Source organism: Urtica dioica, chromosome 3 (assembly GCF_054948205.1).
Source record: "Urtica dioica subsp. dioica isolate 48M chromosome 3, U.dioica_male_clone48M_v1_H2, whole genome shotgun sequence".
Taxonomy (NCBI): Eukaryota; Viridiplantae; Streptophyta; class Magnoliopsida; order Rosales; family Urticaceae; genus Urtica; species Urtica dioica.
This window is the reverse complement of record NC_142758.1, coordinates 32,186,856-32,311,121: the sequence shown is the minus strand read 5'-3', so window position 1 is coordinate 32,311,121 and position 124,266 is coordinate 32,186,856. Positions and strand designations below refer to the sequence as shown.

Here is a 124,266-nt window from a genome sequence, read left to right as displayed (position 1 = left end):
CCTATATAAACCCCCTCTCACTGAGGGGGAAGCGATCCCTTCATCTCCTATCGATACGCTCGATTTCTCACTGCTTCTCTTGATGCCATTTTTGGCCTGAAGCATTCTCTCTAGTCTCTCTCGTTCTCAGAGGTTCCAAAGCACTCACAGGAACTTCCCGGACGTCGCTCCCTCTAACCGAACGCCCCCCGGTGCTCAAGCACGCCCCTAGGGTTCTCGACTAGAGTCCCCCTCCGCGTCTAACACGCTAGACGCACACGCGATCTCCGAGGTTCTAAGACACCGCCGAGGACTCCTTGTGCCCCGTCTCCTTCGTCAAGTACGCTTCTCCACCAAGGTTCTATGCCTCATACTGCGCTACACACGCCTGAACTACGTTCTGACCTGATCCCACGCACGGGTACGTAGGCAGCCGACACCCAAGGCATGGTCACTCATCCTCCTCACCCCTTACCTCTTCCGAGAGGCGGGCTGATCGGAGAAAGCCTAGCTCGAGACTTTCGATAGCAGGGACAACCGCATCATAGAGTTAGAGGAGAGTATCCGCCGACTAAAGGCGAGGAACGCAAGGTACCACAGCCGACTGGCTGCGAAGCAACCTGTGCGTGACACGGTAATCCCCAACGGGGATCCTGAGAACCTCAACGAGGAAAGCCGCGACCGCGATCCTGATTACGAGGGTACTGGTGAGTCGGAGGATATTGAGACTTCTCTCACGAAGGACGGGGAACTCCCCGCCGTGTTTGAAGTCGGTCCATCGAATCCCTTACCCCGGACAGGCGACGCGCCGGCAGCTTCTCAAGAGGAGAATTCCCGACGTTCAGCCCTCGACCGACTAGGTCCAAGGGAGAATGTTGCGGAAAGTCAGGGCACGCGGAGAGCGCGCCGTCGCAGACGAAGCCTGCGCCTCCGTACGACCAGCCCTGACCTTAGGGACCGCCTCACTGCTCAACGCATTGGGCGTGGCAATGATTTGAGAGAGCGGCTAAGCTCTAGGCCCAACATCCCGCTGGCAGCCCCAACTAACGGGAACCGCTGCGCAGGTCAAGGGTCTAACGAGAGGCTACAGGTGACTCTTCCCGAACAAGGGGTTACTCCAACGACCGGTCTCGATGTGGTCACTATGATCCACAACCTTCGAAATGAGGTACGAGATCTCCGAGAATACGGAATAGGTGGAAGCACCTATGGGGTCGTTGAGGAGAATTCCTCGCCTTTCACGGCTCAGATATTGGCTGAGGTTTGTACGGGGAATTTCAAACTCCCGAACCTCACTCCCTATGATGGGAAAGCAGATCCTGCTTACCACATCCGGCACTATGAAACCTGGATGACGATGCAGGGTGTTTCTCCTGGCGCCATGTGCCAAGCTTTTAGTTTGACCCTCGCCGGACCCGGTTTTGAGTGGTTCAAGAACTTAAGGCCAGGAAGCATCCACTCGTTCAAAGACCTGAAGGACGTGTTCCTAGCACGGTTCGCTACGTCTATGGTCCAGAAGAAGACCAAGATGTACATGTGGTCAATCAGGCAAGAGAGTGGCGAGTCTCTTAGACGATATCTCGCCCGATTCACTGAAGAGTCGAACAAGGTTGACCGCTTTGACGACGGTGACGCAATTGCCGCTATCATAGAAGGCTTGCGCACAAGTGACTTCCTCAAGTCAGTCGTCGGCCGTGTCCCTTCTACCATGGCCGAGTTAATGACTCGAGCTAAGACCTTCATGGGAGTCGAAGATTATCTCGACGGCCGCAAGAGCACTAATCAAAGCTCTCGTCGTCGAGAAGAACCTAGCCACGAGCAAAACGAACCTCGTAAAAGACGAAACAAGGGAAATCAGGTTTCTAACGACCAACCCCCTGTACCTCAGAAGCCGCGACTCGCGGAAAAATTCAAAGGGTACTCGTCGTTCACGCCGCTGAACACGGCGCCATAACGAATCCTGGCTCTGGCACGTGACAAGTTCACGCCCCCGGCTCCAATGAAAAAGGATCCTGTAACTCGCGATCGATCCAGATATTGTGAGTTCCATCGGGAATACGGTCATTTGACCTCGGAATGCTACAATCTTAAAAGACAAAGCGAGGCTTTGATCCAACGGGGTGAGCTGAAAGAGTTCGTGTTACGCATGATTAGCGCTGCGGGCCCCACCACGAACAGACAACAGTCTGGTCAGGGAGGAGGAACAGCCGCTGCTGCCGACCGAACCACGGCTGCTGCCAACGCCAACCCACAACTCCACGTGGTAACCACCATATTGGGAGGTCCACAAGATGGAGATTCAGCCCGACAACGGAAGAAATTCCTTAAGGCCGTGGCTCAGGAAGGCGCTGCCATGCACTTCAACTTTACATACGAAGAACCTTCGTCCGTGCCCCACGAGACGATGTATTTCACCAATGAGGAGGCCAAGTGGGTTGTGCATCCACACAATGACGCAATTGTGCTCAAAGCCCAGGTGGCCAATAACTTGGTGAAAAGGGTTCTCATCGACAACGGCAGCGCTGCCGACATAATTTTCAAGTCCACCCTAGAGCGCATGAAGCTCGGGGGGCTACGCCCGACTCCGACCCAAACGCCTTTGTTTGGGTTCACGGGAGAAAAGGTTATGACCGAGGGCATCATCGACCTGCCGGTCACCTTTGGGACCCCTGGAGGAATTGAGGCCGTTCACATGGTTCCATTCCTAGTGGTCGATCAGGAGTCGCCCTATAACTTAATCATCGGGCGACCCACGTTGAACCGGCTAAGGGCAATAACTTCCACGTACCACCTACTGGTGAAATTCCCCACCGAGGAAGGAATTTGCATTATGGCCGGAGACCAATCCCAAGCCAGAATATGCTACGTGCAATGAGTTGATGGTAAATCCGCGGGAAAAATGGTCAACACTATCTTCCAACTGGAAGACGATTACCCATGCGACCCAAGGGACGCAAGGAAGTTCGAAGAACTTGACCCCCGGGATGAAGTCGAAAGACTTAAGGTGGAAACCTCTGACGATCTTGTGCCAATCGTCCTGGATGAATCTAAGCCTGATCAGGTTGTAAGGGTCGGCACCCGGCTTCCACTCGCCATCAAAACTCAGCTTACTGCCTTCCTCTGGGAATTCAAGGATGTTTTTGCATGGACTCATGCGGACATGCCTGGAATCGATCCCGAAGTAATAGTGCACCGATTGAACGACGACCCAAAGGTCGCTGAGAAGGTGCAGGCTAGACGAACGTTCAACCCAGAACAATACCTGGCCATAAATGAAGAGGTCGAGAAACTCATCACCGCAAACTTCATCCGAGAGGCTAAGTACCCCAAGTGGGTCGCCAACGTGGTAATGGTGAAAAAGCCTAATGGGAAGTGGCGAATTTGTATAGACTACAAAGACCTTAACAAAGCCTGCCCTAAGGACTGCTTTCCACTCCCGCGTATCGAACAACTGGTGGACGCCACGGCCGGCCATGAACTTCTAAGCTTCATGGACGCCTATTCGGGCTACAACCAAATTCGAATGCACGAGCCTGATCAAATTAAGACGACCTTTGTCACCGATCGAGGTCTCTATTGTTACAAGGTCATGCCTTTCGGCCTTAAGAACGCGGGAGCAACGTACCAGCGCTTGGTAAATCGGATCTTCGCCGATCAAATCGGCAAGACGATGTAAGTGTACGTGGACGACATGCTCGTTAAAAGCCTGCTGGCAACCAATCACGTACACGACCTGAGGGAGATGTTCACAATCCTCCGCCAATATAAAATGAAACTCAATCCCAACAAATGCGTGTTCGGGGTTGAATCCGGGAAATTCCTCGGATATATCGTCAGCCGACGAGGGATAGAAGCGAATCCCGAAAAAATCAAGGCACTCCTTGAAATGAAGTCTCCAAGACGAGTCAAAGAGGTACAAAGCCTGACCGGTCGGGTCGCCGCTCTGACACGCTTCGTGTCTAAGGCCACCGACAAGTGTCAACCGTTCTTCAAAGCTCTAAAGAAGGCGGACGACTTTGAGTGGACGGACGAATGCGAAGATGCCTTCCAGGAAATGAAGGCTTACTTTGGGTCCCCACCATTCCTCTCTAAACCAAGAGAAGGCGAGGTGCTATACGTATATCTCGCCGTCTCTGAAAGAGCTGTAAGTGTTGTTCTTGTCCGCGAAGAAGACAAGGTCCAATGGCCGGTCTACTACGTGAGCAAAGCCTTACTCGACGCGGAAACGCGCTACACCGAGATAGAGAAACTTTCGCTGGCTCTCGTAACGGCAGCTAAGAAGCTACGGCCGTACTTCCAAGCTCACCCAATCGTGGTGTGAACCGAGCATCCGATCGGTAAGGCTCTTCAAAAGGGAACATCGACTCGCATGGCGATCTGGTCCCAAGAATTGAGCGAGTACGGGATTGAGTTCCACCCAAGAACGGCTATAAAGGGGCAGGCCTTAGCCGACTTCGTGGCAGAATTCTCCTACACTCCCGATATGGGAAGAGCGGAAACTGACCTAAACGATGATGCGTTAACTCGGAAAAGGAAGGTAGACCCGACGGGTCCCATCTGGGAGTTATATGTAGACGGGGCATCTAATGCTCGGGGGGCTGGCGCCGGGATAGTCTTGATTAACCCCGATGGTGAAAGGCTGTGATACGCCCTCCACTATGGCTTCCAAGCCTCCAACAATGAGGCCGAATACGAGGCGCTCATCGTAGGGATAGAGCTAGCTCAGAAGCTCGGCTCCCGTAACCTGCGAATACACTGCGACTCGCAGTTGATCGTGAACCAAGTAAAAGGAGATTACACCGCCAAGGAACCCAATATGGCTACGTACCTGGCTAAGACAAACTCCAAACTCGATGCCCTCTCTTGGTTCGAGATTCACCAAATCCCGAGAGAACATAATTCAGAGGCTGACGCACTTGCTCGCCTCAGATCCGGCATCGATGAAGACGGGTTGGGCACCGTACCTATTGAATTTCTCCCGCGGCCATCCGTCTCCCGAGACGAAGTCGGGACCATAGAGGCGGCATCTCAGCCCACTTGGATGGACTCAATTGTCGAGTTTCTGCGAAGAGGGGAACTCCCCGAAGACCGCAAAGAAGCCGATAAGCTGAGGGCCTTAGCATCCAAATACACCCTCCGAGAGGGCGTACTCTATAAGCGCGGTTACTCAACATCGCTGCTCCGATGCCTCGATAGCGTTGAGTCGACCAAGGTCCTCCGCGAAATTCATGAGGGCATCTGTGGGAACCACGCCGCTGGAACTTCCCTCGCGCTCAAAGCGCTTAAGCAAGGCTATGTCTGGCCTACCATGAAGCGAGATGCTTGCGAATGGGCAAGGCGTTGCGACAAATGCCAGCGCTTCACGGAAATTCCGCGACAGCCTCCAACCCCATTAAGCAGCATTGTTGTCCTACGTCCCTTTGCTAAATGGGGCGTGGACATCATTGGCAAGCTCAATAGAGCGCCGAGGCAATACGAGTATGCCATTATCGCCATTGACTACTTCACTAAGTGGGTAGAGGCCGAGCCGCTTGCCAAATAACTGAAGCGAACACGACAAACTTCATCTGGAAAAGTATCATATGCAGGCACGGTATCCCCGCCTCAATCGTGACCGACAATGGCGCCCAATTCGACAACGCGCGAGTAAGAGATATCTGCGATCAGCTAAAGATCAGCAAGACCTTCTCCTCGCCGCGTCAGGTCGAGGCGGTCAACAAGACTATCAAGAGCAATCTCAAAAAGAAGCTCGAAGACAGAAAGGGCGTCTGGGCCGAGGAGTTGCCCTTCGTCCTATGGGCTTACACGACGACCGCGCGAAACGCCACCGGCGAAACGCCATTTTCCCTTGCAAATTGGGTCGAGGCCGTGGTTCCGATCGAAATCGAGATACCCACGTTCCGAGTCGATACATTCGACGAAGCAAACAACGACGAGGCCATGCGCCTGGAGTTGGATTTGATCGACGAAAAGAGATCAGAAGCATTCAAACGCCTCGCCGCACAGAAACACAAGATCGAAAGATACTACAACTCCAAGATCAAAAGGCGAACCTTTGCCGTTGGAAGCCTTGTACTCAGACGGGTTTTCCAGAATACGGAAGTTCAAGGCGCCGGTGTCCTAGGCCCGAGCTGGGAAGGCCCCTATAGAGTCCGCAAAGTCATTCACGACGGGACCTACTACATCGAGCACACGGATGGAACTCCAATTCGCCACCCGTGGAATGCGGAACATTTGAGGCAGTACTGCCAGTAGCTAGCATTTCCCACGTTTTTATCGCTTTATTTCCTATTTTCAATAAGGCCTACGAGCCAATGTTTTAGGATTTTAAATTTCTCGCAAATTTTTCGCAAAAATAATAAAACTTTAGTCTTCCGTTTCAAATTTAGTTTTGTGCAAGTTTTCCGGTTATCAAAAATTAAACTTATAACTCTAAAACTTGGGGGGGCTAGCAATGGTAAGGAAACCCTCAAAAGAACACGCTCCACCAAAAAATTCGTAAGACGCCTACATGGCGCAACATAAGACGCCTACGTGGCGCACGTAAGACGCCTACATGGCGCAACCTAAGACCCCTACATGGCGCACGTAAGACGCCTACATGGCGCAACCTAAGACGCCTACATGGCGCACGTAAGACGCCTACATGGCGCAACCTAAGACGCCTACATGGCGCACGTAAGATGCCTACATAGCGCGACCTAAGACGCCTACGTGGCGCAACCTAAGACGCCTACATGGCGCACGTAAGATGCCTACATGGCGCAACCTAAGACGCCTACATGGCGCACGTAAGACGCCTACATGGCGCAACCTAAGACGCCTACGTGGCGCAACCTAAGACGCCTACGTGGCGCAACCTAAGACGCCTACATGGCGCACGTAAGACGCCTACATGGCGCAACCTAAGACGCCTAGATGGCGCACGTAAGATGCCTACATGGCGCAACCTAAGACGCCTACATGGCGCACGTAAGACGCCTACATGGCGCAACCTAAGACGCCTACATGGCGCACGTAAGACGCCTACATGGCGCGACCTAAGACGCCTACACGACGCACTTAAGATGCCTACATGGCGCGACCTAAGACGCCTACATGGCGCAACCTAAGACCCCTACATGGCGCACGTAAGATGCCTACATGGCGCAACCTAAGACGCCTACATGGCGCACGTAAGACGCCTACATGGCGCAACCTAAGACGCCTACATGGCGCACGTAAGATGCCTACATAGCGCGACCTAAGACGCCTACGTGGCGCAACCTAAGACGCCTACATGGCGCACGTAAGATGCCTACATGGCGCAACCTAAGACGCCTACATGGCGCACGTAAGACGCCTACATGGCGCAACCTAAGACGCCTACATGGCGCAACCTAAGACGCCTACATGGCGCAACCTAAGACGCCTACATCGCGCACGTAAGACGCCTACATGGCGCAACCTAAGACGCCTACGTGGCGCAACCTAAGACGCCTACATGGCGCACGTAAGACGCCTACATGGCGCAACCTAAGACGCCTAGATGGCGCACGTAAGATGCCTACATGGCGCAACCTAAGACGCCTACATGGCGCACGTAAGACGCCTACATGGCGCAACCTAAGACGCCTACATGGCGCACGTAAGACGCCTACATGGCGCGACCTAAGACGCCTACATGGTGCACCTAAGACGCCTACATGGCGCACCTAAGACACCTACATGGCGCACCTAAGACGCCTACATGGCGCAACCTAATACGCCTACATGGCGCACGTAAGACGCCTACATGGCGCGACCTAAGACGCCTACATGGTGCACGTAAGACGCCTACATGGCGCAACCTAAGACGCCTACATGGCGTAACCTAAGACGCCTACATGGCGCACGTAAGACGCCTACATGGCGCGACCTAAGACGCCTACATGGCGCGACCTAAGACGCCTACACGGCGCACTTAAGACGCCTACATGGCGTGACCTAAGACGCCTACATGGCGCACCTAAGACGCCTACATGGCGCACCTAAGACGCCTACGTGGCCCACTTAAGATGCCTACATGGCGCACCTAAGACGCCTACATGGCGCAACCAGGACGCCTACCTGGCGCGACCTGAGACATCTACGTGGCACAATCCGGCACACGTAAGACGCCTACGTAGCATGGCTGACTCGCAGTTGAAAAAACTTACAGAACGCAAACCATCCAAGTGACTGGCGCGTCTGAAAAAGTATCCTGCTGAGGAAAGAGAATTGGCAATACCATTGACACAAACACTTGCCTATCTAAACACGCCATAAAAAGTAAATGTGCGAAAACGTTCATAAAAATAAATAATGTCTCACGAAAGAAAAGGGCAACTGCCCCGAAATCCTAGAAAGCATGCGCTAAAACAAGTGCGCTGAATGGAAAAACCTAAAGGAAAGCGTGCGCTAAACACTTGCGCGAGAAAGATAATAAAAAAAATGTCACTCGGCGGGATCGTCGCCTACGGGATCGGCCCCGTCGAGTGGTGGGAACAACGAGTCGAAGAAGTGGAAGGTGACCCCCCGAGAAACATTCTCGGTAGCTGTGGCGTCCCGACACTCCACCGCCGCCGCGTGTCTTGCCTCCTCGACTCCGACATCGAAGCCGTCTTGAAGGTCGGACGCGAGCTGTTCCGCCGCAGCTTTCTCCACGGTGACCCGAGCCACCTCCTCCGCCAAGGAATCGCGCTCGCGCTCCGCTCGAACGCGGGCGGCTTCGCTCGATGAGAGTTGGCCCTGAAGGATACCTACTTCCTCTGTGCGCAACTCTAGCTGGCGTCGAAGGTCCCGCGCCTAGCTCCGGAAGACCTCCGTCGATCGAGTCGCCACCTCGAGAGCTTGACGTTCCGTCGTTAGCTCCTCAGCCATCTTCGCCACCGCCGCCTGAGCACGGTCGCATTTGCCGCGGGTAACACCCAGTTCCACGCGAGCTTCTTGAAGCTGCTCGCGGTGACTCGTAAACTCTGCCTTTGAGTGAGAACCTCGCTCGGCGTGGGCCAGCTGAGACTTCGCTTGAGCAAGCTCCTCCTGGGCACGGCTCATCCGCCTGATGAGGTCGTGAAGGATCTTCTCGCCCCGGGTTGCTCGAGCAAGTACCTGAGAAGGCAAAGAGATAATTCAGCAAAAGATAGGTTCCTAACAAACAAAGCAAGAGAAACTTACTCTCTGTGCATCAGAAACGCCGTGACGGAAGAACTCCACGTCGCTGCTGGCCACGACGCTCTTCCAAATCTTCATCGAGGATTGAGCGAGACCCAGGGAACATTCCCCTCTAACCTCCGCGGCCTCCACGTCGACCACCGAGTTCACGCGCTTCGAGTCGGAAGACGTGTCTGGTAGAGCCAAGGAGGAGGGTCGCTTCAAAGAAACGCGAGGACCGCTCTCCGTCCGATGATCGGTATCAGGTTTCTCCCGACCGTTCCGCGCGGCAATCCGAGAACGGACCGCCGCCAACGACTTCGGGTCCCGGGAAGCCTTCGCCAAGCGCGCCCGAGCCCTCGCCTTTGCCGAAGAGACTACAAAAGCGACAAAGTCAAAACCCTAAACTAAGAACAAAAGCAAAAAGTGTGACACGTCGACATACCTTGAAGACCGCCGCTCGAGAGAGATGATGCGACACTGGGAGCACTCTCGGTCCGCTGACTGTCGCCACGGCTAGGTGGAAACGGCGGGAACCACCCAGTGGAAGCCATCAGCTCAGGGGAACAAAATCGTTCGACGGCCTTCCGAGCCTCCGACATTCCCCGGATCTCCTTCACGAAGTCGAGATCATCGGCCCCGCGTTAGCAGAAAACTCGGTCAAGGGACCGAACCGGAGTGGCGCGTTGCCAAAAGCCTCCGCCGAGACCCACACCCATGGTCGTCGGTTATACTTCTCTGAGTCCATGATCAGCTTGGTGTTCCGGCGATCGTGGGCCATGAAGAAACTGGGTTGCCCGGGCGCAGAGAAGACCGCGATGAGATTACGAAAGTCACTCACGGTCATCACCTGCTCTGTCTGGCAATGCCACTCCATGTGACACATCGCCACGATACGGTAGAACGTCGGGCTCATCTGACATGCATGCACCCCCAGACGGGCAAGGAGCTGCTGAACGATGGGTTGAAACGGCAACCGCAGCCCGCAGTTGAGACTCGCAACTAAAACTACGGCAAACCCACGGCGAGGGCGGAAAGGACGGTCGCCCCGTAAGGGATGGAGAAGCGTTACGGACAATGGAATGGCGAATGCCTCCCTGAGACCAATGAATGTTCAGTAGGTGAGCGAGGTCGAAGCATCGACCCCCGAACAATCGAAGTCCTCGGGAGCAGCAAAGCCCTCCTCGGGATACCACTCCGTCCTAGCAAGCGACCTCACCGATACTATTGCCTCTGCGTCAGGGGTCTCAGGCTGAGAACCCACTGGATCCACGGAAGGGCCCCCGCCCTCCGGCACGGCCGCGGCAGCCGCCGATGGCGCCTCGGGACACTCCGATGCAAGGCCTTCGGCCCTCGGACATGTCTCCGAATCACCTCCGGGATCTTCAGACTCGGGACCAAAATCATCCACGCAGTCAATCTCGTCGAGGACCGACTCTAGCAATGTCTCCCGGCGTGCCGCAAGAATCCAAGCCGACTTTGGCACGTCAGGGCAGGCCTTGTCACGAGCCCCCTCGCCAACCAAGTTGATCACGAGGCGAGGAGCGAGATCCCCGGACGCGGGATGATCGACCCCCTCGCCTGCTCCGCGCCCAGGTTGCGCGCACTCTTCTTGAGGCTGAGCAACAGGCACGGTCACGCCCAGCTCGCCTTCCTCGAGCCACTGCTCTACGCCGCTTAGATTCTCTTCCACGTGCAGAGGAACTTCCCCTAATCCCGCGAAGAGATCATCCTCTACATGTTCAGAACCCTGAAACAAGAGAGAGAAATCAATCTCGGGACTCTCAGTTGAGAAAAGGGAAGGGACACCCATAATGTAAGCGTAAAAAAGAAACAAGCGTAGAGAAAGAGAGGAAAAATAAAGTGGAGGAATAGGAGAGAGGGGGGGTCTATTTATAGACTCATGGGGGGTAGAAGTTGAAATCCTACTCCCACAAGGAGAAAAACGGAGGAAAACCTCCAAAAAAGTCGAATTCCCCCGCGGGAAACGAACCAGCCCCACGCACGGGTCGCGCCGCTCAGACCGCGCGCCGCGCCATCCATGGGGTGCGCCACGCGGCTGAGCCAAAAAAAAAAGGAAAGGAAAGGAAAATTTTCCTTGGGTGACGGGATTTAGAAGGTATTTTCCTCAAACACCCAACGGGAAAGACAAAAAGTTCACCGCCGGGAACAACCCGAGCGACGAACTTGGGGGGCTAATATTGTCGATCGTTTTCGAAAAACCCGAGACGCCGAGAAGGCACGCCGCTCAAAGGGTCGATGGTCAGGCCAGAGGTCCTGAAGAGTGGCAAGCCTTTCAAGCCATCGCCCAAACTCTTGACTCCTTGAGTCAAGCCTAGCCCCTCGAGTCGAGATTTGAATCGGCTCCTCGAGTCGAGCCTCGCTCCTCGAGTTGAGCCTTGAGTCAGTCTCCTCGAGTCGAGCCTCGAGTCGGTCTCCTCGAATCGAGCCTCGAGTCGGTCTCCTCGAGTCGAGCTTCGCATCTAGAGTCGAGCCTCGACTGGAGTTCTGTTGTCAATGGTGCCCACAAGAAGAGTTGTAGTGTGTATTTATGTACATATGATGTCATATAGTCTTACGAAGACTCTTGCTTGTAAATGCTTATTTATTAATATAAGTTGAAACGTTCATTCAATCTTCCTTGTCTGAAGCTTTATGATAAAACATTAGTCTTTACTCCATAAACAAACCTAACAACTTACGAAGAGACAAATATAGATTTGCATGAACAAACTCTTCGTAGTTTGCTTAAAACGATATATTCGCAATCTAAGGGTCAAGGGACTATTGACCTCAGTACGATTGTTAGAAGAATCTATGATGTCTGGTTATGAGGCATTGAGAGTTTGAGACTCTATAGTTCTTCTAGGTATCTTCCGAATGTACTGAATTGACCAGTGCACTTCTAGAGACAAGATAAGAACAAACCATTTAACCTCTTATGTCTCGAAGTCACTACGTATGAATTGTATCGTGCTTACCTTAATCCTGAAATGAGACATGTCATTTCACACCTTAGTATTCTCATTTGAGAAAGTCAGAGTTCGGACTCACTATGTGATTCCGAACAAGGCCTATTGGTGAAGTACTAAGTTGTGAGAATGTCATGAGTAACTTTGTGAAGTTCTCATAGATATGGAATTCATGTACAAGATTGCTGAAATGCAATGTATATCACCTCATGCTTTGTTCTTGGGAGTGTGAATAAATGAACTGGCCAGTGTCCAAATTGAGTCTTGACTCTTTTGGATGAAACAATGTGACTTGTTAGCTCCTCATCAACAAAGGTATCGCTTCTTAGCTTACCGCACCTGGCACACCTCAACAAAATGGAGTGTCAGAGAGAAGGAACCGAACTCTTATGGAGATGGTTAGATCAATGATGAGTTACTCATCACTCCCTCTTTCCTTTTGGGGATATGCCCTCGAAACAGCCGCTTACATTCTGAACCAAGTTCCGTCTAAAACGGTTCCTGGTACTCCTTATGAAATATGGACTGGCCGTAAAGTAAGTTTGGGCCACATCCGAATTTGGGGTTGCCCTGCACATGTGCTAAGGCTAGCAAATTGGCTAGTAGGTCAGAATTGTGTTTGTTTGTGGGATATCCAAAGGAAACCAAGGGTTTCATCTTCTATAGTCCCGAGGACGATAAGACTTTCGTTAGCACGAATGCTCGTTTCCTCGAGGAGGACTTTATGAAGGATGCAAAACCAAGAAGCAAAATTGTGCTTGAAGAAAAGTTGGGTGAGGAAGCTTCTACCTCATCTGTAAGAACTGTTCTTACCCCAACTGAAACACAACCTAACTCATCAGAATCTCGTCAAGTAGTACTTCGACGTAGTGGGAGGGCTACTCAAAAGCCTGACAGGTACATGTCTTATGGAGACTCTCTCGTAGCCGTCTCTGACATGGATGATCCTGTTTCCTATAGCCAAGCGATGGCTTGTTCTGAATCAAACCTTTGGCTTGACGCCATGAAAGTTGAAATGCACTCGATGTATGTCAACAAAGTCTGGAAACTTGTAGACCTTCCTGAAGGGATTAAACCCGTAGGGTGTTAGTGGATATACAAGAAGAAAAGGGGTCTTGATGGGAACGTCGAGACGTTCAAAGCACGACTTGTGGCGAAGGGTTATACCCAACAAGAAGGGATTGACTATGAAGAAACCTTCTCGCCAGTCGCGATGCTTAAATCCATCCGCATACTCCTATCCATAGCCGCAGCTCTCGACTATGAGATCTGGCAAATGGATGTCAAGACAGCCTTCCTGAATGGAAATCTTGACGAGCGCATTTACATGGCTCAGCCAGACGGTTTCGTGGAAGAAGGTCAAGAGACCAAGGTTTGTGAGTTACTTAAGTCCATTTATGGACTAAAGCAAGCATCTAGGTCATGGAATATTAGATTCTATGAAACTGTGAAAAGCTTCGGCTTTGAACAGTCAATAGATGAGCCTTGTGTTTACAAGTTAATACACGAAGGCAAAGTTGTGTTTCTGGTGCTATATGTCGATGATATACTACTCATTGGTAATGACGTGGGTAAGTTATCTAAGTTTAAGGTCTGGCTGGCAAAGCAATTCGATATGAAGGATCTAGGAGAAGCTGCGTACATTCTGGGAATCCAAATCTTTTGAGATAGGAAAAACCGGACCCTGTCGCTCTCTCAAGCATCTTATATTGATAAGGTGATGGATCGCTTCTCGATGCAAGACTCCAAGAAGGGTCAAACGCCCTTTAGGCATGGAGTTTCACTCTCTAAGGACCAGTCTCCCAAGACTACACAAGAGATTGAAGACATGAGGAAAATTCCTTACGCCTCTGCCGTAGGAAGCCTCATGTATGCTATGCTTTGCACTAGACCTGACATCTGTTTCGCCGTTGGCGTAGTTAGCCGTTTCCAATCCAACCCTGGACCCGAGCACTGGATTGATGTTAAGCATGTTCTTAAGTATCTTCGAAGAACTAGGAACTTGATGCTTACATACTCGAGTACTGACCTGACTATGACGGGATATACCGACTCCGATTTTCAAGCGGATAAGGATTCCAGGAAATCCACTTCGGGATCTGTGTTCATCCTTAATGGTTGAGCTGTTGTGTGGAGGAGTATTAAGCAATCTTGCATTGCTGACTCCACAATGGAAGCAGAATATGTAGCTGCTTGTGAAGCATCCAAAGAGGCCGTATGGCTTAGAAAATTCCTTACGTATTTGGAAATTGTTCCAAACGTCGACGAGCCCATGACCCTTTATTGTGATAATAGTGGGGCTGTCGCTAACTCAAAGGAACATCGAAGCCATAAGCGCTCTAAACATATTGAGAGGAAATACCATTTGATTCGAGAGATCGCGCAACGCAGAGACGTGGAGGTGAAGTAGATCTCTGGCAGATCCATTCACCAAGGCCCTAGCGAACAAGGTCTTCGACAAAAATCGAGATGGATTAGGCATGAACTACTACACACATCTTCTTTGAGTCAAGTGGGAGTTTGTTGTCAATGGTGCCCACAAGAAGAGTTGTAGTGTGTATTTATGTACATATGATGTCATATAGTCTTACAAAGACTCTTGCTTGTAACTGCTTATTTATTAATAAAAGTTGAAACGTTCATTCAATCTTCCTTGTCTGAAGCTTTATGATAAAACATTAGTCTTTACTCCATAAACAAACCTAACAACTTACGAAGAGACAAATGTAGATTTGCATGAACAAACTCTTCGTAGTTTGCTTAAAACGATATATTCGCAATCTAAGGGTCAAGGGACTATTGACCTCAGTACGATTGTTAGAAGAATCTATGATGTCTGGTTATGAGGCATTGAGAGTTGGAGACTCTATAGTTCTTCTAGGTATCTTCCGAAGGTACTGAATTGACCAGTGCACTTCTAGAGACAAGATAAGAACAAACCATTTAACCTCTTATGTCTCGAAGTCACTACGTATGAATTGTATCGTGCTTACCTTAATCCTGAAATGAGACATGTCATTTCACACCTTAGTATTCTCATTTGAGAAAGTCAGAGTTCGGACTCACTATGTGATTCCGAACAAGGCCTATTGGTGAAGTACTAAGTTGTGAGAATGTCATGAGTAACTTTGGGAAGTTCTCATAGATATGGAATTCATGTACAAGATTGCTGAAATGCAATGTATATCACCTCATGCTTTGTTCCTGGGAGTGTGAATAAATGAACTGGCCAGTGTCCAAATTGAGTCTTGACTCTTTTGGATGAAACAATGTGACTTGTTAGCTCCTCATCAATACATTGTTTCTAACTATTCACAAGCGACAAAGGAGTTGAGAAAATAACAGCTAGAAGGGTAAAATGGTAATTTTGTAAATCCCAACTAGCTGATGATATTCATGAAGGGTAAACATGATAATATTTTGTGGATCCACTCATTACAATTAGGTTGAATTCTTGAGTAGAAAATAAATTCATTTGAACCGAGAGATTTTCAGTGTCAACTCTTTAGTGGAGTCATTTGACATTAAGCTAAACTTGGAAAAGGTTTGTGAACTTTTGAGTCCAAGTATTTTAGCTCAAGCTTTGTTCAGTTGGATCCGTGAGGTCACTGTCACGAATCGCATCGATTAGGAATGGTTAAACTGGAAGCTAAGACAAAACAAAAACGAAAATTGTCAAAAGGGTATTTTTGTCTTTTGAGACACATTGTCATATGATGACAAATGAAGTTAAAACCTCACGGCCAAGTTAAAGAATTTGGGCCTTGAAGATTAATTTCATTTCATGGAATTTTATGTGAAAATTCTTAATGGGCTTTTCTTATTTTGTCATGAACAAATAAAGAAACATCTAGAAGCATGTTCTAGACTCAAAATTTCGTGCATACCACAGAGAGAAAGAGGAAATTATTTTGTGCATTGATGTATGAAGATACTTGCCAAAAGAAAAAGAGGAAACAAATTTCCTCCATGAGGAAAGGGAATTTCGGCCACCAAGCAAGAGAGAACAAAAGAGGAAACAAATCCAAGCCTTCTAGAAGGTATCTTGGCCGTGTGACTCTAAGGGAAAAAGGGAAATAATTTGCTCATGAATATGTGATATTCTATAGAAGAGGAAACTACCTTATTGAAGGTAATCCCTCACCTATAAATAAAGGCATCATTCTCATTGTTTATTCATTTCACATAAGTTAGAGATTGAGAGCCTCTCTCTCTAGAACTTGTGGTTGCCGCCCCTTCCTCTCTCTCTCTAGTTTATTTTCGATTTTTGTTTTGGCACCTAGGTCCTCATTTGACCTAGTGTTTAGCTCTGCAACTTCAAGACTCGTTCTTAAGTCGTAGTGTTTAAAAGTTCCCACTCACTAATTCCTTTATTTCGAGTGATTTAGTGATAGAAACTTTCGTGGTTGCTCGAGGTGCCGAGGAAAGAAAGAGAGACGTGCTGCGAGGGAGACGAGCGTTGCAAACTTTCCAAAAGCTTCTCAAAGTTCAAGCTTCAAGAAAGGTTAGTAAACTTCTACGCTCATATTAGTTTTTATTTACATGTGCTTGCTCTTTGTCTAGGTTAGTAAAAACTGTTTTACTTGAAAAAGAAAATTTTTAAAATTCCGCCGCTTAACGAAGCGTTAAACTTTTTCTTAAACCCTAGATCAATTCCAAAAAATGGTATCAGAGCTATGGTCAAAGATTAGCATGTACATGTATTTAAAAATATGAGCTTGAAAATCGTTTTCGAAAGTTTACTAATTTTGTGACAAGTTAGAATTGTTATCTTAGATTTTTTTTTAATTTATTGCTCTTGCCTTTAAATTAAAAATCATGTTGATTTTCTATGAGTTTGGGATGTTATTAAAACACATTAGAATCAGTTCTAAAAGTTTTTAATTTTTTATATTGAAAAACGTGTTTTAAAGTTTTGAGAAATTTCGAGTAAATTTTTGTGACTAGTTATATTGTCTTGCTAGTTTCTTTTATTTACTTGAATCGTTTTATGCCTGTTGTTATTTCTTTTATACCATGTTATTACCTTGCTAATAAAACACAAAATAAAAGCTTTAACAACATCCTAAAACGTTCCGTTACACTCGATTCTTTTTCGCACCTAAAAAGGACCAAGCTTTAATTATTTCTTTTTCTTCGAGCTGGAGTAAAACCCGCAGTAAAAGTGGCATAACTCTCTGCTTAGAAATCGAAATTTAATGATTCTTGAATCAAATTAAATCTCTGTCTGTCCTCTGTCCAATTCCACCGGTTTCAGGTCAAAAGGACATCGGAGCCGCCAGTTATGGCGATTTTACTCCGAGGTGCGCGGCTGTTCCGAAACTCCAGTTTTTTAGAATTCCGGATTTTCAGCCCCACTACCATGAGTTATAGAACTCTAATGAGAAAAATTTCTTGAGAAAAAATGTTTTTCATAAGATTATAAACATGATGTGTAAGATTAAAATGTTTTGATTTTTGAAAGTTTAATTGAAATTGAATTTTTACAAAACTAGTTTGAATTTTGAAAAACCGTTTTCGCTATCAAACTTGAAAAATATTTTGTCATCCAAATCAAACAAATTTTCAAAACTATATCTATATCACATATGTTCAAAATCTATATGCTCTTAAAAATTTGAGTGGGAGGTCTCCTTGTAGACAAGCCGAAAAATAAAAAGATGTGTAATCTCAAACTTTCAAGTGTTCGAGTGAGTTGAAGTTCACACTTCCCTCATGCACTTTCCCGAAATAGAAAATAGGAAAAGATCGAGTATGTACCTTGTGCCTTTATGCACTAACACTGCTCTGAACATGATGATCTAGGATTCACTTCTAGTTGTCCGCTCTATCGCTCTATAACTAGGAAAACCGTTTCCGAACTTATAAGAGTAGATGAACCAACTCCAAAAACTAAGTGGGAGGGTTATACTTGTTGTTTGTAACCCACGATCCCCAACACTAATGAAATGTGCAATTGTCGCTAGACTAAGAGTCACCCTCGTGGCCCTCTCTTAAATGGGAGTACTCAAGGGCGCTTTGCACTGATCATTGCTCAATGAGCTAAATCCGAAAGTGAGACAATGAGACAAGACCTCCCCTCGGCGGATTGTTTTTCAAAGTCAATCTTTTGGACTAAGTCGTTGGTTACACACTTAGACTCAATCCCTAGTAATCCTCCCTCGAGGCCCTGCGAAAGGATGTGAGTGATCAAACCAATTTAAAAGGTGGCTGGTCAAAAATGGTGTATTGACATCTTGGCTAAGCATTAATGATGTGTCATTTACTTATAAATGGAGATTTTTTGCGGCCTTCCCTCGAAGGAGTAAATTATCGTTTAGTTTATAACACCTTTGGATTTTATCAAATATTTAAAAACTTAAATCCTAAACCAAAGACTAATCATAAACTTGTTTCAACTTATATAGGCAATATGTCTCTCAACCTTCTCTCGTTCATCCTTTCCTCGAACAAACTCGAAAACAAAAACTGCGTAGATTCGAAACATAACCTCGACATAATCCTTACCAAGCACAAATGGGTACTCACCACCCCGTGTCCTCCTCTGACGAATGATGATTCAACTCAAGAGGACAATGACGCCTTAGCGGCCTGGCTTCGATCCGATGAGATTATGAGGTGCTATATCTTAGCATCTATGAACAATATGCTGAAAAAGCAACGTCATGACATTGAGACTGCCGCCCACATGCTCTATAATCTCCTTGAGATGTTTGGAGGGCAAAGGCGTCAGGCAAGGCAACAAGCAGTCCGACAGTTTATGAACTGTCATATGAAGGCTAGGACTCCTGTTGGAGACTTTATGATACTGATCATTAGTTTTCTGAATAGAATGGAAATCCTAGGATCTGAGATTGATGGGAAGAATGTCATAGATATGATCTTAGAAACCCTCCCTGCATCTCTTGATACCTCCAAAATGAACTACTTCATTAACAAGCTAGAGTACACTGTTACCAAGCTTATGGAGGAACTTCACACTGCTGTAGGTCTCACTAAGAGAAAGATGAATCAAGGAGAGGCACATGCTACTGAGCAAAAAGCCTCCGCCTCTGGAACTGTGAAGAGACCTCACAAGGCCGATAAAAGGAACTGTCCTGCCTATCTCAAAGCAAAGGAACATAGTATTGTACTAGTTACCGAAGCATGCTTAGTAGCTGATAATGTATCAACATGGATTCTTGACTCCGCTGCTACTAACCATATTTGTTGTTCCTTGAATGGTTTCAAGAAAACCAAAAGCTTAGAAGAAGGCGAGTTCTGTTTCAAATGGGGTGATGGGAGCCTGGTGTCTGCGAAGGCTGTGGGATCCGTGACGCTGTCTTTTGAAGACCGCACTTTAAACTTGAATAATGTTTATTTTGTTCCTATCTTTGGGAAGAACTTAATATCTGTTGCTCGTCTTCTCGAGCAAGATTATTGTTTAAAGTTCATTAAGAATGGAATTCGTATTTCGTTTCCTGATAATTCTTTTGTCACTGATGCATGTATGAAGAATGCTCTTTTCTACATCTATCCCACTCAACCTTCTCTTTTAGACACCGAAATAGATAATGATCTAATTAGGGAGCCAAAGAGGATCAAACTTTCCGAATCCTCCGATCTAACAAAATCAACATACCTATGGCACTTAAGACTTGGTCATATCAGTCTAGATAGGATTAAGAGACTTGTGAGGGACGGTCCACTCCAAGCCCCTGCAATAGGTTCACTACCTACTTGTGAATCCTGCATAGAAGGAAAAATGACTAAGCGACCTTTCTCCGATAAGGGTCGAAGAGCCACTGAGTTGCTGGAACTAATACATTCTGATGTATGTGGTCCGCTTAGCCAACAGGCACGTGGAGGATACGAATACTTCGTTACCTTCACCGATGATTACTCACGATATGGTTTTGTCTATTTGCTCAAACACAAATCCGAGACCTTTAACGTATTTAAGGTCTTTAGGGCTTTAGTGGAAAAGCAAACTGGCAAAGTGATCAAAACCCTTCGATCTGATCGAGGTGGTGAGTATATGTCTAGAGAGTTCGATGACTTTCTTAAAGAAGAAGGTATCGCTTCTTAGCTTACCGCACCTGGCACACCTCAACAAAATGGAGTGTCAGAGAGAAGGAACCGAACTCTTATGGAGATGGTTAGATCAATGATGAGTTACTCATCACTCCCTCTTTCCTTTTGGGGATATGCCCTCGAAACAGCCGCTTACATTCTGAACCAAGTTCCGTCTAAAACGGTTCCTGGTACTCCTTATGAAATATGGACTGGCCGTAAAGTAAGTTTGGGCCACATCCGAATTTGGGGTTGCCCTGCACATGTGCTAAGGCTAGCAAATTGGCTAGTAGGTCAGAATTGTGTTTGTTTGTGGGATATCCAAAGGAAACCAAGGGTTTCATCTTCTATAGTCCCGAGGACGATAAGACTTTCGTTAGCACGAATGCTCGTTTCCTCGAGGAGGACTTTATGAAGGATGCAAAACCAAGAAGCAAAATTGTGCTTGAAGAAAAGTTGGGTGAGGAAGCTTCTACCTCATCTGTAAGAACTGTTCTTACCCCAACTGAAACACAACCTAACTCATCAGAATCTCGTCAAGTAGTACTTCGACGTAGTGGGAGGGCTACTCAAAAGCCTGACAGGTACATGTCTTATGGAGACTCTCTCGTAGCCGTCTCTGACATGGATGATCCTGTTTCCTATAGCCAAGCGATGGCTTGTTCTGAATCAAACCTTTGGCTTGCCGCCATGAAAGTTGAAATGCACTCGATGTATGTCAACAAAGTCTGGAAACTTGTAGACCTTCCTGAAGGGATTAAACCCGTAGGGTGTTAGTGGATATACAAGAAGAATAGGGGTCTTGATGGGAACGTCGAGACGTTCAAAGCACGACTTGTGGCGAAGGGTTATACCCAACAAGAAGGGATTGACTATGAAGAAACCTTCTCGCCAGTCGCGATGCTTAAATCCATCCGCATACTCCTATCCATAGCCGCAGCTCTCGACTATGAGATCTGGCAAATGGATGTCAAGACAGCCTTCCTGAATGGAAATCTTGACGAGCGCATTTACATGGCTCAGCCAGACGGTTTCGTGGAAGAAGGTCAAGAGACCAAGGTTTGTGAGTTACTTAAGTCCATTTATGGACTAAAGCAAGCATCTAGGTCATGGAATATTAGATTCTATGAAACTGTGAAAAGCTTCGGCTTTGAACAGTCAATAGATGAGCCTTGTGTTTACAAGTTAATACACGAAGGCAAAGTTGTGTTTCTGGTGCTATATGTCGATGATATACTACTCATTGGTAATGACGTGGGTAAGTTATCTAAGTTTAAGGTCTGGCTGGCAAAGCAATTCGATATGAAGGATCTAGGAGAAGCTGCGTACATTCTGGGAATCCAAATCTTTTGAGATAGGAAAAACCGGACCCTGTCGCTCTCTCAAGCATCTTATATTGATAAGGTGATGGATCGCTTCTCGATGCAAGACTCCAAGAAGGGTCAAACGCCCTTTAGGCATGGAGTTTCACTCTCTAAGGACCAGTCTCCCAAGACTACACAAGAGATTGAAGACATGAGGAAAATTCCTTACGCCTCTGCCGTAGGAAGCCTCATGTATGCTATGCTTTGCACTAGACCTGACATCTGTTTCGCCGTTGGCGTAGTTAGCCGTTTCCAATCCAACCCTGGACCCGAGCACTGGATTGATGTTAAGCATGTTCTTAAGTATCTTCGAAGAACTAGGAACTTGATGCTTACATACTCGAGTACTGACCTGACTATGACGGGATATACCGACTCCGATTTTCAAGTGGATAAGGATTCCAGGAAATCCACTTCGGGATCTGTGTTCATCCTTAATGGTTGAGCTGTTGTGTGGAGGAGTATTAAGCAATCTTGCATTGCTGACTCCACAATGGAAGCAGAATATGTAGCTGCTTGTGAAGCATCCAAAGAGGCCGTATGGCTTAGAAAATTCCTTACGTATTTGAAAATTGTTCCAAACGTCGACGAGCCCATGACCCTTTATTGTGATAATAGTGGGGCTGTCGCTAACTCAAAGGAACATCGAAGCCATAAGCGCTCTAAACATATTGAGAGGAAATACCATTTGATTCGAGAGATCGCGCAACGCAGAGACGTGGAGGTGAAGTAGATCTCTGGCAGATCCATTCACCAAGGCCCTAGCGAACAAGGTCTTCGACAAAAATCGAGAGGGATTAGGCATGAACTACTACACACATCTTCTTTGAGTCAAGTGGGAGTTTGTTGTCAATGGTGCCCACAAGAAGAGTTGTAGTGTGTATTTATGTACATATGATGTCATATAGTCTTACAAAGACTCTTGCTTGTAACTGCTTATTTATTAATAAAAGTTGAAACGTTCATTCAATCTTCCTTGTCTGAAGCTTTATGATAAAACATTAGTCTTTACTCCATAAACAAACCTAACAACTTACGAAGAGACAAATGTAGATTTGCATGAACAAACTCTTCGTAGTTTGCTTAAAACGATATATTCGCAATCTAAGGGTCAAGGGACTATTGACCTCAGTACGATTGTTAGAAGAATCTATGATGTCTGGTTATGAGGCATTGAGAGTTGGAGACTCTATAGTTCTTCTAGGTATCTTCCGAAGGTACTGAATTGACCAGTGCACTTCTAGAGACAAGATAAGAACAAACCATTTAACCTCTTATGTCTCGAAGTCACTACGTATGAATTGTATCGTGCTTACCTTAATCTTGAAATGAGACATGTCATTTCACACCTTAGTATTCTCATTTGAGAAAGTCAGAGTTCGGACTCACTATGTGATTCCGAACAAGGCCTATTGGTGAAGTACTAAGTTGTGAGAATGTCATGAGTAACTTTGTGAAGTTCTCATAGATATGGAATTCATGTACAAGATTGCTGAAATGCAATGTATATCACCTCATGCTTTGTTCCTGGGAGTGTGAATAAATGAACTGGCCAGTGTCCAAATTGAGTCTTGACTCTTTTGGATGAAACAATGTGACTTGTTAGCTCCTCATCAATACATTGTTTCTAACTATTCACAAGCGACAAAGGAGTTGAGGAAATAACAGCTAGAAGGGTAAAATGGTAATTTTGTAAATCCCAACTAGCTGATGATATTCATGAAGGGTAAACATGATAATATTTTGTGGATCCACTCATTACAATTAGGTTGAATTCTTGAGTAGAAAATAAATTCATTTGAACCGAGAGATTTTCAGTGTCAACTCTTTAGTGGAGTCATTTGACATTAAGCTAAACTTGGAAAAGGTTTGTGAACTTTTGAGTCCAAGTATTTTAGCTCAAGCTTTGTTCAGTTGGATCCATGAGGTCACTGTCACGAATCGCATCGATTAGGAATGGTTAAACTGGAAGCTAAGACAAAACAAAAACGAAAATTGTCAAAAGGGTATTTTTGTCTTTTGAGACACATTGTCATATGATGACAAATGAAGTTAAAACCTCACGGCCAAGTTAAAGAATTTGGGCCTTGAAGATTAATTTCATTTCATGGAATTTTATGTGAAAATTCTTAATGGGCTTTTCTTATTTTGTCATGAACAAATAAAGAAACATCTAGAAGCATGTTCTAGACTCAAACTTCGTGCATACCACAGAGAGAAAGAGGAAATTATTTTGTGCATTGATGTATGAAGATACTTGCCAAAAGAAAAAGAGGAAACAAATTTCCTCCATGAGGAAAGGGAATTTCGGCCACCAAGCAAGAGAGAACAAAAGAGGAAACAAATCCAAGCCTTCTAGAAGGTATCTTGGCCGTGTGACTCTAAGGGAAAAAGGGAAATAATTTGCTCATGAATATGTGATATTCTATAGAAGAGGAAACTACCTTATTGAAGGTAATCCCTCACCTATAAATAAAGGCATCATTCTCATTGTTTATTCATTTCACATAAGTTAGAGATTGAGAGCCTCTCTCTCTAGAACTTGTGGTTGCCGCCCCTTCCTCTCTCTCTCTAGTTTATTTTCGATTTTTGTTTTGGCACCTAGGTCCTCATTTGACCTAGTGTTTAGCTCTGCAACTTCAAGACTCGTTCTTAAGTCGTAGTGTTTAAAAGTTCCCACTCACTAATTCCTTTATTTCGAGTGATTTAGTGATAGAAACTTTCGTGGTTGCTCGAGGTGCCGAGGAAAGAAAGAGAGACGTGCTGCGAGGGAGACGAGCGTTGCAAACTTTCCAAAAGCTTCTCAAAGTTCAAGCTTCAAGAAAGGTTAGTAAACTTCTACGCTCATATTAGTTTTTATTTACATGTGCTTGCTCTTTGTCTAGGTTAGTAAAAACTGTTTTACTTGAAAAAGAAAATTTTTAAAATTCCGCCGCTTAACGAAGCGTTAAACTTTTTCTTAAACCCTAGATCAATTCCAAAAAATGGTATCAGAGCTATGGTCAAAGATTAGCATGTACATGTATTTAAAAATATGAGCTTGAAAATCGTTTTCGAAAGTTTACTAATTTTGTGACAAGTTAGAATTGTTATCTTAGATTTTTTTTTAATTTATTGCTCTTGCCTTTAAATTAAAAATCATGTTGATTTTCTATGAGTTTGGGATGTTATTAAAACACATTAGAATCAGTTCTAAAAGTTTTTAATTTTTTATATTGAAAAACGTGTTTTAAAGTTTTGAGAAATTTCGAGTAAATTTTTGTGACTAGTTATATTGTCTTGCTAGTTTCTTTTATTTACTTGAATCGTTTTATGCCTGTTGTTATTTCTTTTATACCATGTTATTACCTTGCTAATAAAACACAAAATAAAAGCTTTAACAACATCCTAAAACGTTCCGTTACACTCGATTCTTTTTCGCACCTAAAAAGGACCAAGCTTTAATTATTTCTTTTTCTTCGAGCTGGAGTAAAACCCGCAGTAAAAGTGGCATAACTCTCTGCTTAGAAATCGAAATTTAATGATTCTTGAATCAAATTAAATCTCTGTCTGTCCTCTGTCCAATTCCACCGGTTTCAGGTCAAAAGGACATCGGAGCCGCCAGTTATGGCGATTTTACTCCGAGGTGCGCGGCTGTTCCGAAACTCCAGTTTTTTAGAATTCCGGATTTTCAGCCCCACTACCATGAGTTATAGAACTCTAATGAGAAAAATTTCTTGAGAAAAAATGTTTTTCATAAGATTATAAACATGATGTGTAAGATTAAAATGTTTTGATTTTTGAAAGTTTAATTGAAATTGAATTTTTACAAAACTAGTTTGAATTTTGAAAAACCGTTTTCGCTATCAAACTTGAAAAATATTTTGTCATCCAAATCAAACAAATTTTCAAAACTATATCTATATCACATATGTTCAAAATCTATATGCTCTTAAAAATTTGAGTGGGAGGTCTCCTTGTAGACAAGCCGAAAAATAAAAAGATGTGTAATCTCAAACTTTCAAGTGTTCGAGTGAGTTGAAGTTCACACTTCCCTCATGCACTTTCCCGAAATAGAAAATAGGAAAAGATCGAGTATGTACCTTGTGCCTTTATGCACTAACACTGCTCTGAACATGATGATCTAGGATTCACTTCTAGTTGTCCGCTCTATCGCTCTATAACTAGGAAAACCGTTTCCGAACTTATAAGAGTAGATGAACCAACTCCAAAAACTAAGTGGGAGGGTTATACTTGTTGTTTGTAACCCACGATCCCCAACACTAATGAAATGTGCAATTGTCGCTAGACTAAGAGTCACCCTCGTGGCCCTCTCTTAAATGGGAGTACTCAAGGGCGCTTTGCACTGATCATTGCTCAATGAGCTAAATCCGAAAGTGAGACAATGAGACAAGACCTCCCCTCGGCGGATTGTTTTTCAAAGTCAATCTTTTGGACTAAGTCGTTGGTTACACACTTAGACTCAATCCCTAGTAATCCTCCCTCGAGGCCCTGCGAAAGGATGTGAGTGATCAAACCAATTTAAAAGGTGGCTGGTCAAAAATGGTGTATTGACATCTTGGCTAAGCATTAATGATGTGTCATTTACTTATAAATGGAGATTTTTTGCGGCCTTCCCTCGAAGGAGTAAATTATCGTTTAGTTTATAACACCTTTGGATTTTATCAAATATTTAAAAACTTAAATCATAAACCAAAGACTAATCATAAACTTGTTTCAACTTATATAGGCAATATGTCTCTCAACCTTCTCTCGTTCATCCTTTCCTCGAACAAACTCGAAAACAAAAACTGCGTAGATTCGAAACATAACCTCGACATAATCCTTACCAAGCACAAATGGGTACTCACCACCCCGTGTCCTCCTCTGACGAATGATGATTCAACTCAAGAGGACAATGACGCCTTAGCGGCCTGGCTTCGATCCGATGAGATTATGAGGTGCTATATCTTAGCATCTATGAACAATATGCTGAAAAAGCAACGTCATGACATTGAGACTGCCGCCCACATGCTCTATAATCTCCTTGAGATGTTTGGAGGGCAAAGGCGTCAGGCAAGGCAACAAGCAGTCCGACAGTTTATGAACTGTCATATGAAGGCTAGGACTCCTGTTGGAGACTTTATGATACTGATCATTAGTTTTCTGAATAGAATGGAAATCCTAGGATCTGAGATTGATGGGAAGAATGTCATAGATATGATCTTAGAAACCCTCCCCGCATCTCTTGATACCTCCAAAATGAACTACTTCATTAACAAGCTAGAGTACACTGTTACCAAGCTTATGGAGGAACTTCACACTGCTGTAGGTCTCACTAAGAGAAAGATGAATCAAGGAGAGGCACATGCTACTGAGCAAAAAGCCTCCGCCTCTGGAACTGTGAAGAGACCTCACAAGGCCGATAAAAGGAACTGTCCTGCCTATCTCAAAGCAAAGGAACATAGTATTGTACTAGTTACCGAAGCATGCTTAGTAGCTGATAATGTATCAACATGGATTCTTGACTCCGCTGCTACTAACCATATTTGTTGTTCCTTGAATGGTTTCAAGAAAACCAAAAGCTTAGAAGAAGGCGAGTTCTGTTTCAAATGGGGTGATGGGAGCCTGGTGTCTGCGAAGGCTGTGGGATCCGTGACGCTGTCTTTTGAAGACCGCACTTTAAACTTGAATAATGTTTATTTTGTTCCTATCTTTGGGAAGAACTTAATATCTGTTGCTCGTCTTCTCGAGCAAGATTATTGTTTAAAGTTCATTAAGAATGGTATTCGTATTTCGTTTCCTGATAATTCTTTTGTCACTGATGCATGTATGAAGAATGCTCTTTTCTACATCTATCCCACTCAACCTTCTCTTTTAGACACCGAAATAGATAATGATCTAATTAGGGAGCCAAAGAGGATCAAACTTTCCGAATCCTCCGATCTAACAAAATCAACATACCTATGGCACTTAAGACTTGGTCATATCAGTCTAGATAGGATTAAGAGACTTGTGGGGGACGGTCCACTCCAAGCCCCTGCAATAGGTTCACTACCTACTTGTGAATCCTGCATAGAAGGAAAAATGACTAAGCGACCTTTCTCCGATAAGGGTCGAAGAGCCACTGAGTTGCTGGAACTAATACATTCTGATGTATGTGGTCCGCTTAGCCAACAGGCACGTGGAGGATACGAATACTTCGTTACCTTCACCGATGATTACTCACGATATGGTTTTGTCTATTTGCTCAAACACAAATCCGAGACCTTTAACGTATTTAAGGTCTTTAGGGCTTTAGTGGAAAAGCAAACTGGCAAAGTGATCAAAACCCTTCGATCTGATCGAGGTGGTGAGTATATGTCTAGAGAGTTCGATGACTTTCTTAAAGAAGAAGGTATCGCTTCTTAGCTTACCGCACCTGGCACACCTCAACAAAATGGAGTGTCAGAGAGAAGGAACCGAACTCTTATGGAGATGGTTAGATCAATGATGAGTTACTCATCACTCCCTCTTTCCTTTTGGGGATATGCCCTCGAAACAGCCGCTTACATTCTGAACCAAGTTCCGTCTAAAACGGTTCCTGGTACTCCTTATGAAATATGGACTGGCCGTAAAGTAAGTTTGGGCCACATCCGAATTTGGGGTTGCCCTGCACATGTGCTAAGGCTAGCAAATTGGCTAGTAGGTCAGAATTGTGTTTGTTTGTGGGATATCCAAAGGAAACCAAGGGTTTCATCTTCTATAGTCCCGAGGACGATAAGACTTTCGTTAGCACGAATGCTCGTTTCCTCGAGGAGGACTTTATGAAGGATGCAAAACCAAGAAGCAAAATTGTGCTTGAAGAAAAGTTGGGTGAGGAAGCTTCTACCTCATCTGTAAGAACTGTTCTTACCCCAACTGAAACACAACCTAACTCATCAGAATCTCGTCAAGTAGTACTTCGACGTAGTGGGAGGGCTACTCAAAAGCCTGACAGGTACATGTCTTATGGAGACTCTCTCGTAGCCGTCTCTGACATGGATGATCCTGTTTCCTATAGCCAAGCGATGGCTTGTTCTGAATCAAACCTTTGGCTTGACGCCATGAAAGTTGAAATGCACTCGATGTATGTCAACAAAGTCTGGAAACTTGTAGACCTTCCTGAAGGGATTAAACCCGTAGGGTGTTAGTGGATATACAAGAAGAATAGGGGTCTTGATGGGAACGTCGAGACGTTCAAAGCACGACTTGTGGCGAAGGGTTATACCCAACAAGAAGGGATTGACTATGAAGAAACCTTCTCGCCAGTCGCGATGCTTAAATCCATCCGCATACTCCTATCCATAGCCGCAGCTCTCGACTATGAGATCTGGCAAATGGATGTCAAGACAGCCTTCCTGAATGGAAATCTTGACGAGCGCATTTACATGGCTCAGCCAGACGGTTTCGTGGAAGAAGGTCAAGAGACCAAGGTTTGTGAGTTACTTAAGTCCATTTATGGACTAAAGCAAGCATCTAGGTCATGGAATATTAGATTCTATGAAACTGTGAAAAGCTTCGGCTTTGAACAGTCAATAGATGAGCCTTGTGTTTACAAGTTAATACACGAAGGCAAAGTTGTGTTTCTGGTGCTATATGTCGATGATATACTACTCATTGGTAATGACGTGGGTAAGTTATCTAAGTTTAAGGTCTGGCTGGCAAAGCAATTCGATATGAAGGATCTAGGAGAAGCTGCGTACATTCTGGGAATCCAAATCTTTTGAGATAGGAAAAACCGGACCCTGTCGCTCTCTCAAGCATCTTATATTGATAAGGTGATGGATCGCTTCTCGATGCAAGACTCCAAGAAGGGTCAAACGCCCTTTAGGCATGGAGTTTCACTCTCTAAGGACCAGTCTCCCAAGACTACACAAGAGATTGAAGACATGAGGAAAATTCCTTACGCCTCTGCCGTAGGAAGCCTCATGTATGCTATGCTTTGCACTAGACCTGACATCTGTTTCGCCGTTGGCGTAGTTAGCCGTTTCCAATCCAACCCTGGACCCGAGCACTGGATTGATGTTAAGCATGTTCTTAAGTATCTTCGAAGAACTAGGAACTTGATGCTTACATACTCAGGTACTGACCTGACTATGACGGGATATACCGACTCCGATTTTCAAGCGGATAAGGATTCCAGGAAATCCACTTCGGGATCTGTGTTCATCCTTAATGGTTGAGCTGTTGTGTGGAGGAGTATTAAGCAATCTTGCATTGCTGACTCCACAATGGAAGCAGAATATGTAGCTGCTTGTGAAGCATCCAAAGAGGCCGTATGGCTTAGAAAATTCCTTACGTATTTGGAAATTGTTCCAAACGTCTACGAGCCCATGACCCTTTATTGTGATAATAGTGGGGCTGTCGCTAACTCAAAGGAACATCGAAGCCATAAGCGCTCTAAACATATTGAGAGGAAATACCATTTGATTCGAGAGATCGCGCAACGCAGAGACGTGGAGGTGAAGTAGATCTCTGGCAGATCCATTCACCAAGGCCCTAGCGAACAAGGTCTTCGACAAAAATCGAGATGGATTAGGCATGAACTACTACACACATCTTCTTTGAGTCAAGTGGGAGTTTGTTGTCAATGGTGCCCACAAGAAGAGTTGTAGTGTGTATTTATGTACATATGATGTCATATAGTCTTACAAAGACTCTTGCTTGTAACTGCTTATTTATTAATAAAAGTTGAAACGTTCATTCAATCTTCCTTGTCTGAAGCTTTATGATAAAACATTAGTCTTTACTCCATAAACAAACCTAACAACTTACGAAGAGACAAATGTAGATTTGCATGAACAAACTCTTCGTAGTTTGCTTAAAACGATATATTCGCAATCTAAGGGTCAAGGGACTATTGACCTCAGTACGATTGTTAGACGAATCTATGATGTCTGGTTATGAGGCATTGAGAGTTGGAGACTCTATAGTTCTTCTAGGTATCTTCCGAAGGTACTGAATTGACCAGTGCACTTCTAGAGACAAGATAAGAACAAACCATTTAACCTCTTATGTCTCGAAGTCACTACGTATGAATTGTATCGTGCTTACCTTAATCCTGAAATGAGACATGTCATTTCACACCTTAGTATTCTCATTTGAGAAAGTCAGAGTTCGGACTCACTATGTGATTCCGAACAAGTCTTATTGGTGAAGTACTAAGTTGTGAGAATGTCATGAGTAACTTTGTGAAGTTCTCATAGATATGGAATTCATGTACAAGATTGCTGAAATGCAATGTATATCACCTCATGCTTTGTTCCTGGGAGTGTGAATAAATGAACTGGCCAGTGTCCAAATTGAGTCTTGACTCTTTTGGATGAAACAATGTGACTTGTTAGCTCCTCGTCAATACATTGTTTCTAACTATTCACAAGCGACAAAGGAGTTGAGGAAATAACAGCTAGAAGGGTAAAATGGTAATTTTGTAAATCCCAACTAGCTGATGATATTCATGAAGGGTAAACATGATAATATTTTGTGGATCCACTCATTACAATTAGGTTGAATTCTTGAGTAGAAAATAAATTCATTTGAACCGAGAGATTTTCAGTGTCAACTCTTTAGTGGAGTCATTTGACATTAAGCTAAACTTGGAAAAGGTTTGTGAACTTTTGAGTCCAAGTATTTTAGCTCAAGCTTTGTTCAGTTGGATCCATGAGGTCACTGTCACGAATCGCATCGATTAGGAATGGTTAAACTGGAAGCTAAGTCAAAACAAAAACGAAAATTGTCAAAAGGGTATTTTTGTCTTTTGAGACATAGCATGAAATGAATGTCAATAAATTTTTTGACATCGTCATATGATGACAAATGAAGTTAAAACCTCACGGCCAAGTTAAAGAATTTGGGCCTTGAAGATTAATTTCATTTCATGGAATTTTATGTGAAAATTCTTAATGGGCTTTTCTTATTTTGTCATGAACAAATAAAGAAACATCTAGAAGCATGTTCTAGACTCAAAATTTCGTGCATACCATAGAGAGAAAGAGGAAATTATTTTGTGCATTGATGTATGAAGATACTTGCCAAAAGAAAAAGAGGAAACAAATTTCCTCCATGAGGAAAGGGAATTTCGGCCACCAAGCAAGAGAGAACAAAAGAGGAAACAAATCCAAGCCTTCTAGAAGGTATCTTGGCCGTGTGACTCTAAGGGAAAAAGGGAAATAATTTGCTCATGAATATGTGATATTCTATAGAAGAGGAAACTACCTTATTGAAGGTAATCCCTCACCTATAAATAAAGGCATCATTCTCATTATTTATTCATTCCACATAAGTTAGAGATTGAGAGCCTCTCTCTCTAGAACTTGTGGTTGCCGCCCCTTCCTCTCTCTCTCTAGTTTATTTTCGATTTTTGTTTTGGCACCTAGGTCCTCATTTGACCTAGTGTTTAGCTCTGCGACTTCAAGACTCGTTCTTAAGTCGTAGTGTTTAAAAGTGCCCACTCACTAATTCCTTTATTTCGAGTGATTTAGTGATAGAAACTTTCGTGGTTGCTCGAGGTGCCGAGGAAAGAAAGAGAGACGTGCTGCGAGGGAGACGAGCGTTGCAAACTTTCCAAAAGCTTCTCAAAGTTCAAGCTTCAAGAAAGGTTAGTAAACTTCTACGCTCATATTAGTTTTTATTTACATGTGCTTGCTCTTTGTCTAGGTTAGTAAAAACTGTTTTACTTGAAAAAGAAAATTTTTAAAATTCCGCCGCTTAACGAAGCGTTAAACTTTTTCTTAAACCCTAGATCAATTCCAACAAGTTCTACCCGTCAAATAACTACATTCATGTCACAAACCCAAAATGCAAAGCCCACAATAGCTTAACGGGCCCGGAAGGACGACGGTCGCGAAAAACCCACGAAGGCGTTGCCCAGCGCGCGCCGCGCCCGGGCAAGGTCGCGCCGCGTGCACAGCGGCGCTGACCGCGCGCCGCGCACCGCGGGTCGCGCGCCACGCGTTGTGCGCTGCATCCCCTTTGTGCGCTTCCCCTTGGAAAGGTGTGCGTTCCTAGTCCCACATGGACGCCAAAGGACCCCCTTAGGGTCCCCAAACACCTATATAAACCCCCTCTCGCTAAGGGGGAAGCGATCCCTTCATCTCCTATCGATACACTCGATTTCTCACTGCTTCTCTTGATGCCATTTTTGGCCTGAAGCATTCTCTCTAGTCTCTCTCGTTCTCAGAGGTTCCGAAGCACTCACGGGAACTTCCCGGACGTCGCTCCCTCTGACCGAACACCCCCCGGTGCTCAAGCACGCCCCTAGGGTTCTCGACTAGAGTCCCCCTCCGCGTCTAACACGCTAGACGCACACGCGATCTCCGAGGTTCTAAGACGCCGCCGAGGACTCCTCGTGCCCCGTCTCCTTCGTCGAGTACGCTTCTCCACCAAAGTTCTACGCCTCATACTGTGCTACACACGCCTGAACTACGTTCTGACCTGATCCCACGCACGGGTACGTAGGCAGCCGACACCCAAGGCACGGTCACTCATCCTCCTCACCCCTTACCTCTTCCGAGAGGCGGGCTGATCGGAGAAAGACTAGCTCGAGACTTTCGAGTTCACAATCTTGGCCCGGGTGCGATCACTTTGGTCCGGCCTTGGATCGAACTGCCCGAGGTTTTCAATAGTTGTTCATTTTCGTGCGATAATAATTTTCTCTAACGCGAATCCCTAGGAGTGAGAACACCTCGTAGACGCACTGGCCACTTTAGCGTCCACTTCGGATCCATACCTTAAAAGGATCATACTAGTTGAAACAATCAAACAACCTTCCATAGCCATCACTGTTACCGCAGTCATAACTATAGAAGTGGGGATTGGAGAGATGAAATCATACATTACATCACGACTGGTACGGTCCCGTCCGACAAGATGGAGAAACGCAAACTCATATTGAGAAGTGCAAGATTCTGCATGATAAACGGAAACCTATTCAAAAGAAGCTTTGCAGGACCATACCTTAAGTGCATTGGAACGATGAGTCAAAACGAATCCTTGAAGACGTACACGAGGGAGAATGCGGAAGTCACGTAGGGGGAAGAGCGATCGCCATCAAAATAAAGAGGCAAGGCTACTTTTGGCCGACCATTTTGGCAGATTGCGAGGCACATTCGCACCGCTGCGACCAATGCCAACGCTAAACACCTAACATAAAAATACTCGCAGAAGAGTTGTCCTCCATCTCGGCTCCATACCCATTCTTGAAATGGTCTATGGACATCGTGGGACCAATGTCGGCCGCCTCTGGTAGACTAAGATTTTCATTAATCTTAACAGATTATTTTTTGAAATGGGTCGAAGCAGGCGCCTTCGTCTTGATCAAAGACGTCGATGTCGAGGCATTCATCTGGAAAAATATTATCTGTCGGCACGGGATTCCCCACGAAATCGTGGCGGACAATGGGTCACAATTTATATCCAAAAATTCAGAACATTTTGCTACAATAATAGCGTGGAACTGAGGATGTCAACACCACGATACCCTCAGGGAAACGAACATGCAGAGGCAGCAAATAAGATCATCGTAAACTCCATCAAAAAGAGGCTCATGGCTAAAAAAAGGACGATGGGCAGAAGAGCTACCAGGTGTGCTCTGGGCCTACCGAACTAGCCTGCGAAGGCCGACAGGGAAACTCAGTTCTCCTTAGTACATGGAGTCGAATCAGTCATCCCAGTCGAACACCAAGTGCAGACTCTAAGGACGATGCACGCACACGAGGATGAGTCAAAAAATGATCAATTGCTATGCGATGCCTTTGATTTTATAGACGAAAACCGGGAGTCGGCCTTGATACGGCTATCCCACTATAAACAGTCTATTGCTAGATTCTATAATAAGGGCGTAAGCTTTAGAAAATTCAAAGTAGGAGACTTAGTCCTCCGAAAAATATTTCAAAACACTGCCGAGAATAATGCCGAGAAACTAGGCGCAAATTGGGAAGGCCCTTACAGAGTCACCAAGATCGCACATCCCGGTGTCTATGAACTTGAAACACTCAACAGAATCCCGGTTTTAAGGTCATGGAACGTCTCAAACCTTAAAAAGTACTACTGCTAAAACCAGTAAGAATCGAACTACGTCCGACTTGATCCCTACATAAGGGTATGTAGGCGGCTTTTCTTTGCAAAGGCACAGTCCCACCTTAATAAAAATACTCAAACCTCTCATTTCGAGAACCTACAAAAAATATGATAATAGGGCTCCGGAGCCCACACTTCGTCCGAGAGGTCTAGACCTCGAATTAGGAATATGGTGCGAACACCTCACGACCGAGGCGAGATCCGAAATCTCACTTCGTCATCTCACGTAACATCTGAATTAGAGGTCGCACCTCGACAAGGTCGACCTCACCAGAGAAAAATAAAGTGAAACTTTTTAGATCTCGACAATCTAAAAGACTTAACAACATCTGGGTAAAATTCATTTGATTACTTCAGCCTAAGGGAAACATTTTAGATATTTGACGATCTAAATGACTTAGCAAATATAATAGACATATGTCCACGTGACTTCGGCCTAAGGGAAAAATTTTAGATATTTCGATGATCTAAAAGACTTAGCGAATTTGAAACATTCATTATATGACTCCGGCCTAAAATCTTAAGGGAAACGTTTTGGATCTCAGCGATCTAAAAGACTTTTACATATTTTAGAAAACCCGAATTGATTAAGACTTTGAATAAGTAAAATTTGATGGACACCCTCAGAACATAAGGGCGACCTGAATGACTTAGACAAAATAAACAAACATTCATGCATTCATAACAGAATTTGGCGAGCTAAAAGACTTGGCAAAATTTGAGAAATGAAACTGCATAAAATAATAATAATAACCCAAATAAAATAGGGGTACCGAAGCCCCTTATAATTGTCTCAAAAGAAATAAAAATTTCGCCCAAAACAAATGGGCCATAAAAAATGAAATGAAATGATGTCTTCGAAACAAAAAAAGAGATGGGCTTAGACTTGGGGCTCGACCTCGGCGTCTGTCCGCTTAGGAATAGGAATAAACACCTCTGCATTCTCATTCTCCTCAGGGATCGAGTGCAGGACCTCATCCGTTTGATCGAGCATGGAGCCATGCTCATCAATGACGGTGGTCTCGACTTCGGATTCGGAGGCATCAACGGGAGATCGGCCCGAGTAAGGAGTGAATGGGACGTCCTTGACCTTGGGAATGGCGATGGCCACGTAATCGGCCTCGTACTGGGCTATGTCGTCCTCGGTATCCTTCATTTCGCCCGCCCAGTCAGAGATCTCGCCCTTCAAGGCCTCCGAGATCAGTTCCTTGTTTCCCCGACATTGCTAAAGCTTTTTCAAGACAAGGATGGCCTCGTCCTTTTTTTCCTTTTGAGAATGTGCTCTCGGTCCACGTACACTGCCCAATCTCGGTCCACCTTCGCCGTCCTCTTCGTTCGAGCGAGCTCCTTGAGAGCGTTCTTCAGCTCTTTGTCCCAATCCGCCAGGTCGAGAGTTAACTTTTCCTTATCTCTCCTTAGCCCGTCCGCATAAGCGCCCCACTTCTGGATCTTGGCCTTCTTGTCGTCGAGATCCACAGACAGGCAATGGGCCTTGGCGAAGATCTCGTCTCCCCTCTGCTTCACCTTTTCCAGCAAGGCGTCCTTGGCCAGGAGATCGTCCTGAAGGGTGGCGATCTTCTCGTTCATCCCCTGGAGCTCGGTTTGAAGAGACTATGTCCCCTTCTGAACCTCGGCCAGCTTCTCCTGCTCAGCCTTAGCATCATGGAGGCACAGTGAAAAACGCCTCGGTTCAGTTGGGTCGACAACTGAAAAAAAAACAAAATTCTCGTTAGCTCGACATCAATAAATTCCCTAAAATTTTTACAACTACAATAGGTCGACTATAAAATAAATATACAGATAACGCTTACCCCAATGATGGCCGAAGCCATCATTCGGTACCAGTCCGATTCGGCGAGCTCGGGTACCTTCGGGAGCACCATGTCAGACCAGGAGAGCTGACGCAGAAACCCCGCCGATGAGTAGATGTCGTCGCACAACATATGATCTTGTGCATAATGGAAGTTGACAACATGCTTCTTCTTACGAGAAGAAGTCGGGGCAGCTTCAGCTCGGCCGCTACTACTCCATTTCAACTAGGCCCTGCTGCCCTCGGCAATAGCCTTGCCTTTGTCGGCCCGGGACACTGCGGCCGTGGGGGCTTCAGTAGTAGGCTCCTCCTTGTCCCCCTGTGAAGGTCTGGGACTTGGTCCTTCTTCTTCTTCTTCTTCTTCCTCTTTTCCCCTTCCTCGGGGACTCCGCCCTCAGCGATTTGTTTCACCGGCGTCTTTCTTTTCTTTGGTGCCACCACGAGCTCGGCACCCTCTAGGGCACGACCTTCCTCGACCTCGGGGACTTTGGCTTCCCGGATGTCCATCTGAGTAACCTCGGCCGTTTCGGGTACCTCGTCAAAAAGCACCGGGACGTCCGGGATCTCAGATGTCAATCGGACCCTGGTCACTTCAACTTCGGGGTCAGTGGCGGGCATCGGCAGGGTCTCGGGGTCGAAGTCGAGGCAACGCCCCCTTTTTGTTTTTTCTTGCCTCACGAGCACTGACTGGGGTATTCATGTTGTCCCATACGTCTAAAAAAAATTAACTAAGCCAAAATGGCGAAAATACATATATAAAAAAAATATATAATAAAAAGAAGAAGGACGAACTAACCTTCCTCGAAGTCTTCTTCTAAAACGATCGGGGGATGCGGCCAAAGTTTGGCCAAAATAAATCGGTAGGAAGAGAAGCTCGGCCAATCTCCAAGGCCCTCTTGCAACTTTGAGAGTTTCTTGACGAACTCCTCTCCTTGAGATGGTACCCTGATCTTTCCTGAAAAAAATAAACAAATTTTAGCCCACTTCGCTAATTACAAAATGGTAACGATAAAAGAATGAATCCGAGCATACTCGGCGAGCTCGCCCACTTTGACAAGAATGAACGAGCTCGGCTCCCGAGTGAATGCTCATTAACGGCGAAGTAAAAATATCGCCTTCCCCAATACTTATCCTTTGAAGGAAGGACCGAGATCACTCCCCTGCCCGCGGCCTTCGAAAGATAGAAACACTTCGGTTCGTTTTTCGAGTTCGCCTTGACAACACAAAGACGGACTAAGTCCATCAATGTGAGATTGACGTTTTGTTCGTGGGCTGTAACTATTAAACCCAATACCATCCTAACAAAGTTCGGGCACATTTGGGGCATGGTCAATCCAAGAGCCTAGACGAAATCGAACAAAAGTGGATGAATCGGAAATCTTAGCTCACATTTTTCTAGCCAAATCTTGTATATTCAGCAAAAACCCTCCACGATGGTATCGGCAGTGACTACGGGAGGGGGAAGAAGGATTTTAATTTCTTGGGGGTATTTGGTATTTTTCACGAATTCCCCTAAGTTTGACAGAGGTTACGGCATAGGGTAAAAGAATGTCCTCGTTTCCTAAAGGCTGAGACCCCGATAGACGAACTCCTGAGTTAGACATCTAAATATATAGTATTGAAGGACAAAGTGTCTAAAAAGTATGAATTTGCTTGAGTTCGCTGGTCGAACTGAAAGCGAAAAGAAGCCGAAGTCTGAATAAATTCAAAGAACTTAGAGAGAGAACTCTTGTTCGAAGTATAAAAAAAAAGAATTGCCTTTTTACTACGAATGATGAGAATATAAATGAAAGGAAGTTACTCTTCGGCACGTTTATTTATACATCTTTACGTTTAACCAAATCCCTTGAAAATCTAATGATTTCGAATAAAATCGAATCAAATCGAAAATATTTCCTCGATATCTCCGAAGATATCAACAGATGCTCGTGACTCTTTGACTTCGACTTCGACTTCGACTTCTGAAGTGCAATCATATCACACCACGTGTAAAGAAACGCCTCTCCACGCAATGCCACGTGTCACAAAATATTTGATTTCCCTCCGTAAATTCAAGGTGGTTCGAATTCTCCGCAATAAATATTTTCAAAATATTCGAAATACTTTGGAAATATTTGGGGGCTAATTGTGGGGGTTAAAAATCAATTTTCTAAAAATTAAATCATTTTAGTTGGGCTTTAGTTCGACCAAAGCCCAACAGCCAGCCCAGATCGCCAAAGAAGGATAAGTCGACCTTGTTGACTTAGTCGAAGGAACAATTGTTTGTCAGATAGAAGACCTCGCCGCGAAGATCGGATCTGAGACGACTTTGACCAGCGACATGGCGGAACCGAGTTGATCAACACGTGTCCTCTTCGACAAATTCTCTTATGCTATAAATAGAAGCCGATATGCTGATTTTCGCACACACAAGCCTATGCAATTATTCTCAGTATTTTATCTGTTATTTTTTATTGTTGAGCTCGCCTGCTAGAGTTTGACACTTCGCCCCTCTTTATAACACAATTGATCATCAATAAAGATATTAAATTCTTTTATTCGTCTTCGTTCATTTCTTTTTATACCACTTTTGTTTCTTATACGAAGTCTTCTGAGACCCATATCTAAATAAATCAAATCTATATCGTATTATAATTTGTGATTGTTGGCGATCCCGAAATCGACATTAACAATCCTTAGGTGTATTTGACGGTTATCTCGAGTGTTTATAATGAATTCTAATAAAGGGTGAAAATTGAGAGCCGAGACATCTTGGAAACTTATTTGAGCCATTTTGATGCATTTAGGAGCAAAAACAAGTCAAAACAAAGTCATCCAATTAAAAGAAGCCTGAAATTCTATCTCTACGCTCCGCGCTTTAAATTCCATTCCAGATAGAGGCTCATAAAATGTCTTCGTGTGCCGCGAGCGCCACATCACGTGCCACGCAATATCTATTGCGCACCGCGTGTCCTCCTACGCATGGCGCGGGTTCTTAGATTTATGACTCTGTTTGTGTCACGCCCCGGGAAAAGATGAGGCGTGATTAAAGAATATAAAATAAACTAATAAACTTTACAAAACTAACCCACGGTGCATACTCAGTTATTTACTTTACAAGTCCAAAGATAAAAGGAAGAAAACGAAAAATAAAACCAACCTTCGACACTTGATAGTCTATCCAGCGAAAACCATCAAACTCTCGACCACACTTTATCCCGAGGTCTTCCTAACCCTTCTCCTTCTCACATCCTGATTATAAGAAAAATTTGAGGAAATAGGGGTGAGCCTGAGGCTTAGTAGGTGCTATAGTAATGGTTTGATTTTTAAAAAGATTTTCGAAAATAATATTTACTTTATAATAATAATATCCTTGTCACGCGTAAATCACCATACACGTACAAGTATAATAATAGTCTTATACGTGTAAATCACCATACACGCACAAGTATAACTTGCAAGAATGTAAACTGCATGAATGTAAATGACAGAAATGTAAATGATGGAATGCTGATGCTAGAAATGTAAATGCAAGAAATGCAATTGAATTTAAATGTGCATCTACGCCCATTTAAACGTATACTATTTCCTGAGCCCCTGTCAACATAACTCGTGATAGTCCTCTGATCAGAATGGTGCACTCTCCACACCCTTATATATATACGACTGCACTATCCGCTTCATATATATACGTTCCCGGCTCTATCAGGATATACAAAACCTTTTATTTCGCAAATACGGGATATATGTATAATATCGAAAATATTCTCAACTTCATGATCAGATATCCTGAGATGAAGTTCCGCCACATTTTCTAAGAACGGTTTAGGTTTCGTGGCACGTTCACAACCATTTTCATTTCAAAAATAATATATACTTGAGGCCAAACCATAAAATCAGGAGAGAAGGGTTATAATAACCTACCTCGAGAGTAAGCGTCTATGTCGCTCTTCCGCGAGACGTTCGCTCGTCCTGTGAACCTGAACGTTCACTAAAACCGAGAATCCAGACGTTCACTTACTCCGTGAACCCTCTAAACGACTTTCAGTCTTGAGTCCTATCACGGTAAATCAAACCGATCTTGAATCAGAATCCTATGAGTAATCCACAATACTCAAACTCAAACGTACGATTTAATAATCGTATAACCCAAAGACATATCCACTTATAAGGAAACCAAGTTCTCAGAACAAAACTTCAAACGATACGAGAAAGTGTAAACTCGAACGAGAAACTACGATCAATCTCAAAAAAACCCTAGAAGTAATCCTAATAAACAAGCCTCGTTCTTCTCTTTTCTAAATTCCAAAAGAAATATCCAATCTTATTATTACTAATCTCGAGTAACCGAGAAATCCATAAACGAGCTTGATAATAATAATATAATAATTTATTATTCTTTTCTTTTACGACATACATCGATACCAACTTAAAGAATAAAATTTAATAACGTGCCAAACTGAAATAACTCGTACAAAATAACTTAAGCGTCACAATAACTCAAGTCGAGACTCGGAAAAATTCTTGACTCGCAAAACTCTAAACGGACACTCAAGAGTCTCCGAGCCAAAGCCGAAACGTTGGCCTCCTCTCTGTCTTGTCCGGTCTCGCCTCGTCGACGCTCGAGCGGCAGCTCCGCCATTCCTTGGACAGCGTCTTCGCCGTCCCTAACTCGCTGCTCCAAGCCTTGTGCAACCACCTAAAACGAGCCTAAACTCTCGACAAAATATAACTCACAACAAAGAGACAACTTCGTTACAATCGAATCATCACCGAAAACCCGAGCTAACAAAACATATCAACAATTCCTCAGCCAAACAGCAAGATCAACTCCAATCTCAACACAAATACACTTACACACATGCACGGCCAAAACAACATACACGGCCAAACCACTTCAACCCTTCAAACTTGTCCAAAAACCCATAACCACCACAAATCCAAGCATAAATCAATCCAAGAATCATCAAAACAGTTTCAGAATCACTAAAACACGTCCAGAATCAAAACCCCCAATTTCATGAACGAGGAACCCTAATTTTGTAAAATTCGGCCAAAAATCCAAAGAAAATTCCAATTCAATGATTTCAATCTATCATTCCGAGTTACAACATCACAACGGAGTCCAAACAATCATCCAAGACACATCAATTCATAGAAATCCTCATCAAACTCGAAAATCCCCAAAATGCATTCTAACCCTAGATCTAAAAAAAAAAACATCTCGGGTTAGAATTCTCACCAAATTTCTTGTGAATTCGAACTCCTCGGGTGTGCTCTCCCTCTCCCGGCGCTCGTTTCTCGGTCGGCCGGCCACGGCAGCTCGCGGCGTTCTTCTCTCGGCCACGACAGACGCGCGCGCGGTGCTCGGCTCGGTGGCTGGAGCTGAAGACTGAAGAAGAAGAAAGGAAGAAGGAGGTGGTGGAAAAGGTGGTCGGGATGGTAAGGTTTCTCGGTGGTGTTTTTTTTTTTTTTTTTTTTTTTCTTTTCTCTGCTCTCTTTTGCAGGTGGCGTGAGCGAAAATGAGGAGAAGAAGAAGAAGAAAAGGGAAAGGAGAAGAAGAATGTAGAAGAATTCTTCAAATTGTTTTTGCAAATAAACCCCTCGTACTTTCCTTTTCCGTTAAACTGGCCCAGAACTCAAGTTTTCTTTCAAATGAGCCCAGAAAAACATGACGATTACATCCTTGTCACAAAACTTTGTGACTTCAACCGTAACTGAACGAACATTTAATTTAGAGCTTCAAACCGAGAATTTTCTCGTACGTTCTCGATTAAGTCAAATATATTTAAGGTTTCTCGGAAATAATTCTCGTCCTTGAGAATTTATCTTCTTAAATTATCTCCGGACTATTTCCTCGAAAAATAATTTATTACTCGAGACGAACTCGATAAATCCTTCATTTCATTCCGAGATTTCTCCTTACCTTAATATATTTAAACTAATTCGATAAACGTATTATTCCAACCCAAAAATGATGGAAATGATTCTTAGAAAATTAATCCCATAATTTTCTCGTCCTTTATTTATGAACTTAACTTACAACATTAAGTTTAAATTTCGAGTCGCTACAGTTTGTTTCCGTATTTTAAGGTTTTGGGCCATTGGATCCCATTCAAGGGCCCAAATTGATCTGAATATAACCCAAAACTTATATACCCGAAATTTGTAACCAAAAAACACACTTTAGCTTTTATTCTAGTTTCTCATATAGTGTTTTGCTACTTTGGACAACTTTTTGAAGAGAGAAAAAAAGTGTTTTATCGTTGGAATCGACGCATCCATCAAGTCTCTTGAACTCAAATTCAATTGTTCTTCTTTCTTCTTTTCATTTTATTTTTAGTTGTTTGAATCCTTGTTGAACATCGCTTAGATTAATATGAATATTGTTTTCCTTTCATGTTTCATCTTAATGCTTTCAATTATTGTTCTTATTTGTTTGTTGATGATCATGAACACCATTAGATGTTAGGTTTCTTATGGGTTGCGATGTAGCCCGGGTTGATAATGGTTAGAAGATTTGTTAGGATTAGATAATACTTGTTTGCTTCATTATTATGGATTACTTAATATGAATTGTGCTTAATGATTTCTAGTCCTCGATCACCATTAGAACTGTTACCTAGGATTATTTACTGCTTGAGAAAGAGTTGAGAATCGTGCTTTTATTCATGTCTTCATCGTTGACCTAGGTAAGCAGAAAACTATATGCAATTGGTGTAATCGATTGAACTTTTCTCGTATTGTGTGTAGTTGTTTTAATAGTATTAGAGACCGATAGGATAACAATCTTTCAACTACAAAAATTTGCTAGAACACTTGAGAAAGGCTAGTTGATATTTTTTTTTATAGAGTGAGATTAGCATCCATAGGAATAGATTTTACTGTTCGAACTCAAAATCCTCGACCTAGTTAGTTCCACTGAAGTCGTGACCCCTGCTTTTCTTATATTGAAAATTCGTGATTACTCTTGCTTTTGCTTATTTAATTTTGTTACTTGTTTCAAAACCATCTCTCGTTTACTTGGAAATAATTATGTATCTCTTTATTTATAACTTTAATTGTTCACCAATCTAGTAAATTAACTTGTGTTACATAACTTGTTAAGAATATCGTTAAGAGCTATCACGAAACAATACACACTTTTTCAATTGGTATTAGAGCAGGCATCCAACATATATTGGGTGTGTTCCTTGTTATTTGACTGTTTTGTTAAGATGGACATTTTCAAGGAATGAGAGTCCGGGAGTCGTGCTCCTTTGCTCGACAGCTCAAACTATGCCTACTGAAAAGCTTGAATGAGTGATTTCATCCAGTCAATTGACCTAAAATTCTATTATGCAATTTCTTACATTCTAAAATGTAATTTTTATCACATCAAGCAATATTTATTCTCAAACCCAATACTCTATTTTTAACACAAAAAAATAATATTATCAATTTCTCTATAAATTTTAAGGGGCAATTAGGTCAGTAGCCCAATAGCCCACCATACTTTAAAAAAATTGCCAAAGTTTCATTTTATAATCTTTAGTTAAATAAACTTACTGCGGGTGTGGTGAACTATTTTCTTAATAAAATAAAACTTTGGTTAGAATCTTAAAAGAAGCTAAGAAATTGGCCAATTGCAACAAATTCTTCTTATTTAAATAATAATAATTTTATTTATTTATTAAAGTACTATAGTTCATATATATTGTGTATAAACTAAAATAAAACACATTACATATATAACATGTATATACTTGGTACACAATTTATAAAGCAATATCATACAAAAATTCTAATTAACTTTTTTTTTTAATGTGTGTCTCGTGTTATTTATTTTCTATTTTTTCCATAAAAATTAATATTTTTAATGGCTTTTTTTTAGTGTAGTTATTTTATCTATCGCATATCAAAATTAATTACCTTGGCAAATTAGAATAAACTAAAATAATTTTATATGTAATTTTGTGATAACCACGCATAAAATATGGGGCTCTATAGCTATTAGCAAATATCATATTTAAGTTTCTCCAAAATGAAATGAGTTGATCATAACCACGTTTATTGACTTTTTATTTTTTTAATTATATATAATTATATATATATATATATATATATATATATATATATGTATGATGAGTTTGTTTCTCTGCTCCAATTTTCGCTTTTCACTATGGTGCTCGAAGGCTACGTCGTAGTCTCTCAATTTATTTAAGTAGCGTGTCTATAACAAATTTATCGATATTAACACAAATAAATATAAATATACCAGAATTAACACAAATTTACATACACATACTGACATTAACACAAATAAGCACAAAAATAATAGTAAGCTTCATAGAAGAAGATAACTCATGTAACACCGATTTATATAAACATTGACACAAAATAAACGGAAATATACTGATCTGACTGTATAAACACAAATATATAAATCGGGAAAGTACATCTGAACTGATGATTGATTGTGCGCGGGAGACTTGCACCGGGGAAAAAACTTAGGCAAAGGAAAATTTTTCTGGTAGGGCAGAGTGACCTACGAGGGCAAGTTCAAATCCGAAAGAATAGGGGGCTTCAGAGTCTTCATCGACTTCGACGGACACATTTGCTGCGGCTCGTGAAGCTCTAATCGGAAGCACGACTAGAAGCGCTCATATTAACCGAAAGTACAAGAACAAACAAAATCCAAACAAATAGTGTATCATTAAAAATCTCATCCACCGCTGATCCGTCTAGCTTAGAACATCTACACCAGCAAAATACATCAGATCGTGAACTAACATAAAGCATCAAAGACACCGTAATTCACCACAAATCTCAAAACGATCAAGCCATGGTCGTGGAAGCAAAGCTTCCAACACCATCAACCTTAACTTCCAGTCAATTGACATATGTTTCTTCAAGGATGATTGATAAGTGATGTGCTATTAAAATTAAATTATGGAGGGATTACGATTGATTGCTTGTGTCGTCCAGAGCTCTGTGGTTCCACAGTGAGATGGTGGCCAAAACTACTATTCTTTTCTTCGTTTGTCTCTTTCTTCTTTCTCTTGTGCCAACTCGCATCTTCTTCTTTTTACATTCGATGTGACATAGTTAACTAGTTTGACGTTTGATGTGACATAATTGGTATAACTTTTCTAACATATATAAATAGTAATTAAATAGACTAATTTTATATTATTAATATTTCAATCTAAAATAGAATGAAATAAATAGTGAAACTTTGTACTTGTATTTTCACTATTTATTTCTTTCATAATTGAGTAAAAAAAAAAGAGTTAGATTGAAATAAATCGAATTCTATTTTGTTATATCTCACTCCAAACTCACGTATAAATCGAATTCTTGAATAATTGTGTGTGAAACCATTTGGACAAGTTCTTTTTTTTTTTTTTTTTTTTTTTAAGAGAGCATAAAATTTCAATTGTGTCATTCATTATATAAGCCAAGTTGTTTCAAAGCTAGGAGGAGTTGGTATATATACTAAGCCGCGATTCATTTCTCTCTCATACACTCGAAGCGGGAAAAGGGAAAAAAAACCCAAAACCTTCCGATCGAAAGACAAATATTTATTTCTTCCCTCCGATCCCTAAGGTTTAGGGTTTTTGAGAAAATGGCGGTCCCACAAGGTTTCGTCGATCAGGACCAGCAATGGCTTCTCAGTTGCTTGTCCGCAACTCTCGACCCTAACCACGAGGTTCGCTGTTTCGCTGAAGCTTCGCTTACTCAGGCCTCTTTACAGCCAGGTATGTTCCAGTTCTCAAACCCTAGTCCTGTCTCTGAATTTTGTTATTTTTGTGGAAATGATGGTTCTTTTGGATTTATTTTTCCGGCGATTTCAAGAGATCTTGTTGTTAAGCATTCTGTGGTAAAGTGTTTGTTGGGAATATAGTATCGCAAATCTAGTTCGGAATTAACTGAATTTATGTGGAATGTTTGAATGGTTCGAGATCAAATGTAAGGCTGTAATGATTTTGAGCTAGCCTGTTAATTCCTTCTTTTGGCTGGGTGCTACTATTTCAACTTCGGTTTATGAGCCACTCAATTCAGTATACAGTACTATTTCGATATGATTATCATTTACGTTTCTTACATAATTTTGTGATTGTTTTGAAGGTTTTGGAAGTGCACTTGTGAAGGTTGCATCAAACAGAGAACTTCCCTCGGGGTTGCGCCAAATATCCTTTTTATTTTTTCTTTTCCCATTGAAGATCATCTTCACTATTTGGCTTCGCGATATTCTCCTCCTCTTTCGCTAAAGGGATTAATAAACTGTCAATTTAGGAGTACTGGTCGAGCAAAAAAAAAAGGGTTAGTCAGTGTGCTTTATTTATAAATACTTGTCATGATTCGGTGTACAATATTGTGTTTTTAGCTGACTGGAAGAAGTAATCTTACTCTCGTGTAGCATGTACATTTCAAAATTTCAAATTTCTTTCTACGTTTTATCGATAAATTAGTGAGAGTAGGCTTCAGAGATTAATTTCCTTCGATATCTCTCGTGGAGTAATAAACATAAAGGCAGGTAGAAAGTAGTTATGGGGATTATTAGATACCTATAAGACTCTAGTATTTTCCTGGGTAATTAAGTTAAACAAAAATTGTAGTGCTGAGAGAAATGAATATTAATCTGATGTTGGTATCATCTGAAAAACTAATCTTCATAGATACATTTTTTACATAAGGTCTTCATTTATTTAATAATCATCGAGAAATCAGTTGTCATACCCTGTCTCTCTATCTCAATTTTTTGCCCACCTTGTTATCTTTGACCTGCTTTACCTAGCCGCTGTCATCCTCAAGCAGTTTATTAAGAAACACTGGCAGGAGGGCGAGGAATCATTTGAACATCCTGTTGTTTCTGGTGACGAAAAGGTCTGAGTCTCTGATACACCACATTATTCGTTATTCTCATAATTGGTAAAAGAGGAACTACACACTCAAATTTCATTTTTCTACATTCACATTTTCTTTTAATGGATGAACTGAATTATTTTCTCTTCTAGTTTCAGACCAATTGCATGTATACTTCTATTATTTCCTGTATATATCTTAACTCTGTTGATGATAGTTTTGTCGCATTCATTTCGTATGGAATCCTTTAACATAGATGCAGTAGATATGATAATTTCTGTAGTGGATTATCTTTGAGAATCTAAGTAATGTGAGTTTTCTTACATTGAGCTTAAGGAAGAAACGAAGCAATATCCACATGACTCCCGATTCCAATAATATGCGTGAATAATTTTGTTTATCATTGTAACAGTGGAAAATGATGGCGAGTTTTTGACCTGGTCTTATTAGTCATAAAGGCTTCTGCAAACTCAAAATCATGTTTCGAAATGATGTTTGAAAAAAATATCGTGTGAAATTACATTATATGGTGATGAAAGAATATTCATATCTTAGCTGTATTAATGTGTGACATATGTTTTCATTTTACTTCATCGCTGTTTTTTTTAATTCTAATCAGATTATGGTTACATTATCAGACAGTTATACGCAGACTACTATTGTTGACTCTGGATGACTCTTATAAGAAAATATGCACAGCGATCAGTATGGCTATTGCATCGATTGCAGTTTATGATTGGCCAGAAGATTGGCCAGACTTGTTGCCATACCTTCTGAAGTTAATTGATGATCAAACAAATGTGCATGGAGGTAATTGAGCTGTTCTAGCTATTTTCAGATTTCTACCAATAATTTAACAAACTTGAATCTTGAAAATAAGTACTATTTCCAGTACACTATAGATGGTTTTTGAGTCTTATATCTGAATAATTTACGACTTTTCTCCTATACTCTGTAGTGCATGGAGCTTTGAGGTGTTTGACTCTTCTCTCTGGAGACTTGGATGATAAAGTGGTGCCAACATTAGTACCTGTTTTGTTCCCGTGCTTGCTGAACATTGTTTCATCGACTCAGGTTTTACATTCTAGCTTCCATTTTTTGTTTTTGAAACAAAACTCTTTGTATTAACAGGGCTTAAAGCCTAATTACAAAAGCGGAGTGCGAAAGCTATTTTTGAAAGGTTTTACCTTCTAGCTTCCATTTGATTTTTTTTTATTTTTTATTTATTTATTTTTTAAGCGGTTACTGTATTTTATCTTTGCCATTCCACATTTTCTTTTTTTAATGCATCTATTTTTTCTGATTACACTGAAATTCCACTGTGATATTAGTCTGATGATTAATAATGTAAATACGTAAGCGAGAAGTAATTTAATTTTGATGATTGATATGGTCGGATTCATAGGTAAGACTTCATGTCGCTGATGAGAATTTTGGATTTTTCTTTTGTCAGGAACCCTTTATCTTTACAAACTGGTGATGTCTATTTACCTAATTTATTATGTAAAAGTATGCTAATCAGTTTTTATTTAGGTATTTGGTTTTGAGCCAATAGAGGATCACATGACAGTTTACCTTAGGATTTTGGTACGATCCGTTGTTTTCTGAAGGTCTGTTTAAGAAGGGTGGTACCTCGGACGACAAGTTATTTTGAAAAGTTTGGATACATATTATGCATGTCTTTATAGTATCATTGATAGTTATGGTTTTACTGTATGCTGCCTCATCATTTGGTATCCAAATTTGGTACCCTTAGCAGTACCTGATTAGTAATTATAGATGTTTAAGGTATGTACTACTCATTTCGGTTGTCAGATTTTATTTAATTCCGAGTGAAATATGCAAATCATGTGCATTGGACGATAGGATATAAGATCATGACCTCTGTAGCGGGAGCTTTGCTTGATTTAATCTGGAGGAAAGAGGGTTATAATTATATTTCGATGGCTTTGAAGATATGGTGTTTTACGTGTGTTCAAATTTGGGTCCAGTTGGGCTGGAATGATATGGGTGTTTAGTTAGTGGCTGCTTTGGATAAGTACCATGGATTACTCCTTTATGGCTGTCATATAAAAGTTGTATATGGGGCGTGGATATGGTTTTCAATTTTAGTTTGTCCATCTTTGTGGTTGATTAATGTGAAGAGAATGAATATATATGCAATGATGAGTGATAACCCACATTTTTTCCCGTACAGGTGTATGATAAATCCTTGCACGCAAAAGCTCTCTCAATTGTTTATTCTTGCACCTCGATGTTGGGGGTGATGAGTGGTGTTTATCGGGTATATACTTATCCCTTGTTTCTTTTCTTTAGGTAATATAGTTTTGAGAGATTAAGCATGCTCTAATGTACTATTATGTTTGTATTTAGACTGAAATCAGCTCATTAATGCTACCTATGCTCAAACCATGGATGGATCAATTTTCTATCATTCTGAATCAACCAGTACAACCTGAAGATCCTGATGATTGGAGCATCAGAATGGAGGTAATATTTGGTGTTTTTCATACCATCAGAATGGGCACTCACTGTTATATAAATAAGCATTGTGCTCAATATTTATGTTTGCACTCGTCACCAGGTTTTGAAGTGCTTAAATCAGTTTGTTCAGAATTTCCCTAGCCTTACAGAAAGTGAATTTATGAGTATGTTTATTTATTTATTTTTACCAAAAGATAAGTTCCTTTAATTTTTTTTGCCCTCTTAGAATTCCACTTATACGCTTCTGATATCCTTTGTTTCTTGTAGTTATTGTCGGACCGTTGTGGCAAACCTTTGTAACATCTCTGAGAGTAAGATCATCTATTGAAGGGGCAGAAGATCTACATGATGGAAGATATGATTCTGATGGCTCAGAAAGAAGCTTTGATTCCTTTATCATCCAGGTAGCTATTCTAAGATTTGTGTATTCTCCCTGGTATAGCTGCAATACCTACTTCTGTTTGTTTCGGGACATAACAAAATAGGCCATAATTGCAACATGTTGTTCCAGATGCATACATTTTTTTTGTTTGGAATGTAATAAATTATAATATAGCATTGTTTATCAGAAATCATAATTATAATTTAAATCATAGATACCAATCTGATAGAGCCACCTGACCTTTTGAGAAGGTCAGTGCTCTCCTAGAGCACAAAGTACTACGCAATACCAGAATGAATCTCTTCTCTCCTACCATATTCTCTTTTATACACCAAAACCGAAAACAAAAAGTGGACCCACACAATAGCATAACTAATTAGAATTCCCTCCCCCCAAGGACCAATAAAATAAAATAAAAAATTAAATATATCCTCGCTTGTTCTTCCTCACATAGGTGAACTAGATCGGAGGCTTATCAAAATCATGTTTCTGGTAAAAGAAAGAGAGTACCCAACATTTTAAACTCATATATTTCTTCTAGTTTCATTTAGTTCTTCTCAATTGTCAGGATGCTGAATGAATCATGATTTCTAAGTCTACCTTGACTTCTGTTTAATTTATCTTCATTTCATTGATAAACATGTTAATCTTATTTTCTGTGCAGTTATTTGAGTTTCTGTTGACCATTGTGGGACATGCTAAGTTTTTCCAGGTTGGCTGAAGCTTTGACTATGTTCCTTTTATCTATTCAATCCCTATGTATTCACATTTTTGTAACCATGGTTTGTAGATTGTTCTGAACAATATCAAAGAGTTGGTGTACTATACCATTGGCTTCATGCAGATGACTGAACAACAGGTAGTTTTTCCTTTCCTTTTTACATGGAAAGGTTCAAATTTTAGTTTATAAACTGTAATTTGTATAATATGCTATTCATATTACCTGTGATGGTTTTCACACTTGAAAAAAAATTAGATAGAACATTCATGGTCTTTTATGTTTGAAATTTAGATTTTTCTTGTATATGCCATTTATTTCTTCATAAATACTAGTTATTATTCCATGAACTTGCTTTGCATGGTTTTTGCATTCGATCAACACACTGTCATAGCTTAATTGTATCTGCAGTATTAAAAGTTTTCTGCTAAGATTTAATTGCTAAATGTATGGTTTCTTATTGCTTTAGCGTCTAAACTGGAATTTGTGGGGAAATTAACGTTTAGTACCTTTAAAGAAACATAGATATAGTAAAAAAAAAACCTGAAATTCTAAATTCTCTCCTATAAGTTCCCAAGGAAAAAATCTTCAGAACTACAGTTGTTTCATTGATTCAATACTACCGTTGCAGATTGATTAAATCTCAACATACCAAATATTTAATCTGTTGATCTGATGCATTACTATTGTTATTATATCAACGGAAAGCTGTAACCACCATTAGCTGGTTTATGGGTAATGAATACCTTTCAACTGACGAGGATACGCCACATAATAGTTTCTTTTTTGGCTATATGTATGGGGTAGCAGTGGTTTTCGATTTGATACAATTCTGTTGCCACTATCAACTCATGGCTTGTTCTACTATTATTTTTAAGGTCCACACATGGTCAATGGATGCCAATCAATTTGTTGCTGATGAAGATGATGCAACCTATGATTCCCGAGTTTCTGGTGAGTCTAGCACTGGAATGTAGTTCAGTCACTTATTAATTTAAGAATTTGAGGCCTGCAATAATTGCAGTTTATTTAAAAATAAATTAATTGCTGTTTATTTTACAAGCTGCAAATAATTTTTACATATATTAGTGCTTGTATTTTGATGAGTCACTTTTCATCTCTGTGTGCGTTTAATGTTTAACGTTTAGTAATAGTAATTTCGTTGGTGCATACCTGAGTCTTAGGATGAAGTAGCGATTTTTGCCTCGTATTTGATCGGTACACAATTCTCTGAATCCTCTATGCAAGTAATTTGTTAATTGTTTGCGAGTCATATTTTAAGATTAGTAGTAATAGTAATTGTTCAAGTAAACAATTGTGGCAGAGGCTACCATTGTAAAGCTCGGACTTTGGAAGAGTTCCAGGGTATCTCTGCATTGATATGTAATTTTGCTAATAAATCATTGAGGACTGTATCTAAAAGTCTGGTGTGCTTTCTGTCTGGTTTCCTTGGTTTTATTCTGGTTCACTACGGTGCAAATTCTGACTTGCCAATAAATATACAGTTTCTTAAAACAGAAATATATGCTTTCTCAAAGAACGACTAGTGGCTATGGTTGCATTACGTTATTTTGTTGACGTGCTTAAACAGAGCCACTCTAAACATCATGTTTTCATTGAAGGGGCACTTCTGCTGGAAGCAGTGGCAGTTGTGGCAGGAATTGAAGGAATCAGTGCCATAATAGATGCAGCTAAGGAGCGATTTAGTGAGTCTCAAAGAGAAAAAGCATCTGGTTCTCCAATCTGGTGGAGAGTAAGTTGTGAAACTTTACCATATGGAGAAAATATATAAGTTACTTCATCCTGCCTGTTCAAAATGTACTTGTCCCTTTACTCATTTAAAGCAGCGACCCCTAGTCTGCTTGTTTTCTCATCCGGCTTCAAAAAACTTGCGTGTCAATTTCTTATTCACATGATCTGCTGAATGGCTTGCATTTTATCAGTTCTTATATATATATATATATATATATATATATATATATATATATATATATAAGTCAGTCCTCTGTTTGATTCCCCCTAGACGCAACAATTGGGATCACTGTGGTAGTCTCCCGGTTGATAATGTCAGGGCATTGTGGACTTTAGTCGGGTCTAACGCAAACACCACAGTTATCATATATATATATATATATATGTGTATCTTTTTCTCTGTAGTCTAAAAAAAGTAGAATGTTCCTGTTTCCCCGTGGTTTTGTTGTTTATTTAATTCTCCGGGTAACTCTTTTTCCTTGTCATTTGCACGGTATATTTTTGCAGACGAGAGAGGCTACCTTGTTTGCTTTAGCTTCTGTGTCAGAACAATTGCTTGAAGCTGAGGTTCGTCAGTATTTATCTTTCTATTTTTCCCGTGGCGTCCTCCCTCTTGTTGTTAAGAGAGTATAATCTTATTTCCTCAGCACTTTGATTCTTTCTCGGTTGATAGAATTTCAATTTTCTGGACAGGGTTCAGGAGACATTGAAGTTAACTTACGAGACCTGCTGGAACGTATAATCACTGAAGATAGTGGATCAGGTGGGTAAAGTCGCACTGTATTTTATCTCTCACTCTCTCTGTAAACGATAACCAAGTGATGGAATGATAATAAGAATGTAAGATCAGAAAGCAAAAAAAGAATAAAATTGCTGACAGTTTTAAAGGGCTGCAAACACTGTTATATTGTGCAGGAGTACATGACTTTCCATTTCTTTATGCTCGTATTTTTTCAGCAATTGCCAAGTTCTCTTCTATGGTAATTCTTTAATTCCTCAACTTTCTGCAATAGCCTCCTTAAAAAATAGTGTAAAATTCAAAAAGCTCTCGTTGCTTGCAGATGAACGCCAATGTTCTCGAGCACTTTCTTAATGCTGCTACAAGAGCCATTGGCATGGACGTGTAAGTATTCTCTCTTTAGGAACATGTGATCACGTGCAGACAATTGTGATTGTGTAATATAATAGCATGCTTTCTAGTTTGTATGATGAATAGCATATTGACTAATTTCTGCAGGCCACCTCCTGTGAAAGTCGGTGCCTGCAGAGCACTCTCACAACTACTACCTGAAGCTAAAAAAGGAGTTATCCAATCCCAAATGATGAGTTTATTTTCATCACTTATAGATCTCCTAAATCAGGTAGCCAATATATATTAGCACGTAATTATATATACACATCTGTGCCCTGACTAGCTTGCATTCTCTTCTATCAGGCATCCGATGAAACCTTACACTTAGTACTGGAAACACTACAGGCGTGTATTACCGCAGGTATGTTCATATACATTATTGCGTTGATTGTTTGTATGGATACATAAAAGCACTTATGCATTCTTTGTCCGTTTCCTGCTAATTATAGGTCATGATTTAGCAGCAACAATAGAGCCTATTATCTCCCCTGTAATCCTTAATATGTGGGTATCACATGTTTCGGATCCTTTTATCAGTATTGACGCAGCTGAGGTTCTGGAGGTAATGATAGGGACTTTATTCTTGTTCCCCTGATTTGTAGATCATGCGTTCCACATTGACACAACAGTATGAAGTGGATTCTATTTAAAATTAATTGTTTAGAATAATATACGTTGCTTTTAAATTTCTAACTCATGAATTTTATCAAGGATAAATAATACTGTTATTGACATTGTATTTACCATGTATTTAGTGTAATGCACTAGATAATTATTTTCTTGAAAATTTTCTCCAGGCACTCAAAAACTCTCCGGGTTGTATCCATCCATTGGTATCTCGAATTTTACCCTACGTTGGGCCTATCTTGAACAAAGTACGGGTTATTGCTTATGGATAAAATTTAGTTTTGTATACAATAGGATTTTGTTCTGGGATCTCTTTCTGATATCTATTTGGTGGTTTGCCAGCCCCAGCAGCAACCTGACGGATTAGTAGCTGGGTCATTGGATCTTTTGACAATGTTATTAAAGGCAAGGATATATATATATATATATATATATATATATATATATATATATATATATATATATATATATAATAGTTGTGAATCACATTTCATGATTATCCTTTCAGTGACATTTTTAAATGGTTGATTAATGTTTGTTTTAGCTTTGTACAGAATTCTCCAGCTGATGTGGTGAAAGCAGTTTACGATGTTTGCTTTGATTCTGTTATTCGTGTTGTCCTTCAAAGAGATGATCATAGTGAAATGCAGGTTATCCACTACTCGTGAATCAATCTTTCTCCTCTTATATCTGTATTTTGCGTACATATAATAAGTTGAAATGAATTTCTGTGTTATGTTTCAATCAGAATGCAACAGAATGTTTAGCAGCCTTGATATCTGGGGGAAAGCAAGATATGCTGAATTGGGGTGACTCGGGATTTATGATGAGAAGTTTTCTTGATGTTGTTTCAAGGTAATAATTAGTTGGGGTACTAGTATTTGAGATAGTCGTGTTTCAGTCCTTCGTTCCTATTCTGGTTGTTTGATAGCCTGCCGCTCGGCTACGGATATAACAGGTTGTAATCCTCTTTGTTCAGTAATAGAAGAATCAATAGAATGTCTTAACAAAAAAAAGTAGAACAGTGAGTATTCTAGAATCAAATGTAAAAATTTCATATTTTTAACTTTGTTTTTTCCAGGCTTAGGAGCTATATGTTCATAACGCCATGTGTTTTAAGTTTATATTAGTCTTAGATGCTTCTGCTTATGACATTTTCAACTGACTTGTAAGAATGTGCTGAAGTGATTTCCTTTTTATTTAAAAACGAGCTCCTTTTGTGAAATTCTTGTTTTGACATTTCAATCTGATGATTTATATCTCTAATGAACTTTCCAGATGTTCCCTTCGGGTTTTTTTTGCCCCTCTTCGTGCTTCTACTTTAAGACTGAAAATCATTTGAGACTAGGCAATAAAAATGCCGTATCATTTTCTGATTGCTGTTTTGCACCAATGACTGCAGGCTTCTAGATCCTGAACTGGAAAGCTCTGGATCTCTATTTGTTGGGAGTTATGTCCTTCAACTTATTCTGCATTTTCCATCACAGATGCTACCCCATATACGAGACCTGTCTGCTGCGCTTATCAGGCGCATGCAATCTGTCCAAATTGCAGGCTTGAAAAGTTCTTTGGTAGTCATTTTTGCTCGACTGGTATGCTTTCACCCTTTCAACCTTTTTATTTTTTTACACCAGCTTGAATGCTTTTAAATTTCTTGTACAGTATACACAACCTTTCTTCAAGAAGTATCTTTGTGAAAATAATCTAGTTACCACGATAAAAATAAATTTCTATTTCCACTGCTTTACTCGTACTCGATGTCATGCACATCAGAACTTTAATCGATATCAAATGTCGGGTTTATCCAAAATGTAGGCCCACTTGAGTGCACCAAATGTTGAGCAGTTCATCGATTTATTGGTATCCATTCCAGCTGAAGGTCACGCTAACTCTTTTGCGTATTTAATGTCTGAATGGACCAAGCAACAAGGTAGAATTGGTTATTCCAAACACATATTAGATGCGATAATGTTTGGATATACTCATTTATTAATAATACATCTGTTTCTTATAAATAAATAAATAAATAATTAAGGTTTGGATTTACAGTCATTCAACACCTAATCTATTACTTTGCGTTCAGGGGAGATTCATGGGGCATATCAAATTAAAGTGGCTACAAGTGCGTTAGCTTTATTGCTTTCTACAAGACATCAAGAACTTGCAAAAGTTAATGTTCAGGGAAACCTAATCGAGGTTATCTCTCTTTTACATTTCCCCCTTTGTCTAATTTTAGCCTGTGGATTGAAAATCCTGATGCTTTCTTCTCGTAAAGGCTACAACAGGAATAACCACTCGCTCTAAAGCTAAAGTAGCCCCAGATCAGTGGACGGTCATCCCACTTCCTGCTAAGGTATCCCAAGTTTAGATTCATCTTCTAAAGAAAATCAGTTTGAGGGTTCAAAGTTATAACTTTATTGCAAAAATCAGATTATTAGATTGGTTAGAACGCTGGAAAATGGAACCTCTTGGAGTTTTAAACAAAGTAGCTGTTTTGGTTTCCTTGGTGTTGCAGATTTTGGGTCTGTTGGCAGATTCATTGGTTGAAATCCAAGAACAAGTCGTGGACGGCGATGAAGAGGTAAAAATATCATATTAAAGTGATGTTTTCATGTGATTATCGTTTATAGATTATGATAGAGAGCTTGAAGCACGTTCACGGACTTTATTCATTTTACAGGATAGTGACTGGGAAGAAGTTCATGCAGAGGATGTGGAAGCAGATAAAGACTTGTTATATTCAGCCGGCATAACCTCACTAAGCAAGCCTAGCCATGGCCATCTCGAAGCAATGGCTAACGTTTTTAATGAGGTTTTTTGCTTAACCGGCAACTTTTATGTGTTCAAGTCATGTCACTCGTCAATATTATTAATACATTCTGTTTCCTAGGATCAAGACGATGGTTATGAGGATGACTTGATCAGTGTATCCGATCCCATTAATCAGGTTCTTTACCTTTATTAAAACCCAAACATTTAGAGAGACGACGTAATATGTAATTGAAGCTGATCTTTTGTTTTGTTTTGTTTTTATATCAGATGAATCTTGCTAGTTATCTTGCAGAGTTCTTTGTAAAATTTTCGGTGTCGGATGGGCTAGTATTCAGTCATCTCTGCCAGGTTTTCTGAATTTTGCTCAAGCTGTTAAAATTCTCATCGATAATGAACATAGTTTTCAGTGCTGTTTCATCTCAGCAACCTTGATTGATTGAAAATATAACTAGATTCTTTACTAAAAAAATTCTTTTAATGAATCCACAGAGCTTGACTCAGAGCCAGCAGAGGGCTATTCAAACGGTGTTGCATCGCTGAGTTATCTGGTTCGTTACATTTTTTCCCCTTCAACTTTGAGCGTGCTTTTGCTTTAATCAAGTCTGTATCGGGTTTCTGATTCATTCGATTGTTAGTTGCCAAAGCTGAGAGCTTGTCAACGGAAAAGAGTATTGAGCGTTTGTAATCTATGTTGTATTATCATTATCACGGCGACTGGTTTTGGTTTTTCTTTCGAGTATGATTTCAGTTTGTGTCCGTAGAGCCGTTTATTCTGCGTTTTGTTATAGTATGGGCATTAAAGGCGAGTATTTGTACATGCACTTGTATATAATTCTTGCCAGCATACTTCCATTGAAATCAGAAGGGAGTATTCTTAAGTTTAATTTTGTTGGTCATTCTGAAATCACAAATTGCTGGTATATGCTACCATTTAAGATTGAGAGAAATATATATATATATATATATATATATATATATATATATATATTTTAATTTATTCGTAATCACTTGTTTAGTAAAACAGAAAGTTAATTATTATTACAGAACATAAAACCCTTGAATGTATAAAAAAAAATCTGTTTTACAATAAGGTTCTTATGTAGGGGTGAAATCGGTTCGGTTCGGTTCGGTTTTGGACCAAATTGAAAACCAAAACCGAATTTTCGGTTTTTAAAAATTTCGACCAATGACCGAACCGCATTGGTCCAAAACCAAAAATCGGTTGACCGAATATTCGGTTAACCAGTTTTCTAAAACCGATAACCAGATTTAGAACCGGTTTAGGATTGGTTAAACGAAAAATTCGGTTAACCAATTTCAAAATTGGTTAACCAGTTCTTAATTCTCTTTTCTACTTGTTTTGTAGTTTTAAATCTGTTCAAAATCAACAAAGTATGAGTTCTACTCATCCGAAAATCAGTTTTAAAGATTTTACAATCATCCAAAAATCAATTAAAAGAGTAAAAACTCCAACAATATAAAAAAAGCATAAAAAGCATATCACATGTCATATGCATCACTTGAAAAAAACATCATTCATGGTTCCTCTACTTTAAATTGACAATTCTCTCTACTTCATCTTCCATAACTTCCAATTGCAAACAAACACCTACATATAGTATCCAACAAAATCATAAGTTCCAATTAGTACATACGAATAACTGAACAAGTATCCAACAGAGTCATATAGCATAATTACCTTGAGCAAAAAAAAATTAGCATAATTCAAGTCCATCTTTTATCCAACAGAGTCATGATTAATTTCCACTTTCAAATGGGTCATGATCACGTCTACAATTTGCACTTTTATCCAATAGAGTCATGATCAACATAGCAAGTAAGTCAAGGATTAAGAAATACCTTTAAATTCTTGATCAATTTGCACTTTCAAATGTTTGTTGAGACGTTTCGGTTTCTATAAATTCACCATCATCTAAAATAAAATAATAAAAGTTAGAATAAACAAGGTTATGCATATAATAAAGTGATTAGTAATAAAATAAAAACTTACCGGTAACAACTTGTTTTGAATCGTTGAAAGCCTCCACTTCGTCCATGTATTCCCGCAAGACCACGGGATCTTTGTAAGAACTCAACCAACTTTTGGTACAAATCAAAGCTTCCACCATTTTTGGAGATAACGAGCTTCGAAAAGGGTCTAGAATACGACCACTTGCGGAGAATGCCGATTCAGACGCGACTGTTGACACCGGGGCAGCAAGAACATCTTTAGCCATGCACGATAAAACGGGATACTTGATTGAATTGATCTTCCACCATCCCAACAAATCAAAGTAATTATCTACATCTCCTCCCAATAACTCTTCACAATCTTCAATCAAGTACTTATCAACTTCGTTTCTTTCTCGTCCACATTTTGGTTGTATTTTTTCTTCACGAACGCATCATGAGATTCGGTTGTGCATAAACGGATAGAAGTAGTACTTGTAGCCGTCTTCGACATTGGAAACTTTGGTGTTGTTGAAGGACTTTCCTCAATGACATAGGCTTCGTACATTTGACGGAAAACGGCATCGGCCATCTTCACTATTGATATTGAATTTTCTTCTTTTTCATCCGAGAATAGATAGTGTGAAATATGCTCAATGTTATCGAGCTTATACCTGTAAGTGTGTGGTAGAGCAAACTATAGTTAAAATCCAGCAACATTTATAAGAAAATAATTTGAATAGTGTATATAAGATTTACCTTGGGTCTAGAATAACCGCAACAAACAACAAACGATTCATCTTTTCAGGCCTCCCCCAATATTTGTCATATTTCGCTTTCATATTTTGTGCCATGCCACACACTACACGATCATAAGATTTGGAAAGCTTGCTCAAGTATTCTTTTGCTTGAACAATATCAATCAAGTAGCGGTTGGAGGTGAGATACAATGACCCACTAAACTGTAGAGTTAGCTCATAAAAGCTTCGCAAAAAACCCTCGAATGCCTTTGCATTTTTCCAATCACTCTCATTTGGTGCGCCGTCGATTGACTCTTCAAAATCATTCTGATAATGAAGATCGTCCTCCAAAGCATTAAATGCTTTTTGATACTTCACAGCAGCCTCCAATATCAAATAAGTCGAGTTCCATCGTGTAGAGACATCTAAAGATAGAAGAGCCGATGATATGATTTGTTCATTTTCCGCCACTTCTTTGAACTTGGCTAACCGTGTCGGAGAAGATCTTACGTATCGAACGGCAGCTCGGATGGAGGCAATAGAAGCTGCCAACTCTTTCAAGCCATCCGTGACCACCAAGTTGAGTATGTAACATGCACATCTTATGTGCAACCACTCCCCATTTAAAAGTAGGAACTTCGGCCTATCTTTAACCTTTTTTCTTTAACTTCTTTATGGCTGTGTCATTCGAGGAAGCATTGTCCATCGTAATTGAGAGTATATTTGATAGCCCCTAATCGTTGAAGCAAGCGAGCAATTCATTAGTGATGGATACTCCTTTGTGGCTAGAGATTTGAGAAAACGAAATGATCCTCTTCTTCAACACCCATTCTTTGCTGATCCAGTGAGCCGTTACGCACATATAGTTGATGTTTTGAATTGACGTCCATGTGTCCGTTGTTATGGCAATTCGTTGTTGACGCAACTCCTCCTTCAACTTCACTTTTTCCTCCAAAAAAGCTTGTAAATATCTCGCGCAACAGTGACCCTTGATGGAGCTTGAAACTTTGGACACAAATACGACGAATATTGCCGAAAACCTTCACCTTCGACATGTCTAAATGGAAGCTCATCTAATACTATAGGGGTGTAATCGGGTTGGGTTAGTCGATTTTTTCATGTTTTACCAACCCGAACCGCTATAACTAATTTTTTAATTTTAAAACCCAAACCAACCCAATCGAAATGTAAAACCAAACCAAACCAACTCGAAAATAATCGGGTTGGTTTGGGTTGGTTTTCTCGGATTATAATTATCGACAAATGACTTTATAACTCGAATGAAAATCATATACGTATATTATATCTAGAATGTTTTGTCAAATAAAATTAAAATTTTACTTATCTTTAAAAAATTTACGTATTAAAATAAAAATTACGCATATTTTTAATTACCAATTGTTTTCATGTAGTCGTAAATAATAAAGTATAATACTGAGTATTTTTTATTTAATTATAATATTATTTAAAAAAATATATATATATTTTTAACAATAGTACATATAAAATATTTGTAATCTTACAAAATTTAAATAATTAACACTATCGGGTTGGTTTGGTTCAACCCAATCTCACGACTATAAAAAACCAAACCAACCCGAAAAAATTACGGTTTGGGTTAGTTACAACCCAAACTTCATCGGGTTTTAATGGGGCGGTTTAAGAAAGAGTGCGGTTTAGTTTGGATGATCGAGTTGTTCGGTTTGGTGGTTTTGATGAACACCCCTATCTAATAGTATATAGATGGCTAACGCACGTCTGAATCTCTCCTTTGACCATGACACAACTTTTAACTCATTATCTTCTTCACCACTTTTCTTGAGCAAATCCAAAGTTCTTTGCCTTTTTTCTCTATGAAAGTGTGGGTTTTGGGAACACGAATACATGTGGCTTCGAGCTGAAGATGTCCCATTTCTCTTTGAATTGCAAGCAAACACCTTTCCACAATGGTTACACTTCGATTGACGGACCTAATATCAAGTGTCCTTCAATAGTTAAACCTATGATTTGTCATTTCTCATTTTATTTGTTTATGGTTATTTTTATTTTTTTTCAGTCCCTAGTAAAAGAGATTTTGTTAATGAACTGAATTAACTTTAATATATTTTAACCATTATATGATTCTAATATTATTATTCGCTTTATTATAATAATAAAATTTTAAATGCGGATTTAAATCAAAAAATTGTATGTACACTGAAGTTTGCCCATTAATAGAAGGGAATTCGCTATGGCTTAGTAGTTATAGATAATTAAGATCTCTGGCCTATTCCAGTATAAATAGTTTCAATAAAGTATTTATGAAATAATTGAAAATTAGAGGTATTTAGAGAGTCATCATTTTTCATTATATAAAACAAGCTCAATTTATTTCTTAAATGACGAGTATAACTTCTATGAGTAAAAACGTTGTACATCTCAAAATAATAATAATAATTGAATACAAGAATCGGAAGCACATCATGTGAGAGCCACATTAAACTTCGAACAATTCATTGCCTCTTTTATAATACAATGAGATTTTCATTGATAAACTAATACATTCGAGGATCACCAGCGGTGATGAAAGACGATCGACCTAAACCACTGGTATAGCTATAAAAGCCTAAAAAGAGAGAATTTGGAACATTTGTCTTAACTAGTAGTGACAAAATAATGTGATTTCGTCTGGTTTTTCCGTTGATTCTATTATGTCAGTTAAAAAAAAAGTTTATTTTGGAGAGTGCTTTTAGATTGAACCAATATAAGTCTCTAGATTACGTGGTTTTCAGCTTTGACATTAAATGGTTGTGTTTCACGGATAGAGGTCATCAACAAGTGAGACACCCTTTTCAACATATAATTGATAGTTTTTCTTTCAAAACATAACCGTCCGTAATTTTTTTTAAAATTATCTCCGAAAATCCTTATCAGTATATAAGTTATTGTATAATCAAAACACCATTATACCCGTGTGATGATTCGATCGCCAATGGGGCTGCTATAATAGCTTATTCCTTAATAATTCATCCAACTTGCATATATTGGATCTTTGTTTGGTCTTTGTATTGTTCTTTGACAGTCATGAAGGCGGCATTCAAGATTCAACCAACTAAAATATCGTGTAGAAAATTATTTATCAAGTTTAAGATTGAATTCAATCATTTTAAATGAGTTTAAATAATTTGTTGTAAGAGCTTGTGTGCTCCTTCAAATAGAATAACCTCTAAATTCTAGACTAGGATGGACACTACCCTTCTCATGTTCCATCTCCTTTTCTCTCTCTCTCTCTCTCATTTTGAAAAAAAAATCCTCACTCCTTAAGATAATCCTTAAAATATTATTTTCTCCATTGAAGCTAAATCGTCAAACAATGGCTAAGAGTATGTTTGGCATGTTATTAATGGATTAAGTAGATTTTCAAAATAAATTGATTAACTAGATTTATGTAGTTTTTGAGAAATGAAAAAAAAAGTACGCATTTTGTTTAGAGAGGTATGCATCATTCAAAATTGCGTTTACATGGTAAAGTGCCAATTTTTTTTAGGGTTTATGAAGTAAATAACCACATTTATAGTTTGACATTGCTAAATAGCCATTTTTATATATTTACAGACGTAAATATTAGGTAAATAGTCACTTCTATTTATTAGGCCACGTTATATTTATGTCTATTTACTTAAGATTTACGAAACGTTGGCTATATAGAAATTTCAAACTTTTTAGTTGGATATTTGTGGGGGTATAAAATTTAAATATTTATTATTTATTGGACCTTGGTTCGGTCAAAGTCCAATAAATGATTCAACTCGGCTCCGAGCAAGGAGCCCAAGCCCAGGTCGCTAAAGAGAACAGATCGCCCGTGTTGAGCCAATCGAGTAGCGAAGTCGTGGTCAAGCTGAGTAATCGCCGAGAAGACCGGATCTGAGAATTGACCGACCTGTGATGTGACGAGGGCGAGCTGATCAACACGTGTCCAAGAGATGATCATTTCTTCGCCTATAAATAGCAACTGTTGTATTCATTTTGAAGAAGCGAAGACTCAATCCTTAACATCTGTATTCGAATTCTTTGATCTTTGTTGAGTTCGCCATCTCGACCTCGGCACTTCGTCCATTTTTAATTTACTCGTTCATCAATAAAGATATTGTTATTCTTTTGCCCGTCCTTATTCATTTCTTCTAGTTAAAATATTTGTTTCTTACACGAAGTCTTCTGAGACCCATATTTAAATAAATTGAATATATATCATATTATACTTTGTGATTGTTGACGATCCCGAAATCATCATCAACAATTTGGCGTCATCTGTGGGAAATTTCAGAAAGACCAACCTCGAAAGAAGCAAGTTCACCAGGAAAGAAACACCATGTCTTCCACCCCGACTCATCATGAATCAGGAGAGAAAATCCCTCCGGGGATCAGGGGATTCCTGGATATGCTGAACAAAAAAAAAATAGAAAGTCAGGAAGAAACCAACCGGATTCTTAATGCTCGGTTAGATTGTTGTCAATGGTGCCCACAAGAAGAGTTGTAGTCTTTATTTTGTACATTTGATGTAATAAAGTCTCACGAAGACTCTTGCTTGTAATTGCTTATTCATTAATAAAAAGTTGAAACGTTCATTCATTCTTCCTCGTCTGTTTGAAGCTTTATGATAAAACATCAGTCTTTAGTCCATAAACAAACTTAACAACTTACGAAGAGACAAATGTAGATTTGCATGAACAAACTCTATGTAGTTTGCTTAAAGCGATATATTCGCAATCTAAGGGTCAAAGGACTATTGACCTCAGTACGATTGTTAGGAGAATCTATGATGTCTGGTTATGGGGCATTGAGAGTTGGAGACTCTATAGTTCTTCTAGGTATCTTCCGAAGGTACTGAATTGACCAGTGCACTTCTAGACACAAGATAAGAACAAATCATTTAACCTCTTATGTCTCGAAGTCACTACGTATGAATTGCATCATGCTTACCTTAATCCTGAAATGAGACATGCCATTTCACAGCTTACGTATTCTCATTTGAGAAAGTCAGAGTTCGGACTCACTATGTGATTCCGAATAGGACCTATTGGTGAAGTACTAAGTTGTGAAGATGTCATGAGTAACTTTATGATGTTCTCATAGATATGGAATTCATGTACAAGATTGCTGAAATGCAATGTATATCACCTCATGCTTTGTTCCTTGGAGTGTGAATAAATGAATTGGCCAGTGTCCAAATTGAGTCTTGACTCTTTTGGATGAAACAATGTGACTTGTTAGCTCGTCGTCAATACATTGTTTCTAACTTATTCACAAGCGACAAAGGAGTTGAGGAAATAACAGCTAGAAGGGTAAAATGGTAATTTTGTAAATCCCGACTAGCTGATGATATTCATGAAGGGTAAACATAGATAATATTCAGTTGATCCGCTCATCATAATTTGGTTGAATTCTTGAGTAGAAAATAAATTCATTTGAACCGAGAGATTTTCAATGTCAACTCTTTAGTGGAGTCAGTTGACATTAAACTAAACTTGGAAAATGTTTGTGAACTTTTGAGTCCAAGTGTTTAGTTCAAGCTTTGTTCGTTTGGGTCCATGAGGTCACTGTCACGAATCACATCGAGTAGGAATAGTTAAACTAGAAGCTAAGTCAAAACAAAAACGAGATAAGTTTTACGAAAATTGTCAAAAGGATATTTTTGTCTTTTGAGACATATGATGAAATGAATGTCAATAAATTTTTTGACATGATCATTTGATGACATGCATCACTCGGCCAATATTAGTTTTATTGGGCCTTGTGGATTAATTTCATTTCATAATAATTTTATTGAAAATTCTTAATGGGCATTTTTCATGTTGTTATGAACAAATGGAAAAGCTTCTAGAAGCCTTTTCTAGATGATGTTGAGCGCCTACTACCCAAGGGAAAAGAGAGAATATTTTGTGCATAAATGTATCAAGATACTTGCCAAAAGAAAAAGAGGAAACAAATTTCCCATGCATGCATAAGGGAATTTCGGCCAAGAGAGTCAAAGGCAAGGCAAGGAACAAAAAAGGAAACAAATCCAAGCCTTCTAGAAGGCTGCCTTGGCCGTGTGACTCATGAGGGAATAAGGCAATATTTGCTCATGAATATGTGATATTCTATAGAAGAAGAAACTACCTTATTGAAGGTGAGACCTCCCCTATAAATAGGAGCCTTATTATCCTCATTTCATTCATCCAAGTTTTAGAGATTTGAGAGCTTCTCTCTCTAGACTTGACCGACTCCTCTCTCTCTCTTTCTATTCAATTTCGTTTTTGGTTTTGGCACCTAGGTCCTCATTTGACCTAGTGTTTTAGCTCTTCGACTTTAAGACTTGTTATTAAGTCGTAGTGTTTAAAAGTGCCCACACACTAATTCCTTTTTTCTCTCGAGTGATTTAGTGATAGAAACTTTCGTGGTTACTCGAGTTGCCGAGGAAGGAAGAGAGACGTGCTGCGAGGGGAGACGAATGTTGCAACCTTTTCCACAAGCTTCTCAACGTTCAAGCTTCTAAAAGGTTAGTAATCTTTAATGCTCATATTAGTTTTTATTTACATGTGCTTGCTCTTTGTCTAGGTTAGTAAAATGGTTTTACTTGTTACAAGAAAATTTTTAAAATTCCGGCGCTTACTGAAGCGTTAAACTTTTTCTTAAACCCTAGATCAATTCCAACAAATGGTATCAGAGCTATGTTCAAAGATATGCATGTACATGTATTTAAAATTATGAGCTTGAAAATCGTCTGGATTTCACCGGGATCAAGGTCTCCCAAGGGATAGATCAGTCCCCTGGTCCGAGCTCCCAGCTCGGAGGGACTGCAGAAGAGGCCGCCACTGAAGCTACGATCGATCCAGCCGGACTGCCCCCGCCCCCGCCGGCAAGAGCACCACCTGGATCCTTCCCAGCAAGTTTCGGACCTCGCCCTTCGACGACCTCTTGGATGTTCACCCCCAATATTTTGGCGGCAGAACCAGATACTTACAATCAGACCGAAGTCACTATAGTCACCCCAGTGCGCACGGGACTTCGCCCCTCTCAAGAGGGTGAACCCAGTATGACTGAGTTTGAAAGATTCAAGGAATCGGTGACGGCCGAACTGAGAGCAGTCCACTCAAAATTTCACAGTGGGACCAGCTCGGCTCCCAAAATAGACCGACTCGTTGCAGAAACGAGAATGACTCTTTTCGCTAAAAACATCACCGGCGTGTTCATCGGTGACGCTGGGAAGGTCCGCCTTCCTCGGTACAATGGAACGTCGAATCCGAAGGCTTATATCATGTCCTTCCGAATTGCAATGGGATGGGCTATGATGACAAAGAGAGAACAAGAGGCGGGGTACTGCCAACTGTTCGCTGAAAGCCTGTTTGGAGCTGCTTTGGAGTGGTTCTCCAGACTTGAGCCTAACTCTATTGATAGTTTTCCCAAACTATCAACACTATTCCTAAAACATTATTCAATGTTCGTAGAGGATGAACACACGATAGCAGATCTGTGGGGGGGTCCAGCAGAAGGAGAACGAGTCCTTGAAGGACTACATGGTCCGTTACAAGGACGTTCTCTAAAAAATCTCTAACGTTTATCCCGGATCTGCCATAACCTCTCTAAGGAACATTCTGTGGCATGAATCGAGATTCAATCTAGAAATGACTGTAAACCGCCCCCTTACACTAGAAGACATGATCCACAAGGCCGCATACTATGCTAGGGCCGAGGAGGAATTCGCCTCCTTAGCGAAACAGCGTACGACCGAAAAGAAGTCACATGGGAACACATGGGTGCGGCCCGCAAACGTTGGGGGTAACCCCCTAAGGCCTAACCCCCAGGAGGCCGGACCACAAGTCAGAAAGCAGCACGCCCCTCCGGGTTTCGCTTTCAACATAGGAGATGAAAGCAAGGAGGCAGGTCCCAAAGCGAAAAAGTGGACAAGGGACCCGAACGCGTTCTGCGATTTTCATTAGACCAATGGCCACGCCACGATAAATTGCGAAACTATGCGCAAAGTCTTGGCCGAAAAATATGCAAATGGGGAACTAAAAAACGTCGATTTGGGTCCCCCGCCCAAAAAAGAAGGCCTTCAGCAGCAACCTAGGGAAGGGTAACCCCTCCCTTAAGAGATCTAGGCCCACCGACGAAGGGGAACCTGGTTCCCCGTCGACCACCGCAAAACATCGAGTGAACTTCATAATGGGCGGTTCAAAATTTTGCAACAGCTCTGTCAACTCGATTAAAGCTCATCAGCTTCAGCTGATGAATAAGACCACCAAGATTGGAGCAAAACAGGATGTTCAAATCTCGTTCTCCGAAAAAGAAGTCTCGGGGGCAACAGACCCGCACGATGACGCACTCGTGATAACGATCGACGTGTCTAACTGCGAGGTCGCCCGGGTCCTGATCGATGGAGGAAGCTCTGTAGATCTGATATTCAAAGACACCTTCACAAGGATGGGGATTGAAGAGTCCAAGATCGAGAGGGAACAAACCCAATTAACAGGTTTCAATGGACCGATTACTCCATCACAAGGGACCATTAAGTTGCCCGTAAAGACAAACGGGATAAACAAGATAGTTGAATTCCAGGTTCTGGAATGTCTCTCCCCCTATAACATCATCTTGGGACGACCATGGATACATAGGGTGAAGACCGTTCCCTCAACATTTCATCAGTATATTTGATTTCCTACGCCTGGAGGGATAGGAGAGATCAGAGGGAACCAGACAATCTCCCGTAGCTGCTATCTCACTAGCCATAAGCAAAATGCTAAAGAGGCCAACGAAAAACAATAGCAATTAATGAACGTAGAGCTAGCTAAAAAAGCTCTAAATTAAACGAGTCAGCTAAGTACTGAGATGAAAGTACAAATACAGCTCGACGGCCTCGACCCCTCTAAGTGGGTACGGATCGGAGCCGAGCTCAAAGGAAGTATACGGCGAGAGCTGATTTGTTTCCTAAAACGAAACAAATCTACCTTCGCCTGGACGACAGAAGATATGCTGGGATTAGTATCGACGTTACATCTCACCAACTTAACGTTGATCCTAGTTTCAAACCAGTAAAACAAAAGAGACGCAAGCTCGGTCCCGACAGAGCATCAATGATCAACGACAAAGTTGAAAGACTCCTCAAAGCTGATTCAATCCGCGAAGTTAAATATCCGGATTAGTTAGCAAATACCATCGTCGTAAAGAAAAAGAGACTTAGCCAAAAATGGAAAAAACACACACACACACACACACACACATATATATATATATATGACAAAAAAAGGGAGGGATGAGCAAACCTTCTTCGAAGTCTCCTTCTGAAACTGTCGGGGGGTACGGCCAAAGCTTGGCCGAAGTAAATCGGTACCAGGTGAAGCTCGACCACTCTCTGAGACCTTCTTGCAACTTTGAAAGCTTCTTGGCGAACTCTTCTCCGTGAGATGGCGCCCAGATCTTTTCTAAAAAATTAAACAGATAAACGTTAGCCTACTTTGCTAACCACAAAAATAGTAAGGATAAAAGAATAAATTCAAGCATACTCGGCGAGCTCGCCCACTTCAACGAGAAAGAACGAGCTCGGTTCTCGAGGGAATACTCGTTGATGGCAAAGTAAAAATATCGCCTCCCCCAGTACTTGTCCTTCGAAGGCAGGCCCGAGATCACTCCTTTGCCTGCGGCATTTGAAAGATAGAAACACTTCGGATCGTGTTTCGAGTTCGTTTTGACAACACAAAGATAGAAACACTTGAGATCGTGAGCTCGACGTCTTGTTCGTGGGCCACAACTATCAGACCTAATACCATTGTGACAAAGTTCGGACACATCTGAGGCAGGGTCAACCCGAGTGTCTCGACGAAGTCGAACATAAGAGGATGGATAGGAAACCTTAGCCCGCACTTCTCTAACCAAATCTCATATATACAATAGAAGCCCTCTACGATGGTGTCAGCAGTGGCTCCGGGAGGGGGAATAAGGATTTTGATTTATGAAGGTATTTGATATTTCTCACGAATACCCCTTAAATCAACAGAGGTTACGGCCGAAGATAAAAGACTATCTTCGTTTCCGAAGGGTTGAGACCCCGATGGACGAAGTCCTGAGCTCGACATCTAAATTGAAAATTTTTAAGGACGAAGTGTGTAAAGGTATGAACTTGTTTGAGTTCGCTAGTCGAACTGAGAACGAAAAACATCCGAAGTCTAGATAAATTCAAAGAACTTAGAGAGAGAACTTGAGTTCGAAATAAGAGAGAAAAGAAAGAATTACCTTTTACCGCGAATGACAAGAATATAAATGAGAGAAAGTGATTCTTCGGTGCGCTTATTTATACAACTCTATGTTTAACCGAATCCCGTGAAAATCTAATGATTTCGAATAAAATCGAATCAAATCGAAAATATTCCCTTGATATCTTCGAAGATATCAACAGACGCTCACGACTCTTTGACTTCGACTTTTGAAGTGCGATCATATCGCGCCACGTGTTAAGAAACGCGTCTCCATGCGATGCCACGTGTCAAAAAATATTTAATTTCCCTCTTTAAATTCGAGGTAGTTCGAATTCTCCGCGGTAAATATTTTCAAAATATTCGGAATATTTTGGAAATATTTGGGGGCTAATTGTGGGGGTATAAAATTTTTAAATATTTATTATTTATTGGGCCTTGGTTCGGCCAAAGCCCAATAAATGATTCAGCCCGGCTCCGAGCAAGGAGCCTAAGCCCAGGTCGCCGAATAGAACAGATCGCCCGCATTGAACTAGTTGAGTAGCGAATTCGTGGTCAAGCTGAGTAATCGCTGAGAAGACCGGATCTGAGAATTGACCGACCTGTGACGTGGTGAGGGCGAGCTGATCAACACGTGTCCAAGAGATGATCATTTCTTCGCCTATAAATAGCAACTGTTGTATTCATTTTGACGCACGTATAAGCGAAGACTCAATCCTTAACATCTGTATTCGAATTCTTTGATCTTTGTTGAATTTGCCATCTCGATCTCGGCACTTCGCCCATTTGTAATTTACTCGTTCATCAATAAAGATATTGTTATTCTTTTGCCCGTCCTTATTTATTTCTTTTTCTTCTAGTTAAAATATTTGTTTCTTATACGAAGTCTTCTGAGACCCATATTTAAATAAATTGAATATATATCATATTATAATTTTTGATTTTTTACGATCCCGAAATCGACATCAACAATATTTACCATTTTTTTTTTATTATTATTGCAGCTACATTTTTTTTATGAGGGGGTACTATAAAGCTACATTAAACAATTAGAGTTACGAACCATTTTAAACTCATTTAATTCAGTAATCATATTTTTGTTTTAAACTAACTGAATTAAATAAAAAGATACATAAAATCATTTTAGACCCTCTTCTGTTAAAATTATAGTCTGTGTTTCTAATAATTCAGATAATAGCCAATAATTTAAATGCTTTATGTTATGTGAGACATTAGCATGAGTTGAAATAAATTATTTATACTTGAATAATTGAACTATTAGATTGATTGAGGGTAGTCATTCTACTATTTGAAATAGTTTCCTCATAAATACATGAAAACTACTTAAACTTAAATTTATTTAAATGAAAATAAATATATTTCTATCTATTTGACTATTTATTATATAGTGCAAATATTATAATTAATAATAATGAATAAAATTATAATTTACATTTTATGTAAGTACTGTTATAGCATCGGTATTCAAAATATGTACTATTTAAATTAAATAGTTTACAACAGTTTTTGCACTACTTATATAAAGTACCATAATTTAGTTTCAATTATAGTTATAGAACACAATATATTTTTATTTTATGTTTAATTTATATATACATATATATTATTTCTGAACAGTTATTAATATTTAAATCACGAACTATAAACATGGGAATTATAAATTACTCAATGTTTCTAAGACTCTTGAATTTATTTCTCTCACAGTGACCACACTCCTTGATTGGTAAATTTTTATTTTTATAGAAAAATGTAAACCCACTTACATTTAGTCCCAGTTTTGTCCATCTCCCAATTTTCGAAGAGAATATATGATATTACGTTCAATTTTTTATTTTGATTTTAATCTTAATTAAAATATGGTATTAATTTTAACGAGCAGTGTACCAAAAAGCCCCAAGTTTTTGTGTGTTTGTCTGTTTTGTGTAATCTTACCTCATTTCTCGAGGACTTAATTACTTGTTTCTATTGGCCATTTTTTTTTTGCTCAGACTACTTTTTTCTATTGGTTTCATCAAGATAAATACAACTTACATGATCTTAATCTTATCGCCTTGGAGGATGCAAAATCTTCTTCTTATTTATGATATATTTTGCTGTATATCGATTCACTAGTTCCTTGTAAGTTGTATAGTATCTCGATGTTCACAGTTTTGCTGCATTTCAACTTCTGCAATGAAATATATGTGATGGATTTAAGAAGAGAAAAAATGGTTTTTCAATAACTCGATAGGTTTTTTCAAAACTAAAAAATGAAAATAAAAGTAATCTCTACGTAAAAGCAACCCATATTTTTATGCGATAGCTACCATAGCATAAAAAAATGTTAAGAGGAAAGACTTATTATCAAATTATTATTTGTGACCGTTACATTTATTTGTTCTCCGACGATTACTGGTGACGGGAAGTGTCTATTTTTCTTTTAAATTTATTAATTTTCTCTTTTATCTCTCCTTGCTTCTTTTAGCTTAGTTTACTATTCGTATGTAAATAATAGGATAAATTATTTAAATGCCCCTGGACTCTTGACCACTTAACAAACTCATTCCTACTTTTTTTTTTATCTCGCATCAGTGGTCTTAAACTTCGAATTTCTTACAAATTCAGTCCTTCCGTTTATTTTTTTGAACGGCTGTTAAATTTTTAATCATGTGTTGGTCACGTGCACTCTCTGATTTGGGTATTATGGTCATTGCATAATTTAGTATCTAATGAAAACGAAAAATCCCAAATCCTCTGAAACCCTAAAACACGCGAAAATCTCAAATCGCGAAAATGAAAGCGAAATCTCCAGCGAAGAAAAAGAAGATGAAATCTGTAATGAAGAGTCCTGCAACGTCGAAGATGAAATTCCCTATGAGACACCTGCGACGGCGAAGATGAAATCGAAGAAAAAAGCAGCGGAGAGAGCCTCAGCTTTTAAATCAGTTATACCCGAGCACAAAGCCCCTACTTATGGTAAAGAATATTTAAATCTTGAATTTATAATGGTTGTAAAGTGTTGACCACGTGAGTCGACCAAGATTTGTCGTTGTGGTCCCATATGTCTGTTAGTCTCGTCTGTTTGGTCCCATATGTCTGTTAGTGTCGTCTGTTATTGTCCCTTTTTGTCTGGGTTAGGAATATTAAGTAGGATTAAATATTTCTTGTTGTATTCAGATTTGTTCCTTTTTATTTAATTTTTTCTGTTTTAATGGTTGGTAGGTATTAAATAGTGGTTTGGTTTTGTTTTGTTTTGATTATTGCAGATCCGTCTTCTACGAAGTTTACCTTAAAGTTTCACCACGGCGGGTCCATGTCTTACGAGAATGGTCGTATGGCATACATTTGTGGCAAAATTGATCATGCTGATCACTGTGATTTGGACGAGATGTCGTTGTTGGTGTTGGATGAAATTGTGAAAAAGTTGATGGTTTATAGCTGCGTGCCTTTGTATTATCTGAAAGGAAAAGACGAGATTAACTATGATCTACTTGGAACTGACAGTGAGCTATACCGCATATGTGCTGAGAAGATGCAAATGTCAAGGGAAGTTGATGTGTACCGTGAGCACCCGATAAATGCTCCAGTTTTTCCTAGTGCACCACCACTGGAAATTAGTTATGAATGTCAAACACGTACAATTGAAGATGAAGCACCTACAGTTCAAGAAGAAGAAAAAGAAGACGACCCAGATGCGGTAGAAGAGCAAGATGTTGAAGCACCTGCAGTTCAAGAAGAAGAAGAAGACGACCTAGATGATGTTGAAGCACCTGCAGTTCAAGAAGAAGAAGAAGACAACCCAGACGCGGTAGACGAAACAGCTGCTGAAGAAGATGAAGCAATAGTTGATGAAGAAGATGGCGACGACGCTGATGAAGAAGATGAAGCAATATCTGAGGAAGAAGATGAGAGAGCTGCTGTTGAAGATGAAACAAATGCAATACAAGATAGTAGGTACGAGCTGAGTGAGGATGATGTTCACGTCGATGGTGATATCGTAGACGTTGGTTTGAGGAAGCTTTAGAAGAAAGGAAAGGACGTAGTTAGTGACGAAGAAGGCTTACCGGAATCTGGCAGTGAGTATGGCGATGAATGCGACATTGGTGGTAGGCATAGCTCATCTTCAAGTGAGGCAGAAGAAGTGACAAAAAAGAGAGCCGGTATATTGACAAAGGGCCAGAATCCGAAAAAGAAGTTGCCAACATTTCGGGAATTCAATGTTGAGACAGATATGAGAAATCCAACTCTGAAGTTGGGTTTAGTATTTCCCAGTCCAAAGGTTTTTAGAGAAGCAATGAGAGAGTATGCCATAGCTGCTGGGAAAGAAATTTTCTTTAAGAAAAATGACTCAACCAGGGTTCGAGCCGAATGTAAGGATTCGAAATGTAAGTGGGTTTGCTATGCATCGTATCTTGGAAAAACAAACTCATTTGTGATCAAGACATATCAGCCGGAGCACACATGTGCGAGGACGAACAAGAATAAGTTTGCTACTTCCAAGTGGCTAGAGAACAAATATATGCAGTATTTTAAAGACAGTGATTCCTGGTCGGCACCACAGTTCATGAATAAAGTCCAAAACGACTATAGTTTGGACTATTCGTATATGAAGGCGTATAGGGCAAGGAAGTTTGCTGAGAAAATCATAGAAGGGTCCTATAAGGAACAATACGGTGCTTTGTGGAGTTATGGAGCTGAAATCAAGCGAACAAATCCTGGATCGGCGGTTGAGTTTGAGTGCGATCATGATTCGGAAGGTAAACCAATCTTTAAGCGAATGTACATTTGCTATGTCGGGTGTAAGGAAGGTTTCCGATCGTGTAGGCCGCTCATAGGTCTATATGGGTGCCATATTAAGGGACATCACACAGGGCAGCTACTTAGCGCAATTGGTATAGATGCAAATAATAGCATGTTCCCGATTGCCTTTGTTGTGGTTGAGTCCGAGGGAAAAGCATCGTGGTCATGGTTTTTGAATATTCTGAGAGAGGATATCAGTATTAGGAATGGATTGCATTGGACATTTATCATGGACAAACAAAAAGGGCTTAAAGAAGCTTTGAACGGACTTTGGGACGAAGGATCAGAGCCGGCTGAGCATAGGCATTGCGCAAGACATCTTCAAAGCAACTTTACAAAGGTAAAAATTCTGTCATGGTAAAAAATCTGTGATGGCTTTATTTATTGGTGATTTTTTTTGGAAAAACAGGTTTCAAAACCACATATTTTTTTGGTGATTTGTTTATGGAACAAAGGATTTAAAACCAATAGATTTACTACATAGAAAAGATCTCACACCACCAAACAGATTAGATTGCACAAGTTGTTGCAGCTCATCCTATCGTGACAAAGTAAGAAAAGAGAGTTATTACACTTGAATTTCCTATTCGTGGTCAAAATTTAAAAGTCGTGGGATATTTATTGTTCCACCTTATTTATAATTATATCTTTTTTTTTTCCAGAAGTGCCCACGGTAAACGTTGGGTAGCCAAGTGCGGAGCGGATAACTGCTGAAAGCATCTAAGTAGTAAGCCCACCCCAAGATGAGTGCTCTCCTATTCCGACTTCCCCAGAGACTCTGTAAATTCAAACTTGTTGACACAGATGGTTTCACTTCAAATAATAAACTTATCAACGACATGGCTTTCGTGAGTAAATAAGCTTTATCAATCAAATAGAAATAATAGCAATGTAGTAGACATGCATAACAATTTTTTTTTTTTTTCTGTATTATTGTCCTGAAATTCACACGGTTGACATTTCAGAAAGCTTCATGATATGATCACATATATAACACTAAGTATATAATCACGTAGAAAAAAAAATTATATTATTTTGGTCTCTGATGGACATGGTAATTTTTTTAAACAAATAGTGACACCAGCAATATCTGTAGTACAAGCTTTTAACCAGGACCAACCAAGCATAAAGTCATGCTGTATGGAGCCTAAGCTGTTTACTAAAAAAATACCTAGCAAAAATCAACATGCCGTTATATTACATCTCGTTCTTTTTTGTAATGTACAGGTCTTCAAGGGACAATTTATGAAGGTCACAATGATGGCAGCTGCTCAAGCATACTCAACTCATGGTTTTCAGACTAACATGGACTTCATAAAAGCCGAGGACGAGAAGGCGTATGAGTGATTAATGGAGAAGGAGCCTCAACACCGTGCTAGATGCAACTTCCGAACTGCTATCAAGTGTGACATCCTCCTCAATAATCTGTGTGAATGTTTCAATGGAACACGAGCTATTCTGCTAGCTAGACAAAAGCCTATATTGTCTATGCTAGAAAGGATAAGAATGTACATCTTGCAGCAGTTCACAAAACAAAGACTTGCAGTGGATAGATGGCATGGTGATATAGGGCCAAGGATCTCAGAAATTCTTGAGAAGAACAAACTGAAGAGCGCTGAAAACATTGCAAAGTGGGCCGGTGATTCAGATTACCAGGTGACTAACATGTACGGGTCGATGTACGCGGTTAATCTCAGTGACAAGACTTGTTCTTGCAAACAATAGAACCTCTCAAGTATTAACAATTCTTTGCAATGTACATAGCTAACAAACAATACTTTATGTCTCTCTAACAATACAATTGTGTCAGGTATTCCGTGTTCGCATGCTATAAGCTGCATCTAGCAAAGGCAAGAAGACCCTGTTAAATATGTCAGTGAGTGGTACTACAAGCATGTGTATGTTGCTACTCACAAGCACAAAATAAACCCACTGAACCCGATTGAACAATGGCCCAAGACCGGACTTCAACCAATGGAAATGCCACCAGACAGAGCAGAGCCTGGAAGACCCAAAAAAGTTAGAAGAGTCGAACACGACGAAGTTATTCGACCGGGAGCAACCAGGATGTCAAGAACATTTGTTATTACAAAATGTTCAAAATGTGGCGAAGATGGACACAACATCAAGACTTGTTTTAGAAGGAAGCAAGCGGAAATGGTTAGTTTTTAATTTCTTGGGCTCATAATTTATTTACTGTAATTAGAGATCTTGTTAACTTTTATCTAAATACATGTGTCTATAATCAGCGCAAAGAAAGGGCAACCTCGCGCAAAAAGAAACAATCAACTCCTCAAACAGGAAGTCAACCACGTCGTCACCAAGCCAGTCGTGAACGAAGTCAGCCACCAGTAAGTCAGTCCAATCCAGCAAGTCAACAACCAACAAGTCAGTCCAATCCAGCAAGTCAGCAACCACGGGTAAAAATTGTTACTCATAACGCAATTTCAAGCTTTTTGTATACTTCACAGTGGTCTAAAGTATTCTGAATTTTGTGTTGTAGATGAGTCCTAGACTCATGGCCGCGAGTAATCCGAGAAGGTGCCAATCAGGACTTCAACCTAGGGGTTTATTTAAGAAGTGAATTGTCTAGGCTATTTTTGTGAAACATTGTGAAAGGACCATGTAATTTTTGGTAGCAATTTTTGGGACAGATTATGTAATAGGCTGTTTTTGGTAACAATTTTTGGGACAGATTATGTAGCTAATCACTGTTAGTGATGCCATGTAATGTCAAACTCATTCTAAATTATGCATGTATTATGGTCCTCTTTTGGTACAATATTAAGTTATGAATGGATTATGGATTTTCTTTTGATTTCATTTACCGATTTTTTGTTCATTTATTATTGACCATTGCCTTCCAAAATCTGATGCAAATTAAGTGAACTGGGTTGTTTGATTGCTATTGTCAAGTTCAGATTCAGAATTAGAAATTTTTCATTTTACTTGCACTTGTCTAATTGTGAAACAAGCACATGTGACCCATACATTAACAACAAACCAAAACAATTGCACACTATAAATTACTTGCAACAAACCATTTCTCATTTTACTTTCACTTGTCTAATTGTTTGATTGCTATAATCCAGTTCACATTTAACAGCACCAAAGCATATAGTCACATTTAACAACATATATTCACCATCGATCCATACATTAACAACAAACCAAAACAATTGCACACTATAAATTACTTACAAACTATTACAAATAACAATACCATACATATAATCAACATGATCTTAATTTTTTTTTGATTCATTTGTAATTTTTCCAGTAATTTCAACAGAGACAGGTACGTTCAACTCCATATCAATTTCACCAAGTTCTTCTTCAATATGTGTCCTCTGTTTTTCACCTTCCATTGCGTGTAACCTCCTCAAACCTGGGATTACCTGCATCGACCTCGTACACATTGGCGGATCCAACCAATCAAAATGCCCACATCCTCTGTCTTTGGAGTTTTGAAATAAAAAAAGGATTGTGAATGAAAAAAACCCAACATCGACACAGAAACCTTATACAAATGCCCGCCACCAGATTTCTCTTTCCTTACCTTAAAATTACGACAACCAAGAAACCTTCGACCTAGGTGATCGTCAGTCCAAGCCGTACGCTCCACGCTCTCGACTCCACATCGACACAATCGACGATTTTCTGGGAACGAGCTCACTTCGTTGTTGCTGTCAGAAGTTTGACTTCGTCGGCGATAATCGTGGCTCATCTCCTCTACTCCTGCTCGACCTCGAAGAAGAGAGAGTCGGAGGCGAGTTTTTTAGGGCTCACGATCTCGATTTGGAAAAGAGAGTCGGAGGCAAGTTTATTAGGTTAAGGTAATTTATATAGTATTTTAATATCAATAAATAATGTGTTAAAAATGACATTTTAATAATTTGCCAAATCAGCCGTTCAAAATTTAACAATCGTTCAAAAAAATAAACGGAAGGACTGAATTGCTAAGAAATTCAAAGTTTAAGACCATTGATGCGAGAAAAAAAAAAAGTAGGGACGAGTTTGTTAAGTGGTCAAAAGTCCATGGGGCATTTATGTAATTTATCCTAAATAATAATGATAATTGTACATAAACATTTTTTTAGCAAGTACATAAACATTATAGTTGAACACTTGTACCCGGGGTATTTTTCAAACCTTGCTAGTTGCTATAATTAATATAAGCCTATCTTGTACATTAAAAGGAATAATATTCATCCTCACCAAATATTCAAACTTGTCGACATCACATTGTCACAAATCATACTTGCATGGTCAAATGAATTGCTAGTGGTGGATAAATATATATAATTCCCCTAATACAAATCACCTAAGCCACCATGAATCTCCATCATCATCGTCGTCGTTGGAGCCAAAGGAGCAGAAATTGAAGAACAAAACTTGATACCCAAACTCATCAGATTGAGGAGCTATAGAGCTACGGCAGAGAGGGCAACTCACGAGCTTCGAAACTCTGAGCCAGCTTTCCAAGCACCGTCGGTGAAACACGTGGCGACATCTCAGCGCTCCGATCTCGTCCCCGGCCGTGACCTCCGACAAGCACACCGCGCAAGTCTCGGCCGTGTCGGAGTCGTGGTGGGAAATTGCGATTGTGCCCTCGGAGTTTGTGCTGGGTGTGATGTTGAAGAGGTGGTACTTCTGAGGGTGAGATGATGAGAAAGAGAATGCGGTTTGAAGAAGAAGCTCAAAAGCAAATCTGAGGTGGGATAAAGCGAGAGCCAAGTAGTTCCACGTATCAAATATGAGAATGATAATCGGGTTGAGGAATTGGAACGAAAATATTTTGGATATTCCCATACTGGATATTTTCTTTTTTCTTTTCTGTGTTTGTCTTTTGGATTATAGAACAAAAAGTGTCTGGTATTTATAGACTTTTTCCTCTCTCTCTCTCTCTCTCTCTTGGAATCCATGTAAAAAAAATTAAATAAATGTTTTTTTTTTTTCTATCTCTCTCTCTTGGAATCCATGTAAAAAAAATTAAATAAATGTTTTATTTTTTCTATCATCTTTTTACAAAAGAGTTGACGTTTCTGACTAAGTTCGTAGATATTTAATGTCTCTTACGCGAGTAAGTTGGAAAAATTCTTTTATGTGTTTAATTCTAAAATATTATTATTTTTAAACAAAAAAATTCATATGTCACAAGTGACAACTCTAATTAGAGTTAAACAGGATTTCTTAAGAGGAACGTGATATTTTTAAGAGATTTGTAACTAGTCCACTTTAAACATGTGATTTTGGATCTAGTTTACGTTTGATAATTTTTAGAGATATAGCCAAAGAGAAATTTCATTTTCTAGACCTAAAAACAATGAAAATATCAAGATTAGACCCATTAGTTTAATAATATCTAAAATTGGACTTTTGGACACTTTTCGGACAAAAATGCCATTGAAATTCAAATAACACATATTCTTCTCATTTTTAAATCTTCTTCATCACAATTCTTGTCACCTTCGAATTGGTTGCGCTAGGATTAGAACTTTAGGAATTTGGGTATATGTTTAGCTTCGATTTTGAGGGTTTCGCATCGTTTTTGAAAAAAATTCCATAGTTTTTTAGGGTTTCGAAAACTCGTCGGAACGTGTCGGAATCCATCGGAACTCGTCGGAACGTGTCGGAATCCATCTTTGGAGGTGAATTTTTTTTTTTTTTTAAAACTGGGAATTTCCGATGAAGATCATCGGAATCCATCGGATTCGGTCGGATCCGACCGAATCCGATGGATTCCGATGGTCTTCGTCGGAATCCATCGGGAATTTTCGATGAAGACCATCGGAATCCATCGGATTCGGTCGGATCCGACCGAATCCGATGGATTCCGATGATCTTCATCAGAAATTCCCAGATTTAAAAAAAAAAAATTCACCTCCAAATCTCATTCAAATCAACCTAAAAAAAAAAAAAATTCACCTCCAATTCGGTCGAATTTGGTGTGGTGGACGTTGAAACTCGTCGGATTTGGTGTGGTTGGGCGTCTGAATGGGGCTCACGTCGGATTTCGTGTTCTTTGGTGTGGAGAGGAAGTGAGAGTGAGAATAAAAGAGATGGAAAGAGATGCAGAGATGATTTATTTTGAATTAAGGGTATTTTGTCCAAAATTGGTACAAAAGTCCAATTTTGGATATTTTTTAACTAGCGGGTCTAATTGAGATATTTTCATAACTTTTGGGTCTAGAAAATGAAATTTCTCTAGCCAAATGGCTTATGTGGCAATAATTAAGGTCTGATTTGCCCTTCTTTATAAATTCGTCACTTTCTCTCTCTATTTTTTTCAAATAATTTTTTTTGCATTAAAACTTTAAAAATTCGTATATTTCTTATACGAACTCGAAATCGAGTGATTTCAGATTCTACGGATTCGTGGCGTCGAGATCTTCAAAAATAGATCCATTGTGTTTGATGAAAAATCATTTTAAATACCATAGATGTAAAAAAATCACGTTACTACCTTAAATATGGAAATAACTGAAATTTTTTGAAATCATAAAAAAAAATAAATGGAAACGTAAATATGATGCAATATGGTATTAATTATAATTTTTCATCAAACACAATGGGTCTATTTTTTAAGATCTCGACGCTGCGAATTTGTAGGATCTGAAATCACTCAATTTCGAGTTTGTATGAGATATATATGGTTTTTTGAAGTTTTTATGTAAAAAAAAATATAGAAAAAAGTAGGAGAGAGAAAATGACGAATTTGTTAATAAATAAGGGGCAAATCAGACCTTGAAAATTTCCACATAAACCTGTTGGCTATTTCCCTAAAAGTTGTGAAACGTAGACTAAAAACGAATTTCATAATTTTATTTTGACTATCTTGCTACACTGCCGTATTTTTAAGGGTAGTGTAGCGAAATAGCCAAAATGAAACTATGAAATTTGTTATTAGTCTATGTTTCACAACTTTAGGAAAATAGCCAACAGACTTATGTGGCAATAATTAAGGTCTGATTTACCCTTATTTATTAACAAATTCGTCACTTTATCTCTCCTACTTTTTCTTACACTTTTTTTTACATAAAAACTTAAAAAAAAAACCATATCTATCTCATATGAACTCGAAATTGAGTGATTCCAAATCTTACGGATTCGTGACGCTGTGATCTTCAAAAATAGATCCATTGTGTTTGATGAAAAATCATGTTTAATACCATAGATGTAGAAAAATCACGTTACTACTTAAATATGGAAATAACCGGTAATTTTTGAAATTATCAAAAAAATAAATGGAAACGTAACTATGATGCATTAAACATAATTTTTCATCAAACACAATGGGTCTATTTTTGAAGATCTTGACGCCACGAATTTGTAGGATCTGAAATCACTCAATTTCGAGTTCGTATGAGAAAGATACGAATTTTAAGTTTTGATACAAAAAAAAAAATGAAAATAAATAAGAGAGAGAAAGTGACGAATTTTTTAATAAATAAGGACAAATCAGACCTTAATTATTGCCACATAAGCCATTTGGCTATATCTCTAAAAATTGTCAAACATAGACTAGATCCAAAATCACATGTTTAAAGTGACCTAGTTACTTACAAATCTCTATTTTTAAATATATATATATATATATATATATATATATATATATATATATATATATATATATATATATATATGAACGTCTATTGCATCAATAGAGCTTAAGTTGTAAAGAAAATTTTAATTTTTTTTTTTACCCATAGAAATTGTTAGTAAATATGTTTATGAACACAATCGCCAAGGGAAACAAATATGGTAAATGTTAAGTGTTGTTGATATCCAATAACTTTAAGATATAAATAGTTTAGATAATTAAAAAAAATTGATTCATAAGAGAAATTGTTAAAAAATAATGACACTCTAACTAACTAGCAAAATTGAAATGTTTAAATTTTAATTTAGCCACCGTTTAATAATTAAATGGTCATTTATTGATGTGACAAAAAATTTAGCATGTAAACAATCCGATTTTGTCCCCATCTAGAAAAATGCCCATTTTAATTTATTAATTGCGGAAATTGAAAAAAAAATAATAATCCCAAAAAATATGTAACTACCTCCCTATAACCCAATTTTAATTTTTGAAATTTTTTATTGAAAAAAAATGATGAACACTAAAAAACCTAGAAAACAAATTACCTGCAAAAAAAAAAAAATCCAGAAAGCATGTAGTAGAAGATGAACACGACTGTATATTAACAATAATTAACTATTGTTAACGAAAATTTATAGTAATTAACTATATAAGACGCAACAGTAAAAAGTTGAGAAAATATTGAACAAAACATTAATTAACGTTAATTACATAAATTTATAGACGATTTCGGTGCGGTGCTCCTCTCTTCCTCGACTGATGCACGATGATTCCGCTCATCCGCTGACTGACGAAAAACTCTGCCGAGCTTGGAGCCCAGATCTAGCTACGAGACGCTTGACGGAGACGAAGAGCTCCGCCGCCTCGAAGCTCAGATTCGGTGGAATTATGTTGTAGTAGATATGATTTCTCAGCCAACGCAATGGGTATATTCTTGAAGTCCTCGTTACCACGAATCCATTGTAGTTGGAATAACTCAATTTAGAGTTCGTACGAGTAAGATATGGATTTTCGAAGTTTTGAAGGAGAAAAAAATGAGAGAGAATGAGAGAAAACCGTGATTAAAAAAAAAAGAGAGATAGGAAAGAGAATGAATTATCCTACCAATTACAGATTTGAATCATATTTTTTTATTTAAAAAATAAATTTAGTTGATTAATTAAATAAAGTAATAAAGGTTTATAAATATGCAACATCATCCGTTCGACTATTTATTTAACATTTTATAAACTATTGTTAGATTCAAATTTTTCATGTTTGAAGTAGCTTAATTAGTGATAAAAATCGAATACTAACTGTTAACGCCGTTTTTGGGTCAACACTTAGAACCGTCCGTGGTTCGGTCTAGGGCCGGACCCAATGACCGCACGTAGGTTGGGTGTGGTGAAATCTTCTCATCTCGTAGTCTTTGCCTCGTCGGAAAGAGGTTTCCGGTTTCTCGTCACTTCGTGATTAGTTCGCCTTCGCGTTCTTCGGGTTCAACGAGTCCGTCGAGTTCCTAGTGTTCTTTGGGTTCTTCGCGATTTTTAGATTCGCCGAGTTCTTCACGTTCTTCGTGTTCGTCGAGTCCTTCGCAATCTTCGGACTCTTCGCGTTCTTCGTGTTCTTCGCCTGAAAAGACAAGAAACGTGAACTAGAGGGACGCGGAGGGGTTTCTCCTGGCGCGCGCTCCGACGCTCAACATTAGTCGAGGTGGGGGGCTTATCTCGTCTCGAGTGTCGAGAGATGAAAATATAGTGGATCGGGAGTGAAGTAGAGGTTTTCTAAGTTTGAAAAAATTTACTTGTGAATGAATGGTAGATGGGTATTTATAGCTTTTCATTTTGGAGTGTGAATGGGCATAGAGGACAATTTAGACCAAAGAAGCCACCTTTGGTCGTGGCCCAAGTCCATGGCCGATGGTACTTGGCCATTCTTGCTATGCCGATAGTATTTGGCCGATGGTATCATGCCGATGAAGATGGTTCATCTCGCCGAAGATCTCGCGTGCCGATAGTCCGAGTTCATGCCGAAGGTCTCGTAGGCTCGCCGATGGTTTTATGCCGATAGTCTCAGTCATGAAGTTCGCCGATAGTTTAAAGATTCTTGTCTTCGCCGATAGTTTAAAGATTCTTGTCTTCGCCGATAATCTTACTTTGCCGAAGATTTTAGGACGCCGATAGTTTGGTCTTGAACTTCGCCGATAGATTGGCCGCCGATAGTTCAATGATTCTTCTATTCGCCGATAGTCTTGCTATGTCAAAGGCTTTAGGACGCCGATGGTTGCCAACATTGAGCCATTGGGGGGGGGGGGGGGGGGGGGGGGGGGGTGTTAGAGCTTCTCGGAGGTTCTTTTAGTGGTGTTTGTTTGAGTTGTTTATTCCGTATATGTCCACTTTTGCATTTAATTTCTTGAATACCCATTTTTGGGTATACATGTGTTATGCATGCATGGATATTATCTACGTATGCATTTATATATATATATATATATATATATATATATATATATATATATATATTATGCATACATATGTCTTTTCTAATGTGTGTGTATATATATATATATATTTGTATTTATGTATGTAAATATGTATATATGAAATTTACCCTTTTGTATTGCGAGTCAAGTTTCGGGATTTTACTTTGAGGGACGTCGTTTTTTGCTCTCGGGGTGTCGTTTTTAGATTGTTAAAACGACGGCATAACACTAACTTTAAAAGTTATAGTTGAATGATAAAATATAAAAAATATAGCTAACTTTCCAAAGTAAATTGAATTAATTATTTTAATTTATTAAATTAAGTATAGTTATCAAAATTAGTGTTGGTTGAACTTCTTGTTCATTAGTTTCATATATTTAAGGATAAATTATACGAATTCCCCCTTAATTCTAGATCGAGTCACAAACCACATCTTCAACTTTATTTTTTTTCACAAAATCAGTGTTTGAACTTTCGTCTTGTTGCTCTGTTTCCCCTTCCATCAAATAAAATAAAAAATGAGAATAAAATGAAAATAAATTTATTTTAAACTCTCTCTGACATGGGAGAAACTCCGACTACGCATCAGAGGTAGAAGAGAAGTAAACAAATGATCTGTTCGCTTTATAATATCTCTACCCAACATGAATTCACTGTTAGAATTACCCATAATCATATAGCTTGTCTAAAAAAAAATCATAGAGCTTACTCTAAACCCAATATTCTTTTTCGTGGCTTATACGATCGAAGGCGGATAGACGTGAACGTCCCGTTCTCGCCTCGGATAAGGAGTGAGAGCTTCGCGAGGTTGCTTGGCGGTTTCGTGGCCTTGGATCAACCACCGCTCGGCGAACCTCACGCGTCTCGTCACGTTGGCGACGTTCACGGTTCTCTCTTGCCACCGCGGGAAAAATGCGCCTGATGTCACAAATACTCGGATCGGGAGCATCATGGCTAACCTCTTGGCGGGGCTCGAGGTCTTCGTCTTCAGGATTGAGGTTGTCGTTGAGCCCGTGCTCCGAATCTTGTATCTCGGGTCCCAGTGGGATATACTCCGACGTGTCTCGCTCGTCTTGATCGTTGAAGATATCTTCAACGATAGTGTTGCGGCCCCCGATCCTTCCAACAATGCCGGCAAGTTGGAAGAGGCTTGTCTTGATTCGCTCTATTCGTGCGTCTCGGTCGTCACGAACAGGCACAGGTTGAGCCTCGTCTCGAGGGGTGTCATTTTCTTGAGCTTGGCAGGCTCGGGCCCGAGTGTGGAGTGCGACAATTCCCGCCGGAGGGGCGCCACCCTCAGAGATGGTTAGGTGCCTAGCCATTTGTCGTTTGTGAGTTTTGTAATTTTCCACGGAGGAAGTGAATTTGCCGGTGGAAACTCGTGGTTTTTTTTCGAGTATCCCCCTCCTTCTAGCGCCAAAATGTTAACGTCGTTTTTGGGTCAACACTTAGAACTGTCCGTGGTTCAGTCTAGGGCCGGACCCAATGACCGCACGTAGGTTGGGTGTGGTGAAATCTTCTCATCTCGTAGTCTTTGCCTCGTCGGAAAGAGGTTTCCGGTTTTTCGTCACTTCGTGATTAGTTCGCCTTCACGTTCTTCGGGTTCAACGAGTCCTTCGAGTCCGTCGAGTTCCTAGTGTTCTTCGGGTTCTTCGCGATTTTTAGATTCGCCGAGTTCTTCACGTTCTTCGTGTTCGTCGAGTCCTTCGCAATCTTCGGACTCTTCGCGTTCTTCGTGTTCTTCGCCTGAAAAGACAAGAAACGTGAACTAGAGGGACGCAGAGGGGTTTCTCCTGGCGCGCGCTCCGACGCTCAACATTAGTCGAGGTGGGGGGCTTATCTCGTCTCAAGTGTCGAGAGATGAAAATATAGTGGATCGGGAGGGAAGTAGAGGTTTTCTAAGTTTGAAAAAACTTACTTGTGAATGAATGGTAGATGGGTATTTATGGCTTTTCATTTTGGAGTGTGAATGGGCATAGAGGACAATTTAGACCAAAGAAGCCACTTTTGGTCGTGGCCCAAGTCCATGGCCGATGGTACTTGGCCATTCTTGCTATGCCGATAGTATTTGGCCGATGGTATCATGCCGATGAAGATGGTTCATCTCGCCGAAGGTCTCGCGTGCCGATAGTCCGAGTTCATGCCGAAGGTCTCGTAGGCTCGCCGATGGTTTTATGCCGATAGTCTCAGTCATGAAGTTCGCCGATGGTTTAAAGATTCTTGTCTTCGCCGATAGTTTAAAGATTCTTGTCTTCGCCGATAATCTTACTTTGCCGAAGATTTTAGGACGCCGATAGTTTGGTCTTGAACTTCGCCGATAGTATGGCCGCCGATAGTTCAATGATTCTTCTATTCGCCGATAGTCTAGCTATGCCAAAGGCTTTAGGACGCCGATGGTTGCCCACATTTAGCCATTGGGGGGGGGGGGGGGGGGTTAGAGCTTCTCGGAGGTTCTTTTAGTGGTGTTTGTTTGAGTTGTTTATTCCGTATATGTCCACTTTTGCATTTAATTTCTTGAATACCCATTTTCGGGTATACATGTGTTATGCATGCATGAATATTATCTACGTATGCATTTTTATATATATTACTAGGTTTCGTCACGTGCTTTGCACGTGTTTAATTGGAATTACTGATCGGTATTGTTGTCGCAGTTTTTCGGACAACTATTTAGGGATCAAAGACGGTTAGACCCAAGGCCGGACCAAGTAGTCTCGTCTTGACTCGAGCGTGTCGGGCTTGGTATCCCAAGCCGTCCCTTAGCTGTAGGTGGTGTCTGTCTCGTCCAAGCACCTGAAAAGCAAGCAGAAAAGTGTGAACTACAAAAAGGAAACAGAGGGGTTGCCGATGCTCAACATTAGTAGGATTGAGGTGAATATAGTAGGTTTAGGTGTTTAGAGGCCGAGGCTTGAGAGAAACGAGCGAGGCACGAGTTCGACAGCGTTTCAGTACTCAAAGTCCGATCACCTGGACCGGGGGGGTCGAGCTGAGGTTGAGCTCACGAGGCCGAGGTCGAGCTCATGAGGCCGAGGTCGAGCTCATGAGGCCGAGGTCGAGCTCATGAGGCCGAGGTCGAGCTCATGAGACCGAGTGAAGGTCGAGCTCATGAGGCCGAGGTCGAGCTCATGAGGCCGAGGGGTGGTCGAGCTCATGAGGACGAGGTCGAGCTCATAAGGCCGGGTGGTGGTCGAGCTCATGAGGCCGAGGCCGAGCTCATGAGGTCGATGTTGAACTGATGAGGCCGGGTCGAGCTCATGAGGCCGGGGTCGACCTCATGAGGCCGAGTGGAAGTCGAGCTCATGAGGCCGAGGTCGAGCTCACGACGCCGAGTTGAGGTCGAGCTCATGAGGCCGAGGTCGAGCTCATGGGGCCGAGGTCGAGCTCATGAGGCCGAGGTCGAGCTCATGAGGCCGAGGTCGAGCTAACGACGCCGAGTTGAGGTCGAGCTCATGAGGCCGAGGTCGAGCTCATGAGGCCGGTCTTTGGCCTCTCGGCCATGGGACCCCGCGGGCGCTGTCGTTCCGGAACGGGCCGACAACAGGCATGTTTATTCAGGTTAAAAATGCTTTGATGAAATTATCTTTCAACACGAATAAAAAGAAACTAAATAATGCATTCGCCTTGATTGTTTAAAAGAGAATTCTAAATATCAGAGCGTGCAAAAGATGCAAGTCGGATGAAGAGGTTAACAAAAAAAAAGTACCTTATAAAAACAACTACCATATGAACATAGTTTTGGACAACGTCAAGAGTTTTACAAAAAAAAAAATATCTACGTTGACAACTTGTAATTTAGTACAAAAGATATGGCACAAAAGATTACTACCTTATAAACATAGTTTAAAAGGTTCAAAACCATTTTCAAAAGAGTTATTTGTAGCATGCTGTTTTGTGAGAGGATGCAGAAGATTCATCGTTTTCGTTGTCGGATGTGTTGTCATGAACTCGGTCTTTCAGTTTGCTGGATTCTGAAATATTTCCAGTGCGCTGTCTTTTTTTGTCTCTGGCTTCATGAACTCGGTCTTCAACTTTGGTGGAGTCAGTAATGTTTTCAATGTGCATCTTCTTTTTATCTTTGGCTTGATGGATGATATTTATGTCACTAATGTTGAAAACTTGATTCACTGTGTACTGTTGTTGTGTGGTTGTAGAAGACGTGTTTGAGTAGTTGACGTAAAATGCTTTTGTGATTGCTTCTACTGCTTTAAAGATTGTTTTCAACATAATTTTTTGTGAACCCTGACCTGACGAAGGAAAAAAAAATAGGTTAAAAAAACAAATAATAGTAGTAATAACAAGAAAATTAAGGTTATGTCATGTCTGTTAAGTTTTGTAATCACATGCTATTAGCCTCAGATATCAATATATTTGTGAGAACTAAAAAGGATCAGAATTTGTACCTGTTCCAAGAGTTTAGATATATTCGCAGCTTTGCAAGAGAATATTTTTTCGGCGGTGTGTCCAAAAGAGATTGCGTCCAATGTTTGTGAGGCATCAGTTAGTTTTAGCTGAACGCACAACCTGCATGGTTAAGGTGAAATCATAAGATGTGTACAAATTTTGATCGGATTAGGGAAAAACAATTATGCATGGTACTCACCATGGGATGGCTTTGATTTTTTCAACTTTACAAAATTCGCAGTTGAAGTATTGATTGTTTGGGAAGGCAACCCTTTTTTTGCAATTTGAGCATGCCGTATAGCAAAAGCTTTGCTCGTAGCTATGAACTGATGCCGATGCTTTGAAGAGTCAAATGATAATAGCTTATAATAATATATATATATATATATATATATATATATATATATAACACATAAGTGAAAACTGTTCAGATCTCAAAATATTAAATTGATTGATAGATATTGTATTGTTATGTGTGAACACATTTATTGTCTGACAGGACAAATGACAGAAGAAAATCTATGGCAAAATGATTAAATTTTGAAATGAACGAAGCACGACTGATGGCAAGAAAACCAAAATTCAAATTGAGATATGGAAATCGAACCTTATAAACATCCAGCTAGCCTTAGAACATCGTCGTAGACAATATTCTTTGTAGACCCCACTTCACATCCCTGTGACTCTGGATGTAACAGTACCACGACTGATGATTTCTTTTTTGCTCGTGATAATGCAACGTACAGTTGCCCGTGTGAAAAAACAGGTTGGGGTAAGTATAGACCAACAAAATCAAGAGTTTGACCTTGAGCTTTGTTAATGGTCATAGCAAAACACAACCTAATTGGGAATTGGGTCCGCTTAAATGCAAATGGATTTTGTTGTGTTTGCAAAGGTAAAAATGGAATTCTAGGCAAGAACACTTGTTTTCCTTTCTGCTGACCAGTTAATATTTCAGCTTCTATGACATTTTTGGAGAAATGACGGCAGCTCAACCTCGTGCCATTTGACAGTCCTTCTGTTGAGTTTAAGTTCCTCAATAACATAATCGGGCAATTTTTCTTGAGCCGTAGCTCATGCGGTGGAATGCCATTTGGAGTTAAGGTGTTTAAGAAATCAATTTGAAAAGTTTTCTCAGTGCTATCAATGCATTCATCATAACTATAATAAGTTTGTATGTCACCTGTAAATAAGTAAGAAGATAATATTTAAACTTGAATATTTAGTTATTCGTTTCAAAGACATTTTTATAAAAAAAAATAGAAATAAAACAAAAAACAAAAAACAAAAAACAAAAAAAATTGGTACATACCTGGAAATAGATCAAGCATTAAATCATTAATTGTGTCAACTGATTCATTCTTTGGTGTAAGAATAGTGTGGTTGATACAACAAGAAGAGTCTGTAGACAAGTCACTTATGTTTGGGAAAACCTAGTAAAAAAATAATGTACGTGAGTATTTTGTTCTTTGTAATGATCTGATAATTTAGTATGGGGAAAAATATGTAAAACAGTGAATTTATTTTTTGGATAAACCTGATTAATAAGTGAACGGAGTGAACAATCCTGATATGAAAATGGTAGAAGCATATCACTTGGAATCATGACTGAATCTTCATTGTTGTTATTTCCGTTTCCGATTCCAAGTAAAAAAGTGGAAAATTCGCGATCAGTACTTGCTCTTATGTTGACATCAAGCTTATATTTTTCGAAGGAATTCCATAAATATGAGTTCACAAGAGATGCATTTGCGATATCAGAGCGATCACCGCGAGGGATAACCGGCAATACCTGCCGAAAATCACCGCCAAGCACAACAATTTTTCCGCCAAATGGCAACGTAGATGAAGTCAAGTCTTGTAGTAATCTATCAACGGCTTCGATATTAAAGCGATGTAGCATCGGAGCTTCATCCCAAATAATAAGTTTTGCAATTCGTAGTAAAGCCGCCAATCTAGATTGTTTACTGACATTACATTGCATTGACTCTTGAATTTCAAGTGGAATTTTGAAACGAAAATGAGTTGTGCGACCGCCTGGTAAAATATTGGCCGCAACTCCGGATGATGCTGTAGCCAATGCAATGTAATTTTGTTTTCTACTTGTGGCAAGTACAGCGCAGTATAAGAAAGTTTTTCCAGTTCCTCCAGGACCATCTACGAAGATTACAGCCGGAGAATCTGATTCAACACATTGCATGATGCGGTCAAACACAATTTTTTGTTTTTCGTTTAACATTTCTACTGAACGAAGATCTTCCAACGGGATTGCTACTTTTCTTTCGTCGTCAACGAATTTAGCATTTAATTCTTGAAGATCAGGCATGAGAAATCCTGGAACAATTGAATAATCATTTATATTACGTCCAAGTATCTGAAGCATGTATTCAATTTTTTTTAGAGTTGATTGTTCTGCAGCTACTGAAGAAAGACTCATGTCACAAAAATCAGCCATCATTTCCCCTTTAAATCTAGACCAAAGGGAAGATGGATTATCAAGATCGCAATAGACCAATAAAATGACAAAAAGTCGACGTAGCTGCGATGGCATTCCAAATACTGTTGCTTCTTCAAAGCAATTGTCATAATGATTATCAGATTATAAAAGACCACGTGCCAAGCATGCTTCTCTTAAGGTTGGTGAAACAACCGAATCAAGTGTTCGCAAATCGTCAAATGAGGTTGGATCCCGACAATGAGAAAGAAGTAAACGCAAATAATACCGTTCACCTTCAATCGGTTGGACTGAAACCATTCTACCAATTACAATTTGTTTTTTCCTTTTTGTCCATATCTTTCCGTCATTGTTCCAAACAAAATACTCAGGTATTTGTCCATACAGAAGTTTTCGTGCTTCAGAATGTTCATTGTTCAGATTGAAGAATTCTGTGAGCATGGTTTTAGAAGTTGGTGGATCTGACAGAACACGCTGGATTTGAGCACTTGCGTGAAAAGTGACTTGATGTTTTCCAGGTAAATGGATTTGAAGTGGTAATACATGAGGAAACATCTCGTTAAGAGTAAATCCAAAGATTCTCCATGCAGCTTCTGGAGGAGAAATCCACCTTGCTTGCTGAAATTGTTTGATTTCATCGATATCGGCTTCAGACTCGTCTTGTCGTAAAGAAAATTGTATACGATCATGACCTTTATAGACGTATTTATACAAGTATTTCACGGCTTTTATAGTTGAACAGATCTCCACGTTGAGGTGGCAATTAAAAGTTGCTAATAACCATGGATTATAAGGAACAACCCACCTATTGTCAAGTTCTTTTCGCCGAACGATTACCACATGTCCATTTGACGGTCGTTTGTAAAGAGGGTAAGATGCTTCACTAAATTCAGTAAATTCAGTAAACGGCCTCGGATACTGATCTTTGCAATTCCCTTTTTTGTTCATACAAACATTTTTCGGATTCAAAAGCCCACAAGGACCGTGCATCATGTGCTTTAAAACAAGAGAATGCAAGTATGGCTGCTCACTTTGGATAGGTATTTCTGCACAAACAAACTTATCAACTTGATCTGGATAATAAATTTTTGAGCTCGTTTTTAAAATAATCAGAAAGTGAACATGTGGAAGGCCTCTTTTCTGGAACTCGACTACGTAAACATAAGCTGCCACAGGACCAAAGAACTTTTTCTGAATAATATATTTTTTTAGTTGTTCAAGTTTTGCTCTGAATACGCGTGATGTCAAGTCTGGTCTGTTCTGAACCAATTCAAATGGCTTCAATTGGTGTTGAATTTCAGGCCAATTTGGATTGCAAGTCATTGTAAGAAAAATGTCGGGTTTTCCAAATTTTCGTACTAATGACATAGCGTCCATATAACGTCGTTGCATATCTCTTGGACCACCAATAAATGTTGCCGGAAGAACAATTCGTTTACCAATATCCGTACCTCCGGCACAACCGATTTTCAGAGAATCAACAAGGCCTTGGTATAAATCAGCGCGAATATGGGCTTGATTTTTTCTTAAGAAATGCAAGCGTCCAGTTTCAATTTTCACGTACATGTCAACGATGTATTGCTGGAACAAACGACCAGAATGAAGTAGAATGGAGGACTGATGAGGACGAATTTGAAGCTTATAACAATAGTAATCACGACAAGAAACTCTAGATTTGGGCCTCCGTGTAGATACACCTAATGCAGGAAGATAGAAGTATAATATAATAGTAATAATAAGAATAAAAAATTGAATACATAAAAAACATAAACTGAGCAAAATAATATACAATAATATACTAATATAAATTAATGAAATTGATTATATTAGTTAATAGATGTTTGGCTTTAAATAACAAGTTTTAAATATGAATATAGTTTGGAGGTCGAGCCTGCCTGGAGGTCAAGCTCGCCTGAGGGGTCGAGCTCCCTGGAGGTCGAGCTCGCCTGGAGGCCGACCCTGGCTGGAGGTCGAGCCTGCCTGGATGTCGAGCTCCCTGGGGGTCGAGCTCCCTGGAGGTCGAGTTCGCCTGGAGGTCGAGCCTGGCCAGGAGGTCGAGCTCGCGTGGGGGTCGAGCTCCCCGGAGGCCGAGCTCCCGGGGGGGTCGAGCTCCCTGGGGGTCGAGCCTGGCCTGGAGGTCAACCCTGCCTGGAGGTCGAGCTCGCCTGGGGGTCGAGCTCCATGGAGGTCGAGCTCGCCTGGAGGTCGAGCTCCCTGGGGGTCGAGCCTGGCCTGGCAGTCGAGCTCGACTAAGGGGTCGAGCTCCCTGGAGGTCGAGCTCGCCTGAGGGGTGGAGCTCCCTGGAGGTGGAGATCGCCTGGTGGGGTCGAGCTCCCTGGAGGTCGACCCTGAGGTCGAGCCTGCCTGGATGTCGAGCTCGCCTGAGGGGTCGAGCTCCCTGGAGGTCGAGATCGCCGGGGGGGTCGAGCTCGCCTGGCGGTCGAGCCTGCATGGGGGTCGAGCTCCCTGGAGGTCGAGCTCGCCTGGAGGTCGAGCCCGGCCTGGAGGGCGAGCCCGGCTGTGCATCGTTTTTGCATTTGGATCTGTCATTTTTCCCATACGAAAAATGACGCCATAACAATGTCTAAACGGGTCGAGCTCATGAGGCCGAGGTCGAGCTCATGAGGCCGAGGTCGAGCTCATGAGGCCGAGTGGAAGTCGATCTCATGAGTCCGAGGTCGAGCTCATGAGGTCGAGTTGAGGTCGAGCTCATGAGGCCGAGTTCGAGCTCATGAGGCCGGTCTTTGGCCTCGCGGTTAATTATATATGTATAAGCGGTTAATTATAATACAATAAAGGGAAAGAAGTACCTTTGGGCTCTGCCTGGAGAAATTCTTCGACACTTGTTGCTAGATTGGCTGTACTTGGAATAGTCAAATCGATTGTGTTATTACGAGCAATGTTTGGATGCCATCCAATTTTACCATATGTAAATAATATTGGATACTGCAAAGGATCATAACAATCATAATCATAACGTATACTGTGTGTACGATCATCCCAACCATGAACAATAATATCTCTGTTCCATTCATCATTTGTTCCATTATCTACCCACATTGCAGCAACTTGAGAAACAGATGGCGAGTTATAAACTCGTTGGTCTAAAGCAGGATTACTCTTTATACAAATGGAAAACTCACGTAAATTTGAAAAATCAGTCAAGCTCTTAAAAAATTTAGAATACGGATTTAAAGCCATAAAATTACTGATTCTTTGGATGACTTCGAACTTTAAATTGTTGGAAAATTGTTGGCGATTTTGTATCTCATGATCGGTATCATGAAAATAAAGTTGAAGGGCAGAAGCAGTATTCCCATGGGTGTCTAATGGCTTAATCCAATGGTGAACTTGGCCTTGTACACGAAATGTATAAATTCCAGCATTTTGTTGCATCAACTTTTCATCCAAGTGAATACCCATTGAAGTAAAAGCAAAGCTAGAATTATATATTCGAATATAATGTCTAAAATTTTCAGACTCGGCTCCTGGCCCAAAGATCAAGTCACAAAGAGCAGTTGGTGGTTCCTGTGTAGATAATTGAATTTGGCCAGATGAACAACAAAAACCAGGCGGTTCAAATTCGAACTTAATAGCACCACAATGCAAACAGTTTATCTTTTGTCTTAAAATCTGAGATTCATCGGGGATTTTATAATCTCTGAATAACTTGTTCTGATAGATATCATCTGTAGCACATTCAAAAAGAATAAATTAATAGTAAATTCATTAATACTAATACGTTCGAAAAAGTTAGATTTTAAAATACTAAAGAAATGAAACTAAAATAAACATAGCATCAAAACTTTAATATTGAAGCATTTTTAGGACATAACTAAAATAAATTAAATATGAACATAAAATACCCAAAAAATGAAGAGGTACATACCATGATAAACACTGATACGATTAGGCCGCACGTCACGGTATTGATTCATCAGTGCATGTGCAGATATGGCATGACGTGCACCAACAATAATTTTCTAAATGGAAAAACGACATTAGATATAACAATGGAAAGCAGATTTTTTTTTAAAAAACACGATATATAACCAATTCGCTGGAAATGCACGCAAACCTCATTTCTCATATGAATCATGTAGTCAGACAACAACATTCAGAATCAACTGAGTTGGTGTTTTGTTTAGCAGAAGAAGAAGGAACACATCTCTGGAAATATGCAGATGAGATTTTATAAGTATCGTATCTTAGTCGAGTCAAGTTTAATAATAATACGTCACAATTAATGACTTTATACCTGTAGAGAAACAGAAGCAGCAGTTGGTAGTTGTTCTTCCAAGAATTTACACAAATTTGTATATGCAATGATGTGCATAAATCAATCAAACAACAATACAGAAGTAAACTTTCGAAAGAAAAAACCTCATAAAAAAGTTGGTTTCGTAAATAAAAGCACTAAATAACATAGCACAAACCTTCAAGGGAATTAGAATCTGTTGACTTGGAACCAAGTTGCTGCATAAACATTTGCCGCTTGCTTCTACGACTTGATAAAGATGGCAGTTGTATAACAGAGGAAAGCGCCCTCTAATTACAAAAACAATCAATATTAAGGAACCATGTTAGAATAAACTGATTCTAATTTGAATATTGAAAAACAAAATGCAGAAGTACAAAACAAAGTCTACAAACCTTCCGACACCGCTTTGATTGGATAGAATTAACATATTCAACCAACAACGTATCCGAAGATATAGAATCTGCATGCCCTTAAATGAGAACAAAATATAGACGTAAAAATAATAGACGATCATAGCTAGAGCAGTATTGAAATAATTTGTTACCATCATCGGCCATTGAATTCATATAAATGTCATCTAAATGTCTGCGCAAAAGAAATAACAGAATGTCATTTCTCACAATTAATTTAAACAGGGAATTTGTAAGATCACATAAATCAAAGTAGTAGGAAGTCGAAACAAACCGTCGCCTTTGAGTCGGTGGTTCGATGCTAACCACAAAGAAATATATATTTAGAAACATGTAATATATAGTTAGAAACTTACGGAACAAGTGAACCACAAAAATGAAAGACTTTACCTTGTTATGGAGAAAACAAGCTGTATAATCAGAGTGATATAAGCAAGGTGTTTGTTTTGCCTTTTTTTTGTTTTTTTTTTTTTTGCGAGTGAGACGGGAAATCTGAGGACGAGAGGAAGAGGCAAAACATAATTAGAGGGAGGGAAAGAGAAATGAAGAGGTAAAACATAAATAAATAAATAAATCAAAGAGAGAGATTGTTAAATGGGGATGTTATGTATCTCTGTTTATGGATCTAGAATCTGGGGTTTCAATGCAAGCGGTATGTATTTAAGTTTATGAAAATTATAATAAATACTTGTACGTTGAATAACCTAAACAAAAACCCCCAAAAATCACGAACCCTAAGATTTTGGGTTCGCAAATTACCTTAGCAAGCTGTGCGCGAGAAGCTCTGGTCGGAGCTGATCCTCACCACGTGCTCCGTCGTCTTCTTCGCGCGGTTTATTCGACGCGACTCCTTCGCAACCACGGTCGGCTTCGGTGTCGGCTTTGGTGTCGTCGCCGAGCTCTCGCAGAGAGAGCTTCCTCTTCCTCCTCGACCTAAAACCCCGTCTCTCTCGCCCTCTCTCTCTCAGTCGCGGATAAGCAACGGAGACCAAGCAAAGTTTTTGTTTCGTTTTTTTTTTTTTTTTTTTTTTTTTGCAGGTGAGAAGGGAAATCTGAATATGAAACGAAGAGGTCAAACGTAAATCTATATCAAAGAGAGAGATTATTAAATGGTTAACACGTGCCATATGGTAATTGGTTTAAACCTTATGAATAGTAAAATTGCCATTCTCACTTATGATATAGTTAAATAGATATATATACATATATATATATATATATATATATATATATATATTATGCATACATATGTCTTTTCTAATGTGTGTATATATATATATATATATATTTGTATTTATGTATGTAAATATGTATATATGAAATTTACCCTTTTGTTTTGCGAGTCAAGTTTCGGGATTTTACTTTGAGGGACGTCGTTTTTACATTGTTAAAACGACGGCATAACACTAACTTTAAAAGTTATAGTTGAATGATAAAATATAAAAAATATAGCTAACTCTCCAAAGTAAATTGAATTAATTATTTTAATTTATTAAATTAAGTATAGTTATCAAAATTAGTGTTGGTTGAACTTCTTGTTCATTAGTTTCATATATTTAAGGATAAATTATACGAATTCCCCCTTAATTCTAGATCGAGTCACAAACCACATCTTCAACTTTATTTTTTCACAAAATCAGTGTTTGAACTTTCGTCTTGTTGCTCCGTTTCCCCTTCCATCAAATAAAATAAAAAATGAGAATAAAATGAAAATAAATTTATTTCAAACTCTCTCTGACATGGGAGAATCTCCGACTACGCATCAGAGGTAGAAGAGAAGTAAACAAATGATCTGTTCGCTTTATAATATCTCTACCCAACATGAATTCACTGTTAGAATTACCCATAATCATATAGCTTGTCTAAAAAAAAAATCATAGAGCTTACTCTAAACCCAATATTCTTTTTCTTCAATTCACCCAGAATCCCAACCCATCATCGCTGGAAAAATGAGAAAATGATGTTGTCATTACAATGAAAAACAAGAACACCCAAATAATGATGTAGGCGGTGTGTGACAAAAGTTGGGTGTATCCGGATTTCTTAATTTTTTTTTCAATAAAACCAAAGCCTTATGAAAAAGGGTTTTATTTTATTTATTTTTTTTGTTTGTTGGGTTCTTTTTATATGTCGATTAGAGTTCTGATTTCTTTATTTTTAATTTTCTGTGATTTTTTTTTTCTTTTGGAAAATTATAAGGTCAATACAATAAAATAATCAGAATCCCTAAAGCAGCAACTAAAAGTCATGTATCCCTAATAAGATTCAAAATAATCTAGGTTTTTTTTGTGGGTACTGAATTTTTTCTTGTTGCGTGGGATTTATATTTATGGTGGTTGTTGGGGATTCTGATCCATGGAATTTGGTATATGGGCAAGGGTAATTTTGCTCCAACGGCGGTAGAGAGCTTCAACGAAGAACTGCAAGACGAAGGTTGGAGGCCATGGTCGAAGGATCAGGAACTCTAAATGCGTGATGGTCTCGTCAATTATTTATTTATTTTTTTTGTCTAGGCAAGATCGAATAAGAAGATGAAGAAGAAGGACCGAGGGACATAGAAAGAGAGCGATGAGAGAGAGAATTTTCCTATTATTTAATTTATAATAATAATAATAATAATAATAACAATAATAATAATAATAATAATAATAATAATAATAATAATAATAATAATAATAATAATAATAGTGATGGTATTTTGATAATTGCACATGTTTTAAGTCATATGTGACTTACACAGCAAAATATCAACGGAGAGAAAAAAAATTGACGGAAAGGGGAACGTCGCAGTAAAACGAGAGTTAAAACACTAATTTTGTAGAAAAAATAATGAAGTTAAGGGGATAGTTTGTGACTCGAGAGAATTTCTATCATATATCCAATATTTAATTGACAAGTGTAATGAGTAAATCAACTCACCATATCATATAAATTAAAGTACTCAAATTTAGGCTATTTTCTTAATTCTTTGATAATAGACTTAACTAAATTTATAAATCTAAATGAGGCATGTGTCTATCTTACTAGAGCCACTTCATTAGGTCAGTGAATATTTTCGTCTAATAAATCTATGAATATACGAGTCGTTAATTTTATATTTATACCCGCCTTTTATATTTTCACGCTTCGCTAGCATATTTGTACTCTCTCGCTAGTATTTATAACCTTCATTCAAAAGATTTGTATTTTTTTAGTGTGTTTCTAATTTTAATGCATCTTTTCTTTTGCTTTTAAGATTTTCACTCGGTGTTTACTTGATGGATCGCCCCGGGCCACGCCGACCGTGTCTCCGTGCTTACCGTTGAGCCTTTCACTCGGTAATTGTTTTTGAAAGTTGAAGTTTAAAATTTTTGTTTGTATTTTTAGATGTTCCGAATTTACTTTTTAAGAATGCGTGATTTGAATTTTAAAATTTGAAATTTAAATCCCACGCTCAAATTTTTTTTTTTTTTTTTTAAAATAATTTATCTATTGTCGCTTTATAAATGAGTGACGTCCGGTCTATTGCGTCACTTTTTATCTATTGCGTCACTCGTTTATCCAGTGACACCCCGTCTATTGCGTCGCTTTTTTGCAAGCGACGTCCCACTTTAGTTGGGTGCCAAATCCGACGCGGTGCCACATGAAACGTAGCCAACGTCCTAGACCATTAGCATCGCCGCGTATTGCGTCGCTCGAAAAGCGCGAATTACGTATTGCCCAGTTTTTGAGCGACGCTGATAGCCCGATTTGTAGTAGTGTAAAAAATGGAAAGTTTGAACATATATTTATGAGCACTGATATTATTCTTTCCAGTGTTGACAGGAATTTTACTCACCATGGAATGAAATTTTTTTTTCCATTGGTGGAAATTTCCACTTCCATAAATTAAAAAAATAATTTAAATAAATACATTTTCAAAGGATTAAAATGTAGTATTTTTTAAATAAGAACTCAAATGTAAAATTGAGAAAATGAAGAATTATTTATTGAAAACGGCCTCGTTAAAACCTCTTCGATGGTCAATAGAGGAAACACTACCTTTATTTATATTCATAATTATTCAAAGTTAAAAATACAAATCTAATCATCAATGTTTAAACTTGAAAGATCGGAATTGAAATCTTCCACGAGATCGAAGTTAACAAACCTCTTTTGAGTTCGTCTATCGTGTAGAAGCCAATCTTTTCCAACGGTTAATGCCTTCACCATTTCAGGAACCAAACTACATCTTCTATCATCGATAATGCGAGGAGAGCTACGAAATGCGTCCTCGGATGAAATAGTTGAGTCAGGTATCGAGAGTATGTCATGAACTATTTTTGACAAGATGGAAAACATGTTTTCGTTGCCTGCACCACACTAGGGCGTCAAGTCTATCTTGATGCATGTAAACAAATCGGGATAGTTTGTATTGTGTGATCTCCTCATTGTTCGCCAAATCTTGAGATATTCTTGAGGAAGTTGGCAATGGACTTGAAGATCTATGCACACTTCGTACATGTTGATAGAGCTGTTGAAACATGCATGTGCTTGTGGATCGATTGTGTGGTGGGCTCGACTCGGGTTGTGGTATAATCCTCGATTGATAGGTCTGGGAAAGAGAATAAAAACCTTCAACGACTCTAGCATGATTGCTTAAAATGTAATCTTCACCAGTCATATCCACTAAATATTGCAAAATTCCCTATACCCTGCAAATTTGATTAAGGGGTTTAAAATGCACCCAAAGCCCCTTATAGAAAACGAATTTTTCCTGGACCCCAATATTTGTTATATTTTGCTTTCATGGCTCTAATGCATGGTTGAAAAAGTGGAAAATGGTTGACTTCATGAAGATGTTGTGCTACTTTTTTATTCTATGAAATGCTAAATGGTTAGTAGGTGTATACACATCAGATTATTCTTAAGTTTCATCATAGAAAAGGTGAAGGAACTCAAAAAAACTTTAGCCATAGCAATGTCGTTCTCGTTTATGTTAGCATTACCCGTACTATTGATAAATGATATTATGACCTTGTAATAACCCGGAGAAAAGAAGTTCATCAACATTAAGTACGTTAAATTCCACTTAATTTTATTTTCAAGATGGAAGGTCCTCTCATTTAGGCCATTTAGTAAAAAAAATGCATCCTCAACTCATCTATCTAGGGTTAGAACTATTGATCCGGACAACTGAGTCCCTAATTTTTGCAATGGATGAGTCATAGGTTTCGTAACCGGCTTTGACTATGAGGTTTATAATATGGGTTACACACCTTTGGTGTACAAGGTTGTACTCACAAGGAATCTCTCGTATTAAGCCTCTAACCATTGTGTCGTGACTTGTGGCAGTGTGTAAGATTATGAAAATAATCCTATCACATATACGCCACTCTTCCATCACTCAAAGTAGGATTTGTAGGATGATATCGGCCGTGTGGACTCCATCAATTCTCCTAAAGGCTATATGATTCGTTTGCATAAATTCCACGAGTCGTCTATGTTGTGAACTACCACACTCATGAAATCCATCTGACTATTTTCCGATCATATGTCTAAGGTTAAAGGTTACACTAAACGAGACCGACATAAATATGGCTTTCATTTTTTTAGTTTCCGCTCAAAAGTATTTTATTATGTCTCTTTGTAATTGAGTCCTTTTCATCATCTAAATACCACACTCGGATTCTCCTAAACTCGATGAGATCGTGAGAAGCTATCTGGAGAACTTCAGAGGAAATGCACTTCTTGTAGTGGTGTATTAACGATGAAGTCCCGTGTTTGTTGTTGCCCGCTTTCACAGTTTTCCACATTTCCCTGCTTTATCCTCCCATTCACCAATTTCTTCAAAGTATTTTTACATTTTTTATCTCGCTCTTTTTTTTGGTGGGTGGTGGGCCTCCTCCATGTAGTAGAGGTAGGTCTTCGTCCCCCTCATCTTGTGGTGGTGGTGGTCGTGATGGTGGGTGTTTCTCCTCATCCTCCTCTTCGTCAATTTGATTTTCATAATTATGTAGTTGGTCTTGGTAACGTTAGTATGGATCTTGATATGGTGGTTGGGGTTATGAATAATAAGGTTCGAGATCTTGATATGGTGGTTGGGGTTGTGAATAATAAGGTTATTGTGGAAATTGAGGTTGTGTATAATAGGTATATGGATGGAATGGTGGTGAATTATTATGAACATATGGAGAGATTGGGTCAAATTGGCTTTCGGTTTGATGGTAACTTGGATGTATGAATGAAGTTGATGGTACTTGGTTTGGACTGTACTCGGTGTTTTCAAAATTAGAAAATTGAGATAAACCGAGCATATTTTGAGAGCATTGGTTCATGGGAAATTCGTGAGTTGGTTGTGGATCTTCGAGCAGTGGTGTGTTTGAAGACTTGCTCGTGAGGAACTTAGACAAGATGAGCTTCGAGGAGATTCAGACATTTTTTTAAAATTAAAATATATACTAAAATTATATTTGATAGCTAAATAAAAAAATTATATATGAAAACTATATAGTAAAAATAAATATTTGAGAAAATTTTATGGGATTTTGAGTAGTGAGAAAGAGTATTAGAAGACTGTATTGTGAGGTGTGAAAAAATGGTGTAAATGGAGGGTGATATTTATAGGAGAATGAAAAAATGATTTAAAAAAAAAATTATAGTTGCAACGTATATATTTCTTACCGTTGCTGCATTTTCAATGTTACAAAATCTAACATTGTTGATTTGCAATTATTTTGGGCTGTTGGATTTGCAACGGTCACAAATTCAATGGCCTAATTTTTTTTGTTAATGAAAACATAGTAGCGGAGCACATGGAAGGAAAGACTTTCACTTGATTCTGTGCTCTACCACGTGTCCAGCGGTAGTGAATCTTGTCATTCGCGTTTCTCCACAGAAAGAAAATTTTGCTCGCTTTTCAAGGCTGGATGGTTGACATTACTGTGCCCCTTCACCGTAAGTCCGGGATTAGAGAAAATGTGAGACCAGGGCCGGCCCAAACTCACCGGGGGCTCTAGGCGATTCCATATTTTGGAGCCCTATAATACTAATAAAAATTTAAATTTTCAGGGTAAAAAATGCAAATTTTTTAGAAAATGAGCCAAAAGTGTAATTTTTTAGGGTAAAAAATGTAAATTTTCTTAAAAATAGGCAAAAAGTGTAAAATAATTTTTTTTGGCCCAACCCAATTGGGGGCCCAAGGCACAAGCCTTGCCCGCCGCCTTAGGTCAGAGCCGGCCTTGGGTGAGACCTACTACAAGAGTCTCGTGATGCGCAGATCTAGTAACGATTATCATTATTTAATATTTAATGAGCATTTAACAATATCCTTATATTTTTTTGTTGCGAACAAACACACATAAAACATATACATGTGTATCCGCAATATTTGCCTAAAAACTAACTCATAATTAATTTTAATTTGTATATTATAAAGGAAAAAGCAGAGAGTAAAAATTTGAAGAAAAGGAACTTAGACCCTGCGTGTTGATTTGTTAATTCTTAATCATTAAAATATTATGAAGACATTTGGACTTCTTGACCAATTAGTAGGAATTCTAAAAGCACATCTACTACCATTTGATAACCAATTTTCCATTTGCCACCAAAATCATAATTTAGACAATTTTACTAGTAGACTCAGTATGCATATACAATTTTGCCCTCTTCTTATTTTTATTTTCTTTTTTCTCACCTCTCCCTCTCTCTTCCAATTCTTCGATTCCCTTCTTCTTCTTCTTCTTCTTCTTCTTCTTTTGTGTCATACCCTAAAACCCAAACCAAATCCCTAAAACCCCGAAAAAAGCCTAACGAAGATGTCGAGCTTGAAGGAGATCATGAAGCGGCGACCGGTGGCGGTGACGATTCGACTCACAATTTCGGTGGGAGGAGCTCGGCTGGCGCCACCGGTGGGGCCAGCGTTGAGATAGTACAGTCTGAACCTCATGGCGTTCTGCAAGAACTTTGACGCTCGGACTCAGAACTATAAGAAGCCAGACACTTCGATGGCGGTCACCATCATGGTGTCAAGGACAACACGTTCGAGTTCGTGGGACAGTACATTGGAGAAATCGATGCTATGATGCTATGTAGAAATCGTTGAAAAATGCATGTGCTTGTGGATTGGTTGTGTGGTGGACTTGACTCGGGTTGTGGTCCAGTCTTTGATTGATAGCTCTTGAAAAGAAAATAGAAAACTTCAACGACTCTGGCGTGATTGCTTAAAATATAATATTCACCAGTCATATCCACTAAATATTGCATAAAGTCCCTATATCCTTCAAATTTGATTCGTGGGTCTAAAATGAACCCAAACTTGTAAAGAAAAGGAATTTTTCCTGGACCCCAATAGTTGTTATACTTTTCTCTCATGGCTCTAATGCATAGTTGAAAAATTGGAAAATGGTTCACATCATGAACATGTTGTTCTATTTTTATTATGCTATGAATTGCTAAATGCGAAGTAGGTGTATACACAGTAGATAATGCACAAGTTTCATCATAGAAAAGGTGAAGGAACTTACAAAAGACTTTAGCCATAGCTATGCAATGTATATCACCTCACGCTTTGTTCATTGGAATGTGAATAAATGAACTGGGCAGTGTCCATATTGAGTCCTGACTCTTTTGGATGAAACAATGTGACTTGTTAGCTCCTCGTCAATACATTGTTTCTGACTTATTCACAAGCGACAAAGGAGTTGAGGAAATAGCAGCTAGAAGGATAAAATGGTAATTTTGTAAATTCCGACTAGCTGATGATATTCATGAAGGGTAAACATAGATAATATTCAATGGATCCACTCATCACAATTAGATTGAATTCTTGAGTAGAAAATAAATTCATTTGAACCGAGAGATTCTCAGTGTTATCTCTTTAGTGGAGTCAGTTGACATTAAGCTAAACTAGGAAAAGGTTTGTGAACTTTTGAGTCCAAGTATTTTAGCTAAAGCTTTGTTCATTTGGATCCATGAGGTCACTATCACTATCACAAAACAAGAACGACACAAGTTTTACGAAAAATTGTCTAAATGGTATTTTTGTCTTTTTGGACATAGGACGAAATGAATGTCAATAAATTTTTTGACATTGTCATATGATGACAAATGAAACTTAAAACACTCGGCCATTAATAGTTTATCGGGCCTTGAGGATTAATTTTATTTCATGGAATTTTACTTGAAAATTCTAAATGGGCTTTTCTTATGTTGTCATGAACAAATGAAGAAAAATCTAGAAGCTCCTTCTAGAAGCCTTGCACGTCCAACCTAAGGAAAATAAGGCTGAATTTCGTTCATGCCATAGTGTGAAAGAGAGTTTATTTTGTGCATTAATCTATGAAGATACTTGCCAAAAGAAAAAGAGGAAACAAATTTGCTTCTAGAAGCAAGTAGAATTTCGGCCAACTAAGGAACAAGCAAATATGGAAACAAATCCAAGGTGTCATGTGAACATCTTGGACGTGCAACCTAGTGGGAAAAGAGGAAATAACATTTTCTCATGAATATGTGATATTCTATAGAAAAGAGAAAACTACCTTTTGAAGGTAATCCTCCTCCTATAAATACCCCACCTCATTCTCATTGTTTCTCATTCCACATAAGTTAGAGATTGAGAGCTTCTCTCTCTAGACCTTGTGACCGATCCTCTCTCTATCTCTAGTTATTTTTGGTTTTTGTTTTGGCACCTAGGACCACATTTGACCTAGTGTTTTGGCTCTTCGACTTTGAGACTTGTTCTCTAGTCGTCGTGTTTAAAAAGTGCCCACACTCTAATTCTTTTCTTTCTCAAGTGATTCTTGTGATAGAAACTTTTGTGGTTGCTCAAGTTCCCGAGGAAAGAAGAGAGATGTGCTGCGAGGGGAGATGAACGTTTCAACCTTCTGAAGGCTCATCAACGTTGAAGCTTCTAAAAAGGTTAGAAAATTTTTAATGCTCATAATAGTTTTTATTTACATGTACTTGCTCTTTGTCTAGGTTAGTAAAATCGTTTTACTCGTTTCAAAGAATATTTTTAAATTCCGGCGCTTGCTCGAAGCCTTAAAATTTTTCTTAACCCTAGATCAATTCCAACAATGGTATCAGAGCTATGGTCAAAGATATGCATGTACATGTAATTTAAATTATGAGCTTGAAAATCGTTTTCGAAAGTTTACTAATTTTGTGACAAGGTAGACTTGTGTTCTTATTTTTTTTTTAATTTATTATTAAAAATCATGTTGATTTTCTATGAGTTTGGGATGTTATTAAAACACATTAGAATCAGTTCTAAAAGTTTTTAATTTTTTATATTGAAAAACGTGTTTTTAAGTTTGAAAAAATTTCGAGTAATTTTTATGACTAGTTTTCTTGTCTTACTAGTTTCTTTTATTTACTTGAATCGTTTTATGCTTGTTGTTATTTCTTTTATACCATGTTATTACCATGTTAATAAAACACAAATAAAAGCCTTAACAACTTCCTAAAACGTTCCGTTACACTCGATTCTTTTTTCGCACTCAAAGTCCGACCTTTAATTATTTCCAGTTTTCTTTGAGCTCGAGAAAAGCCACAGTAAAAGTGGCATAAATCTCCGCTCAGAATTCGAAATTTTATGATTCTTGAATAAAATTAAAGGTCTGTTTGTTCTCTTTCCAATGAAGTTCGTTTCGTTTCAAAAAGACATCATAGCCGCCAGTTATGACGATTTTACTCCAAGGTGCGCGGCTGTTTCGAAAGTCCAGTTTTTTAGAAATCCGGATTTTCAGCCCCACTACCATGAGTTATAGAACTCTAATGAGAAAATTTTCTTGAGCAAAAATGTTTTTTGTAAGATTATAAATATAATTTGAAAGATTAAAATGTTTTGATTTTTGAAAGTTTAATTAAAATTGAATTTCTACAAAACTAGTTTGAATTTTGAAAAACCGTTTTCGTTTTCAAACTTGAAAATATTTTGTCATCCAAATCTAATAAGTTTTCAAAATGTTTTCAAAACTATATCTATATCACATATGTTCAAAATATATATGCCCTTGAAAATTGGAGTGGGAGGTCTCCTCGTAGACGAGCCGAAAAATAAAAAGATGTGTAATCTCAAACTTTTCAAGTGTTCGAGTGAGTTGAAGTTCACACTTCCCTCATGCACTTTCCCGAATAGAAAATAGGTAAACATCCGAGTATGTACCTTGTGCCTTTATGCACTAACACTTCTCTGAACATGAAAATCTAGGATTCTTTTCTAGTTGTCCACTCTATCGCTCTATAACTAGGAAATCCGTTACCGAACTTATAAGAGTGATGTACCAACTCCAAAAACTAAGTGGGAGGGTAATACTCGTTGTTTGTAACCCACGATCCTCAACACTAATGAAAGAATTAATTAACGTGAGACTAAGAGTCACTCTTGTGGCCCTCTCTTAAATGAGAGTACTCTATGGCGTTTTTACTTCGATCATTGCTCAATGAGCTACGTCCGAGAGTGAGACGATGAAGACAAGGCCTCCTCTTGGGGGATTGTTTTTTGCAAAATTGATCTTTTGGACTAAGTGGTTGGTTGCACACTTAGGCTCAATCCCTAGTAATCCTCCCTTGAGGCTCTACGGAAGGATATGAGTGGTCAAACCAATTTAAAAGGTGGCTAGTCGAAATTGGTGTATTGACATCTTGGCTAAGCATTAATGATGTGTCATTTACTTATAAATGGAGATTTTTTGCGGCCTTCTCTTGAGGGAGTAAATTATTATTTGGTTTATAACACCTTTGGATTTTATCAAATGTTAAACAAACTTAAATCCTAAACCAAAAGAGTAATCATAAACTTGTTTCAACTTAATTAAGCAATATGTCTCTCCACCTTCTCTCAACCATTCTTTCCTCAAACAAACTCGAAACCGAGAACTACGTAGATTGGAAACATAACCTCGACATAATACTTACCGTTAACAAGCATAAATGGGTACTCACCACCCTGTCTCCTCCTCCTTTGACGAATGATGATTCGACTCAAGTGGACAAATACGCCTTAGCAACCTAGCTTCGATTCGATCAGATTGCGAGATGCTGTATCTTAGCATCAATGAATAATATGTTGCGACAACAACATCGTGACATCGAGACTGCCGCCGACATCCTCTACAATCTCCATGAGAGGTTTGGAGGGCAAGGGCGTCAGGCCAGACAACAAGCAGTCAGACAGCTTATGAACTGTCGCATGAAGGCTGGGACTCCTGTCAGGGATCATATGATACTGATCATTAGTTACCTGAATAAGATGGAAATCCTAGGATACGAAATTGATGAGGAGACCAAAATAGATATGATCTTGGAAACTCTCCCCAAATCTTTCGATACCTTCAAGCTGAACTACTCCATGAACAAGCTAGAGTACACTGTTACCGAGCTAATGAAGGAGCTTCACACTGCTGAGGGTCTTACTAAGAAAAAGATGAATCAAGGAGATGCACATGCTACTGAGCACAAAGCCTCCACCTCTGGATCTAAGAAGAGACCTCACAAGGCCGAGAAGAAGAACTTTCTTGCCTATCTCAAAGCGAAGGAACATAGTATTGTACTAATTACCGAAGCATGCTTAGTAGCTGATAATGTATCAACGTGTATTCTTGACTCCGCTGCTACTAACCATATTTGTTGTTCCTTGACTGGTTTCAAGAAACCCAAAAGCTTAGAGGAAGGCGACTTCTGTTTCAAATAGGGTGATGGGAGCCTAGTGTCTGCGAAGGCTGTGGGATCCGTGACGCTGTCTTTTGAAGACCGCACTTTAAATTTGAATAATGTTTATTATGTTCCTTCCTTTGGGAAAAACCTAATATCTGTTGCTCAGCATTTGAGCAAGATTATTGTTTAAAGTTCATTAAGAATGAAATTCGTATTTCGTTTCCTGATAATTCTTTTGTCATTGATGCATGTATGAAGAATGCAATTTTCTACATCTATCCCACTCAAACTTCTCTTTTAGACACCAAAATAGATAATGATCTAGTTAGGGAGCCAAGGAGGATCAAACTATCTGAATCTTCCTATCTAATAAAATCAACATATCTCTGGCACTTAAGACTTGGTCATATCAGTCTAGACATAATTAAGAGACTTGTGAGGGACGGTCCGCTCCAAGCCTCTCCAATAGGTTCGCTACCTACTTTTGAATCTTACATAGAAGGAAAAATGACCAAATGACCTTTCTCTGATAAGGGTCGAAGAGCCATTGAGTTGCTGGAACTAGTACATTCTGATGTATATGGTCCGCTCAGTCAACAGGCACATAGAGGATATGAATACTTCGTTACCTTCACTGATGATTACTCAAGATACGGTTTTGTCTATTTGCTCAAACACAAATCCGAGACCTTTAACGTATTTAACGTCTTTAGGGCTTTAGTGGAAAAACAAACTAGCAAAGTGATCAAAACCCTTCGATCTGATCGAGGAGGTGAGTATAAGTCTGGAGAGTTAGATGACTTTCTTAAACTAGCAAAAGAGTTAGTTTGAATTCTTGAGTAGAAAATACATTCATTTGAACCGAGAGATTTTCAGTGTCAACACTTTAGTGGAGTCAGTTGGCATTAAGCTAAACTTGGAAAAGGTTTGTGAACTTTTGAGTCCAAGTGTTTAGCTCAAGCTTTGTTCATTTGGGTCCATGAGGTCACTGTCACGAATCACATCGAGTAGGAATAGTTAAACTGGAAGCTAAGTCAAAACAAGAACGAAAATTGTCAAAAGGGTATTTTTGTCTTTTGAGACATATGATGAAATGAATGTCAATAAATTTTTTGACAAGGTCATTTGATGACATGCATCACTCGGCCAATACTAGTCTTATTGGGCCTTGTGGATTAATTTCATTTCATAAGAATTTTATTGAAAATTCTTAATGGGCCTTTTCCATGTTTTCATGAACAAATAAAGAAGCTTCTAGAAGCTCCTTCTAGAGGACATGTTGGGCGCCTACTACCCAAGAGATAGAGAGAATATTTTGTGCATAAATGTATCAAGATACTTTCCAAAAGAAAAAGAGGAAACAAATTTGCATGAGGATGCAATAGGGGAATCGGCCAAGGCTAGAAAGGAACAAAAAAGGAAACAAATCAAGGCCTCTAGAAGGCTTGTGTTGGCCGAGTATCTCAAAGGGAAAAAGAGGAAATTGGCTCATGAATATGTGATATTCTATAGAAGAGGAAACTACCTTATTGAAGGTGAGACCTCTCCTATAAATAGGAGCCTCATTTCCACACATTTCATTCATCCAAGTTTAAGAGATTTGAGAGACTCTCTCTCTAGAACTTTGGCCGCCCCTTCCTCTCTCTCTCTAGTTTATTTTTGATTTTTTGTTTTGGCACCTAGGTCCTCATTCGACCTAGTGTTTAGCTCTGCGACTTCAAGACTCAATCTTAAGTCGTAGTGTTTAAAAGTACCCACTCACTAATTCATTTTCTCTCGAGTGATTTAGTGATAGAAACTTTCGTGGTTGCTCGAGGTGCCGAGGAAAGAAAGAGGGACGTGCTGCGAGGGGAGACGAGCGTTGCAACTTTCTAAGAGCTTCTCAAAGATCAAGCTTCAAGAAAGGTTAGTAAACTTCTTAGCTCATAATAGTTTTAATTACGTGTACTTGCTCTTTTGTCTAGGTTAGTAAAAACTGGTTTTACTTGTAAAAGAAAATTTTTAAAATTCCGCCGCTTACCGAAGCGTTAATTATTTTCTTAAACCCTAGATCGATTCCAACAAATGGTATCAGAGCTATGGTCAAAGATTAGCATGTACATGTATTTAAAAATATGAGCTTGAAAATCGTTTTCGAAAGTTTACTAATGTTGTGACAAGTTTGAATTGTTATCTTAGATTTTTTTAATTTATTGCTCATGCCTTTAAATTAAAAATCATGTTGATTTTCTATGAGTTTGGGATGTTTTTAAAACACATTAGAATCAGTTCTAAAAGTTTTTAATTTTTTGTATTGAAAAACGTGTTTTAAAGGTTTGAGAAATTTCGAGTAAATTTTGTGACTAGTTTTCTTGTCTTACTAGTTTCTTATTTTTACTTGAATCGTTTTATGCTTGTTGTTGTTTCTTTTATGCCTTGTTATTACCTTGCTAATAAAACACAAATAAAAGCTTTAACAACCGTCATAAAACGTTCCGTTACACTCGATTATTTTTCGCACCTAAAAAGGACCAAGCTTTAATTATTTCTTTTTCTTCGAGCTGGAGTAAACCCGCATTAAAAGTGGCATAACTCTCTGCTCAGAAATCGATATTTAATTATTCTTGAATCATATTAAATCTCTGTCTGTCCTCTGTCCAATGCCACCAGTTTCGGCTCAAAAGAACATCGGAGCCGCCAGATATGGCGATTTTACTCCAAGGTGCGCGGCTGTGCTGAAACTCCAGTTTTTTAGAAATCCGGATTTTCAAACCCCACTACCATGAGTTGTAGAACTCTAATTAGAAAATTTTCTTGAGCAAAAATGTTTTTCATATGATTATAAACATGATGTGTAAGATTAAAATGTTTTGATTTTTGAAAGTTTAATTGAAATTGAGTTTTTACAAAACTAGTTTGAATTTTGAAAAACCGTTTTCACTTTCAAACTTGAAAATATTTTGTCATCCAAATCAAATAAGTTTTCAAAATGTTTTCAAAACTATATCTATATCACATATGTTCAAAATCTATATGCTCTTGAAAATTTGAGTGGGAGGTCTCTTTGTAGACAAGCCAAAAAATAAAAAGATGTGTAATCTCAAACTTTCAAGTGTTCGAGTGAGTTGAAGTTCACACTTCCCTTACACACTTTCCCGAAATAGAAAATAGGAAAATATCGAGTATGTACCTTGTGCCTTTATGCACTAATACTGCTCTGAACATGTCGATCTAGGATTCTCTTCTAGTTGTCCGCTCTATCGCTCTTTAACTAGGAAATCTGTTTCCAAACTTATAAGAGTCGATGAACCAACTCCAAAATCTAAGTGGGAGGGTTATACTTGTTGTTTGTAACCCACGATCCCCAACACTAATGAAAGAAGCAATTAACATGGGACTAAGAGCTGCTCTTGCGACCCTCACTTAAATGGGAGTACTTCAAGGCGTTATTGCTTCGATCATTGCTCAATGAGCTACGTCCGAGAGTGAGACGATGATGGCAAGGCCTCCCCTTGGGGGATTGTTTTTCAAAGTTGACCTTTTGGACTAAGTGGTTGGTTGCACACTTAGGCGCAATCCCTAGTAATCCTCCCTTGAGGCTCTGCGAAAGGATGTGAGTGATCAAACTAATTTAAAAGGTGGCTAGTCAAAATTGATGTACTGACATCTTGGCTTAGCATTAATGATGTGTCATTTACTTATAAATGGAGATTTTTTGCGGCCTTCTCTTGAGGGAGTAAATTATCGTTTGGTTTATAACACCTTTGGATTTTATAAAAGTCTTAATAAAACTTAAATCCTAAACAAAAGACTAATCATAAACTTGTTTCAACTTTTATAGGCAATATGTCTCTCAACCCTCTCTCAACCATTCTTTCCTCGAATAAACTTGAAGGCGACAAGTACGTCGACTGAAACGTAACCTCGACGTAGTCCTTACTATCGACAAGCACAAATGGGTTCTCACCACCCCCTGTCCTCAAACGAATGAAGATTCGACGCAAGAGGAAAAAGACGCCCTGGCGGCCTGGCTTCGATCCGATGAGATTGCGAGGTGCTACATTCTGGCATCGATGAACAATGTGTTGCAACAACAACATCGTGATTACAAAACTGCCACCGATATGCTCTACAATCTCCATGAGATGTTTGGAGGGCAATGAAGTCAAGCTAGGCAACAAGCGGTCCGACAATTCATGAATTGTCGTATGAAGGCTGGAACTCCCGTTAGAGATCATATGATGCTGATCATTAGCTATCTAAACGAAATGGAGATCCTTGGATCTGAGATTGATGGGGAGACTAAAATAGATATGATCTTGGAAACTCTCCCCGAAACCTTTGATACCTTCAAGTTGAATTACTCCATGAACAAGCTAGAGTACACTGTTACCGAGCTCATGAAGGAACTTCAAACCGCTGAGGCACTCACTAAGAAAAAGAGGGCTCAAGGAGAAGTACATGCACAAAGCCTCCGCCTCTGGAACTAAGAAGAGACCTCACAAGGCCGATAAAAAGAATTGTCCTGCCTATCTCAAAGCAAAGGAACATAATATTGTACTAGTTACCGAAGCATGCTTAGTAGCTGATAATGTATCAACATGGATTCTTGACTCCGCTGCTACTAACCATATTTGTTGTTCCTTGAATGGTTTCAAGAAAACCAAAAGCTTAGAGAAAGGCGAGTTCTGTTTCAAATGGGGTGATGGGAGCCTGGTGTCTGCGAAGGCTGTGGGATCCGTGACGCTGTCTTTTGAAGACCGCACTTTAAACTTGAATAATGTTTATTTTGTTCCTACCTTTGGGAAGAACTTAATATCCGTTGCTCGTCTTCTTGAGCAAGATTATTGTTTAAAGTTCATCAAGAATGGAATTCGTATTTCGTTTCCTGATAATTTTTTTGTCACTGATGCATGTATGAAGAATGCTCTTTTTTACATCTATCCCACTCAACCTTCTCTTTTAGACACCGAAATAGATAACGATCTAATTATGGAGCCAAAGAGGATCAAACTTTCTGAATCCTCCGATCTAACAAAATCAACATACCTCTGGCACTTGAGACTTGGTCATATCAGTCTAGATAGGATTAAGAGACTTATGAGGGACGGTCCACTCCAAGCCTCTGCAATAGGTTCACTACCTACTTGTGAATCCTGCATAGAAGGAAAAATGACTAAGCGACCTTTCTCCGATAAGGGTCGAAGAGCCACTGAGTTGCTGGAACTAGTACATTCTAATGCATGTGGTCCGCTCAGCCAATAGGCACGTGGAGGATACGAATACTTCGTTACCTTCACCGATGATTACTCGCGATATGGTTTTGTCTATTTGCTCAAACACAAATCCGAGACCTTTAACATATTTAAGGTCTTTAGGGCTTTAGTGCAAAAGCAAACTGGCAAAGTGATCAAAACCCTTCGATCTGATCGAGGTGGTGAGTATATGTCTGGAGAGTTCGATGACTTTCTTAAAGAAGAAGGTATCACTTCTCAGCTTACCGCACCTGGCACACCTCAACAAAACGGAGTGTCAGAGAGAAGAAACCGAACTCTTATGGAGATGGTTAGATCAATGATGAGTTACTCATCACTCCCTCTTTCCTTTTGGGGATATGCCCTCGAAACAGCCGCTTATATTCTGAACCAAGTTCCGTCCAAGACGGTTCCTGGTACTCCTTATGAACGATGGACTGGCCGTAAAGTGAATCTTGGCCGCATCAAAATTTGGGGTTGCCCTGCACACGTGTTAAGGCAAAAGACTAGCAAGTTGGCTAGTAGATCAGAATTGTGCTTGTTTGTGGGATATCCAAAGGAAACCAAGGGTTTTACCTTCTATAGTCCCGAGGACGATAAGACTTTCGTTAGCACGAATGCTCGTTTCCTCGAGGAGGACTTTATGAAGGATGCAAAACCTAGAAGCAAAATTGTGCTTGAAGAAAAGTTGGGTGAGGAAGCTTTTACCTCATCTGTAAGAACTGTTCTTACCCCAACTGAAACATAACCTAACTCATCAGAATCTCGTCAATTAGTACTTCGACGTAGTGGGAGGGCTACTCAAAAGCCTGACAGGTACATGTCTTATGGAGACTCTCTTGTAGCCGTCTCTGACATGGATGATCCTGTTTCCTATAGCCAAGCGATGGCTTGTTCTGAATCAAACCTTTGGCTTGACACCATGAAAGTTGAAATGCACTCGATGTATGTCAACAAAGTCTGGAAACTTGTAGACCTTCCTGAAGGGATTAAACCCGTAAGGTGTAAGTGGATATACAAGAAGAAAAGGGGTCCTGATGGGAACTTTGAGACGTTCAAAGCACGACTTGTGGCGAAGGGTTATACCCAACAAGAAGGGATTCACTATTAAGAAACCTTCTCGCCAGTCACGATGCTTAAATCCATCCGTATACTCCTATCCATAGCTGCAGCTCTCGACTATGAGATCTGGCAAATGGATGTCAAGACAGCCTTTCTGAATGGCAATCTTGACGAGCGCATTTACATGGCTCAACCAGACGGTTTCGTGGAAGAACGTCAAGAGCCAAGGTTTGTGAGTTGCTTAAGTCCATTTATGGATTAAAGCAAGCATCTAGGTCATGGAATATCAGATTCGATGAAACTGTGAAAAGCTTCGGCTTTGAACAGTCAATCGATGAGCCTTGTGTTTACAAGTTAATACACGAAGGTAAAGTTGTGTTTCTGGTGCTATATGTAGATGATATACTACTCATTGGTAATGACGTGGGTAAGTTATCTGAGGTTAAGGTCTGCCTGGCAAAGCAATTCGATATGAAGGATCTAGGAGAAGCCGCGTACATTCTGGGAATCCAAATCTTTTGAGATAGGAAAAACCGGACCCTGTCGCTCTCTCAAGCATCTTATATTGATAAGGTGATGGATCGCTTCTCGATGCAAGACTCCAAGAAGGGTCAAACACCTTTTAGGCATGGAGTTTCATTCTCTAAGGACCAGTCTCCCAAGACTGCATAAGAGATTGAAGACATGAAGAAAATTCCTTACGCCTCTGCCGTAGGAAGCCTCATGTATGCTATGCTTTGCACTAGACCTGACATTTGTTTCGCCGTTGGCGTAGTTAGCCGTTTCCAATCCAACCCTGGACTCGAGTACTGGATTGCTGTTAAGCATGTTCTTAAGTATCTTCGAAGAACTAGGAACTTGATGCTTACATACTCAGGTACTGACCTGACTATGACGGGATATACCGACTCCGATTTTCAAGCGGATAAGGATTCCAGGAAATCCACTTCGGGATCTGTGTTCATCCTTAATGGTGGAGCTGTTGTGTGGAGGAGTATTAAGCAATCTTGCATTGTTGACTCCACAATGGAAGCAGAATATGTGGCTGCTTGTGAAGCATCCAAAGAGGCTGTATGGCTTAGAAAATTCCTTAAGTATTTGGAAGTTGTTCCAAACGTCGACGAGCCCATGACCCTTTATTGTGATAATAGTGGGGCTGTCGCTAACTCAAAGGAACCTCGAAGCCATAAGCGCTCTAAGCATATTGAGAGGAAATACCATTTGATTCGAGAGATCGTGCAGCGCGGAGACGTGGAACTGAAGAAGATCTCAACGGTGGACAACCTAGCAGATCCATTCACAAAGGCCCTAGCGAACAAGGTCTTCGACCAACATCGAGAGTGATTAGGCATGCAAGACTACACACATCTTCTTTGAGTCAAGTGGGAGTTTGTTGTCAATGGTGCCCACAAGAAGAGTTGTAATCTTTATATTCTACATTTGATGTAATAAAGTCTCATGAAGACTCTTGCTTGTAATTGCTTATTCATTAATAAAAAGTTGGAACGTTCATTCAATCTTCCTTGTCTGAAGCTTTATGATAAAACAATAGTCTTTAGTCCATAAATAAACTTAACAACTTACGAAGAGACAAATGTAGATTTGCATGAACAAACTCTTCGTAGTTTGCTTAGAACGATATATTCGCAATCTTAGGGTCAAAGGACTATTGACCTCAGTACGATTGTTAGAAGAATCTATGATGTCTGGTTATGAGGCATTGAGAGTTGGAGACTCTATAGTTCTTCTAGGTATCTTCCGAAGGTACTGAATTGACCTGTGCACTTCTAGAGACAAGATAAGAACAAACCATTTAACCTCTTATGTCTCGAAGTCACTATGTATGAATTGCATCATGCTTACCTTAATCCTGAAATGAGACATGCCATTTCACAGCTTACGTATTCTCATATGAGAAAGTCAGAGTTCGGGCTCACTATGTGATTCCGAACACGGCCTATTGGTGAAGTACTAAGTTGTGAGAATGTCATGAGTAACTTTGTGAAGTTCTCATATATATGGAATTCATGTACAAGATTGCTGAAATGCAATGTATGTCACCTCATGCTTTGTTCCTTGGAGTGTGAATAAATGAATTGGCCAGTGTCCAAATTGAGTCCTGACTCTTTTGGATGAAACAATTTGACTTGTTAGCTCCTCGTCAATACATTGTTTCTAACTTATTCACAAGCGACAAAGGAGTTGAGGAAATAACAGCTAGAAGGGTAAAATGGTAATTTAGTAAATCCCGACTAGCTGATGACATTCATGAAGGGTAAACATAGATAATATTCAGTGGATCCACTCATCATAATTAGGTTGAATTCTTGAGTAGAAAATAAATTCATTTGAACCGAGAGATTTTCAGTGTCAACTCTTTAGTGGAGTCAGTTGGCATTAAGCTAAACTTGGAAAAGGTTCGTGAACTTTTGAGTCCAAGTGTTTAGCTCAAGCTTTTTTCATTTGGGTCCATGAGGTCACTGTCACGAATCACATCGAGTAGGAATAGTTAAACTGGAAGCTAAGTCAAAACAAGAACGAAAATTGTAAATAGGGTATTTTTGTCTTTTGAGACATATGATGAAATGAATGTCAATAAATTTTTTGACAAGGTCATTTGATGACATGCATCACTCGGCCAATACTAGTCTTATTGGGCCTTGTGGATTAATTTCATTTCATAAGAATTTTATTGAAAATTCTTAATGGGCCTTTTTCATGTTTTCATGAACAAATAAAGAAGCTTCTAGAAGCTCCTTCTAGAGGACATGTTGGGCGCCTACTGTTGTCAATGATGCCCACAAGAAGAGTTGTAATCTTTATTTTGTACATTTGATGTAATAAAGTCTCATGAAGACTCTTGCTTGTAATTGCCTATTCATTCATTAATAAAGTTGAAACGTTCATTCATTCTTTCTTTGTTTGAAGCTTTATGATAAAACCTTAGTCTTTTAGTCCATAAACAAACTTAACAAATTATGAAGAGACAAATGTAGATTTGCATGAACAAACTCTTCGTAGTTTGCTTAAAACGATATATTCGCAATCTTAGGGTCAAATGACTATTGACCTCGGTATGATTGTTAGAAGAATCTATGATGTCTGGTTATGAGGCATTGAGAGTTGGAGACTCTATAGTTCTTCTAGGTATCTTCCGAAGGTACTGAATTGACCAGTGCACTTCTAGAGACAAGATAAGAACAAACCATTTAACCTCTTATGTCTCGAAGTCACTATGTATGAATTGCATCATGCTTACCTTAATCCTGAAATGAGACATGCCATTTCACACCTTAGTATTCTCATTTGAGAAAGTCAGAGTTCGGACTCACTATGTGATTCCGAACAGGGCCTATTGGTGAAGTACTAAGTTGTGAGTATGTCATGAGTAACTTTGTGAAGTTCTCATAGATATGGAATTCATGTACAAGATTGCTGAAATGCAATGTATGTCACCTCATGCTTTGTTCCTTGGAGTGTGAATAAATGAACTGGCCAGTGTCCAAATTGAGTCCCGACTCTTTTGGATGAAACAATGTGACTTGTTAGCTCCTCGTCAATACATTGTTTCTAACTTATTCACAAGCGACAAAGGAGTTGAGGAAATAACAGCTAGAAGGGTAAAATGGTAATTTAGTAAATCCCGACTAGCTGATGACATTCATGAAGGGTAAACATAGATAATATTCAGTGGATCCGCTCATTATAATTAGGTCGAATTCTTGAGTAGAAAACAAATTCATTTGAACCGAGAGATTTTCAGTGTCCGCTCTTTAGTGGAGTCAGTTGGCATTAAGCTAAACTTGGAAAAGGTTTGTGAACTTTTGAGTCCAAGTGTTTAGCTCAAGCTTTGTTCATTTGGGTCCATGAGGTCACTGTCACGAATCACATCGATAGGAATAGTTAAACTGGAAGCTAAGTCAAAACAAGAACGAAAATTATCAAAAGGGTATTTTTGTCTTTTGAGACATATGATGAAATGAATGTCAATAAATTTTTTGACAAGTTCATTTGATGACTTAATGTCACTCGGCCATAACTTGATTATTGGGCCTCGTGAATTAATTTCATTTCATAAGAATTTTATTGAAAATTCTTAATGGGCTTTTCTCATGTTGTCATGAACAAATGAAGAAGCTTCTAGAAGCTCCTTCTAGATGAGGATAGGCGCCCAAATACCCAAGGAAAAGAGAGATTATTTTGTGCATAAATGTATCAAGATACTTGCCAAAAGAAAAAGAGGAAACAAATTTCCTCAAGAAGGAAAGCATAACTTCGGCCAAGAGAGAGTCAAAGCAAGGCTTGGAACAAAATAGGAAACAAATCCAAGGCTTATTGAAGCCTATGTTGGCCGAGCATCTCAAGTGGGAAAAGAGGTAATTGGCTCATGAATATGTGATATTCTATAGAAGAGGAATCTACCTTATAGAAGGTGAGACCTCTCCTATAAATAGGAGCCTCATTTCCTCACATTTCATTCATCAAAGTTTAAGAGATTTGAGAGACTCTCTCTCTAGAACTTGTGGCCGAAAATCCTCTCTCTCTCTCTAGTTTATTTTCGATTTTTTTCTTGTCTTGGCACCTAGGTCCTCACTCGACCTAGTGTTTAGCTCTGCGACTTCAAGACTTGTTCTTAAGTCGTAGTGTTTAAAAGTGCCCACTCACTAATTCCTTTATTTCGAGTGATTTAGTGATAGAAACTTTCGTGGTTGCTCGAGGTGCCGAGGAAAGGAAGAGAGACGTGCTGCGAGGGGAGACGAGCGTTGCAAACTTTCCAAAAGCTTCTTCAAAGTTCAAGCTTCAAGAAAGGTTAGTAAACTCTTAGCTCATATTGGTTTTTAATTACATGTACTTGCTTCTTTGTCTAGGTTAGTAAAAACTGTTTTTACTTGTAAAGAAATTTTTTAAAATTCCGCCGCTTCCCGAAGCGTTTAATCTTTTTCCTAAACCCTAGATCAATTACAACAAATGGTATCAGAGCTATGGTCAAAGAGATGCATGTACATGTTTATAAAATTATGAGCTTGAAAATCGTTTTCGAAAGTTTACTAATTTTGTGACAAGTTAGAATTGTAATCTTAGATTTTTTTTTAATTTATTGCTCATGCCTTTAAATTAAAAACCATGTTGTTTTTCTATGATTTTGGGATGTTTTTAAAACACATTAGAATCAGTTCTAAATTTTTTTAATGTTTTTATATTGAAAAACGTGTTTTAAAGGTTTGAGAAATTTCGAGTAAAATTTTGTGACTAGTTTTGTTATCTTGCTAGTTTCTTATTTTTACTTGATTCGTTTTATGTTTGTTGTTATTTCTTTTATGCCTTGTTATTACCTTGCTAATAAAAAACAAATAAAAGCTTTAGCAACCTTCATAAAACGTTCCGTTACACTCGATTCTTTTTCGCACCTAAAAAGGACCAAGCTTTAATTATTTCTTTTTCTTCGAGCTGGAGTAAACCCGCATTAAAAGTGGCATAACTCTCTGCTCAGAAATCGAAATTTAATGATTCTTGAATCAAATTAAAGCTCTGTCTGTCCTCTGTCCAATGCCGCTGGTTTCGGCTCAAAAAGACATCGGAGCCGCCAGATATGGCGATTTTACTCCGAGGTGCGCGGCTGTCTGAAACTCCAGTTTTTTAGAAATCCGGATTTTCAAACCCCACTACCATGAGTTATAGAACTCTAATGAGAAAATTTTCTTGAGCAAAAATGTTTTTTATATGATTATAAACATGATGTGTAAAGATTAAAATGTTTTGATTTTTGAAAATTTAATTGAAATTGAATTTTTACGAAACTAGTTTGAATTTTGAAAAACCTTTTTCACTTTCAAACTTGAAAATATTTTGTCATCCAAATCAAATAAATTTTCAAAATGTTTTCAAAACTATATCTATATCACATATGTTCAAAATCTATATGCTCTTGAAAATTTGAGTGGGAGGTCTCTTTGTAGACAAGCCGAAAAATAAAAAGATGTGTAATCTCAAACTTTCAAGTGTTCGAGTGAGTTGAAGTTCACACTTCCCTCACGCACTTTCCCGAAATAGAAAATAGGAAAAGATCGAGTATGTACCTTGTGCCTTTATGCACTAATACTGCTCTGAACATGTCGATCTAGGATTCTCTTCTAGTTGTCCGCTCTGTCGCTCTCTAAATAGGAAATTTGTTTCCGAACTTATAAGAGTCGATGAACCAACTCCAAAAACTAAGTGGGAGGGTTATACTTGTTGTTTGTAACCCACGATCCCCAACACTAATGAAAGAAGCAATTAACGTGGGACTAAGAGCCGCTCTTGCGACCCTCACTTAAATGTGAGTACTCCAAGGCGTTATTGCTTCGATCATTGCTCAATGAGCTACGTCCGAGAGTGATGCAATGATGACAAGGCCTCCCCTTGGGGGATTGTTTTTCAAAGCTGATCTTTTGGACTAAGTGGTTGGTTGCACACTTAGGCTCAATCCCTAGTAATCCTCCCTTGAGGCTCTGCGAAAGGATGTGAGTGATCAAACTAATTTAAAAGGTGGCTAGTCAAAATAGATGTATTGACATCTTGGCTTAGCATTAATGATGTGTCATTTACTTATAAAAGGAGATTTTTTGCGGCCTTCTCTTGAGGGAGTAAATTATCGTTTGGTTTATAACACCTTTGGATTTTATAAAAGTCTTAATAAAACTTAAATCCTAAACCAAAGACTAATCATAAACTTGTTTCAACTTTTATAGGCCATATGTCTCTCAACCCTCTCTCTACAATTCTTTCCTCGAATAAACTCGAAGGCGACAATTACGTCGACTGGAAACGTAACCTCGACATAGTCCTTACTGTCGACAAGCACAAATGGGTTCTCACCACCCCTTGTCCTCAAACGAGTGATGATTCGACGCAAGAGGAGAAAGACGCCCTGGCGGCCTGGCTTCGATCCGATGAGATTGCGAGATGCTATATTTTGGCATCGATGAACAATGTGTTGCAACAACAACATCGTGATTACGAAACTGCCACCGATATGCTCTACAATCTCCATGAGATGTTTGGAGGGCAAGGACGTCAAGCTAGGCAACAAGCGGTCCGACAATTCATGAACTGTCGTATGAAGGCTGGAACTCCCGTTAGAGATCATATGATGCTGATCATTAGCTATCTCAACGAGATGGAGATCCTTGGATCTGAGATTGATGGGGAGACTAAAATAGATATAATCTTGGAAACTCTCCCCGAAACCTTTGATACCGTCAAATTGAATTATTCCATGAACAAGCTAGAGTACACTGTTACCGAGCTCATGAAGGAACTTCAAACCGCTGAGGCACTCACTAAGAAAAAGAGGGCTCAAGGAGAAGTACATGCTACTGCCTCCACCTCTGGATCTAAGAAGAGACCTCGCAATGCCGAGAAGAAGAACCAACCTAAGGTTCAATCGAAGAAGAAGGCGCCAAAGGCTCCGAAGGTGGACAAGTCTAAAGACAAGTGCCACCACTGCAATGAGCCTGGTCACTGGCGCAGGAACTGTCCTGCCTACCTCAAAACCAAAGTAAAAGGTATTGTACTTGTTACTGAAGCTTGTTTAGTAGCTGATAATGTATCATCGTGGATTATTGACTCCGCTGCTACTAACCATATTTGCTGCTCCTTGACTGGTTTTAGGAAAAGCAAAAGCTTAGAGGATGGCGACTTCTGCTTCAAGTGGGGTGATGAGAGCGTGGTGTCTGCGAAGGCTGTGGGATCCGTGATGCTATCTTTTGAAGATCAAACTTTAAATTTGAATAATGTTTATTATGTTCCTTCCTTTGGGAAAAACCTAGTATCTGTTGCTCAACTTTTCGAGCAAGATTATTATTTAAAGTTTATAAAGAATGGAATTCGTATTTCTTTTTCTAATTCTTTTGTCACTGATGCATGTATGAAGAATGGTCTTTTTTACATCTATCCCACTCAACCTTCTCTTTTAGACACCGAAATAGATAACGATCTAATTAGGGAGCCAAAGAGGATCAAACTTTCTGAATCCTCCGATCTAACAAAATCAACATACCTATGGCACTTAAGACTTGGTCATATCAGTCTAGATAGGATTAAGAGACTTGTGAGGGACGGTCCACTCCAAGCCTCTGCAATAGGTTCACTACCTACTTGTGAATCCTGCATAGAAGGAAAAATGACTAAGCGACCTTTCTCCGATAAAGGTCGAAGAGCCACTGAGTTGCTGGAACTAATACATTCTGATGTATGTGGTCCGCTCAACCAACAGGCACGTGGAGGATACGAATACTTCGTTACCTTCACCGATGATTACTCGCGATATGGGTTTGTCTATTTGCTTAAACACAAATCCGAGACCTTTAACGTATTTAAGGTCTTTAGGGCTTTAGTGGAAAAGCAAACTGGCAAAGTGATCAAAACCCTTCGATCTGATCGAGGTGGTGAGTATATGTCTGGAGAGTTCGATGACTTTCTTAAAGAAGAAGGTATCGCTTCTCAGCTTACCGCACCTGGCACACCTCAACAAAATGGAGTGTCAGAGAGAAGAAACCGAACTCTTATGGAGATGGTTAGATCAATGATGAGTTACTCATCACTCCCGTTTTCCTTTTGGGGATATGCCCTCGAAACAGCCGCTTATATTCTAAACCAAGTTCCGTCCAAAACGGTTCCTGGTACTCCTTATGAACGATGGACTGGCCGTAAAGTGAATCTTGGCCACATCCGAATTTGGGGCTGCCCTGCACACGTGCTGAGGCAAAAGACTAGCAAATTGGCTAGTAGGTCAGAATTGTGCCTGTATGTGGGATATCCAAAGGAAACCAAAGGTTTTACTTTCTATAGTCCCGAGGACGATAAGACTTTCGTTAGCACGAATGCTCGTTTCCTCGAGGAGGACTTTATGAAAGATGCAAAACCTAGAAGCAAAATTGTGCTTGAAGAAAAGTTGGGTGAGGAAGCTTCTACCTCATCTGTAAGAAC

At 39.6% G+C, this 124,266-nt stretch overlaps 5 protein-coding genes and 1 long non-coding RNA gene across 7 annotated transcripts; 2 read left to right on the top strand and 4 right to left on the bottom strand.

The window, feature by feature from the left end:
• Positions 1-39,203: 39,203 nt before the first annotated feature.
• LOC149402589 (uncharacterized) lies at positions 39,204-41,919 on the bottom strand. 2 transcript variants are annotated; one of them, XR_016296194.1, is made up of 3 exons: positions 41,626-41,919; positions 40,308-40,440; positions 39,204-39,635 (listed from the first exon to the last, which is right to left on the bottom strand). It is a non-coding gene; the product is annotated as an uncharacterized LOC149402589 (long non-coding RNA). The 2 variants fall into 2 exon arrangements; XR_016296195.1 differs by lacking the exons at positions 39,204-39,635; positions 40,308-40,440 and adding an exon at positions 40,654-41,115.
• A 3,923-nt stretch (positions 41,920-45,842) lies between these two features.
• On the top strand, positions 45,843-57,982 carry LOC149402588 (ARM repeat superfamily protein). The gene is made up of 33 exons (XM_089609208.1): positions 45,843-46,123; positions 46,494-46,555; positions 47,160-47,252; positions 47,870-48,041; positions 48,190-48,305; positions 49,429-49,515; positions 49,605-49,721; positions 49,816-49,879; positions 49,983-50,119; positions 50,762-50,809; positions 50,888-50,956; positions 51,694-51,769; positions 52,438-52,568; positions 53,075-53,134; positions 53,261-53,330; positions 53,483-53,547; positions 53,629-53,690; positions 53,805-53,928; positions 54,003-54,060; positions 54,149-54,261; positions 54,497-54,574; positions 54,669-54,731; positions 54,881-54,976; positions 55,075-55,181; positions 55,729-55,918; positions 56,142-56,256; positions 56,410-56,522; positions 56,602-56,679; positions 56,842-56,907; positions 57,007-57,138; positions 57,217-57,273; positions 57,366-57,446; positions 57,588-57,982. Exons 1-33 carry the CDS (start codon positions 45,991-45,993, stop codon positions 57,636-57,638), a joined length of 3,084 nt encoding a protein of 1,027 aa, XP_089465334.1. The 5' UTR covers positions 45,843-45,990; the 3' UTR covers positions 57,639-57,982.
• Positions 57,983-59,436: 1,454 nt separating this feature from the next.
• On the bottom strand, positions 59,437-60,843 carry LOC149402587 (zinc finger BED domain-containing protein RICESLEEPER 2-like). Its single transcript, XM_089608450.1, has 3 exons — positions 60,592-60,843; positions 59,808-60,442; positions 59,437-59,722 (listed from the first exon to the last, which is right to left on the bottom strand). The coding sequence occupies exons 1-3, from the start codon at positions 60,841-60,843 to the stop codon at positions 59,437-59,439; spliced, it is 1,173 nt and encodes a 390-aa protein (XP_089464576.1).
• Positions 60,844-74,227: 13,384 nt separating this feature from the next.
• Positions 74,228-76,143, top strand: LOC149402586 (uncharacterized). The gene is made up of 2 exons (XM_089608449.1): positions 74,228-75,136; positions 76,024-76,143. The coding sequence occupies exons 1-2, from the start codon at positions 74,228-74,230 to the stop codon at positions 76,141-76,143; spliced, it is 1,029 nt and encodes a 342-aa protein (XP_089464575.1).
• Positions 76,144-78,928: 2,785 nt separating this feature from the next.
• Positions 78,929-79,641, bottom strand: LOC149402585 (uncharacterized). Its single transcript, XM_089609985.1, has one exon. It carries the CDS (start codon positions 79,606-79,608, stop codon positions 79,117-79,119), a length of 492 nt encoding a protein of 163 aa, XP_089466111.1. The 5' UTR covers positions 79,609-79,641; the 3' UTR covers positions 78,929-79,116.
• A 6,798-nt stretch (positions 79,642-86,439) lies between these two features.
• Positions 86,440-104,294, bottom strand: LOC149402584 (uncharacterized). Its single transcript, XM_089608447.1, has 15 exons — positions 104,223-104,294; positions 104,043-104,115; positions 96,371-96,447; positions 96,154-96,265; positions 95,976-96,010; positions 95,846-95,887; positions 95,607-95,700; positions 95,287-95,406; positions 95,137-95,156; positions 94,772-94,837; positions 94,528-94,663; positions 91,993-93,414; positions 91,055-91,596; positions 89,262-89,369; positions 86,440-86,607 (listed from the first exon to the last, which is right to left on the bottom strand). The coding sequence occupies exons 1-15, from the start codon at positions 104,292-104,294 to the stop codon at positions 86,440-86,442; spliced, it is 3,087 nt and encodes a 1,028-aa protein (XP_089464573.1).
• Between the last annotated feature and the right edge of the window lie 19,972 nt (positions 104,295-124,266).

Excerpts from the sequence above, each read along its gene's own strand:
- LOC149402585 (XM_089609985.1), bottom strand. The coding sequence starts at position 79,608 with ATGGGAATATCCAAAATATTTTCGTTCCAATTCCTCAACCCGATTATC.
- LOC149402584 (XM_089608447.1), bottom strand. The coding sequence starts at position 104,294 with ATGAGGTTCAGACTGTACTATCTCAACGCTGGCCCCACCGGTGGCGCC. Across the intron at positions 95,888-95,975 it reads CTGCTTCTGTTTCTCTACAG|AGATGTGTTCCTTCTTCTTC; the intron begins GTATAAAGTCAT and ends GCATATTTCCAG. Across the intron at positions 86,608-89,261 it reads TATCTAAACTCTTGGAACAG|GCGAAGAACACGAAGAACGC; the intron begins GTACAAATTCTG and ends TTGTCTTTTCAG.
- LOC149402586 (XM_089608449.1), top strand. The coding sequence starts at position 74,228 with ATGAGAAATCCAACTCTGAAGTTGGGTTTAGTATTTCCCAGTCCAAAG. Across the intron at positions 75,137-76,023 it reads TTCAAAGCAACTTTACAAAG|GTCTTCAAGGGACAATTTAT; the intron begins GTAAAAATTCTG and ends TGTAATGTACAG.
- LOC149402587 (XM_089608450.1), bottom strand. The coding sequence starts at position 60,843 with ATGTCGAAGGTGAAGGTTTTCGGCAATATTCGTCGTATTTGTGTCCAA. Across the intron at positions 60,443-60,591 it reads TTGAAGAAGAGGATCATTTC|GTTAAAGATAGGCCGAAGTT; the intron begins GTTTTCTCAAAT and ends TAAAGAAAAAAG. Across the intron at positions 59,723-59,807 it reads GCGGTTATTCTAGACCCAAG|GTATAAGCTCGATAACATTG; the intron begins GTAAATCTTATA and ends ACACACTTACAG.
- LOC149402588 (XM_089609208.1), top strand. The coding sequence starts at position 45,991 with ATGGCGGTCCCACAAGGTTTCGTCGATCAGGACCAGCAATGGCTTCTC. Across the intron at positions 46,124-46,493 it reads TCAGGCCTCTTTACAGCCAG|GTTTTGGAAGTGCACTTGTG; the intron begins GTATGTTCCAGT and ends ATTGTTTTGAAG. Across the intron at positions 49,880-49,982 it reads TACAGAAAGTGAATTTATGA|TTATTGTCGGACCGTTGTGG; the intron begins GTATGTTTATTT and ends TGTTTCTTGTAG.